The sequence below is a fragment of the Lygodium microphyllum genome, chromosome 5 (assembly GCF_053477565.2).
Source record: "Lygodium microphyllum isolate KBCC chromosome 5, Lygodium_microphyllum_v1.1.10, whole genome shotgun sequence".
NCBI classification, from domain to species: domain Eukaryota; kingdom Viridiplantae; phylum Streptophyta; class Polypodiopsida; order Schizaeales; family Lygodiaceae; genus Lygodium; species Lygodium microphyllum.
Genome location: NC_141139.1, coordinates 146,936,429 through 147,080,607, shown reverse-complemented (window position 1 = coordinate 147,080,607; position 144,179 = coordinate 146,936,429).

Here is a 144,179-nt window from a genome sequence, read left to right as displayed (position 1 = left end):
GTAGTTGGCAAAAGGTCTGGATCTAGGATCCATGCACTTAGCTAGGAAGTGGTTTTCTCCACAATGGACACATTGCACATGAGGTCGCACATGTCTTCTAATAATTTCTTGGAGCTTGGGTTGCTCTAGCTTTACATCTGCCTATTCTTGGCTTGGGTTGACACTCTTTCCTTTCTCTCAGTTATCCTGACTAAATCTCTTGCTAGAGGTGGTAGCTCTCTCTGAGACTCTAGAGGAGGCTACACTATCTTAACTTCTGGATCTCGAGCTTCTCTCCTTCAGTAGGTTTTCTACGTGTATGGTTTCTACAAAGACCCTAGCTAGCATAGCCCTTTGTAGGCTTGAGTTGCCCACCAAGGCCTTGTGGAGCTCTTCACTCCTAATTTTGCTTATGAATACAGTGGAGATTGCTCGCTAGCACGTCCCTTTGTAGGCTTGAGTTGCCTACCAAGGCCTTGTGGAGCTCTTCACTCCTAATTTTTCTTATGAATACAATGGAGATTGCTTGCTCACTAGGTTGCTATTTGTAGTTAGGATTCTCTTAAAAGAGAATCTGCACATGGATGACATAATCTCTAATGTCCTCCTTGTCCTTTTGATTGACATTCATTAGTCGAACAATAAGGTTATTTGAGTATCCACCATCAAAGAATCTCCTAATGAAGAGACTCTTGAGAGTAAACACAATATTAGGGAGTTCCAATTCCCATTTTTTGAATGCTAAAAAGGTGGCACCCGGATAACATACTCATAAGATTCTCAAAACCATATGATGTGACCTATCATTAGAAAGAGATTGAAAAATGGAATCTACTGAGCTATAGAGTGCTCGATTTGGAGTTATAGTGTTCAACTTATGACAAATCCAAAGATTTGACCACGTGTCCCAATCTTACGGGAAATTCCCATATTCTTCAATATGGTGTTAGTATTGAAGTTGTTGCATTCGATGCTATCTAGACTCGTGTACCATGTCCGTCCTCTATCTTCGAGACAAAGAGCAAAAGCTTGTGCACATTGAGTAGTGTCTATTAGGCCGTTTTCCTTGCACACATGCTCAAAGTACTTTATGAAACTATATGGGCCATTATAGGTTAGTACTTGTTGAGTTGCTTGGCAACCTACAGGTATCTTTGTCCGACTCTTTGAATTTGGGGTGATTCCTAGTTTTCTCTAGCAATGAATGCTACTCCACTCTGTTTGGCAACTGTGTTGTCTATGAGTCACTTTTTGCGAGAAGTCATTCAATGTGAGATTGTCTTCTAGTGCTCTTTCCCTCTTTGCATTGGGTCCTGTCCTATTCTAATTGGCAAGCGCTAAAACTCGATGAACCTCTCACATTTCTATTTCTTGCCTCATCCTTTGAGCTCACTGTTCCTGGTTGTAAGCAGCTATGCTACCCTTTGCAAGCCTTCTTGGCTAACCTCTGCTCTTCCTCATGGTCAGCTATGATATCCTTAGTCAGCCTACTGTGATGTTGCATCTTGGTTTGTAAATCGTATCGATTTATCATTTGTTGGATATCAACTGGAAAATCTCCCAAGTCTAGCTAGTCATTTTCACTTGGTCCTGACATCTTGTCAACCTCTTGGTTCACTAGGTCGTTGATCAAACTAATCAATTCAGGTAAGGTTGAGCCCCTAATTGTGTCGGTCTTCTAGCTCTCCAAGAGGTTTTCTTTTAATACTTGGTATCCTTGGCCACACATTTGAGATTTGAGGGTCTTCTCCTATTAGTGGGCTCATTTAAGTTGTTTATCTTGCATGTGAATTCCTTGTTAGTTCCAGTCAATCCTCAAATTTAAGTGCACTCAAGTATTCATGGTGTGGTTATTTTTGTGCGCAGTGCGAAATCAGGATTTCTACCTTCTTAGTGCACATTAAGTGATTATTCATGTAGTGTGTGGCTGTGATGAAAACAATGTGATGCAACACACTAACAGGTTTGATTGGGTCCTTTAGGATGTCTCGGATGGGTGATCACTCTAACACGTTTGATTGGGTCCTTTAGGATGTCTCGGATGGGTGATCTGAGAGGCTCTATTCAAGTTCACTTCCTAGGTGGCCGAGTTGCGATCTTGAAGTCTAGAGGCTCTATGAGCCGTCTGATGTGTTTGGATGCCTACATTGGGTGTTGCATTCCTTCTGCTTGAGCTCTACTTAGCCTGGGATGTGCTAGACTGATTAGTTTGCTAGCTCTCATTAGTGTATCCTTAGATGTCTGATTTTTTCAATCGGACTGCTCGATTTTGGGTCTATTTTCTTAGCTTACAGTTCCCTAGACTGTCTCTGTCTTTCCTCCTTCAAAGCATACTTCTGACTCATAATTGAACTCTCCATCTTTGCTAGAAGAGAGAGTCTCTCCTGGTGGTCGTAGCTTGGATGGTGATTCCATTCTAAACAATGATATGACACTTGGTTGGGTGAGGCCTACTTGTTCGTAATCAATCGCTCCTATATGCTGCAACCATGTGTGATCGCAATCCATACACATGACTCCTTTCTCGATTCTAAATATGTTCTTCTTCTACAGCTTAGAGTCTGATTCTATTTATTCAATCTTGTGTCCCTTAGTGTCATACTCTATTGAGTTGATCTCTCCTTTGGTCTCATCATCTCACTGAAGGAACAACAGTCCTTATACTCATTGTTTGAGTCATCCTCATTTGACTGCTTGTCATCCCCTAGGTCTTGATACTACATTTTCTTGGCATTGGTGACTAAGGCCCAATTGTACATCAAGTTTAGATCATGCAGCTTGGTCCATCGCCACTTGGGTTTGTCCAAGAGATCCTTGAGTGGTTTAAGATTTGCGAACTAGTTACTAGCTAATTTGTCCATTAGGGGCTCTAAGTTCTCGTGGAGCTCTTGTTTCTTGTTTAGGACATGGAATGTCATAGGGGTGGGTCGTCTATGCGAGCTTCTAGCCATCATACAGATTGGTACTAAGGGTTTGTTCTTGGGCTCACCAATTTCCTTGGCAGCTTGTTCGTACTTCTCCTTGTCCGAGAATGGCAGATTGATTGTGGCTAGCACATGCATCCAATCTCACTCATCCTCAGGGCAAGGGATATACTTGGTCAAGTGGCCCATAAGATTTTCTAATCTAAACGTCGTCCTTCAACATGGCTGAGATGGTGTCTAGGTCGACTGGTGTAGTCTTCCAAGTATGCATCTCCACTCTCACTACTTCCCTTTGATTGCCTAGGAAGATTAGACCATTGCCCCAATCTTCTATGACTCATTCATTGTGCATCTAGGGTTGGCCTAATATGATGTCATAGTCCACTCCTTTCATGACTATGAAGTCTATAGAGAACTAGACTCCTACAATCTTCAATGGTCAAATTTTTAGCACTCTAAATGGCTTTAGTTTCATTCTATTAGCTAGTGTGACGTTGAACCTAGCATTCTTGTGACAGGTAGGTTACCCCAAGCCTGGAGTACTACATGGCTAAGCACATTGACTCCTACCCCCATGTCTACAATCCCTTTCCTCCTGGTATCAACCTAGAGCTAAGACCAGTAAGACTATATGCATCTCTGTGCCTTCCCAGAAAGCATTAACGTGCAAGAACTTGGGAATTGAGTGCATCATCAGGCTCGATATTTGAGTTACTCCGTCATGGTCTTGCAAGTCAACTACCATTTGCTCTAGCAATCCTTCTACCAATAGCTTTAACTCTCGCCATAGCATCAGATGCTACCTAAGCAAGTATCCTAAGCTTAGAGTCACAAGGGTGGCCACTAGCATTGTCAGAAGATTGTTGGTTGCTTTCTTCTCTCCTAATTCTGTGCTCCTTGGCCAATGACCTTGACAAGTTTGTTGGCCCATGGGGTTCAAGCTCCGTCTAGGTGGCACTACTTGAGGTGCATATGTATTTCTCGATTGTATGGGAGAGACTAGCATGCTTATGCTAGAGAGATAATTGATCTCATCCTCTAACATGGGCTTAGCATCCTTTAGGTGTTCTTGGGCTTCTCTCACCCACTCCTTGACCTTTTCTATGGCTTCAAGTTGGCACTTTGGAGTGGGGTACTCTCCTACCTTAGCACTCCCTTTCTTAGCAGTCTTTGGAGGAGAGGTTTCTACCTTTGAACCTGTGACTTTCTTTCCAACATGTAGTGTCATTGCACTCTCAATTTTAAGTGTGACCTTTCCATTAGTTTTCTTCTTCCTTTGTCTACAGCTCTTCTTTCTTATCGAGGTTGCATCTAGGTTACTAGGCCTTGGCAATGATATGTTGGCCTGCTTTGGGTCATAACATGCAACGAGATGGGCATGGCCTCTTCATCAAGTGTCTCGACTTTGAACAGTCCCAATGGTACTAAAGGTACAGTTGCCAAACTAGAGGGTGGTTTTTGTGTAGGGAAATCAACAAAGAGGTGAGTGATTCCGCACTATGCACATTTGAGGTCAGCCTTATCTCAATTGGCTTGCTCCCTCTAGGGGCATCGTGAAGAGATGTGTCTTGGGCTCATTCTTGGGTGACCTCAAGTCCAACAAAAAAATTGGCTCTTGGGTTTGCCCTCTTAAGCCTTTGCCTTTGCCTCTTCATAACATCATCACTGGCACTGGTTGATAGTCCATGAAAACTAGATTTCCCTCTTCATCATACGAGACGTAAGGGTTCACAATAAGGCTCATCATCATTCGACTCCTTCATGTAGTAGACTGGATTGGAGCATCGCTCAGTGGATGGGTTATGAAAGGTCGAGGCAGCCTAGGTATGCTTGTGGGATTGATCTCCATCATCCTAGGAATGGATGGTTTCACATTTTTTAGTGCTAGAAGAGCCAATGGGGCTCCTATCCCAAAGAAATTCTAAGACCTATTCCCTAGGTTTGGTTGGTTATAAGGATGTGAGTATGGAAGTCTCCTTAGTAGTTTGCAATGCATGGCATCATGATAGAACCTATTGCAATTGGTGCAAGGAGGACGAGACCTAGGGTCGACGTACCCTAACACTCATCTGGAAGGTAGTTTCCACCACAATACACACATTGTTGGACATGTGTGCATGTAGGTCTTCTCATCATCTCTTGTAGTCTGGCTAGCTCCATTTTCATCTCCGCTAGCTCTTGACTTTGGTAAAAATGCTTTTTCCCTTATCCTGAATGCTTGGAATTGATCGTTTGCTAGATGTCATTGCCCTTTCTAAGGTTCTAGAGTTGGCATTGTCTCAATTTGAGCTCGTGGAGCTCCTCTCCTTGAGCTAGTTGTCCACTCATATGGCCTCTTCAAAGACCCTAGTCAGTGCATCTCTTTGCAAGCTCTACTTGCTTGCCAAGTCCTTGTAGAGTTCCTTGCTATACAAATTCCATTGACGAAGACTGTGGACACCATTAGGGGAATTTTGAGGTCTCGAACCCTGTAAGCAATAATAGAGGGAGAAAACATTTTAGGAAATAAAATAAATTTTTAGATTTTTAAAAACATTTATATTTGGATAAGTAAATATATAAAAAATTGTTAATAAGTCAATGTCATGATATTATCGTGGTCGCATCAGATCTAGAAATCTAGGCCGCCATAATAAAGGTGACAAAGATTGTCATAATGAAGATCTTACTCATCCTCATTAAAGTAAAACCTACTATTTAATTTGGATTTTGTTCGACGTTTGATTACTTCCCTCCATTCTCACTCCCTTCTTTCTTTCCCATCCTTACTAGTTTCTTCTTCGTTTCCTTCTTATTTCTAATTCGCAGAGTTTTTCAATCCAATCTTCTAATTACATCCTTAGCTATGGATTAGTCATCCAATGATATTTGTAGCTCTAGTGAAAGACCTCTCTATCATCTTCATATTGAGTTGGATAGTGAGTATGAACCAATAAGGAAGAGAACAAAACCCATTACTATTACAGAGTCTATGAAACATATACTCAGGTTTGAAGGAAAGAAGGATCTTGATCTTTGGCTAGATGGTAGGCTATATCCCAAAGGTCCTAGTAAAGATAGCACTCTGCCTTTCTATAATACCTCTTCATTATTGAGGTTCATTGGTAATGGTTATAATGGGTTTCTGGGTTATACACTTAACTTGGTTGCAAAAAAGGATGTCCTCAGATTGGAGAACCATCTTTTATCAAAACATAACAATGAGTTGTTACAGAACCTAGAGGGCTGCCAACAAAGGATTTATTCATTGGAGGAACATATGAAATCTTATCAATGAAAGCAAACTATTTTAGACCTTCAAAATCAAGAAAAGGCTTTTAAAAATATTGAGTCTCAAACAAGGAGGTGGTTGCAGTAAAAGAATCCAAGTAGCAAGGTACATATTTTTTCACTTAAAAAATATTAAATATGACTTTGTTTATAATTAGTTGTATTGATTTGTGAGGTTGATTTTGTTTAGGTCTCTTCTTCAACTGAATGCAAGTGAAAGAGATTCTTTAAAATCATATCAATTTAATTATCACATTCTTCCTTCAGTAGTTTCAAAAGATATTTTGGTGACGAAGAAATTTAAAAAGGCAAAAAAACAATGCTTGGAGTCGTTTATAAAGAATCATTCTTTGGATAGTGAGTTAGTATAGAAGACACTACATAGTATTGGTATCAATTGAGATGCTTATATACAACTTTTATAGCTTTTGTAATCAAATATGAAGCAATAACAAGTATGCAATTGCATACTTCCAAGGCCATCTGTGGTTAGAACTATTAGACATAGAGAGCGAATAACAAAGTGATGGAGATTCTAGATGAGCCTTTCCATATCAAGGCTAGATTCAAGGGCAAGAAAAAGGAAGTTGTATTCAATGAATTTAACAATATTTTCCTTTACTTTCCCAACCTACAATGCTTAATGATTAGATTCTATGACTTTTCACTAGAAGAGGCACAAGGAGTGACTAGATTTGTGGTTAAACTTGATGAAAGTGAGATTCTAAAATGCACAAAACTAGAGAGGGTCTCTGTTACCTTGATGAATAGGCACTTTCATCAGATCATTACAATCACTCAATGTCATTTAGTGTTCAATAATCAGAACACAACATCTGGTGGTGGCTAGGAGCATTCAAAGTAGATACAGATGATTTTGATATATTGTATTGGGTTTTTCATCGAACGCCAATACTTGATGTTATTACAAGACAAAAAGCAGGAGAAGAGCTACTTGTTGAAGAATTTGGAAACTGTAAGATTGAGTGGCACATAGCTAGTGACTTAAAGACACTCTCAAGATACTCAAATGTATGTACAATGTTTCAAAGGGAGCCAACTCCAGATCTCCTTGCTTATATTACATGTTCCCAACCATAGAGTTGAACTCAAGCAATTGGAATAGAGCTCTCTCTAGGCACAAAAAGGATCCATTGTTTATGCCAATCCTACATATTCCTTTAGTGAATGCCCATATCTGTACACTTCATGTGCTTTAAAGGATAATTGAAAAGCTTGCTCATCTTTATATAGGATTTTTTTACATGGAAGCTAAAGCCATTATCAACTAAAATAGATCCTATAACAAAGATTAAAAAAGTCTTATATGCAATTGGTCTACATGGTGGTAATTTTGTTACTGAACCAGATCTTCCAAAATCTAAGATTGGCAATTGTGTCCCCAAAAAGCCATCTATTGGTGGAGTGAAGGCTAGAAGGTTTCTAGGCTTTCATGGGAGACTTCGTAAGATAAACTCTAGGAATGGTGGCTCAGCTATTAGATACAATCAGTGGAAGTCCCTACATAATGCAATTAAGGATCATGCTGATAATGACCAAGCCTCAAGTAAGTTACTCATGAATATATGTGTGCATCACGTGGATTCAAAGTAAGGTATTTTTAAAATACCATTTTTATAAATTTTTTACATACAAAAGGGTGTAATACAAAGGGTTTATTTACAGATTGAATAGAAAGGGTTATGTTTTATTCGAGAAAAATTCACAGATAATGATATTTATAAATAGGCATTGAATGCACTTGATATAGAGGATATACATATAGTAACTTTCCCAAGGGATAAGCTCGGAATAGAAAAGCCAATGTTTGGGAAATACTAGATAAAGTATTCTTTTATTGTGATAAAACTAAATGGAATGATGATGACCTCAAAGACTTAAAAAACCAATTGAATCTTTTTAAAAAGCCAATGACAGAAGCTTGGGGTAATCAACACCACTCACTATATGGTAAGAAGTTTGCATATGAATGTCTATTTATTTACTAACTCATATAAGGTTTTTTAATTGGCTTTCTTTATTTTTTAGCTATGCACCATATTTTATACAACTATGCTTCATATTTTATCAAGAAATATGGATCTCTATATGTCTGGTCAACCCAAGGTATGGAAAGATCACATTATCAAGCACGAACAAAATACTTTAGACACAGAAGACATGGAGGTGGAAGATACAAAGAAAACAATTTATTAGAGATCTTCCAATGGTTCTATAGAAAAATTTGGAACAAATTCAAGCTCAAAGATGCAACTGCATCATGTAATACATCATCTTTAGCAAGGAATATACAAAGTATCACCCAAAGAAGAAAAGAGGGATATTTAAACTCTTGTGCAAAGCAAAGCTTTTTAGAATGGTTACAAATTAGACAAAGATATGGAAAAAGATGGGTTTCAAGAAACCCTTGACATATTTTAGTCTGACTCTGTTTGCAAAAGAGTCTCTACTTTTAAGCAATTCACTAGGTCCTCTAGAGGAATCTTTTGTTTCATCCCACTCAATGAGACCCCTACATTTTAGGAACTCTTGTTTACTATAGCCTAGAAGGAGCTTCAAATTCTTGGCATCTCCTACATGGAAGAGTAAACAAGAGCCAAGAATTCCAAAGTATCCTACCCTAGATCCACTATATCCAAGCATGAAGCCAATAACTCTTACAACTTCTTCCTTCTCCACCAAAATTATCTTATATGATCCTCTATTGAATACTTGAGATCCAATCACCTTGGAGATAGCTTTCAAGGCCATCATTGGTAAGCTTGGAGAGCTTGACAACCTATTATGATAAATTGCAACTATTTGATTATTTAAGCTTCCAATATAATGACCAATGCCTTGACTTTTGCAAAGCTTCAATGGCCTTGAGCCCTTGGCTCTTCCAAGAAAGTTGTTTGCATCTTCAATTTCTATTTGCACAATAAACCACAATAGTGTAAGATGTCACTAGATAAATATCCAATAATATTTATCTATAATGCATAACATACTCTAATATAAACCACAATAGATAGCTTAGAATTATCTTTGATACCTTAGGGTTTTCATCTTCTTCAAGAAGACTATCATCATAAAGATTTATTGAACTTTTTGGTTTCTCCTCTACTAATAGAGACTCTAGTTTCTCTTCATACCCCATGTCATCAATACTAAGTCTCTGCTGAATTTGTAAAAACTCTTCCTCTGTAGGTATCCCCCCCTTTTCATATTCCATGAGATCTGATTCAGACATGAATGCAAGGCTATAGATCTATCTTGAATATTCTCTCCCGCAACATCAATACTTGCTAGCAATTCCTGTTAATAACCTATAAAATTCTTATCATTTTGACCCCATGCTGCAAGGATTGCCAAGCAGTAATATTCTCTTAGATCAAAAAGCTGTTGGATATCATTTAGCAATATATATCTCTTTTGTTTGATGAGGTAACTGGGAAATGTTGGGACACATTCAAGAGGACCTGTTTCAATATCTACACTCAACTCTATCTTATTTTCTTCCACTTTTGTAATGTTCTCACTTTTAAACAAAACAACATCAAATCCCTGCACTAATTGGTTCTCAACATCCTTCTGCAATATTTCCCCCTTCTCTTCAACCTCTTTATCTTTGCTTGCAATATCCTCTATCTTCTTCTCTTGTATTGTGTCAATAGAACAACTATCCATATATTGAAGATATACAAGAAATCCAACATCCTTATGTACAAGAAGACATTGATGTTGATTCCAATAAAAAGGGCAATCTGCTTTCCACTTCTTGAATTCCTCATCAATTGCAATATCCTAGCATGGGAACCACCCCTCCCCTTTAATAAAATAAATAAATAAAATTAACACCCCCTGTTGACGCCGCCACCTGTCGGAGGGAAGGGGAGCCACAGCAATCAATCGACATGGAAGGGAAAGCCGCTGATGATATCAAGGAAGAAGGAGGATGTCAATGATGCCTAAGCGAGGAGGAAGAACATGTTGATGAAACTAATGGAGGAGGGAGGCCATGGGCCTACTACCTGCCCTGCCCCTCTCGACAAGTCCACCATGCTCTATGATAGGTGGTGGGTGGGAAAAGACCACCACCACTCCACCTCTTCCACACACCCCCACCCCCCAATAATAACCCCCTTCCCTGTTATAACCCCCCCTATCGTAAGCAAAGAGGAAGGACAGAACACCTAGATGCAACATACGCAAAGAGGGTGATAGAGAGAGAGAGAGAGAGAGAGAGAGAGAGAGAGAGAGAGAGAGAGAAGGAAGAGAGGTAAAAAAAGAGAGAAGAAGAAGAGGGAGAGAGAGAGGAAGGGATAGGGTGAGAGAGAGAAAGAGAGAGAGGGAGACATGGAGTGACAGAGAGAAAGAGAGAGAACCCCCCCAAGAAGGTTCTCCTTCTCTTCCCCTCCTTAGAGGGTGATCACATGCACGTTCTTCTCCCCCCTCATTCTGCTTGGTTATATGCAGCGTAATTCTCCCCCCAATTGGCCCTGCTATTTAAGAAAGAGGCAGTTGAAGTCTTCTGGGGATCGTGTTTAAGGCAAAGAAGACCGGGAAATGGCCCCCAAGCAAAGAATGTCAAATGCAAGCAAAAATCCCATAATCCGCAACAAAACCTCAAGCGAGGACATCGTCGTCAATCCAATTGTGGCAATGGTCGTAAGTAATGTATTCCCAATTTGATAGATGCTTCCTTAATTTCCCATATGCAATATGTTAGCTTCTAAACTTTACCACATGAGAATAGTTTGTTGAAAAAGGTAAATTTTATCTCGACTATTTGAAGGATTGAGTTTCCCAAATGCTTGTTTTAACAGAAGTTAATTGCATTTAGATACTATTGGATAAATTCATAAACAACATTTAAGGCTTCAAGCATTGTCAACTCCCTGTCCTCGCAATAGTAGGGGCATTTTCATTTCCTTTAAGGTATTTGTTGCAACTTGCACGCTTGATAGATAGCATGGTAAGCGATCTAGCCTAAAGGAAATTTATCCTAGAAACTCTAGGCTTTACCCAAGCTCTTGCCAACACCACGAACTAATAGATCATGTTTGGTAGATTGGAATCTTGATGTTATGCATAGTTAGCACAAACAACAATCATAAGGGATAAAACTAAGATGCCTTGGGGTCGGTCTGGCAACTACTACCTTCACCAACCCAACTCGGGGATTGGGATAGGTACAAACTACAATTCCAAGCTTCAAAGGCAAGAGCAGAGCTCTAGGGATTAGGAAACCCTAAGTAAAAGAAAAGACTGATGCTTTTGTACTTGTTGGAGAGAAGGCTGGGTTATTGATCAATGTAAGTGATTAAAATAAATTATGTCTTGTACAGTGTTTTAAACCTTAACATATGCCTTAATCAAAAAAAGAGTGTGTTAAGTAAAATTTACATAGAACCACTCCTCATCCCAAGGGGGAGAGTAAATACGTGACAAGAAGGTTATTGCGACTATTCCTACAATGTTGGAAAAGGGTATCATTGTTTGGTTGATTGATCTAACATCATCCTAAATGATTTTTGCATTAATGGGATAGTGGAGATGTGGTTTGGATTATTATTCCACGTGCTTGTGATTGATGTTAAATTCATGTCAGGGGTCTCTGATGACAAGTTGCCATGGGATTAAAGGAATATTTTCTTGGAAAATGATATTGGGCAAAATGCCTTGTTTGTGCTTGATTAAAGGAATATTTTCTTGGAAAATGATATTTTGCACAAGTGGATCATCTCTAAGATCACACTACGGATTAACTCGAGAGGGCATTGCTGGATTCATGGGCCAAAGGTCGAGTGGTGAAAAGGCCAACCACGAAAATTGTTTCACTCCTAGGCCACTTGGGGTCATGTGGAGCTCTGGGCACCCCTTGCCTAGTCCGGAGCGAATGTCAAGACTGCCGTGAGCCCAACGTCTAAGGCATTGGAAGATCCTACTCTAGATATTCTGGATAAAGGATGGAAATTATGGTGCCGTATGATTTGGACTAGGTACTTCTATTGGACAAAAGGGATACATTGTTTCTCGTGTGTCTGGGTAGGAGATAGAGATTAATGTGAAGATAAGTTAAGGAATTTGTTTGAACTTGTTTGTCAAAGGATTGCTTGCTCTATATTCGTGTTTGTGCCATAAATTACACGAACAAACCTTGTTCCCTAAAAGGCTTAATTAATGAAGCTGAATTTAAATGTCACATATAAATGGGATAGGACCTATTTAGTTAACTAAAGAATGCCTACAGAGGGAAGTGGATGGGTAGAGCCCTCGATGGGTCCATCGTATGGTAGGGTGGTCCTAGAGAATTGGGAGGCATCTCACAAGGTTGACCTTTAGGCATTGCTAAGTTAGAACCTGATTCATGCCATTCTAGAGGACCACAATGGGACTATGCCCTATGCATAGAGAGGTTGAGTGGTGCATCCCTCTCGTTTCCCATTCTCTTTGAACCAAATGCGACATGGGTCAAGTTTCTCTTGTCTATATTTTCATAAAGTAGGATGTCCAGGACTGGATGCTAGAATGCTGTCAGAAGACCTTGACCACTAGGAACCCATATTTTAGGCTGATACTAGTGGGTTTGGCCATGAACATTTTGTTGCGAGGCAGACTGAGGAAACCCTAGGCGACAAACCTCGGAACATTCCATGGGAGTGCCAGGCAATGACACTCAGATTCATTTCTCGATGGACCACTGAAATGTGCTTGGAGAGTCATTAGGTGGGCACATTTTTGTTGGTATCAGAGTGAAACTTCGTAATGATGCGTGATTCATTAATGTATGGTTCATAGACATATCCTAAATGAAATAACCTAAGTGATATGGCTTGATTGTCCGGCATCTTTTGCACCCACGAATGCTGACATGCAAGAGAAAAAATTCCTTCTCAAGCAAGTTAAGGCAATCGAGTTTGATGGAGAAGGAATAGAAGTCGCAACCTAGGCAAAGATATGGGTTGAGTCAATGGAAGACTATTTCTTTGCCGTGGAAATTGCCTTTACCGATCAAGCAATGATAGCCAAAGTTGACCAGGCTCGAATATGCTGGAAGCAATGGTGCAAAGATCAAGGTGTTTCTGAAGCCGTTGTCACTTGGGCTCAGCTGAAAGATGTTGTATGTGGACGATACCTTCCACTTACCTACTAAACTTTGAGGCTGAATGAATTCTTCAAGGTGAAGCAGCTGGAATTAACCTTGGAAGCTCAGTACTCAAAGTTTGTAACCCCACTAAAATACGCACCACCTATGGATATTGCATAGAAAGTATCCAAGTTTTGACATGGCTTGAAAACACATTTGAAACACCATCTTGAAGCAAGTGTCCAACAGACTTGCAAGATGCATTACTTCGAGAAAATTACATCATCCAAGAACTTAAATCAGGAAATTGTAGCAAAGATGATTTCTGAGATCAGGACAAGAGATGCCACATGTGCGGAGAGTTAGGGCACATCCATAGGAGATGTCCCAACCACCAATGTTTTCACTGCAATGAGCTAGGGTACATCCAAGTAGATTGCCTTGACTTAAGTCCAGAAGATATGGAGCCTCCAAGGAAACAAAGCTACACAGGTGAAGTCTATGGACATATAGAGGAGTCAGATGAAGACGAAAACTTAGAACTTACTACACCTCTTCAGGATAATTAGAAATCGTAAAAGTTTTATCGACATGTGATACAACTTGTATTGGAATAAATCTTACACTTGTACCTTCGGTTAATTGCAATAATATGAGTTGCACTACTTGAGTCATCACGAGTATCATAGCGGATGCATGGTGGGTCCTAACCCACAATCAGTAAGCCCCATTAATGCTTGTCTTCCCTATTTTCTTATGAGATGAGCACATCTCGAGTTCTCTAAGAGGGAAAGGATGTAATATCCCTGCACTGAAACCAATCCCCCTTTAATAGAATTAATCAGAAAAAATTTCAACTCCCCCTATCGACGCCACCAGTTGGTGGAGGGAGGGGAGTCATAGTAATAATTAGCTAACATGGAAGGGGAAGACACTAATGATATGGAGAAAGAAGGAGGATGTCGACGATGTCCAGTTAGGGAGGAAGAGCACGACAATGACAATGATGGAGGAGGAAGGCCACGGGCCTACTACCTCCCCCCCTCTTGACCCCGCCATGCTCTATGACAGGTGGTGGGTGGGGAAAGACTACCACCACTCCAACTCTTCCACATTCCCTCCCCAATAATAACCCCCTTCCCTGATATAAACCCCCCCTCCCTTGTAAGCAAAAAGGAAGGACATAATACTTGGATGCTACATATGCAAAGAGGGTGAGAGAGAGAGAGAGAGAGAGAGAGAGAGAGAGAGAGAGAGAGAGGAGGCAGAAGAGAGGTGAGAAGAAAGAGAAGAAGAAGAAGAGGGAGAGAGAGGATGAGAGAGAAAGAGAGAGAGGGAGGGAGGAGTGATAGAGAGAAAGAGAGCGAACACCCCCAAAGAAGGTTCTCCTTCTCTTCCCCTCCTTAGAGGGTGATCACACATGATGTTCTTCTCTCCCTTTGTTCTGCTTGGTTATTCACAACCTAATTTTCCCCCCAATTGGCCTTGCTATTCAAGAAAGAGGCAACTGAAGTCTTGTGGGGATCACGTTTAAAGCGAAGAAGATCGGGAAATGTTCCGCAAGCGAAGAACATCGAATATAGGTGGAAATCCCATAATCCGCAACAAAACCTAGAGTCAAGACATCACGATCAATCCAACTGTAGCATCGATCGTAAGTAATGTATTTCCAATTTGATAGATGCTTGCTTAATTTCCCGCATGAGATACATTAGGTTCCAAACTTTACCACATGAGAATAGTTCATTGAAAAAGGTAAACTTTGTCTTGACTATTTGAAGGATTGAGTTTCCCAAATGCTTGTTTTAAGAGAAGTTAATTGCACTAAGATACTATGGGATAAATTCATAAACAACATTTAAGGCATCGACTCCCCATACTCGCAATAGTAGGGTCATTTTCATCTCCTTCTTTAAGTTATTTTCTGCAACTTGCACACTTGACGGATGGCATGGTAAGAAATCTAGCCTAAAGAAAATTCATCCCATAAACTTTAGGCTTTACCCAAGCTCTTGCTAACAACATGAACTAATAGCTCATGTTTGGTAGATTGGAATCTTAATGTTATGCATAGTTAGCATAAACAATAATCATAAGGGCTAAAACTAAGATGCCTTGGGGTCCTCTGTCAAACACTACCTTCATCAACGCAACTCGGACATTGGGCTAGGTACAAACTACAATTCCAAGCTTCAAAGGCAAGAGGAGAGCTTTAGTGATTAGGAAGCCCTGAGTCAAAGGAAAGAGTGATGCTTTTGTACTTGTTGGGGAGAAGGTTGGGTTATCGATCAATGTAAGTGATTAATAGAATTTATGTCTTGTACCATGTTTGAAACCTTAACTTATGTCTTAGTCAAAAGAAGGGCGTGTGAAGTAAAATTTACATAGAACCACTCTTGACCCCAAGGGGGAGAGAAAATACGTGATGGAAACGTTATCATGACTATTCCTAAAATGTTGGAAGAGGATATCATTTTTTAATTGATTGATCTAACATCATCCTAAATGCTTTTAGCATTAAATTGATTGTCGAGATATGGTTTGGATGATTATTCCAAGTGCTTGTCGTTGATGGTAAATTCATGGTAAGGGTCTCTTATGACAAGTTGCCATGGGATTAAAGGAATGTTTTCTTAGGAAATGATATTGGGTTGAATGCCTTTTTTGTGCTTTATTCTTTCTCCAAAAGCTCATAAGAATCAAGGATAGTTGTAATTTTGAACTTCCACAAGGTGTAGTTTGTACCATCTAACTTGCCTTCGCTGAAGGTTGGTGGACGAATCCTTAGTATTTGAATATCTGGTACAACAGCACCACCTCCTGCACCGCTTCCTGATGTGCCAGAACCACTTCCGGAAGTCGTCATAGTTTCTCTTTGCTATTGAAGCCTTTGCCTCTTGCACACTCTCCAATCTCTAGAGCCCCTTGGGCTCTGATACCATGTAAAAAATTACACGGCGCAGTGAACATAATCTGAGAAAGAGATAGAGATTACACAACAAATAGGAAAATCAGTAAATTCTTTAGCTCCAAAAAACTGATACAAAGATGGCTCTGTCCACCCATGCGCTTCTATTATGTGAAGTTTAGATGGCGATCTAGACACAAGATAGGTGAAAAGCTTAAGGCTAGCTGGAACAACAACTTTGACTGGGTGAACGCGCCAAGGGGGCCAGCGGCCAGGGGCCGCTTCCGCGGCCCCCGAACCCCAGAATAGGGGCCCCTTTTAACTCCCTTACCCCGCAACTTGATGCAATGCGCCTCGAGTTGCTACCAGCTTAACCACTCCATCTAACCCAAAGATTAGATCCACAATGGTCACCTTTTTGCCATCCGGTCACATAGACCTCATCTGATATACAAGTCAAGACTCAACCAATGTCCGGGCTCACATTTGGCTTCTCCTCATAATGGGGGCCTTACAACTTTGAGAACCATGGATCGTTGGTGGCACCTAATGAGGGTGGGGCATTGATCATATCTAACAAAATAGATGTCACAGCCTAGGTGGAGATATGGATTGAGTCAATGGATGACTATTTCTCTACTGCAGAAACTGCCTCTACCAATCAAGCAATGAAAGCCAAACTTAAGATACTTGGCCAAGCTCGAATATGGTGGAAGCAATGGTGCAAAGATCAAGGTGTTTCTAAAGGCGCTGGCACTTGGGCTCAGCTGAAAGATGATGTATGTGGATGATACCTTCCACTAACCTACCAGACTTTGAGGATGAATGACTTCTTCAAGTTGAAGCAGCTGAAATTAACCTTGGAAGATTACTACTCAAAGTTTGTTGAGCACACCTGTGAACCACCGTCTTCAAGCAATGCGTCCAAAAAACTTGCAAGATACATTACTTCGAGCAAATCCCATCATCCAAGAACTTCAATCACGCAATTGTAGCAAAGATGATTCCTGAGATCAGGACAAGAGATGCCACATGTGCAAAGGGTTAGGGCACATCTGTAGGAGATGTCCCAACTACCAATTTTTTCAATGCAACGAGCTAGGGCACGTCCAAGTAGATTGCCCTCACTTAAGTCCAGAAGATATAGAGACTCTAAGGAATCGAAGCTGCACAGGCAGAGTCTATGGACATATAGAGGAGTTAGATGAAGACGAAGTCCTTGAACTTATTACACCTCTTCAGGATGATTAGAAATCATAAAAGTTTTATTGACATGTAATACAACTTTTATTGGAATAAATCCTACTCTTGTACCTTCAGTTAATTGCAATAATATGAGTTGCACTACTTGAGTTATCACGAGTAGCACAGTGGATGCATGGTGGGTCCTAACCCACAAGCCTTAAGCCACATTAATGCTTGTCTTCCCCAGTTGCTTATGAGATGAGCACTTCTCCAGTTCTCTAAGGGGGAGAGGATGTAATATCCCTGCATCGAAACCACCACCCCTTTAATAGAATTAATCAAAAAAAATTTCAACGCCCCCTGTCGATGCCACCAGTTTGGTAGAGGGAGGGGAGTCACAGTAATAATTAGCTGACATGAAAGGGGAAGCCACTGATGATATGGAGGAAGAAGGAGGATGTCGATGATGCCTAGTTAGGGAGGAAGAACATGATGATAACAATGATAGAGGAGGGAGGCCATGGGCCTACTACCTCCCCTCCTCTCAACCAATCCGACATGCTCTATGACAGGTGGTGGGTTGGGGAAAAGACCATGGGGAAAAGACCACCACCACTCCACCTCTTCCACACACAGGCCCCCCAATAATAACTCCCTTCCCCGCTATAAAACGCCCCCTTGTAAGCAAAAAGGAAGGACAGATTGCTTGGATGATGCATAGGCAAAGAGGGTGATAGAGAGGGAAAGATAGAGAGAGAAAGAGGGAGCGAGAGAAGAAAGAGAGGTGAGAAGATAGAGAAGAAGAATAAGAGGCAAAGAGAGAGGGAGAGAGCGGGTGAGAGAGAGAAAGAGAGAGGAGGGAGGGAGGGAGGGAGTGACATAGAGAAAGAGAGAGAACCCCCCCAAAGAAGGTTCTCCTTCTCTTCCCCTCCTTAGAGGGTGATCACACACGGTGTTCTTCTCCCCCCTTGTTTTGCTTGGTTATCCGCAGCCTAATTTTTCCCCTAATTGGCCCCGCTATTCGAGAAAGAGGCAGTTGAAGTCTTGTGGGGATCATGTTTAAAGCAAAGAATGTCGAATGCAGGTGGAAATCCCATAATCTACAACAAAACCTTAGGCCATGACATCACCGCCAATCCAATTGATGCATCAGTCATAAGTATTGTATTCCCAATTTGATAGATGCTTGCTTAATTTCCCGCATGCGATACGTTAGGTTCCAAACTTTACCACGTGAGAATAGTTTGTTGAAAAATGTAAACTTCATCTCGACTATTCAAAGGATTGAGTTTCCCAAATGCTTGTTTCAGGAGAAGTTAATTGCATTTAGATGCTATGGCATCAATTCATAAACATCTTTCAACTTGCACGCTTGACGGATGGCATGGTAAGAAATCTAGCCTAAAGGAAATTCACCCCATAAACTCTAGGCTTTACCCAAGCTCTTGCTAACAACACGAACAAATACCTCATGTTTGGTAGATTGGAAACTTGACGTTATGCATAGTTAGCGCAAATTACAATCATAAGGGCTAAAACTAAGATGCCTTGGGGTCCGTCTGGCAAATACTACCCTTATTAACCCAACTCAGACATTGGGCTAGGTACAAACTACAATTCCAAGCTTCAAAGGAAAGACGAGAGCTCTAGAGATTAGATAACCCTAAGTCAAAGGAAAGACCAATGCTTTTGTCTTGTTGGGGAGAAGACTGGGTTATCGATCAATGTAAGTGATTAATAGACCTTATGTCTTGTATACTGTTTGAAACCTTAACATATGCCTTAGTCGAAAGAAGGGTGTGTTAAGTAAAATTTACATTGAACCGCTCCTAATCCCAAGGGGGAGAGCAAATATGTGACGGGAAGGTTATCGCGACTATTCTTGCAATTTTGGAAAAGGATACCATTGTTTCGTTGATTGATCTAACATCATCCTAAATGTTTTTTTCATTAAACTGATTGTCAGGATGTGGTTTGGATTGTCACAAGGTTAACCTTTAGGCATTGTTAAGTTAGAACCCGATTCATGCTGTTTCAGGGGACCGGAATGGGACTCTCTCATTTTACATTCTCTTTGAACCAAGTGCAACATGGGTCAGATTCAGCTCGGGTATCTCTGTGTAAAGTAGGATGTCTAGGACTCGATGCTAGAATGCCATCAGAAGACCTTGACCACTAGGAATCCACATTTCAAGCTGATCCTATTGGGTTTGGCCATGAACCTTCCGTTGCAAGGCGACAGACTCAAGAAACCCAAGGCGACAAACCCTGGAACATTCCATGGGAGTGCCGGGTAGCGACGCTCAAATTCGATGACTGCTAAAACGTACTTGGATAGTTGTTAGGTGGGCACGTTATAGTTGGTATTAGAGCGGAACTTTGTAATGATGTGTGATTGATTAATGTATGGTTCATAGAGATATCCTAAATGAAATAACCTAAGTGGTATGGCTTGAGTGTCCCACACCTTTTGCACCCATGAATGCTGATAAGCAAGAGAATAAATTTCTTCTCAAGCAAGTTAAGGGACCTTAGATTGATGAAGAAGGAATAGACGTTGCAATCGAGTCAGAGATATGGATTCAGTCAATGGATGACTATTTCTCTATTGTGGAAACTGCATCTACCAATCAAGCAATGATAGCTAAACTTAGTTGGCTAGGCTCAAATATGGTGGAAGTAATGGTTCAAAGATCAAGGTATTTCTGAAGCTGTTGTTACTTGGGCTCAGCTGAAATATGCTATACGCAGACGATACCTTCCACCAACCTACCAAACTTTGAGAATGAATGAATTCTTCAAGCTCAAGTAGCTAGAATTAACCTTGGAAGCAAAGTTTGTAACCCTACTAAAATATGTATCACCTATGGATATTGCGCAGCAAGTGTCAAGGATTTGCCATGGCTTGAACACACCTCTGAACCATCATCTTGAAGCAATGAGTCCAACAGACTTGCAAGATGCATTACTTCGAGTGAATCCCATCATTCAAGAACTTAAATTGGGCAATTGTAGCAAAGATGATTCCCAAGATCAGGATGCTAGATGCCACATGTGCGGAGAGTTAGGGCACATCCATAGGAGATGTCCCAACTGCCAATGTTTTCACTGCAATGAGCTAGGGCACGTCCAAGTAGACTACCCTAACTTAAGTCTAGAAGATATGGAGCCTCCAAGGAAACAAAGCTACACAGGCACAGTCTATGGACATATAGAGAAGTCAGATGAAGACGAAGACCTGGAACCTACTACACCTCTTCAAGATGATTAGAAATCCTAAAAGTTTTATCGACGTGTAATACAACTTGTATTGGAATAAATCGTACTCTTGTACCTTTGATTAATTGCAATAATATATGTTGCACTACTTGAGTCATCACAAGCATCACAAGCATCACAGGATGCATGGTGGGTCCTAACCCATAGGCCATAAGCCCCATTAATGCTTGTCTTCCCTAGTTTCTTCCGAGATAAGCACATCTTGAGTTCTCTAAGGGGGAGAGGATGTAATATCCCTGCATGGAAACCACCCCCCACCCCTTTAATAGAATCAATCTCTAAGAGTGAGAGAGAGAAAGATAGAGAGAGAGGGAGTGACAGAGAGAAAGAGAGAGAACCCCCCCAAAGAAGGTTCTCCTTCTCTTCCCCACCTTAGAGGGTGATCACACACGGTGATCTTCTTCCCCCTCATTCTGCTTGGTTATTCACAACCTAATTTTTCCCCCAATGGGCCCACTATTCAAGGAAGAGGCAGCTTAAGTCTTGTGAGGATCACGTTTAAAGTGAAGAAGACCGGGAAATGGCCCGCAAGCAAAGGACATCGAGTGTAGGTGGAAATGCCATAATCCACAACAAAACCTCGGGCAAGGATATCACCACCAATACAATTGCGGCACCGGTCGTAAGTAATGCATTCCCAATTTGATAGATGCTTGCTTTAGGTTCCAGACTTTACCACATGAGCATAGTTCGTTGAAAAAGGTGAACTTCATCTTGACTATTCGAAGGATTGAGTTTCCCAAATGTTTGTTTCAAGAGAAGTTAATTGCATTTAGATGCTATGGGATAAATTCATAAACAACATTCAAGGCTTCAAGCATTGTCAACCCGTCCTCACAAAAGTAGGGGCATTTTCATCGCCTTTAAGGTATTTGCTACAACTTGCACGCTTGACAGATGGCATGGTAAGTGATCTAGCCTAAAGAAAATTCATCCCAGAAACTCTAGGCTTTACCCAAGCTCTTGTGACGGGACCTAAAGTGGGCCGACACTGGCTATAGCACTAGTCGGACCTCTGACATCATGCAGAAGACAACCCCACGGCCTCGCGGCCAGGAGCATCTACAGGACACATTGCCCTACCATCATACGTACATTTTGCATTTGTATCATATTTATAGCCTAACCCTTAACCTCCTCAGACTTCTTAGAGGGAGACCCTATACATTTTTGTGTAATTCACCATGTAGAACAACATAGGAGGCACCCCTTGGCTGATTGCCGCGGCCCCACTGCAACCCTCCTACACCTTGGGGATTGGCCCCTTGATGCGTCGCTAACACATATAACACATACGAAATAGACTCCGCTCTTGGTACCAATATTATATCGTTCCACAAAGGTACCAATCCTCACTTACTTGTCCCCTTGGACCTACCATCTAGACCTACAGCTTGGGTGCCTTACTCTCTCCAGCATGGGTCATTTATACTTCAACCAATTACTATGCATGCCACGAATAGATACCATGTGTATGTATGAGGCTAATGCTTGGATATGGATACCTAAGGCCCACATGGCCAAAGGCACCACTCGTACGCTAGCCTCAAGCTTGATCATCCCAAAAACCATAAAACCTCAAAACCACAAGCCGTAGAGCTTCCCTAACCCGCAACCATCAAGTTCATCGACGCGTGAACCCAAGAGAGTCGCCCAAGCCTATCGACCCGCATGACAGCTGCTATCACAAGAGGCATCACCCATCAGAGTCGATCCGACTTCCCCAATCCATCCAAAAAGCAACAGGTCGTCACTCAAGGCTACTACTAACCCAGCCATAGTCCCAATGACCCAATCTCAAGCTCAAGAACAATCACAACGCCAACTTTTCGTCGCCAAAGGCTCGAGTCCTACCAAATCCCAACCACCCGCAGGCCTCAGACCCTCTTACGAGAGGAAACCCTTTCTCACACTAGCAACTAATTTAGCTAAAGAAACAGGGGATGACATGGTGGATTGCATTGAGCGACTGGACGCCACTTTTGTGTCGCTAGCTCTGAGCTACGATTGCCTAGACTTAGGCCTATTGGATGAATCCTTTGCAATCAAAGTTCAAACGATGCCTTATTCTTGGGAAACGTTTGAATTCGCGTTTGCAAAAGCTGCTACCTCCATTGCTAAATTGCTCAGCATTGAGATCTCCACAGAGCAAGCAATCAAAGAACACCTCATCACATCGTATGATCAGCGAACCACTTCTACCATCACTGACCAAGAAGTGGCAGAGGTGTCAAGACTTGCTAAGACGGAATCCCAGTTCTTAAGGCACTGATACACTCTTAGGTTGCAATGGGAAGTTGAAGGATGCCGAATAATGACCAATGCTGAGCAGTGCCGCGCTATCAAAACAGCAGAGTATGACCCCACATATGTCACGCCAACCTCATATCGAGTGTAAACCACTCTTTGAGGCTGTCCTATAGAAGAACACATCAAAGGACACCCCTAGCTCGACCGTTTGTTGACCGAGGAGGAGTTACACATTGCTAGCCGATTCAACTCAGGTGACTTCCTAACATATGTTCTCACATACATCACCCAAGTGGGGATTAAACCCTCTGACCTAGACCACGAAGCTCATTTGGAATACAATCCCAATTTCTATACTTGGCTCCTTCACAAGTAACCCCTACACCTCCATGCCGAAAGCCCTTAACCTTCTGACCCTAAATCCTAGGAAGGATTCTTCTCAAGCTGGAAGGGGATCAGGTCAAGGAGACCAGGAAGAAGGCAGCGCAAAAGAAAAACAAAAAAGATGACGAGGGCCACAAGAAAGAGAAAGAAGACTTAGAGAAGGTCAAGAGAGAGTCCCTTAGGAAGGCCAAAGAGAGGGAGAAGAAGAAAAAATAGGAAGAAGAAAAGGAGAGGGAGCAATTACAGAAGGCTAAGAAGGCATCAAAGCAGGAGGCAGAGGAGAGAAAAAGAAAGGAAAAGGAAGAAAAAGAGAGAAAGAAGGAAGAGCAGAGAAAAGTAGAAGAGGAAAGGTGAAGAAAGGCTGATGAAGAAGAGGAAGAACTAAGAAGCAGGAAGAGGACCTGGCGAAAGCTACATGCGGTCCATAGAACAACAATGCAGAGCTGATGAACTGGGGAGTTTGAGCCCACATAGAGAAGAAAGGATTGGGTCAAGCACATAGGTGCCAGAGATTGTGCCGCCTGCCGTCACTGAGGGCAAGGGCAAGGCCCCGATCCACCCAATTCCTACTCTATTGGTGCCTCCCACCGAGCCAACCACTATCACTCCTAGCATCCCCACCAGTACAGACGTATCACATCTTGTGGCATGGATGTAGTATTTGATTAACAAGGAGATAGCCCAGGGGACAAGCAGTGAAATCACGGCTATAGGACAAAAGCGGCTGGCCACAGATGCAGAGTCTAGGCAAGATCCCAAGCGACAAAAGGTGGAGGTCTCAGCAACACCCATCCAAACAACAATGACGCTGCTAGCTAATTACAACAAATATGTCACCGAGCTACTCTCGCAGTTGGAGGGAGATGAGGAATGAAAGGTAGTGGTGGCTGAGTTGGCAGGTGAGAAGGAATCAATAGCCACCTTCCAACTGTTGAGATATCGAGCTCCACTTGTGATATGCTAGGGTGACTGTTGTGTATTTATGTCACCGACTTGTCAGTTGCAGATGCAGTTGGTACACCGCCCATGAATAATAGCTAGATGACAGCTATCCTTATCTACTCTAGTTCGTGGCTCAGTTAGTATGCCACCTTAGTTAGTTGAGTTTGGTTTGAGACCCATATATAGGGTTCTTCTATTTCTATGTATTTGAGTTCTTTTGGCTTACACAACTAAAAAGAGGAAAACTGTTTTCAGCCTCCATCTTTGTGTGTATTCCCTCATTGTGCAAGCAAGAAAGCTACAAGTGAGATTCCTTCCTTCTCTCCCACAATCTTGACATGGTATCAGAGCCTTGTTCGTGGTAAGGAGCTCAAGAAAGCAAACCAAGTTCGCGGTGTTCTGGTAAGAGGACCAGTGTTGCTTTCATTTTTTTGTTTTGGGAGCAAGTCTCTACAGGTAGCACAGCTGGAAAGTGCAAGAGTGCATTGTCCCAGATTGAGACGCCCTTCGCGGTGAAGCAAGAGGGCAGTATATGCTGCGGGAAAGGGCTTTAGCCCTAGGTGACTGTTTTTTTTTATTTGAGTCCATTTTGGGGCCTGTTTTGGAGGCAGAAGTTTTCTGCATGCACTCAGGAAAAGGCCCAGTTTTATACTGTGCGACCACTGTTCTACAGGTCGGTGAAAAGTTACTATTGAAATTGCATCGTATGCCTGTGCACAGAGACATTGGGAGTTACAGAATCATCCTTGTTGCCTGTTGATGCAAAATCGTCACTAGGAAGTGACTGTGTGGTCAAATACCACTTTCGTCAGTTTTGCAGATTTGCCCTTGTGAGGCTGAACTTGTGTTCTTTGCAATGACAGAATTTTTTGCAGTGTTCTGTAAGGGCGTCAAATTCTCTTTTACAGATTGTCACTGAAAAGCTTGACAAGAACAACTTCCAAGCATGGAGGTTTAGAATGACAAATTTCCTTATGGGAAAAGGATATTGGGAATTCGTTGCAGAAAATGAAGAAGAATCAGTTCTACCTAATGTTCCCAATCAACAGCAAATGCAGGCATTTGAAGCATGGCATGAGAGAGCTAGGAAAGTTATGTACTGGCTGTCTATCAACATTTCAAACTCTATGATTGTGCATGTTCAAGATGCAAGTACGCCAAAGGAGGCATGGGATACTTTGTCAAAAATGTATAGCACAAATACACAAGCTAGGAAAATGCAGCTCAAGCAAGAGTTGCACAATGTGCAAAGAGAAAGTGTGAACATCAATGCCTACCACATGAAGGTGAAGAAGATTGTAGATGCACTTGCTTCCATTGGGTCGCCAGTGGAAGATGATGATTTAGTTTCTGTGACCTTGAATAGTCTAGGAAAGGATTATGCACAGTTCCGAACATCCATTTCCGTCTGTGAAAGATTTTCTGATTTTGAGGAGTTGATTGCTCTTCTAATTTCTGAGGAGCAGAGAAATGGTGGTGCATCTTCTTCAGGAGGAACTTCAAAAGAAGCTATCTTCTACTCAAATGCTGGAAGAGGTAGAGGCAGAAGTAGAGGAGGCCGATCTAGAGGCCGTGGTAGAAATCAGAATATGCAGCAAAATCAAGAAAACCAGTCGTATGGAGGAGGACGTGGTAACTCTAGAGGCAGGGGGAGCCAAAGAGGTCGTAGTGGATGGCAAAGAGGGCAAAATGCAAATAGCAATGTTGAATGCTACTACTGTGGTAAAATGGGTCATATGGCTAAAGACTGCTATAAAAAGCAGAATGACATCATGAATAGAAAATTGCAACAAGGGAATTATGCATCTTCTAGTAGACAGGGTGATGACAAAAATGAGCATTTGTTTATGGTGCAGCACATGACCAATTCTGTGACAAGTTCAGAAGAAAGTAACGATGTGTGGTATGTTGACTCAGGTGCATCAAACCACATGACAGGTCATGCAGAATGGATGCAGGATGCAAGAAAAATGGAAAAACCAGGATTTGTGGAGACTGGTGATGATACTGCACATCCTATTGTGCAGATTGAAAATATTCCTTTGTCTATGCAGGATGGGAAAAAGAAATACCTGTCGGATGTATTTCATGTCTCGAATATCACCAAGAACCTGGTTTCAATTGGTCAAATGGTTGAGTAGGGCTTGCAGGTCAGATTTAATTCCCATGGATGCTTTGTTGAGGATATGAAAAATAAAGGTCGCTTGATAGCAAAAGGAAAGAAGAAGGGCAGAATGTTTACATTGGATGTAGACATGCCTGAATTGAGTGCAGCAATGTTTGCACATGGGACCAGTGTAGTTGCAGATATTGATATCTGGCATAAACGCATTGGTCATGTTAATGTACAACGACTTAAATCAATGCAGGCCCAAATTATTGTTGCAGGATTGCCAAAATTCAAGGTTACAAAAATGCATAAGGTATGTGAATCCTGTGAGTTTGGAAAACAGGCAAGGAAACCATTTCCTAGACATGTTCAAGAGAGTAAGAAGCCATTGGAATTAATCCACTCTGATGTGTGGACTACTAAAGCTGCATCTCTTGGAGGCTGTCATTATTTTGTCACTTTCATTGATGACTATAGCAGAAAAGTTTGGGTGTATTTTATGAAAAAGAAAAGTGAAGTTTTTGGGCATTTAAAAACTCTTAAAGCTATGCTTGAAAAAGAAACAGGCCTGCAAATAAAATGCCTAAGGTCAGATGGAGGGGGAGAGTACCTCTCAAATGAGTTTGCAAGGTTCCTACAGGAGCATGGCATAAAGCAACAATATTCATGCAGTCATACCCCACAACAAAATGGAATTGTAGAAAGGAAAAATAGGCATATTGGAGAGGTATCTCGTGCCATGCTCAATGAAAAAGACTTGCCAGATTTTTACTGGGCTGAAGCAGTTACTACAACAGTCTACATAATGAATAGGACTCCCACTGTAGCAATACATGGCATGACTCCAGAGGAGAGGTATACTGGTAGGAAACCAGATATTTCTCATTTGAAAATTTTTTGTTGCATTGCCTATGTTCATGTGCCAGATGAGTTGAGATCCAAGTTGGATCCAAAAGCTGAGAAGTGCATCTTTATTGGTTACTCTATACAGCACAAAGGGTATAGATGCTATAACCCTTCTACTCGTAAGTTTACAGTGAGCAGAGATGTTGTTTTTTGATGAGATGAGTAGCTGGTATAAACCAATAAATGTGATTGATGATGTAGATGCACAAAATGGTAATGCTGCACAGAATTCACAGTAGCAGTCACAAAATATTAGTGGACCTGGAGTGTCCTCTAGCAGTGGTTCACATTCTTCGCCATGGACAGGCAGATTGAGATCAGGAGAATCTTCTCAAAGCAATGCAGATAGTGGTATGCAGGTATCACGAAAAGGAAAAGAGAAGGTAGATCAGCCCATGTTTGATGTGAATGCAGGTCACTCTTATGTGGATGGTGAATCCAGTGGCTCAGAACAGAGCATTGATGATGAGTTGGGTATTCCTTCTATTGTTACACCTGGAGTAAGGAAGACTAGGGATGTTTTGAGAGCACCTGGGAATGAACCTACTTTGCGCAGGTCTACCAGAGCTAGGTATCCTGTGGACAGGCTAAAATATGATGGATTTACAGCCATTCACTATACCTATATGGTCAAAGTGATACAGGAGCCAGAACCCACTTCTTTTGAGCAAGCCATGGGAAAAGAAAAATGGGAGAAAGCCATGGATGAAGAAATGGATGCCTTGGAAGCAAATGATACATGGGAATTGGTACCTTTGCCTAAAAGTAAGAATGCAATTGGTTGTAAGTGGGTTTATAAGGTGAAGTACAATGCAGATGGTTCTGTGAACAGATACAATGCAAGATTAGTAGTCAAGGGGTATGCACAAACATATGGCATTGATTATGAAGAAACATTTAGTCCGATTGCAAGATGGCAACCGTAAGAGCAGTCATTGCTATGGCTGCATCAAAGGAATGGTCTTTACATCATATGGATGTAAAGAATACCTTCTTGCATGGTGATTTGCAAGAAGAGATATATATGGAGCAGCCACCAGGTTATGTGCATGCTGTTCATCCTGAGTTTGTTTGCAGGTTGAAGAAAGCCTTGTATGGCTTGAAGCAAGCACCTAGAGCATGGTCTAACAAGATAGGACAGTATCTTGTCACTATTGGCTTTCAGATTTCCAAGGCAGATTTCTCACTTTATGTGAGAAAAACAGAGAAAGGTATTTGCTATTTGTCATTTATGTTGATGATTTGATTATGACAGGTGACAGTGATGAAGATATCCTTCATGTGAAAATGCTATTGAAGCAAAAGTTTGAGATGAAGGATTTGGGAGAGCTGCGTTATTTCTTGGGCATTGAGATGATTAGATCACCAAGTGGGATACGGCTCTTGCAGAGGCAGTATGGATTAGACATGCTGTCCAAATATGGGATGACAAGCTGTAAGCCTATTTCAGTTCCCTTGGAGCAGAATGTGAAGCTGAGCGCAGATACAGGTGAGCTTTTGGAAGACCCTACTATGTACATACGCATAGTAGGAAGTTTGATTTATATGACTATTACCAGGCTAGATTTGAGCTATGATGTTGGATTGGTAAGTCAGTTTATGTAGGCTCCAAGGAAACCGCATTTGGATGCGGCTAGACGCATACTCACGTATGTGAAGTCCACATTGCAGTATGGACTACTTTATGAGACTGGGGTTCAGATACAGTTGCATGGATACACTGATGCTGATTGGGCTGGTAGTATTTCTGATAGACGATCTACCAATGGATATGTGTTCTCTTTTGGGAGTGCTGCAGTCACTTGGAGCAGCAAGAAACAACCTACAGTTGCCTTGTCGAGCATAGAGGCTGAGTACAAGGGTGCATCAATGGCTGCATGTGAGGTAGCTTGGTTGCATAAGCTACTTTATGATATGCATCAGCCTACAGATGGGCCAGTTGTCATTTATTGTGACAACATGAGTAGCATACACTTGGCAAATAACCCAATCTATCATGCTAGAACAAAGCACATTGAGGTGCATTATCACTATGTGCGGGAGAGGGTTTTACTAGGTCTTATTGATCTAGTTTATGTCAGCATAGAGGATTAGGTAGCTGACATATTTACGAAGGCATTAGGCACAGAGAAGCTGCTCAAGTTCAGAGACTTTCTTGGTGTGCAGGAATTGGGATTGAGCTGGAGGGGGAGTGTTGAGATATCGAGCTCCACTCGTGATATGCCAGGGTGACTGTTGTGCATTTATGTTACCGACTTATCAGTTTGCAGATGCGGTTGGTAGACCACCCATGAATAATAGCTAGATGACAGCTATCCTTATCTCCTCTAGTTCGTGGCTCAGTTAGTATGCCACCTTAGTTAGTTGAGTTTGGTTTGAGACCCTTTTTTAGGGTTCTTCTATTTCTATGTATTTGAGTTCTTTTGGCTTACACAACTAAAAATAGGAAAACTATTTTCAGCCTCCACCTTTGTGTGTATTCCCCCATTGTGCAAGCAAGAAAGCTACAAGTGAGACTCCTTCCTTCTCTCCCACAATCTTGACACCAACTTGACAAAACAAGGATGATAGCCATGCAACAAAGGGAGATCGCAGATCTCAAGCGGGAAATAAAGGCTAAGGATGACAAAGAAGAGCATCGGAGGCAGCAGCTCAAGAATGAAACACATGAGCTGGTGAAGATGCAAAGAGAGCATAAGCTCCTGATAATGCAATATCAGGAGCTCTTCGCAAAAACTACTAGAGTTGAAGGGCTTATGGCTAAGCTCAATGCCAAGGATGAGAAAAGGAAGCAGGACATGGAGGAGCAGCAAGAAGAGATTGAGCGCCTAACCAATCAATTGAACTCTGAGAAAGAAGAACAAGAGAGGCTGATTAGGGAATTGGAGGACCAAGAGCAAAGGCTCATGATACTGACCCTGAAGCAAGGGGAGAGCATGGAGGAAATGAGCAAGAAAGCAGAGTGTGCAGTGCATAATGAAAGAAGGGTGAAGACATTGGCGCGGCGTCTGGCTCTGGTAGAAAAGGAAAAGATCATTGCAGAGAGCAAGGCAGAAGCCGCCCAAGTGGCCTTCAATGCCCAGCAAAAAGCCTTCCTCGACACCATCAGGGACACTACCCGCTCAAAGGAGGGAGAGCCGTTGGAGGTGGCACAAAGAAGCTCAGCATTGCACGCAGAGCCCTACATGCAGGACTGCACATGCCATCCCAACCTACGGAGGTTAGGTTAAGCTTGGTGGACAAGCAACGGAAGTACCTACTGCTCGTCGGCCTAACCCCCCATGAAGTGGATGCCCTAAGATTTGAAGAGAGAGTACCATAGGGAAACCGGCAGGGGGAGGAAGCCGAATTCGAAGTCGACGTGAACAGATTCACGGAAGATGTGATTCCACAACCCCCCTCGCCGCACAATCAGGAACAGCAACCACTTGACCCGCCCCTGGACAAGCAAGCCATGCTCAAGGAGCAACGAAAAAAATTGGTGGAAGAAGCCAGGAAAAGGCTGCAGGCCAAGCTAGTTGTGTGGCCATCCACATCCCTCCCACCATGCCCCGATGACTTCCCAATGCAATTCCACGTGGAGCTAGTGGTCTGGGAATGGCAGGAAATCAAAAAGGACCCTTTCTCTTTCAGCTTCGTTATGCCTAATAGCCTGAGAAGGGTCCTACTGATCAAAGTAATGGAGGAAGTGATCGCGGCTCGCAGTCGACTAGGCCAAAAATGGCTGGATGACAGGGCAAAGACCCCCACTCTGTGGGGCACAGAGAAAGCAGAATTTTAGCAAGACAAAGTGTACGAAGTGCCACACACCGTAAGGGGCTATGATTGCCAACCCCTATAGAGAAGGTGAATATGCAATACTAGCATGCTCGTCTAGATGGCATTTTGCAACACCCTACCCTATGAGAGGAACGACCCCACATTCATGGCGTATCATCATAGGGTAGGCGTGGATTTTGTCGCCACCCTCCATGGGAGGCATGACTTCCCCGTCATCTACAATTCCAATGCCACCTCCTTCGAGGATGCTCTACTTTTTGATTTAGGAAACCTAACCGACTCTATGATGTGATTCCTCGTGGAGTTCTCCTCTTGTCCTGATCCCACTTTCATAACTACGTGTAATTACCTTAGGCTCCTTAAGCTCCTACTCAAGCAAGATCCCGGCACCACAAGAAAATGGCTTGTCTCCCCTCTTTTTTGATCCCAATGCTATTGATAGTTGCACTATGGCACGCTTAATGATGAGAGCTAGCCTACTACCTTCCTTTTTCCTAGCTCTCCTAGAGGACATGAGCGACATCCAATTCACTCGACCGACTTGCTTGAGGAAGGAGGTTACTCATTCCGGCATCAAGGTAAGCTCACTACACCCTTGTAGGATTGAAGGCATGTCTGCTAGGTGAGAGATAGCTATTTTTTCTCACTTGAAATGCTTGAAGCAATAAGTGATCTGTGGGTCTTGGCAGTTAAGTCATGAGCTCCCACTTCATTTTGGTTCCTTATTATTGGAACCAATGGACTCAAGATTGAGCACTTTCATGCTTCAAATTGAGCGTTGAAATAGCATTTCATTTTGATGAGTAGGAAAGTAGAATAAATCATTTCAGTATTTGAGTTTTGATTTTTGGTGCATTTAGAGTAGGATAGAATCAAGAAATTGAAGCTAATTGCTTTAGGGTTGCTGCTATAAAACAACCCCAAACAAGGCACAAACAAGGGAAAAATGGAGAAAATGAGTGCTTGAATGTGTTGATGTCACAAGGGCAAAGATTAGAGAGGTCAAGGATAAGTGGGACAAGGGTTTAAGACCCTAGAGAGCAAGGGTGAAGCTCATTTTCAGCTACAATAATGAGAGAGAGAGAGAGAGAGAGAGAGAGAGAGAGAGAGAGAGACCTAGAGCTCTTGGCAAATCGATCATCTTCCACAATCACTTTTTGCACCTACTAGGTATATACAAACCTTGTTCTTGGTCCATACTTGCATTCTAAAAATCCTTGTAGGCTTGCATGTTGTAAATCATTACATGGAATCTATTCAGTGTTGTTAGTGCCTCGTGCTGTCGGAATCAAACGTAGGCGATAGAGTTTAATTCTAGGAAATTGGACACTCGGACCTATCTAGCCCGTCTGATCGGACACTACTATTCGATTTGGAAAATCGAACCAGCTTGGATTGGACACTTGGACACATATTGCTTGTTTGATCGAACACTCGACCCGTCCAATTTTGAAAATCACATAGCCTCCGATTGGACTAGTTTGGATCGGGACTTTGACATGGAAAATAGAGAAATAAAATCGGATTCAGACCATTGGCCAATCGGCCCCTTGAACGACCTATAATTTAATGTGAAAATCAAACGAGGTAGAATTGGATAGTTGGGAATTAAACCACAAGAATTGGACCATCCTCATTCGGATGTGCGATTCTAAGAATCGGACGCTACAAAATCAGACCAAAATTTTGATACAAAAAATTTGACAAATCTATTGTAAACCCTTTCTTGAATGGTCATATTCATATTCTCAACCATATCATTTTAAGCATCATTCTTAGGAGCTGTCAACTCTCTCTCTCTCTTGATACCACAACTTGCACAAAAGCTCATAAAGGCATGCAAGGTATATTTTCTACCATTATCAATCCTCAAGCACTTAAGCCTCTTGTCTAACCGATTCTTTGCAAATGCCAAGAAATTTTGAAGTGCATTGAATACATTACTCTTATTACAAAGAGGATAAGCCCAAATCATCCTTGTGGCATCATCTATAAAAGTGACAAAATACAAAGCTCCACCCAATGAAACCATAGGCATTGGCCCATAGAAATCACTCTTTACCAAATCAAGGCATTTTGATCTTCTACTCCCACTACCTCTCTTATGTAGCATTTTTGTTTTCTTTCTAAAGAGACAATGTTCACAAAATCCAAGATCAAAATATATTTAGAGACAAAAGATAATGTAAATGGCACAAAACTTTCATTCTGTAACTGACACATGCTCCAAATGGCGATGCCATAAAGAAAGAGATGGCTATTTAATGACAGCTACAATATGGTCTTTAACACTAAAAACATGCAAAGGATGCAAACTACTAGATCTTAGCCCTACCACAACAAGAGATCCCTTGCAAATCTTCCACATATGATTACCAACGATCACTCTATAACCATAATCATCAAGTTGTCCTATATTGATTCAACTTTTTGTTAAGTATTAAACATGCCATACATTGTGCAAGAAAAAAGAAGAACCATTTGGCAATGAGAAGTGTATATCACCACTGCCAACAATATCACATACATATTTTTCTCCAAGGGGGACGCATCCTCTTTTCACAACATCATAATTACAAAACTAATCTCTATGTGGAGTAACATGAAATTATGCTCCATAATCCATAAGCCAATTTTGAGACATGTCATTGTCCATGGCAACCAAGAATAATTAACTTTTTAACTTATAATTTTATATTTAGTTACTCTATTAATATTATTAAATATATAAAAATAACATAAATAATTTAAATACTATATCTTTAAATGTTAATTTACAACATCAATTTTAAATAATTTTGTAAATATAAATAAAATAAGTAACTTTTATTTGTTCATTCATTCATTTATTTTTTAAAATAAATTTTTTTATATTTTTTGTAGACACTCGAAGATTACTATAATCAACAAGTATTTGAGCAGATTATGCATATCAAATTAATAAGAAAAAATACAAAATATCAAGTAGAAAAAAATGGTAATCAACAATGGATAATCTAGTTTTTGTTGAAGAATTACTAGATAATATAAAATGGGATATATTTTTTAAAAAATAGAGTTTTCTTTATTGATAGAAGTCCAAATCAAAGAACATACTTGGAATCTTCATTTTAATGCTTTCCAACTATACACATGGGATGCTTGGTGCACTAGAAATCCTCTATTCATACAATTGGCAACTCATTGGAAGTGAGTAGATCACATCACATTTACAAATTTTAGCATATGAGACTTCTAGAAGCTATTATTACTATTATAAGAGCATAATCTAGTTTTTAAAGCGAATGGATTTCAAAGAGCATAATCTAGCTTTGCAATACTATGAAGCCTAAATTTAGTGGGTTGGGTAAAAAAGAAATCGAAAGATTACTAGTAGAATTATTTGTCTAAATGATCATTCAATAGATGTAATCTATTTGAAAGTACTAAAAAAAAAGGTTTGAGTCTTGATGTAGTATAGTTTACAATGACTTGTATAATCTAGGTTTCTATTATCAACATGTACATATGTTACATTTGGAATTTCAAAAAAAAAAAGAAACTCAAATATATATATTTTTAATTTTGAAACCTTCAAAATTTTATTATGTTCAAGATTCACATATTAAAAATAAACATATTGCCACACTTAGTATTAATATAAGTGTTTTAGTCAATAATATATTCAAAGATTAAATGCTTTGATAATAAAAATTATCAATTTAAATGCATTAAAATGAGCATAATTGAGTTATTATGATCAAACACCAAAACACTACTTTAATATACATACATGTTTACCATCTCAAAAATGTAATTTGAATTCAAATATATCTTCTGAAATCTAAAATAAAATTCATAATGTTTAAGATTTATAAATTTTAATATATAAATTAAAAAACAATTCAAGAAATATAATGCAATGACCATATTCATCATAAGATAGACTTGTTAGAAATAAACGTTAAAATGACACTTAGTAATAACTACCATGGGAGCATGCAATGTCCTCATTGAATGCCATACTTAAGTCATCATTTATATGGAAGCTTGCATACTGCTAGTGCCACATACCAATTCTCTTTTATTTATAATTGTCACATACCAATTCTCACTGATTATTAAGACATTTAATCTCTAGTGTTAGAAGATATCAAAACCATATTAGAATAATAAGACAAACATTGGCTAGTAAATTGATCACAAGTGATCTATACTAACATTATCATAGTCTATTCCTTGCACATATGCTAAAGCACAAGAAATTGACATGGATACCATGTGGTCTATGTTGAGAGATAAAGCATAGGATAAGCTAGAACCTATGTAGGCACAAATAAAGTAGCCTATGTGTGAAGAGCCCTAAAAAAGGTTAAAATGTATATATCTCTTTTGAGGATACTCAGTGTGTAATCAGTTGGGAATGAAGAGTGAAGAAGAATGAAGATAAAAAGAAGAAAAACTCTTGAGCCTCCATATCTCTTGTTGTTTCCCCTTCCGTTGCACATCCTTTGTTCATTCTTCTCATTTGGTATTAGAGCCCGGGAGTGTGGGATCAAAAGCTTGAATCGAGAAGTGCATCAAATCAAGGTCTACATTAAGTCAAAAGCTCGTTGTCCACTATTAAATCACATACTAATCTTTGACTAATCAACCTAAAGCATGTACATCTGATTGTAAATCCATTGGCGCTTGGATTTTGGGCATTGTTGCTCGCTTTTGAATGTATTGGAAAGCCAAAGCAGGCTAGCAATGATGCATGACAACAAGGTTTCATTAGTCTTAGAGTTCAGATTGGCTTATGCTTTGGTTGCCAGAAGCAAGGGGTTTGAGGTCCAGCTTGAACAGGGGGCCTGCTCTGGCAAAAGAGAAGCTCAAGGTCTGCTTTTGAAAAGCACATGGTCTCATTAACCCAAAAACAAGGGGTTTATGTCAGTTTATAGAGAAAATAAGAAGAATTCATTCTAGTTGAGTGATTAGAGCCTTAAGCTTGGAATGCCATTTTGGAGGAGATGAGGATGTTGCTGATCCATTTGACTACCATGAGTGCATGCATGGGGCTAGAAACCTCAAAACAACGATAGCAAATACTGCTACCACAACATGAAGCTTGGTTGGATAGCCTTTATTAATAAGGCTCACTAATCTTAATCAAGTCAACCATCCTCCTATTGAATCTGCCTTAACACTTGGGCTCCTATGATCTAGTTATTTTGAACCTCTATTCACACTACAAGGGATTGAAATGGTTTCTTGTAGAACTAGTTCACTTGCTTGTGTTCACATTGTAGAGAGGAAACTAGTTTGGTCCAAAGCTTAAAGGCCATTTTTATGCCATTTTCAGCTGTCGATTCAGAAGGGAAAAAATATCAAGAAAATTATGTGGGTTGAGCTTATTTGGGGACTTCATTCTTTGCATGAAAAATTACAAAAAAATTTGGGAAATTAGTCAATTTTAGACAGGTGTTTTGATATCTTTTGGGTCATATGAGCACCATTTAAGCTCCATTTTCACTATTTCTTTGTTGAATAGTCAATGTTTGACATATGGCTATGATGCATGGGCACATGTAATAGCAATTGGACACATATACGCCACTTATTACAATGGACCTAAATGTATATGCATTTCCTTGGGGATTTGAATGCTTTACGGTCTCGGCTTTGACTAATTGATACTTGGTTGTGTTCATATGCTTGGATACTAATTTGGTACATAACATACAGTTGGTTTTGTTGAGTTTGAATCTATCATAATGTTAGAAAATGCACAAATTACACAAATTTCGGCTGACAAATTGAGAAAGGACAACTACATTGTATGGTCCTATTGTATGGAAAATTTCTTGATGGGAAGAGGTATTTAGGACCTTATTACACGTGAAGATGCATATCCAGAACTACTTGGTGAGCCTATCAAAGATGTAAAAGAGGTGTATAAGGATTGGAGTGGCAAAAATAGGAAAGTCTTGCATTGGATATCTATGTGTATATCAGAGACACTAATTTTGCACATTAAAAAGGAAAATACTCGCAAGGATGCTTGGAAAATCATTGAAAAGTTGTATGGCACATGCATGGAGGCCAAAGAAAATACAACTAAAGCTAAGGTTACATGGTGCATGGAGAGGAAATAGAAGCATCAGTGATTATGTGGCAAACATCAAACAAGTTACAGAAGATCTTGCTTCAATAAATGCACCAATTGATGATGATGATTTGGTATCTATTACTCTAAACAAACTTGGACCGACATACAAGTCCCTTAATACGTCCATTTCTGTGAGAGAGGCTCTATGCTTGATTTTGAAGAGTTGATTTCCTTCCTTCTTACAAAAGGGATGCCTCAATGCATCAAGTAGTTGAAAGAATGAAAATTAGGATAGCGTGTTTTATCATCAACAAGGCCATGGGCAGGTCATCTAGAGCTAGAGGATCATCTTATGGCCATGGAGACACCTTTGCACGAGGTTGTGGTACCTTTGGATGTGGTGATTTTATGCCTAGAGGTAGGGGCAGATCCTACTCTAGCAGGAAAGGATGCTCTAGTCCATAGAGAGATGGTGCACGTCATTATTATGGGCACTTTGGTCACTTTGAGAGAGTGTGCTTTCATAAGAAAAATGATACATTCATAGGTTAAGGAAGGACTCAGTTTGGGCACTATGTAGGTGGTCTAGGTGGTGGCTATGGTTCTAGAGGTGGTTCATCACCTAGAGGTCACCTGTTCACCATGGAGCATGTACTTGGCAGTATAACAGACCCTCCGTGAGAGGATGACTAATTTTTGAAATCATGTGCTACAAACCATATGACTCACCATGCAAAATGGTTTGATAGAAAGCAACAAATGCAAACTAAAGAGTATGTGGCTATAGGAGATGACACACTTCATAAGATAACTCATATTGGGAGTGTGCCCTTGGTGACTAGAGATGGGATTGAAAATAAACTTGGGGATGTCCTATATGTGTCCATTATCACTAGAAATTTGGCATCAATTGGTCAAATAGCTAAACAAGGACTACAAGTGAGGTTTAACAAGTATGGATATTTCATTTAGGAGTTCAAAAATGGAAGACTTGGTAGACTTATTGCTCGTGGTCAAAACAAAGGTAAGCTATTTGCTTTGGATGCAAGAACTCTCATCATTCAAAGCTCTATGTATATTGAAACATGGACAAGATAAAGATGTAGAACTATGGCATAAGAAGATTGGACATGTGAATTTGCAAAAAATTAAATACATGCAATCCAAATAAGTGGTTCGTGGGCTTTTGCAATTTGGTGGATATGTAAATTATGATCATGTATGTGAGACTTGTCAATTTGGCAAGCAGTCTAGACTCCCATTTCCAAAGAGGGGGAGAGTAAGAAACTATCCTTTGGAAATGATACATTCCAATATTTGGGGTCCATGTTAGAATGTTTCCTTGAGTGGAAAATGCAGGTTACATAGCACCTTCATTGATGATTTTAGCAAGATGACATGGGTGTATTTTTTGCAACATAAAATTGAAGCATTTGATAAGTTTTTGAAGTTTAAGGCTATGGCACAAAAGCAATTTGGAAGCTTTAGAGAATGTTTGAGATCAAATAATGGTGGAGAATATATATAAAACAAGTTCTCTTACTATTTGTGAGACCATGGAATCAAAGGACAGGTTACCTGCCTGTAGGTATACACCATAGCAAAATGGTGTAGCAAAAAGGAAGGGCAGGGTTATTGCCAAGTAGCAAGGCAATGATGGATCAAATGTACATGTCCTTGACCTATTGGGCTAAGGTAGTACATACTGTAGTCCATAGCATGAATAGAACACCTTTAGCTTTGATGCATCATCTGTCTCCATATGAGAAGATGTATAGTAGAACACCTACAGTTGCATACTTTAGAGTGTTTGGCTTCATATATTATGTATACATTCCTGATTATTTTTGAAAAAGATGGAACCAAAAGATGTTAAATGCATTTTTCTTGGGTATCCAGATGAGAAGAAGGGCTACAAATATTATGACCATGTCACTAAAGAGGTTCATATAAGGAGGGATGTGAGATTCAATGAGTATGAGTCTTGGTATGGACCAAAAGCTATAGTTGACATGGATGTCTATGAAAGTAGTGATAATGATAGGTATGTAAAGAAAATTGTAGCAAATAATGGTAAAAGAAATTAGCATGTTGAGGATGTGTGGGGACCTCAAGACCATGAAGAAACTAGTAGCAATTATAGTCCATGGAGTGGCCTCGGGGGGGGGGGGGGAGGGGTTTTACTCTATACAAATCCTAGATATCATGTGAATTCATGGCATGTTTAATATATCCCTATGTGACCTTTTTTGTGATATTTGTTTGACCCTTCTGTGTTTTTTACCATAATTTATAAATCCCTTTTCGTAAGTTTATTTTTTTTATACAAGAATTTAAGAGACCCTTATGTAATAAATAAAAAATACTAGTTTTATCATAAAATACTAGTCAATACCCATCTTCATCTCCCTAATATCACTTGCCACACTTGCCAGACTGTTCTTTGCATGCATGCTGTCCCAAATATCCATAGACACAGTTTTGGCCATAACTTGATGAATACAAGTCCAAATGGAACAAGTAATAGCTCTATTTGAAGCCTATGATTTCTAGCTATAAATGAGATGCTGGTTTCAATTTAGGAGTAGAAATAACCCTCTCTGTAAAAGGATTTCCAGATCTGTCCATAGTGGATTGCACCCTATTTTTACTCTGTTTTGGCCCTGTTTTACCTCATGAACAATGTCTTCCACCCATAAGAAGTTGAGAAATGCTTCAGATCAGTAAGTACATTGATAATCCAAGCATAATCTCTACAAATAAGCCCATAATACTCCCAATTTTTTCTCTGCAGTAGTCTAACTATCATACAGCAAAAAGGTCCACTGTACAATAGGGATTTAACTGATGTAATGATTTACCAAGCTGTGGCTGTAATGTTGGAGTCCATGCATCAATTAGGAGTACTTTTGGGAGGACTGATTTGGGCTGTTGCATTAATTTCCTGGTATGGAGATTGTTTAGCATGATCATGACATCTCTCTCTCAGACATAAATGCTTCTACTACATTCTATAAAACCCCTCCTATCAAAGAGCATAGATGACCCTCTTGCCAACTTCACAACGTCAGAAGGTTGAAGTCTCTCTTATAAGTACAATCATCAAATTTGAAGAATCCAAAGATGCCACAATAGCAATGAGTAAAATCTCTAATGATCAAGTCTGTCAGATGAAAGTTATTCACCACATGTGCAATGTGTCCTTTCAAATCTTCCTTATATCTTATTGGAACAGATGAACTAGCTATGCATTATGTCTCCAAGGACAAAAAGCTTCCAACTCTCCTCCTTCCAGCCATTGAAATGATAACATCATCTAGCCTTTTTCCATGGCTTCTATGGTAGATATTTGAAGTTGGAATCAGTTCTATAGCTGAAAAGGATGTAGCCCTTATGTCTAATTCTTGCATTAGTGATGACACCCCTGAATAAGATTTAGTTGAAATCTTACTGGTCTGCACCACTAGCAATGAAATCAGTTCTATGGCAACGCTTGATGTCTGCACATCACTAACTGATTGAGTAGTATTAGATGCATGCATAACATGTCCCCGAGCCCTGTAATATTGTGATAGGGAACCTGAGAATGATGTCATAGAACACATTTCCTGCTCTCTGCATAACTGGTGCTAGGAACATCATTCCCACCTTTTTGAATATTATCATAGTTCTACACAACTCTCTCTCACAAGAACAGCTTATGTAAGCTTTTAGCTGCTGCTTCAGGATATTCCCTTCAATTCTTAGATGTTCTTGCTACTACTACTCTGAACTTTCAAGGCTTGATGAAGAAGCTTTAGATGACCATTACAAGTAGAAGGCCCTACATCACAGTCCCTTGGCCATGTTCGATCTAGTTTTGCTCGCAATGGATCACTATTCATCGGCTAGATCTTCACAGGGAATTAGTCGACTCATTTGGTGGTTCAATCATTGTGAAGCCATGGTTTGCTGCCTTGGGGATTGTGAATTCAATTGCACCTATTCTTCCTCCTAGTGCCTTACCTATTCTGCATCAGTTTCCAGAGATTTATAAGGAATGTCAAGCTCTGTATACTAGCTGGTCCATCTCAGATTGCCATGTCTAATTATTAAAGGGAGGGATTTTTTTAATATTAAATGGAGTCCTTCCAAAACCTGCATCCTAGGGGATACCACCATGGTCATCTTTTATGCACCTGAAAATGCAAGACTGAAGTGCACATAGATATGGGCTTCAAGAAACTTTTGATGCATGCCTCTGGGAGCATTAAAATCAATAAGCAGTCTTGTCAACTTCTGTCTACTGCAAGTTGCAATTTGTGTGCTGGCATTGGTCCCCTAGCCAAAGCTGAGACAGTAGATGATGGTTGTTAAGGTTGGTGTAGGAGTTATTGGCCATAACCTGATCCTAGAAAATGAGGGAGGTTACCAACAATCAGCAAATGAGGGGTGGCATGCCAACAAGGCATGGACTCCCTTTTCCCTCTGTAAAGTGCAATAGACCTGAATTTGACAGTTGCAAGTGGAGCTACATCGGCTCAACAGGGCACAACTAATATTCCATGTACCAAACCTACAAATGATAGCTTGCAACTAACGAAATAGTCAAAAGGAAGTGAAATGGGATGTCTAGTGGCTTTATATGAATCTTTTGGGCCTGGATTTTCAAAGGCCAATGCATGGATGAAGGTGGAAGTACCGTTGACGGACTTCAAAGCAGCACTTGCTAGCACTAGATGACGCTGAAGATCTACCTCGTGAGCTCCTTCCAATGAGAATCAATCCCAGAAGCCTTCTTTTTGCTGCTTCTTCTAAAGAGGTTGCTTATTGTTAACACTGTAGATCTTTAGAGAGTGCTCTATAGGTCTATAATTGTGGCACTTCCCAATTCTGCACATTGAACCATCATTGAAGGCTCTCCGGTGATCCTGACAGATAAGAAGCCCCAAGTCTAAGCCACTCTTTAGAAAGCAATAACCGATGGCATCTATATCTGACAAGCCATGCTTGCCACTCAGCTCAATGAGTTTGTCAAATCTGCAAGACCATCACTCACTACACTAACTTGCATCCAAGATTTTAGAGTCCGTGTTCTGATTTGTAATGCAATACAAACAGATCATCGCCATAGCTTACCGGTGGCTCCAGAGACCTTTGACATGCTTCCCAATCTCCCAAACTCTGATTTGTAATGCAATGCAAACAGATCACTGCCATAGCTTGCCGGTGGCTCCAGAGACCTTCAACATTAGAGGCATCTCAAAACCTTCAACATAGCACACAACTAGATAAACTCAGCTGTTCCATATAAGCTATAAGAGCTGGCCCATCCCACAGCTCCATCAATGCAGAGAAGTACTCATACAAAGCCTTCCAATAAGGCTCCATGTTTGGGTCATTTTTCCATGCCTCTAGAATCATCATTATTACGGCTTCAAGGAGGCTTCAACCACTGCATACGAGCAATTCCAGTACACTATCAAAGGCACCTACAACATTCATCATCAGAGATCAGTCTACACATACAAAACTCTTTCCAACAAATAGTATTCCACCACTCCTCTACATCTAAACAAAGTCCACAAGTAAGACTTCAAGTTCAAATTCATGAAAACTTGAATCTGATGAGCTTGTGTCAACTATTGGTAAAAGTTTCTACATTTCATCTGGTGAAAGATTCAATGCCTTGCATTTGAGAAGTCCCTCCTGAGCTTGCATCCTATTTACAAGGAAACAGAAAGGTTAAGTATTTATCATGGAAACAAAAAGGTGAAGCTAGACCCTTGAATATATAGTATTGACAGTAGAAACTATTACATCACAAAAAATTGAGACTATTCTTTTCCTTCGTAGTCCCCTGTGAGCATGCATCACACCAAAACATTTAGATGCAAGTCCTAACCAACCCTTTTAATAGCCCAAAAAACACATCAGTATGTATCGTCCTTTCATGTGTCCCATCAAGCATGATCAAAGAATAAGCTGAAAGATTTCCATCAACAAGTACCTCTCTCAAGAGCATACTAGCTATCATGTACTTTATTACGGTCTCTAATATTGTATTCATATATCCATGCCAAATACTTGTCCTGACATTTCTAGAGCCTTCTTGTAAAGATCATTACAAGGTTCTTGGATACACAAGAACCCAAGTTATTGTGACATCCTATCTCAATAAAGTTAATAAATCTCAACAATGACAGTTAGGCTGGCAATACCTCATCTAAAGCTTGCTAAAAGCATTTGGAGGCCTTTTTGAATAGTTCATTGGCCTTCTTAGACTATGTTAAGAGAAATCTATTAGACTCTGTTAAGAGAAATCCATGTACTTTATTACTGTCATGTACTTTATTACTCTCTCAAGAACATGCCATCTATCTCAAGTACCTCTCTCAAGAGCATACCAGCTGTCATGTACTTTATTACCTCTCAGGTCTAGATAAACCATAATATTGTATTCAGATATCCATGCCAAATACATTTCCTCACATCTCTAAAGCCTTCTTGCAAAGATCATTACGAGGTTCCTAGATACACAAGAACCCAAGTTACTCTGATAGCCTATCTCAATAAAGCTAATAAATCTTAGCAATGTCAATTGTCCAAGCACCATAGTGTGTTAAGAGAAACCCATGGGAAGTATGGGCATTGCCCAAGCACCTAAGACCAATCACATTTTAGCTATAAAACTAAAATATAAGAGTCTCCATTGTACTACCTTCCACCATGTTGATAGATTCATGGCCCAACTGAAATTGTACCAACTCTAGAAGGGCCCCTCCCCATCTCAAAAATGTGTATCTGAAAACCTGTTTGATTCAAGGTGCTGCAAAAGCAACAAAACAAAGGACTTTAGCATTTCTATTTGTATGAGCCACTGACATTGACAACAATATCCCATCTATTTCTCTGAGCCATTGACATTGACAACATGCACATGTACAAGACGACTATTGTACTTACCTGGCGATGTTCCTGATAACACAAGAATGAGGCCAAAAATCTGGCAAAACAAGACAAGAATATACATGGCCAGATATTCTTGTAAAACCTTGCTGCAATACATGACAAAGAATAGATTTAGAACCCATTTTCTCGCTTGCATTCAAAACCTTACGATAAAGCACACTAAAACATACCTGAAGTACTAATTTAAACCCACTTTCTCCACCTTGGTGCAAAACCTTGTTGTAATAACTTTGGAGGTATAATACTCAATGCTTTATTTGTAGCATGCTAAGATATAGTAATCTTGTGAGAGCATGCACTATCACATCAAGTCTAAATCCCATCTCAAAAATCCCATCTGAAAATAAGTACAATGTAGTTTAGAAATTTGCTACATTGCATCTATTTCTATGAGTCACTGACATTGACAACATACACATGTACAAACGACTGGAGAAATTACCTGATGATGTTCTTGATATTAAAATTATGGGAGGTAACATGCATTTAACAGCAAAAGAAAGCCAACATGGAAAATGGGTCTTCCATCAAGTAACACAAGAATGAGTCCAAAATCTGCCAAAAAAACACAAGAATATACAACATGGCTAGATATTCCTCGAAAACCTTGTTGCAACACATGACAAAGAATAGAGTTAGAACCCATTTTCTTTATTGCATTCAAAAGCTTACGATAATGCACACTAAAACATACCTTAAGTACTAATTTAAATCCCCTTTCTCCACCTTGGTGCAAATCTTTGCTATAATAACCCCAGAGGTATATTACTCGATGCTTTGTTTGTCGCATGCGAAGATATAGTAATCGTGTGAGATTTGCACTATCACATCAAGTCTAAATTGCATCTCAAAAATGTGCATCCAAAAACTTGTTTGATTCAAGGTCCTACAAAAGTGGTAAAAGAAAGAACTCCATCATGCCAACTCCATTCCAAGAAAAACCACAAAGTTGTGCTTCTTGTATGAGAAAAAATAAGAAATAAAGCATAATAAAATATTAATAAAAGTACAAAGAAGAAAAACCTACCAAATGTTTTTAATGCCCCTTCACAAAGTCATTGAAAACATTCCAATCATTCTCATCTAGTTTGTACTTATTTGTATTGCAATCGTAGGTCTGATTTGCCAAGGCAATGATACTATCAATGTCTATCATAGCAAGATCCGTAAGGTCATATGTAAAGCATCGTGAACCTTTTGTCTTTTGGTACCATCCAAGTTGGACTTCCACTCCTAAAGGCCTATCTGAAAGGTTGAACCCTCTCCTATACTCCACATAACCCCCTCCGACCTTTCTCCTCATCTTTTGCACTCTTCCAAGATACCATACAGCGTGTGTCCTTTTCTTACTTTGCAAAGAGCTTAGTTTGCATTTTCTTATGCTCTTCCTTGTTGTGTCCTCTTGAAAGTATATAGCACAATCTGATCCTATCCCAAATAGATTCTCATTTGACATAGCAAAAGGCTTCTCTTCCTTGTTATAGTATACTCCTTGGCGAACCCTAGTAAGTCTATCTTTTGAGAGTGTGGGATTTCCATTGAGCTAACTCACTAATGTAGACTTGAAGAAAGATTTACCCTCAGTAGAAACAACTGGGTTCACAGCTTCTTGTTCGTCTAGCAGAGAATCCACTACATGTCTAATCTCACTTAAGCATGCATCATTGTCACTATCCTCACTGTTTATTGACTCCTGACTAGTTGGTTGATCTTCTTCTTCTGAGTCAAATGCTTGTGCATATGCATCTATAAAGCTGATTGACCAAGGCTCAAGCCACCATTTCATTTCATTCTTGCCCTTTGGTTTTACATGTAATCGTTCACACATTTCATGAGCACTTTTAAGCCCCTTCTTCAAAGCATCAATAATTCTATCATCAGTTGACACACAATCATAGTCTCCTAGATTAGCTTCCGGTGTGTTGTCTTTGAGATTCAACTCCCTCCAAACATGCTCTTGCTTCTTGTGCGCTCTTGCAAACAAAGGACCGTTCTCTTTACACTCCAAGTAGGCAAGCCTATTCAAACTCCCAGCAGTATGTAGCATATCCATCATGCCATACAAGCGTTCTTGACCCACCATGCTCCCAATCTTGCTAAAGAAGATTTCAATTGCATTTGAGCCTGTAAGATGTAAAGGACATTTGAGACTCAGAAAGTAGTCTCTGAAATACTTGATTAACAAGACAACAAAATGGCATGAGAGCTGCACATCCAAAAATGTCTCCTTGCTTATGAAGTTTACACTCAGCGTATAAGTGGTATGATGCATAATCCACAACCTCCAAATCTGAAAAAAGAAAGAGACTTTTCCTACAAGATAGACTCGATCCACGAAGCTCAAGTGTGGAGACAAAAAGATTTCAATGTAGTCTCCAGCAATTTCAAGATATGCTTGTGTTCCGAACATACCCCTCTCTGTTCAGCATACTCCATTATTTCCTAGTTCTCCCAAACACCATTGCACTTGCCTACTACATATTCTTTGAGCTCCTGTCCAATTTTGACGATCATCTCACCTAATGTCTCCCTCTCTTAGCATATGCTTGTCAACAGAGAAAGCATCATACACGATGAGAACATGATTTAGGGTGATCCAAACATCACCAATAGCCAAATGACACTTGGGCTTGTCAAGAACATTGACTAAATTTTTTCCGCTGTGTACAAAGTCTTGGTCATGAAGCCCATAAACTTCATTTTTTGAAAGTTTTGCTGAGAGTGGCCATCCATCCCACTTGAGTCTAAATCTACTGCCAAACTTGTCTACATAATCTGTAAGAATCAACTTTCATCGCCGACTATCACCGTCAGATGCATGTCCAATGATTGGGCCAATTGTGGGCCCTAGCTTCTCATCCCACAAACTTAAAATGACTGCCCATTGTTTGCGAACAAAGCTTGCATCAAACCAATTGCAAGTACAATGAAGAACTAGGACCAAGCGAGGGAGAGCATCATGCAAAGGGTTTGCAAGGAAAACTCTTGCATGCCCACCAATAACACAATTCTGAAATGCACCAACAATCTTCTCATACCCTTCTTGTCCTTCTCCCACTTTGATCATGGATGCTGTCAAAAAGCACTCATGATCATCTGATTTATATCCATCAAAACCCACAAGCATATCATCCTTTGGGTTCCACCTACAAGCATCGGTGAAAAAAGCACAAACTCCTTTACAATACTTTTTTAATTCAAACAAGGTATGGATCCATTTTTATTGGAAAGACCATGATATTGTTACCTGTCCTGCTTCTTTATGGTAGTTTCGTCTTCCACTAAAATGAAAGGAACCTTTGACATGATGCCATGCTTCTCTTTCTCCTCTTGATAGATTTCAACAATCGCATAAAAAATGTACCAATGTACGCCTGGTACAAATTGAGTGGCATGCCTTTGCCCTCTCTTTGTTGTTGATAAAGAGGGTCCATTAAGGTTGGAACTTAGGAAATCATGTAGCTTTGGGGCCCCCACATCCTCGCAACTTCAAATATCACCTTTGTTCCTTCGCTATATCTTTGTCCTGCACTTGACCTAATCATGTTTGTGGAAACGTCTTGTAGAAAGTCCCACAAGGCAGCTTTACCACCAAACTTACCCAACCTATGGGCTTCAATTATGTTGTTGCAGAACCTTTTTACATTCTTACGATTAAGAGACTCTATGTTGGCTTCTCTTAAAGTTTGGACTCTCACAAAAAGAATGGCAACTTGAGATTTTTTCCACCATAGCTGCATGCTGAGTTCCCTTACTTGCTTTTTAGCAGAAATAAATGCCATTCTAAGCTCATTCTTTGTGAGATAATCTAGTCTTCTTCTGCACCCAGTCCCCCTATATCCTATTTTGCAAAGTCTTAACCTTCTCATCTCTATACAATCTCATTCTAAAGTCAAATGACTTAACTATCCCTTTGCAGTGGCAGCATGTGAATCCTTCAAATGGATGCCCATCCTGTGAAATGTGTAGGCAGTTAATGTGACGAAAGCACCCATTCACATGAAAGTTTGTGCCTCCATCTTGTAAGGTTACCTTGGTGTGTGGCTCAACAAACCAATTATTTCCATCACATTGATCATCTAAGAAGGGCTTTATCTTAATATACTTGTTGTTTATCTTAACTTCATGGCTCTAGAGACCCCAACAAAGCAAGTTCAAATTTACTAGCCAATTACTAGTCTCTGTATCATGACTAGAAGAGGGGGTGAAAGCACTCATACTTGTATCTCCTGTTTTCGTTGAGACTAAGAGGTTTATGAGAGATCTTTGCTTTGGATCATGCTCCATATCTTTTTGAGGATGCCCTCGCAAGCCTACGAGTATTGCCTTTGAACCTTCCTTGCTCTTCATGAGTGACTTTATGTGAGAATTTGATTTTGTGTGCTCGTTGCGGATTGTGTAGAGATCTGACCTTGAGGGACATAATCGCAGCCATGCATCATCAATCTTGCATCTCACTTGTGACATGATTTTTGTCTTTAAAGTCGTGTAACGTAGCTTCAATCAACTCAAAATCCCAATCTACAAAAAATTTAACATTAAAGGGTTGAGTAAGAATCAATTCAAAAAGATAATAAAACTTTTGAACATAAAAAGAGATAGGAGACAAAAGAAAGGTATAGTACCTTCATTTGATGCCATATAAGAATGCAACTTCTCTATTGCTTCTTCTATTTGTGTCTTGTAAACCTTTGTCGGCCCCATCAAAGTCTTCAAAATGCAGCTCAAACCTATCATCCCTCGGTATTGCCATTTCTTTGAGCTTTGATCTAATTCTCTCACATTCTCGTTGCCAAACTTCAACAATATCTAGAATCAATAGTTTACTACTCAGCTTTGTAGTCATATTTGGTTTAGCCTCACAATCTGCATCAGCAAATGTCTTTTATTTGGAGGGGGAGGAAGAGATTCCTCTACGTTGCATAAGCTTCATTTGATGCAAACTAGGAGCTGATCATTGATTGTCCATCATCCCTCTTGTCGCTTGGTCAATGCATACCCTTCTTCATCAAGAGACCCAAAAGGCTGCAAGAGAAGCTCATCCCCTTCAATCTGTTCTCAAACATGAGAGAATGTGGGTTGGCCTATGTCTCTTCTGACTCTAACAAGGCCTATTTCCTCCTTTCTCTCACCATCAACCACTTGAATCCTAAAAAAGGATGCCATGGTGCCAAGACTCCTATGTAAAAAAAACCACAAAATAAACTTGTACAATCTACTTGCATAGAAACAAAATATCCATAAATATGTGTGTGTGTGTGTGAGAGAGAGAGAGAGAGACTTACCAGATTCTTTTGTTAGTCGATTCTTGGACAAGCTACTATACCTATCAAGGCAAGGGTAGTGCAGGGCAACTCTCATCGTGATGCTATTCAATGTTGACTACATATAACACAACAGTATACATCACACAAATGTGTATATATAAATTCACACCTACCTACCTACAAATATATATGCGCATTACAACAATAACTTAGATAACGAATGCAAAATTATAGTAACATTCCATGATTGTATGAGATTGCCAACAAACTAGTTTAGTTTGTAGACATATTTAAGCCCAATGATAAATGAAGGCAGGTTAAAATGTGATGTTATTTAAGCCCAATAAATTAGGAGCAAATGACCAGTAAAATAGGTAGTACTTTTGTTATTCGAATCAATCAGTAACCTGTACATTTTATACCATATTGGATACCTTACAGAGCATGGGATATTCAAGCCACTCCAAGGTTGAACCTGTATGTACATAAAAGTAATATGATGCCAGATGGCATCTGAACTAAAAGTCAATTACATAAGTAAAATGCTTATGAGCAAATTAATTCTTTCCTTTCTGAGGACTGGATGAAAAAACTGCTTACAAGCCAAATCAATGCAAGGATATCTTGCATGTCCCAAGTCATCAAGGGAAAAAACACTACATCCCCTAGAATGCCCATATTACAGCTACAACCATAGGGATGTCTTGTGCACCACTTCTTATATGGCAAATCCCAAAGGCCCAGAAGTTACAACTTGAATGGCGAGTCACAAGACATTGGTGAGCTCCTAACAAGGATGATGTAAAACCATTCAAAACTTCAGTCTTCTATCATTGTTCCTGCATGATGCCAAGGAAATGAAGGCACGATGCCAAGGAAATTAAGGCACGTCTGTACATAGGTTACAAGCCATCGGGCAAACCTTCTGATTCCATGGGTATGGATCAAGGATATGAAGGCATGACAATATGAGAGAGGTGAGGATAGAGAACAAAAAGGAGAGTTGGGGAAGAAGGAAAAAACATGGTGAAAATGCTTGCCATGCATGCACAGATAAAGATAGAAAGAGGCATCGAGTTGGAAGAGGCACCTCATGGAGTAATCATCCTTATGCTGACTGCATTAGCTCGTCTCTCCGATCTTCATCTGCGCCGACTGCATCAGCTCGATCCTCTCAGTTTCTGATCCTCTTCCTTGTTGATCTCTCCTCCTTCTTAATAGGCTAGGAATGGTAACAGCGTACCTTCAAAACCTAGGTACCTTGCAAGCGCCACCAAGTAATCCTCCCTCCCTCTCTCTCTCTCTCTCTCTCTCTCTCTCTCTCTCTCTCTCTCTCAAAATGGATCAAGCAACGCAAGGTGCACATATTATAATAATAATAATAATAATAACTGCCTTCAATGTGAATAGTGCCCTACACGTATTATAATAATAAATAGCAAAAAAACTTCTTTTGACACGAATAGTTTACACGTGGTCAAGTCTAAACTTGGAAAGGGTTTTTGGGAGGAGGGTCACCGATGTGGGAGTGTTTCTAGGGGGAACCCCCAATTTTGAAGACCCCCCCATGTGGCCTGGAGTGGTTTTCAATTTTATCTAAAAACCGTTGGAAAACCCCCTCCCCCCAAAAACCCCTGCCTGAATAGCTCCATTGTGTTTGCACCTACTCTTTCCATCATTGGCAAATTTTTAGCGACCCTATTTTTTAGGGCCCCAAGTATCACTATGATGTGACACTTGAATAGTGGTAATGGTGGGGCCTCAAAACCCCCACTAAAATTGGGTGGGAAAAGGCTCTAAGAGCACCTTTCGAGGGCCCCTTCTCAGAATAGGATAATGAACATTATGATTTTCAACTTCGCTTTCTCACGCAATCAATTGACAGGGTGTTGAAGGTCATATCTGATTTTGTTGCACCCGTTACACACTACTATGGCAACGATCAGTGACGTTTCGTAACTTTTGCAAATATGAAAAAGTTACAAAACTCACACAAAGAGCTTGACGTTCGCCATAATTGCCTAGTGTGAGTTGGAGAAAGGGATCGTGGGAAGGTGCTATAAAAAAAGTAGCATATTTTCAACTACCAAATCCACAAATCTTAACTCAAAAAAATGGGAAACTTAACTCCAACTAACCTTGGGTAAGTTTTTTTTGGGGCTTGAACTACCTTGCCATCGCACCATTGTATAAGCATATACCCTAACGAGCAATGCTAATAAACTAAAACTCTCACATGCTTAAAAAATTATAGGATGCCATCTTTGGAAATTGAAACTTTAACAATATGCAAAAACTCCCTTGTTCCAAGTAAACCATGATACCCACATGCCCAAGTTGCAATAGGAACTTCTGGAAAATTATTAATAAAAAAACCCCTTTTGTAGGTTGGCTTTTAGGCCTTAATTTTCACCCTTTTGTATTTGTAAATATGTAGATTCTAGGGATATTAAATACCCTTATTTTGAACTCACGTGCTAGAGGTACATATTGTTGACCGACCCCCCGGAGGGAGTGGCAAGTTGAGAAGTGCACAAAAGAGGATAGAGATTGCACAAGGGAAGAAGCCTATGGGTGAAAGTTCTAAGGATGAATCTATGGATGACAAGTTTGGCATACCACATTTAGTAAGAACTCCAAGGATTAAGAGTGCAAGAACAAGAATTGTTGAGACACCATCTAATGCACTGCAATTAAGGAGATCCAATAGAGTAAAGCATCCAGTGGATAGAGTGACATATAATGGCTTCATGAAGATGCATTACGCATACATGGTATCGTATGTTCAACCTATTGAGCCCACTTTTTTTAAAGAGGTAGTTGGAAACAAAGAGTGGAAGAATGCTATGGATGAAGAGATGGATGCACTAACAAAGAACAAGACATGGGACTTAGTTGAGTTGCCTTATGGTAAGAAGGCAATTGACTGTAAGTGGATATACAAAGTCAAGTGCAAATCTGATGGTTCATTGGAGGATAAAAGGCAAGGTTAGTTACAAAAGGTTATGCAAAAACATATGGTTTGGATTGTGAAGGGACATTTAGTCTAGTGGCTAAAATGACTACTGTGAGATCAGACATTACATTGGCTTCTATCTATTGCTAGAAATTATATCAAGTGGATGTAAAGAATTCTTGCCTAAATGGTATATTTGAGGAAGAGGTATATATGGATCAACCAGAAGGGTATGTTCACCATAAATACACATTATGTGTCCAAGACGTTGAGGAAGGCATTGTATGGATTGAAGCAAGCACCAAGAGCTTGGTGTAAGAGGATCAATAAGTTCTTATTCAGCATGGGATCTCAGCAAAGCATGGCTAATTATTCTCTTTATGTCAGACATACAAGAGATGGAATGGTTATTGTGGTCATCTATAGTGATGATCTCATTATTACAAATGCTTTAGGTAGAGATATTGCTAAAGTAAAGCATGGACTACAAAACGAGTTTGACATTAAGGATCTAGGCCTATTGAGGTACTTTATGACAAGTACTTTGGAGAGAGAGATTGTTGAATTAAATAATGGACTGCAAAAAGGAGTTTGACATTAAGGACCTTGGTCTATTGAGGTACTTTCTTAGCATTGAGATGATTGATACTTCACATGGAGTTAGGAAACAATACTCCTTGGAGATGCTAGAGAAGTATGGAATGGCAAGATGTAAGTGGATACACCCTTGGAACAAAACATTAAGATGGTGGATGATGGACAGTATGTGGAAGATGTCATTAGGTTTCAGAAGATGGTTGGTAACCTAATCTACTTAACCATTACTATTCCTAACTTGAGTCACTCAATGGAAGTTAGTAGATAGTTTATGCAAAAACCATGCAAGTCACATTTGGATGCAGTGAGGAGAATCTTGAGATATGTGAAGAAGACAATTAGCTTTGGCTTGCTCTATGAGAAAGGAATCAAGCCTACATTGTTTGGCTATACAGATGCAAACTGGGCTCGAATTATCATGGATAGAATATCTACTAGTGGCTATGCATTCTCATTTGGTTCATCCATGGTAAGTTGGAGTAACAAGAAGAAACCTATAATTTCTCTATCTAGCAAAAATGTGAGGTATAGAGGTATTGCATTGGCAGCATGTGAGTAAACATGGTTGAGATTATTACTATGTGATATGGGCATAGAGATAGATGGTCGAGTTATCATGTATTGTGATAACATTAGCAACATTATGTTGGCAAAGAACCTAGTCTACCATGCAAGGACAAAGCATATTGAAGTGCACTACCATTTCATTAGAGAGATGGCTATGGATGGAGAGATAGACTTGGTACATGTCAAAACCAATTACCAAGTCATTGATATCTTTACCAAAGCATTAGGTAAGAATAAGTTTGAGTACTTTAATTGTATCATGTACTGTGATAACATTAGCAAAATTATGTTGGCAAAGAACCTATCTACCATGCAAGGACAAAGCATATTGAAATGCACTACCATTTTATTAGAGAGAAGGTTATAGATGGAGAGATAGACTTAGTACATGTCAAAACCAATGACCAAGTCACTGATATATTTACCAAAGCATTAGGTAAGAATAAGTTTGAGTACTTTAGGAGTACACTTGGGAAATTGTATTTGCAAGCTCCCTCTGAGCTTGGGGTGGAGTGTTGAGAAATAAAGCATAGGATAAGCTATAACCTATATATGCACAAATAAAGTAGCCTATGTGTGAAGAGCCCTAAAAAAGGTCAAAAGGTATCTATCTCTTTTTAGGATACTTGATGTGTAACTAGTTGGGAATGAAGAGTGAAGAAAAATGAAGATAAAGAAGAAGAAAAACTCTTGAGCCTCCATATCTCTTACTATTTCCCCTTCCATTGTGCATCCTTTGTTCATTCTTCTCAGTCTAAGGAAGATATGAAGCAAATAGAAGCATGTATGTAGATCTAAATGTTTGATTGGCTACTCTTTAATTTTGTGTGTATTGGAGAGACAATGGTTGTTTGATCATCTATGTTTTGATCCTCTTAATGTAAGTAGAAAGGAGAGAAATGTAGGGACTCCAAATGGCACAATTCCCTCATTTTGATCAAGGTATGAAAACATTCATCAATAAGAATTACACATGCATCATTAAAACTTACTAGTCTAACATCAATCAAGAATAGAAGCATGTATGTAGATCTAACATATTGATTGGTTGTTCTTTAATTTTTTCGTGTTGCAAAGATGGTGGAGTTGCTTGATCATCTACATATAGTGATCCTATTAATCTATGTGGGAAGGAGAGAATTGTAGGGACCCCAAATTGCATAACTCTCATTTTGAACAAGGCATAAAAACATTCATCAAGAAGCAGTATCCATGAATCGGTAGAACTTATCAATCCAATTTCAAATATTGATGTTTATCATACAGTTTTTTTAGGGAACTCAGTTGCATCAAGCTTTCATGATTTGATTAATGAGATGAATTATGTACTAATAATTTTCTAAAAGCTACATTGATTCATCCTTGCAAGCAATACTTGAAAATAAACCACATCACATTCTTAACTTGTCATGCATTTATAATCAAGCAAACGCTTGAGTCAATATCATGCAATTGTAAGCAAAACCATCCAAAATACTTGCATGTAACTCAAGTTATCATATGATCGGGTATGGTTGTTATGGGAAGGAGAGAAATTAGAATTGTAGAGACTCGAAATTGCACAAGTCTCTCATTTTGATCAAGGCATGAAAACATTCATCAAGAAGCACCACACATGTATCAGTAGAACTTATTAGTTCAATTTCAAAGATTGATAATCATTTAGTTATTTTAGGGAACTAAGTTGGATCATAGCTTTCATGATTTGATCAATTAGATGAATGACTACAACTAGTTTTCGACCATTTACATCCATTTATCTATGTAAGCAATACTTGAAAGTGAACCACATTACATACTTAACTTGTCTCATAGCTTCAATCAAGAAAACGTTGTCGTGCTGCTGTGCATCCGAGGTGTGGAATCCACCAAAAAGTTTGTGTGTGACATTTGTGTTTTGTGCATACCTAGTCGTTGTGTTTGCATTTTCCTATGTGTGTGATGTTTTTTCCCTATATTTTTTTGTACCTATTCGGGAAGTACCCATATTTTCTTTAGCCTATGTGTGCATGATTGCGTGTGAATGTGTGTGTATTCAATCAAGGTCGAGAAACCCGCACTTTAGTGAGTGCAAAAGCCCTTGGTTGATCAAAATCAAATATGCTCTATGTGAAAGGGGATAAATAATGATTGGAGAGAAGAAGCTTCTACAAGCTTCTAACAAAGCTTGAATTGAAATAAGCTTTTTTGGAACGCACTGCTTTTTGGGGGCATGCTGAATGTGTTTTGGGAAGGGCAGTGGCCATCTAAGACAGGAGCAGGGCTTAAGGAGAAAAAGCAATGTGATTGCAAAGATGGGGGAGCAAATGTTATACAAACATATGTTTTTTGGAATGGGCACGAGCATGTATGGGATGGGTGAGCTTTTAATGTCAAATACGACATTTCTCATCTCTTTATGTGAAAAAGGACGAGCAATGAAACTGTATTTCTTTAATAGATGTGGCCAGGAATTTTGGCAAAAAGCTAAAGATGGAGGGAGCCATGTTTAGCAGAGGGGGAGCTTACGATTCTTTTGGGGGGGGAACTTCATTGGTGAAAGAAGGAGATGATGAATGAGATTATCTTTATTACTAATCCTTGTTGTCTGTGAAAGCATCCGTGAAGAGGTGCATGTGTGTTAGATCACCATCAGTGGGGACCCTTTTTTGAGATCCGAAGCATCGCTGAATTGTGCTCTTTGAGGGCATCCAAGAGCTTGGAAATATTTGTCTGTGTTTCGCTAAAAGATTGTTTGGATGAATACATGCTAGATTTGAGAGACACAGGTTTAGTAGAGAGTGATCTCTGTTTGGTAGATTTCCTTCTCGGCTATCAGAGTGTTTGGAGTGCTTTAGCTGGTCTAGATATTGGACATTTGTGATTGCCTGGAAAGATTGGAAACACGCCTTCCCTGCTACCCAGACTCTTAATGTTCACTCTCAACCTCGCGAAGGTGTTTTTTGCACCTCTTAGTAGTGATCTGCTTGTTATTCACAAGGCTGCTGCAAGCATCGGGAGCGCCTTGAATCGTTGATACTTGGTTGTGTTCTTGAGATGCTCATTCTCCAGACTGCAAGGCAGCAAAAGATGAACTGGTAGAGTATTACCTCAACAGAAGTGGTTTCCAATGCCCTGATTTAAAAGTAACAAGGTTGATTTCCATAGCTACGCAAAAATTTATCAGCGAAATTGTGAATGACCCATTTCAGCTTGTAAATTGAAGCAAGCTGGAACAGCCAAAGAAAAACGAGATAAATAACCAAAGGAAAAGCGCTTTGTTTTGACAACTGAAGACTTGACATTAGCACTTTGAGGGTATGGTGTCAATATTAAGCAGCAGGATTATTATGTAGATAGTACTCTAGAAGGGCATACAGAGACTGTAAGCAATCTGAACCTTTGGATATAGACCTGCAGAAACTATTGTTGTACCCAACGGACTTCACTTTCAATTCGAAAGCACCTTCTTTATTCTGAGCATTGGGCTGCATATTTGAAGATCATATAGCTTGATGAGTTTAAAGGACTATAGACAAACTCCTCAGAGACACGTGCTAATGCTGCAGAAGCTCTTCAAGCAGTGTCTTGTTTGTCACAGTCAGCACTTGCAGCTAAGCTGTCAAGGCCCAGTTTTATTGGGAAGCTATTCCATCATGCTTTAAAGGATCCAGATTCCAAATCTGCTCTAATACATTCTTTGATTGTATGCATCTCGTTACTGGATCCAAAGAAGTATGTGCTGGTTGGCAGAGGACAACATATTCTTGATTCCTTACCATCACCCACAAGTCCTGATCTTATCGAGGGAAAGTTGCAGAGGCTAGAACAATGGTGGAAGATGAAGTGTTAGTGGATTTGCTATTTTCCTTCTTGGATTCGGAGAGGTCACTCGGGTTTCTTCTTCTTGAACCTTGTATTTGTTATTGGCAGGAATAAAACAGAGTGTTGGCATCATTTTCTCATCTTGCTTATTCACTTGATTGATCTTCTATCTTGAAATTCGTCAAGGTCCTCTATGGATGCAACTTTGTTTTCGAAAACCCTTCAACATCTTTGGTGAACCCCACATGAAAGCATAACATTTAAAAATTTCAGGATGGGAGATACTTCAACATCAACTTCAGCCCCTTGTACGATTCCTACTTTGTCCTCTACTTCGACTCCGTCATCGACTTCTGCTTCAAGTACTTCTACAGATGATTTAAAGCAGATTTTGCAGAATATGTCTGTGTATATGCAACTTCAAAATCAACAAACACAATTGTATATGCAGCAGAAGCAGCAATTACATCAACAATAGTTGTCTTAGCAAAGGCAACTATATTCGGAGCAAGAGAATGCAATCAGCGCGACTAAGGTGATTGAAGCAGTTGAAAATGAAAATAAGCTATTTGATGGCCGTAATGTATCGGCTTATTTGAAGACGTATGAGATTAAGATGGGATTTTTTGGAGTACCGATAGAACTTATGAGCAAATCTTTTCTTCGCCTTATTACACCCGCCTTGAGGGTAAAAGTGACTGATATTTTCCTTCAAAATTTGCATTGGCAAGATTTTAAGAAGGCCCTGAAAGAGGAGTATTTTCTTGAGGACTTTGGGATGGCTACACGACGGTCATTGCGAAAGTGGGTCTACATGCCAAACAAAGGCCTAGCTGCTTCAGAATTGATACGAGAATTTGAAGAGAGGTATAGTCAACTTGATGCCACTGAACAAAGAGCATTGGATATTGAGAAAGTTGAGCTTTTCTTGCAAGCTGCAGATCCTACTCTTCAGGAAGAATTAGGAGAGCTTATTGAGGATCGCATGAAGCCTATGGGTCTTAAAACAGATTGGCAGGACGCTCAAGATGTGGTCTCGACTTCGACCAAGAGGCAAATATGGAAGACCCACCTACAGAATGGATCTATGACTCCGATGTCATCTTCTACTCCTATGTCTGCTTCTACCCTTGTCATTTCTTCTCTTCCTCAGCCAGTTACTTGGCCTATGCCAGTGCCTACTGTTTCTAATCCTCCCGTTCCTCCTGTTCCTAGATCGATGTCGGCTCCTTCTTCTCTGAAATCATCCGCTCCTTTGGTTCCTTCCTCTCTTGATGACATAATCAAAGGCATAACGGATTTGACATTGGAGTCAGTTAAAGCAGAATTGGTGGAAAAATTAAAAGAGCAGTTTGCCTCGACCACACCTACTATTTCTTCTAGTGCTCCTAGTGCACCTAGGAGTGCTCCTAGTGCACCTAGGAGAGATCGAAGATGTATTTGATGTGATAGTACGGACCATCAGCATTGCAGGGATTGCAAATCTTTTCAAGATGCAAGGAGAAAGATTTGGTATTTTGGGGACAAGATGGCAAGATCTAGTTGACTGAAATAGGAGCTCCGCTTGCTACCAATTTTGGGAAAGGTGGAATGAAGAAATTAGTGGATGACATGGCTGCGTGTACTTCTTATGTGGCAGCTAGAGGAGATGCCTGTGCATATGGAGTCCAGATTGAGAAAGGGTCAGAGAATCAATCAGCATTATGGACCTATGCTATAGAGATGGCAAACAAGGGGAAAATCCAACATATTGTTTTGTCTAGTGCAGGTTCTAGCATCAGATCTGAGACAGGTTGGGATTCGCATGTTGACAGGTACACTATTTATGCCTACTTGGCTAAGTTTTAGGGAGCAGATGTACTTGTTGAGGAGAAGCGTAAGAGAGATAACGAGAATCCAAATGTAGCCAAAAAGACTAGAGGGGGTGAGTTTATTACTCCACCTACTGCAGGGCCATCTTCGAGACCAAGATCAGCATGACAAATGGAGGATGCTTAGAAGAAAGAAAAGAGGTAGGAACCTACACAGAGAAAGTAGCCAGGATTTAGATTAATGTCCGATATTGAGACATCTACGGACATGAAGAAAATTTTTAATGACAAGATACTTGGTAGTGAGGTGACTTTTGCTATTTCTGAGGTTTTGGGCATCTTGAAAAGAGAGTTTCAAGATCAGTTCCAAGAAGTCCTGAAGAGAAAAAGACATACATTGCTTACTACTAATACACAGGGAGTTTTGATTGGGGAGTTGGATGAGGATGAGGATGAGGTTATGGTTGAGAATGCTTCTATTTTTCTGTAGACAGAGAAGAGGGTTCAGCCTATGCATTATGTTGGAATTGATGAGCCTATCTTGGTACCACGCAGTCACTTTTCGTGTAGTCATTGGGCTAGGGCAACTACAGAAACAATGGTAAAAATTGGAGAGAAACATGTGCCTTATGTTGCTTTGGTGGATCATGGTTCAAAGATTAATCTCATAGTTCATGGAGTTTATGAAAGTAATAGATGGCCTATGGATGCAGAGCATGGGTGGCGTATGAGAGCTGCCAACAACACTACAGGTGATTTGTATGCTGCCTGTCCCAGTGTCAGGAATTCTATTGGAGATGTAGAGGAGGTTCTTTGTGTAGGATTCATGCTCTTACCCCATAATCCTAGGACAGCCATTCATCACAAAGATGCGCATGGAAATGAAAGTAATGGATGTTGGATCTACTTATGCACGGATTCGTAGTAAAGATGGTATGAGAGCAGTCCAATTTATGACTGTGTGTGTAAATCATGCTAGAAACAGGGATACTCTTCGAGATGCACCTTTGCCCACTGCAAGGGATTCGGATTTTCATTAGGTACCGCTGTCCCGCGAGACGAGGGTGGTACAGAGCAGAGGAGATTGGAGTTCTCGCCTCTTGGCAGCAGTGTTTTCTCCTCCAATTTTGTTGGAATTTCAGCAAACAGTTCGATGAGTTATCAGAAGATTTCTGAGTTGCCTAGAGTTGCCAGGCAATACATATGCAGGAAGGAGAAAGATTTGAAAAATGCAGGTATTTTAGAGGATGATGAGCATATAGATGGGATGTATGATAGTATGGTTTGTGCAGATACAATGACAGAGATGGAAAATATGCTGAAAGCTGATATGCAGAGTTGTCCCAATAATGTATCAGCGCAGTCCCTGGACATGTTTCATGAAATTTCAGATTTTGTGTCATAGATAGAGTCAGAGGCTGAGGTGACTCAGCAAAAAGTGTTGAGTGCTAAAGAAATTCAGCAAACAACGTTTCCGGCTGATTATGATCAGCCTACAAAGACACAGAGGGCTGAAAACTTTTAGCCAACAGAGTTTACTGCTGAAATATTTCAGCATCCAGAGTTTAGGGCTGTTCCTATGCAGTCCATAGAGTAGAGGGCCGAGGATATTCAGTCACCAAAGGGTAGAATTGCTGATTTACAGCAAGATTTGAGTGGTGCAGAGGATCATAATGAAGCCAGGGTTGACATGAAATACAAGACTACTGTTAATTGTTAAATGAACAAGGTGAAAAAACTGAAAAAGCTAAAGCAAAAAACAAAGGCCAAGGCAAAAGTGAAACGGAAGACGAAGGCGCACCAAGAAAAATATGGAAGCACAAGAAATGCAGAAAAGTCCTAAATAAAGGAAAAGGGCACACAAGAAAAAGCGTGAATCAATACTTTTGTAAAAAAGCGCAAGCGCATCATGGTTTAATTTAAAGAGCATCGGGCTCTCACCTGTGCAATTTGTAAAGGTAGATGGGCGGTAGGAAGGAAGCTAGGAAGATAGAAGAGCAATGGGAAAAAGGGACTAGGCCACAGCCATGTAAAAAAGGAGGTAAGGGGATGACCGCCCAAAAGGGATTTAGGGTTTTGTATATAAAGTTAAAAAGTGAATGAGATGCTCATTCTTGTGTGTGGCCAAAAGTGGCTCTCTTCTTCTTCTTCTTCTTCTTCTTCTTCTTCTTCTTCTTCTTCTTCTTCTTCTTCTTGCTTGTTTGAGCTTGTGCTTGAGAGAGGAAGTGTGAGAGTGTGAGGGAGTGAGTGTGTGAGGGTGAGGGACTGAGGAGAAGAAGCTCTCCATCTTCTCCTCTCTTCTCTTCTCTTCTCTTCTCTTGTCTTACTCGCGACGATGGAGCTTGGAGCATGGAGCTTTAAGATGGAGCTTGCTTGAAGCTTGCACTTGGATCATGGAGCTACCGGAGTGCGTGGGAGAGGAGGTAACTTGATCGGCATGGAGGTAAGCTCACTACACCCGTAGATATGGATGGCGTGTCGGCTATGTGAGAGATAGCCATTAGTGTTCGACTTGGAACGCTTGAAATAATATGCGGTCCGTGGGTCTTGGCGGTTGAGCGAAAGCTCCCACCACATTTTGGTTGCATTGCTGGGACCAACGGATTCAAGCCTTGAGCGCTTCAAATCGAGCATCGAAGTAAGGGTTTTCCCCTTGAACCGGTGCTTGAGGTAGATAGGTAGGAAGTGAGGGAGTTTGAAGAGGTATTTGATCTCCTTAGCAAGTAGGTTTTTAGTTTTTTGGATTTGGAAAAGCATGTTGGAGTAGGGTAGTTATTTGCTTTGTGATTTGGGTGCATTAGGGTAGGAAAAAACAAAGAAATAGAAGAAAAACAAGCATCAGGGTTTCTACTATCATAACAAGGCTTGAGGGTTTGATTCGTTTGCCAATTTTCATTTTGGAGTTTATTGGCTATTCCAGGTATATACAACTCTTCCCCTCCATCCATAGCTTTGATCTGGAGGTGTGTATGACAGGCCGTGACCTGAATCGTGTGATCCGGGCGATTTATCATTGTGCCGACAAAAAACGCATTGTGCTCGACGTGTCCGAGTGACGGCAATTCTGGGCTGAGTCCCAGAATCGGCCCTCGGCCCAGTACCACTCGGACCACTTGACTCGGCCCACTCGACTCGGCCCACTTGGCTCGGCCCACGTGACTCGACCCTCGGCCCACTCGGCCCTCGGCCCACTCGACTCGGCCCTCGGCCACTCGGCCCTCAGACAACCAGACTCGGACTGGTTGAATTTGACATTCGAACCAGTCACATTCGGCCCTTTCTACTCGGCCCTCAGACGGGCCGAATCGGGCACTCGGCCCCTGCAATTCAGACATGTCAGGCCAAATTTAGATTCTTTCAAATTTTAGTCTAAAGGCAGTGAAATTGATCGAGAGACCATATAGAGCCGAAATCATATCGTAGATCGGTCACTGGGCTGAAACTTAGAGCAAGTAGTTTAAAATTTGGCTATAAACGGTCTTTCAAATCACGTATGGCATTTACCATAACAGCCCTGTGGGCCAGGGGGGACCCCCCCCCCCGAACCCCCGCAGAGGGGGCTCCTTCGCACCTCCCCCGAGTAGGTTGGGGAGAAAACGTGCGCCATGATAGGTCCTCCAAAATAGACCCTAGTGTGGCAATGGCTCTACATGAGCATGGATTCTCACTTGCAAAAGAGCAACCAAAAGCCCGTACCCGAATAGAGACAAACAGAGACCCTAGAGCCTCAATGGGCCCATCTAGCCAACAAGTGCAAAAAGGCCACACTGCAAAAACACATAGGTGTTGCATTCGGACTGCATCTAGTCAAAGCGGAAAGCAACAACATCAAGCTACAATAGCGAGAATGACTAGATATGATAGCCCTGACGATAGATGCTCCTTGAATAGCACTACACTGACGATCCAAGGAACCAGTGGAGAATCCACATCTGGTCGTGCAATTGGGGACTCAAGGGCATTTGTTAGAAGGCTTAAATTTACAAGCCAAGACCCGAAAGATGAAGTCATAGTACCACCTGCTTATCTTAGGGTCAAACTCACCGTGAAAAGAGAGCATACTATCGATGCTCTGATTGATGAAGGAGCAGATTTTAATATCTTGACCTATGAATCATGGACCCTACTAGGCCAACACCGACTTATGCAACTCTTAGCCCTTACGGGGGACACCCACAAGCACTCATAGGGAAGTGCAAAATCCTTGCAACAATTGAAACTGAAAGCTTACCTATCATATTTCATGTTCCTCCAAATAGTGCTAATTGTGAGAAGGGAACCCTCCTTGGAAGACCCTTCAAAAGGGTGACCAAGTGTGAGGACGACTATGTAGCACAGAGGATACACCTGACACTACCGGGTGTAAGGATAGTCACGACCTTTAGCAAGGGTGACATCATCGAACCTTGAGGGAAAGGCAAGCAAGGTGCTGACATAACAGTCAAGCCTGCTGACGAGAGCAAGGACTTGTTGGAAGAGTTAATACAAGCACAGGTCGAACAACGAGAACCAGTGAGTGAGGCCATGCCTGAAACAAGAAGGTCAGGAGACAATGCCAAGAATGGCCTTTGGACTTACAAATATCATAGAAGACCCCAAAAGAAGCCCAAGCCTTATAGACGAAGGCATCGATGGAGAGTCAATACAACGCCACGATGGATATCCGAAGCGTTGCTATGTGCTCAAGGGTATTATGCAGGTAATCGATGGATTTTTGTACCAAAACCCCCTATTAAACCTCCTTTGTCGACTGAAGGCCAGATCGTATCAAGAGCAAAGAAGCGTAGGAGGAGATCTAAATGAAAAACCAAGTCTCAAGTCAAAAACAGTGGAGTGACCGAGCCCCTCATGGTCAAAATCAAGAAACCCAATGGGACCAATTGGAGGGTAGATCCTCAGCCTAGCGTGCTTGACAAGCAGACATCAAATGTAATCGTTGAGGATACGCAAAAGCCACTAGTGCCCAAGGAGCCTTTGATTCCCCAAGAGGATAGCCGGCATCATAGGCACAACATTGCTCATGTCAAGGTTAAATGCTCAATAAAGCAAATAGCAAAATCATCTAACAGCCACGAGTAAATCTCCCAGCCAGTGTCAAAGCCACTTAGGAGTCCCAAGTCTCCTACACCCTCTTCCCCTAAACGGACACATGAAGCACAACACTTGTCAAGTGTAGCTACTCAATCCCAATCTCTACCTAAATTAGAGCTTTCAAATGTCCAAGACGCAGGACACGACACCACCCTTAGCTCTCAACCTAAGGATATGCATGTGCAATCCACCATGGCTAGCTCAACTGATACTCGATCTACGTAAGTGAATGATCTAAGGGCAACAAAAGACACGACCACTTCCAATTTCCCTAAGGACTTGACACCACAATCCACCAATAGTAGCAAGCCCACTGAACTAGCTGCTGCTACTTCAAATCAGGGATCACAGCAGTCACAGCCCTTGGCCGTGACAATGCCCCTTGCAGAACGTGTCCTTAGTAGTTTACCTATGGAGGAGGTGTCGCAACCAACTTCATTAACAACTCCAACACTTCCAAAGTGCCTAAAGCCTAGACTGGAGGAGTTAAACAGAAGGGAAGAGCTAGACTCTCCAAAAAGGGAGATAATTGTACCCTCACAACCTAGCAAGGCTATTCAACAAGCCATGGCTATGTCCCATGAGGACACACTAGGGCAGGGGAAAGTTGAGGCCCAACCAAGCACATCAACGGTTGACCTAGTTCAGGGTTTTGAGTCATTAAGTTATGCACCTTCACTGACCAAGAAAAAGAGGAGAAAACAGCAAAAACAACAGTAGCTACAGGTAGTTGTGGACCCCAATGGGCTGATCGTGCAACTCACAGTGTTACCATAGGATATATGCCCGTAGAGTTTATGTATGGTCAGAAACTGATTATGCCGACTAAGACTTGTGCTTTGACTTGGTCAGTTTTACCTTGGTAGGAGGATTTGACAAGAGAGGAGCTCTTAGCTGTTCAGATCCGGTAGTTGGAGAGAAGATCACAGGATATTCAGCTAGCTATTGACAGGTTGAAGGTCGCTAGACTTAGAAATAAGGACAAGTTTGATAGCAGGCATCGCTTGCAAACTAGAGCAATAGAAGAGGAAGAGTGGGTATTAGTCTTTGATAGTAGCCTTGAAAATCAGCATACTACACTTCGGAAGATGGTGAAAAGATGGTTTGGGCCGTACATAGTCAGACATCTCTTTGACAATGCAACATATGAGCTGACAAAATTGGATGGGACAGTGCTTAGAGTGCCCATTGCAGGAAAAAGAATCAAGATTTTTAAGAAAATAGATGAAGAGGATTATGCATTGGAAGAATTTGCAAGAGAAGAGCAACAAGAAAAAGTTCCAGCAGAAGAGACAGATGATGTGGATGATGTGTCAGATAACCTTGCAGGTATAACTGAAGTAGAAGACGAAGAGATTGATCTATTCGTGGATCTTGATGACAATGATCATGGGTATTTAGCCCATCCAGAGGATGCGCAGTATCAAAGGGGGTGGATGTCGTGCTATTGCGCATCCGAGGTGTGGAATCCGCCAAAAAGTTTGTGTGTGACATTTGTGTTTTGTGCATACCTAGTCATTGTGTTTGCATTTTCCTATGTGTGTGATGTTTTTTCCCTATGTTTTTTTGTACCTATTCGAGAAGTACCCGTATTTTCTTTAACCTACGTGTGCATGATTGCGTGTGAATGTGTGTGTATTCAATCAAGGTCGAGAAACCCACACTTTAGTGAGTGCAAAATCCCTTGCTTGATCAAAATCAAATATGCTCTATGTGAAAGGGGATAAATAATGATTGGAGAGAAGAAGCTTCTACAAGCTTCTAACAAAGCTTGAATTGAAATAAGCTTTTTTGGAACGCACTGCTTTTTGGGGGCATGCTGAATGTGTTTTGGGAAGGGCAGTGGCCATCTAAGACAGGAGCAGGGCTTAAGGAGAAAAAGCAATGTGATTGCAAAGATGGGGGAGCAAATGTTATACAGACATGTTTTTTGGAATGGGCATGAGCCTGTGAAAGGGCAGGTATGGGATGGGTGAGCTTTTAATGCCAAATACGACATTTCTCATCTCTTTATGTGAAAAAGGACGAGCAATGAAACTGTATTTCTTCAATAGATGTGGCCAGGAATTTTGGCAAAAAGCTAAAGATGGTGGGAGTCGTGTTTAGCAGAGGGGAAGCTTACGATTCTTTTGGGGGGGGAACTTCATTCGTGAAAGAAGGAGGCGATGAATGAGATTATCTTTATTAATAATCCTTGTTGTCTGTGAAAGCATCCGTGAGGAGGTGCATGTGTGTTAGATCACCATCAGTGGACAGTTTATGAGATCCAAAGCATCGCTGAATTGTGCTCTTTGAGGGCATCCAAGATCTTGGAAATATTTGTCTGTGTTTCGCTAAAAGATTGTTTGGATAAATACATGCTAGATTTGAGAGACACTGGTTTAGTAGAGAGTGATCTCTATTTGGTAGATTTCCTTCTCGACTATCAGAGTGTTTGGAGTGCTTTAGCTGGTCTAGATATTGGACATCTGTGATTGCCTGAAAATATTGGAAACACACCTTCCCTGCTGCCCAGAATCTTAATGTTCACTCTCAACCTTGCAAAGGTGTTTTCTGCACCTCTTAGCAGTGATCTGCTTGTTATTCACGGGGCTGCTGCAAGCATCGGGAGTGCCTTGAATGGTTGATACTTTGCTGCATTCTTGAGGTGCTCGTTCTCTAGACTGCAAGGCAGCAAAATATGAACTGGCAGAGTATTACCTCAACAAAAGTGGTTTCCAATGCCCTGATTTAAAAGTAACAAGGTTGATTTCCATAGCTATGCAAAAATTTATTAGCGAAATTGTGAGTGACGTATTTCAGCTATGTAAACTCAAGCAAGCTGGAATAGTCGAAGAAAAACGAGATAAACAACGAAAGGAAAAGCGCTTTGTTTTGACAAATGAAGACTTGACATTAGCACTTTGAGAGTATGGTGTCAATATTAAGTAGTAGGATTATTATGCAGACAGTACTGTGGAAGGGCAGACAGACTGTAAGCAGTCTGAACCTCAGGATATAGACCTACAGAAACTATTGTTATACCCAGCAGACTTCACTTTCAGTTCGAAAGCACCTTCTTTATTCTCAGCATTGGGTTACATATCTGAAGATCATACAGCTTGATGAGTTTAAAGGACTGTGGACAAACTCCTCAGAGACACGCGCTAATGCTGCAGAAGCTCTTCCAGCAGTGTCTTGTTTGTCATAGTCAGCACTTGCAGCTAAGCTATCAAGGCCCAGTTTTATTGGGAAGTTATTCCATCATGCTTTAAAGGATCCAGATTCCAAATCTACTCTAATACATTCTTTGACTGTATGCATCTCGTTACTGGATCCAAAGAAGTATGTGCTGGTTGGCAGAGGACAACATATTCTTGATTCCTTACCATCACCCACAAGTCCTGATCTTATCGAGGGAAAGTTGCAGAGCTAGAACAATGGTGGAAGATGAAGAGTTAGTGGATTTGCTATTTTTCTTCCTAGATTCGGAGAGGTCGCTCGGGTTTCTTCTTTTTGAACCTTGTATTTGTTATTGGCAAGTATAAAACAGAGTTTTGGCATCATTTTCTCATCTTGCTTATTCGCTTGATTGATCTTCTATCTTGAAATTCGTCAAGGTCCTTTGTGGATGTGACTTTGTTTTCGAAAACCCTTCGATAATGTTTGAGTCAATATCATGCAATTGCACAAATAGAAGCACCCAAAATACTTGCATGTAACTCAAATCATCATATGCTTGAGTCATGTGGTTGTTAAAAGGGTTTGTCTTCTCAAAGGCAGCATTAATCACTCCCCCCCCCCCCCCAATAAAGGGAACGGTCCAAGCATGCTTAAATTTTGGGAAATCCAATAGTAGAACATCATGTCATCATGCAAGTATGTCATGTCTAAAGAGCAACAAATAAACTTTAGTAGTAGAACAAAAATTCCTTGTTAAAATCTTGAATGTGTCATCACCACAGAAATTTAAAACATGACAACAAAAAGGACTCCAATTAATCAATGCATCTTTTTTAAATGTATGCAAGAACTAGATAATATAGTTCGAGTAAAAATAAGAAGCCATTCTTTTCATTCTTGGAAAAAGGAAAGAGAGATACAAAGAAAATGCATGTATCTAGCTCCTGTAGGTTTGTCTCGATTCCTTATATAAAAACATGTACCATAATTGTGCAAATCCTTAATACAAAGAAAAATATTCCAAAAAAAAAATATTTTTCTATGAGTAGCATCAAAGAGCAATTTTCAATTTTCTATAAACATGATCAAAGATGTTTCAATTCACTGTTGTTGTATGACATTGCATAGTTGTTATGTTGAAAAAATGAAGTTTCCATGCTTTTCATAAATTTACTATTTTGGCACTCCATAAGTCATCCTTCTTATCCAACTTGCAAACCAAAATTGTGATTCCTGCATTGTTACCTTTACAAGTACCAATGTGTGAATCTCTAATTAATCAAAGAAAGGAACATAGAGCATGCCATTGCAAATCAATGAAAGATAGACACAAAAGCATTCAAATCAGGTAAATTAGTCATGGTACAATTGTGCATTGGAGGCACATTTAATACCATAGAAATGTCACCTATCATTGCTTGTCATTTTGAAGCTTCCCTCATGGCAACAACTCTCTATCAGACATAGCCATGCCTATGGAATCCAAGGTTAGCCACAACTATGGAATCCAAGGTTGGGGCTATAATGAATTTGATGTCCCCAGCTCTAGTGTTGGGAGGAAGAAGCAACGGAAGGAAATTCCAATTCCCTTGAATGCCTTCTCTCTCTCTCTCTCTCTCTCTCTCTCTCTCTCTATGTGTGTGTGTGTGTGTGTGTGTGTTAATTGTTCTTCGACTTTCTCTTCATATCTTCATTTAGTATTTCCTCCACGTGTACTTTTCTCATTGCAACATTTCACTACACCACACGTGATTTTCAAATCCAAGCCACGCCTAAGTGAATTTCACTCATACAAGTTTACATAGTCTCCAAGTTCAATATGTATGGCCGTTTTATTTGACACCCCTCTTAAGTTTGTGTCAAAAATTTAGGGATTATATGTTGTACCTTTTAAAATAGTGGCACTTCATACCATAAACTTGGAGAAGTCCAAAGAATTGGTAATCATTAATTGGTAGGTGTCACATTCTCTCTTGAATACCTTTTTTTCTCTCCTCTAAATGGCTCTGTCACCTTAATCACCCTCTCTCTCCTTATTGGCACAATGGGGTCCGTGTGTAGTCAATTTTTGGGTAGACTTGTTTTTTGCAAGCTTCTTTTTGCCTGTTTGAGTCTATTGACTTAGACATGGCATGGCCCTTGTTATGCTCAAGCTACATTAGGGTCTTGTTTGGAGAGGACCACAGAAAAGTTCCAAAGTTGTGCTCTACGAGCTCAATGTTTGGATCACTAGATATATCCTTATTACATCAAGGATTTTAGCCGAAGAAGCATGTGGCTATCTCTCACTTAGCCTAGTCATATGCTTGGAAAATCTAACAACTCAATACAAATGGAGAATACACTTAGCAATAATGACCACAGTGTAGTCATTTGTATTGGCAAGTCACATTCCATGATCCACATGTGCACTCCTCACTCCCAAACTTGCTTCCGTTATCATCTATACTTGAGAGGAGTTCCTAGCGCACTAAGCTTGAGGACATGAAGAGAAGAAGAGAGCTGCATGTACCAAGCTCCTCACTCTATCACACACCCTTGTGCCACCAAGACGATGGGATGGAAAGTAAGACAAACGAATGCAAGGAGCTTCCCATTGCTATGTCCCTCACTCCTCACACACTCTAACACTTTCTCTCATTCACTGTCACTCCAAGACACGAAGGCTAGAAGGCAAAGTTTGCACAGATATGAATAGTTTGTTCTATCATTTTTCATCTCTTTTATACAAGAGTTAGGATTTCCCTATCTCCCTTGGACATCTAGCCCCTTTTTTGTGACTACATGAATGGCCTTACCTCCTATTACATGTACCTAGATCTTAACCTTAATCCAAAGACTGACTAATGTATATTATACCCATATGGTGCTACTCAATTGGATACAATGCGCATGGGATGAGCCCAACTCTCAATCAAACATCCAACTAATTTACTCAATAATCATTTTTTAATTATGGTTATTTTCTTTTGTAAGTAATATTTTATCCCCTCCTAGATGAGTGCTGCCCCATGGCACTCACATCAAGATAACTTTTCAAAAAATTATGGGCCTTCTTTTTTCCTATGGATCTTTTATCTCCACTTAGATGAGTGCTAGTTCTATGGCACTCACACCACGGGTAACTTGTTGTCACAAGCGAGAAATACTTAGACATTTGGTGATGGGTCTTAGTAGAGGAGGGATGGTAGTTGATGCTAAAGAGTTGGAAAGAGAGACTTGGACTAGCGATGATGTCAAGGGTTGCTCATGCTTTAACAAGTGGCATCAAAGAGAGGTGGAGTGATGAGTGCTTGATAGTTGATGGATCATGGTTGATGTAAACCACCGATGTTGATGGGTCTATAAGAGGCCTAGTTTACCTAATATGTTACTTGTACTCTCCCTAAGGAGTGTATATACTTTAATTATGACGTTAATGATATGTGTACCTATGGAACTAGGAGCTAGATCAAATTCCAAAAAGTGAGGACTCTGGGTAGACATGATGTGTATACATGGAGAACCTACTATCCACCATATCTTCTAGAAATTGCAAATTGAATGTGGGTAACTGTATATCTCTAAGGTAGAGCCAAACAAGTGGACTTGATCAACCCTCATCTTCGTATGGTGTTATGGATTCTTATATAGCAGCTTCATGAGAACCCTAAGGTAGTAGGAAGCTGCAATGGAGGAGGGGTTAGGGCTATCAATGAATCCTCCTATAAAGTAATTGAAGGATAGCACTACGTGTATGGGCACAAATAGGTAGGTCCTATTAACATGAGTGGCTCTTATGTTTGGAATCCTCATGAGGTTGTCCCTACCATGTTGAGACTTTTTTATACTCCTTACCATGCCACTTTGGATATTGGAAATAGAGTGGATCCGCTCTCTCTTCTTCACATGAATAATATACAGCTTTTCATAACCTCTTGTTATTCACCAAGATAGGGTATTGCCATTCTAATAGAATTGGCCGTGCTTCTCTTGACCTCTTCTTTAGGTATCTACCCTTGCTTTTCTATCCTTGATAGGATCTTCAATAGGTAGTGAGCTCCAAAGGGTCGAGCTACTTCATTGATATATTCTCTACTATTTGTATGAGTGTATGTACTATGCATAAGGAAAGTGATCTTCTAGACCTTATGCTTTGACTTTTACAAACAAATTTACTTTTTTGTTAGAAAAAATGGCTCTATCATTGTGACAGTTGACCGAAGTGGATATATAAAATGTTATGATCCTAGAAACTCCTTACACACACAATCAAAATACGTTACAAGTTTGTGTTCAATCACCCTTATGTGTGCTCCTGTGATGTGTGCTAAGAGAACTACATATATGACCAAAATTCTTATCAAGACAACATGGCATACTTAACACTACATTTGAAATATTTACATGATAGACATTAAAAAATATTCTACTACTTCCTAAGACGCGAGAGAGAGAGAGAGAGAGAGAGAGAGAGAGAGAGAGAGAGAGAGAGAGAGAGAGAGAGAGAGAGAGAGAGGGAGAGAGAGAGCACAACTATTTGCTATTCTAAGTACGCATGGACTTGGCCTTCCTAGCCAACACCATGGCCAACATAATGACCAGTGTGTTAGGCATCAACAACACCCTAAATGGCATCACTCTTCTTGGAAATTGCATTCAACTTGTGGATGCAACCTTGGACCCCACATCCAGTAGCTTCAGCCTTTGCAATGGATGCCACTGATGTTGAAGGCCCCCAAATATTCGACAACCACCTTGGAGAAGGCAATGATCAAAATGTCAAAGTTGACCTCATGGATGTTCATGCCCACAAACTTAGAGGATATGATGATGCAGAACCTAGGTTGGGTCAGGTCCAAAGGATCGGCGCTAGAGCCATTGTGGATAAAGTACACCCGGCCACCATCTGCTCCAAGTCAGCAAGGAGTCTTGCATGCATTTGTAGCTACTCATCTCAGCACAAGGATCTGTTGACCAGTAGGGGTGATGTTGCTTATCATGATGCTTGTCACTGGCACCACCCAAACTCAATTTATAAACTCGGTCAAAATGCTTGTTCCTTGAAAATGAGAAAAAAGCCTGGGGAGCATCGTAGCGATGAAACATAGGATAGGATTGGTTTTAGGTTTTTAAAATCTGCCAATTAGAATATAGCATTGATAGTATAGATCAGATTTGAGTACTAGTGTTATTAAGCTTTTTGATATTTCAAATGATGTTACTGAAAGAATTACATCGCCAACTGAGTCGCGACTATAGTGTTAGTTAAAGATTCGCCAACCGAGACACCATGAACAAGCTGTGGCTTTTGAGCTCCATCGCAAAGGCATTGGATGGAGGAGACGAGTCGACAGGCTCAGGTAGAGCAGCGGTGATAAATAGGGAAGGGGTAGCGGTAACACAATTGTTCCAGCGGCAGAGAATTAGGACATATCCACATGAAGATTGGCTGGTATGAGGTCGAGAGCATCCTGGTGTGGCTGCAGAGCCTCGACAGCCTGGCGAAGGTGCGCGCCACATGCAAGATGTGGAACGCTATCGTCACCTCCCAGGGCTTCCTAGCCAGGCGGGCCCAGAGGCATCCGGCCCCCAGCGACACGTGGTTCGTGGTGCCTGGCAGGCGGAACGCCGAGGGCGGCCCAACGCCCTTCTGGTTTGCGGACGTGGACACGCTGGCGTGGCGGCGGGCGTGGCTGCCTGCAAGAGATACTCGTTACACGTGGCCGATGGCCGTGGCGGCGGGCGGGGGCCTGCTGCTCATCCGGTGGTTCTCTGGCTGCGGATTGTGCACTAACAGCGAATACGGGAGGCAGGGGATGATCATGCAGAATATTCACGTGTGGTGGAATATGAGGCGTCGGGTGCCTCAGCGAGACGACAACGACGGCGACGAGGACAACGTCGTCCGTCTGTCAGTGTGGAACCCCCTCACCTCAGACGTGAGGCACCTAGGCCCGTCCCCTCCCATCCCTCGGCATTCCCCTTATGGCCGCTACGCTTTCGGCCTCGGCGTGGACCCGCTCCGCCGCGTGGCACGTCAGTCCAGTCCCCGAGCCGCCAATTTCCTTGAGCACTGAATTAGGTTCTACGGTCTTCGTCGACGGAACCTTCTACGCTGCCGATGAGAGCGTCGGCCTCCTTCGCTGTGATGAAGCCACGCTGTTATGGAGCTCGCCCCTTGTTCCATGGCCATACCCGCCCCTCGTACCACACTCCTTTGAGCCCGGAGACTACCTACGTCTACCTGCCAGCATTAGAAAGAGCATCAGGATAAGCAGACTATTGGGCCGAGGGTGGGCTCCGCTGCCAGCCATTTCTGTTGACGACGGAGGGAACGTAGTTGTCGTCAGACTCAACCCCGAAGGCCTCATAGCCGCGCTAGGACTTTCTCGGCAGCTGCCTCTTCTTGCAAAGTGCGTCTTCGACTTGGATACATACACTGCTACCACAGAGGACGTTTCTGCAGTCTTCTCTCCTCAGATCGTTTCCAATTCCCGCACAGAGATGCTAGTTTTGCGTCCATGGCTTTATACAAGGGTGAGCTCCTGAAAAGATCACATATTTGTGAGCATTTTCGACGTTCAGCTGTTGTTAGATGGTACCCAAAATGTTCACACGTTCGCAGAATCATACGTGACTGAGCGCACACGCCCATGTGACTCACAAGCCTATATTCCGGGTTTTTCTCCCAGCTTCGTGAAAATTGCATAGGAAGACCTCAAATTGCAGGTTTCCACCCAATGGACTGATCATGGCCACAAATGCGTGTTCAACTTTAAGCTAAGTTGATCAAATAGCGCCCACATAATGTGCAATTAGCCATATTAAGTCCAGAATGCTGTGTATGGAACATCATTAACACCATCATTTAAATGGAGAATGGATGTAGTTGTATTTCATCTCCAAGTTATTAAAGTTTGACCCGCTTGTTATTACAATAAGCAACAACATAATTACCATTGTTATTACAATTTATCAACATAGTCACTATGTCATTTTTTCTTATTTTCCTTCCGCTGGTGCATACAAGGGGGCCATGGGAAGAGGAGCCAAGCATAAAGCATTAGAGAGTGCCCTCAAGCTATTCTCAAACATTCATTTCATCTAGGGCTTGTAATAATTTAGCTAAAAAGGATGTAAAAGATAAGAATACACATGAGCGTACATTGGTTATCCACTTAAAGGTTTTTTTTGTTGATCTTATAAATTCCCACAAGATATGGAATGCTACCAGTGCGAGGTGGGGGGTAAACCCATTTCTTGAATAATAGGAAGCCAAGACACAGAGATGTTTTCTTCGTTAAGGTTAACGTCCCTTTCAAATTTAGGTCCATTCATCCTATTCAATGCGCCCGTTCTAACCAATTTTTTGCATAAGAAGATAAGATTTTGGGCTACTTTGTCAATTCCCAAGATGAAAATGTGTTTAATTACATAGTCTAATTCATTGAGTATATTTTTGTCAAAAAACCAAGGTTTCTTGTTCTAAATATGCCGAGGGAAATTCTTGTTAAATTGAACTAATACAATATTTCTTAGTTTTCTTTTGTGTTCCTGCCAAGGAATGATATTATACATTTGGCACACATTTCCCTAAGCATTCCATAATTCTTCAATTAATGAATAAGGATTAAGTGGTACATGGATATGATTCAAGCCTTTCATGAAGTTGGTTCTAAGGAAGGGATGATGAAAGATATATGTGTCTAGTGTGAGGACATGTTCTACCAAAAATGTCTATAGTTTGACAAAAATGTTAAATCTTTTGTGACTGGTGCAAATGCGCCATTGGTTATTAATGTCAAAATTGTCATTAAGGACTTTCCTAGGATCATATGCTTTTCTACTTAGGTTCTTGGTATATTTCCAGCCAAATTTAAGGTTTGGTATCATTAGTTATTTGATATAATCCAAAGTGATTGGCTAATTCTATAAAGGTATCTCTAGGTTTAATAAAATCAAATCCTTTATTTGTGAAAAATATATGAATAAATCTATTGCTTTTCTTTCTTTTTTAAGACATGCAATTTAGCTAATTTGTTACTTCTCAGAGAAAAATGCCTTACTTGTCCAAAATTGTTGGAAAAATCCAAAGTCTATATTGTCTTGGTTTTTTGGCTGAAGAAGATCCCTGACTAAAAGAGGGCATCAGAAGTATTATTTTTGAGCCAGAAATCCCGTTATCCTCCTTCTGGGACTTTAGAACCATCTCTATAGTATTAGGCACTAGTGTATATGCTAATTGGGGTAGTCAGGAAGAACCATTAGGAAAATAAAGATTTTTTGTAGCTTCAAGCATAAAATCATGAAAGAAATAGTAAATGACAAGGGTAGTTTGAATTTCAAGGGTGATGAAAGACACCCATTTAATAGAAGTAAAGACTTGAGCTGGTCATCTTGATGAACATAGATAGAATTTGGGGAGGTTTTGAAAGACATGCCAAAGCAAATGATCAAACCACACAATGGATGTTGCACATGCTACTGCACCGGAGTAACATTTCAAAAAGGGTCTAAAGGTATTCCAACAATTCTTAAGATATTTTTTTGGATTTAGAGGCTTTGTCAGAATTAAATGGTCCTTTTGTTCTTGCCATAAGAGATTGATTGGAACATTTTGTGGGATCCAAGTCGCATAATTTAATGACTTGCAAATCAAAGGAGTTTGTGGATAGAATTTACTTTGCATGGATGGCAGAGGAACAACATTGATCCACTACATTAGAAGAAAGACCCGGAAGAAAGGCTGCAAATCAAGGTCAAAGATTGTATAGTAAAGGGACTACAATGGTTAATTACTTCAAAGTCCCAAAGCTTGTGATCCAGCCTTATTGAATCTAATTCCAATTGCATGGGAGGTCACTACAAGGATACAGTTGCATAGCAACGGCGGTTTCTGACGTAAATTAGCGGCATCACTATTTGCGTCGCAAATAGCAACGGTACACATGCGAAAAAACGCAGGCTAAAACCCGAGCACATCATTTTGCGCGAACAAACGAAAGAGAGAGCGAAAGGGAGAGCGAACTATATCTTGCATTTGAGAGGGAGAGGGAAAGAAAGAGAGAAACAGGGAGAAGGAAAGCTTCTCACCGTCATTGCCGCTGTTTGCAAAGAAGAGGAGGAAGTGTATGGAGGGTGAAGAGGAGCCGCCGAATCCATCCTTGGGCCTTTGCGGTGAGTGCATTGTTCCCTCTTGCTTTGTTTTTGTTTTTTCTCCTTTTCTTTTACTTTTTTTTGTTAAAAATCATGTGTATTGAGAGAGAAAGAGAGGAAATGAGAGAGGGAGAGGAAGAGAGAAAAGGAAAGAAGGAAAGAAGGAACGAGAGAGAGAGAGAGAGGGAAAAAACATTAAACATAATAGAGAAAGAGAGAGAGAGAGAGAGAAGGAGGGAGGGAGGGAGAGAGGGAGGGAGAGAGGAGAATGAATGAATAAAAAACAAAGAGAGGTTAAGATCATGTTCTTTAATTTCTTATTTTCTTGTTTGTAGTAGTAGTAGTAGTAGTAGTAGTAGTAGTAGTAGTAGTAGTAGTAGTTCTTTAATTTCTTCTTTTCTTGTTTGTAGTGGTAGTAGTAGTTGTGGTGGTAGTAGTAGTAGTTCTTTAATTTCTTATTTTCTTCTTTGTAGTAGTAGTAGTGGTTCTTTAATTTATTCTTTTTTTGTTTTTTATAGTAGTAGTAGTAGTAGTAGTAGTAGTAGTAGTTGTTGTTGTTGTTGTTGTTGTTGTTGTTGTTGTTGTTGTTTTGTTTCTTCTTTTCTTTTTTTCTTGTTTCTTGTTGTTGTGGTAGTCGTGGTAGTGGTAGTGGTAGTGGTAGTGGTAGTGGTAGTGGTAGTGGTAGTTGTTTAATTTCTTATTTTCTTGTTTGTTGTTGTTGTGGTAGTCGTAGTAGTAGTAGTGGTAGTGGTAGTGATAGTAGTAGTTGTTGTTGTTTAATTTCTTCTTTTCTTACTTGTTGTTGTTGTGGTAGTCGTGTTTAATTTCTTCTTTTCTTGCTTGTTGTTGTTGTGGTAGTCGTAGTCGTCGTAGTCATGGTTGTAGTAGTAGTAGTTTTCTTGTTTGTTGCTCTCATCTTGACCTCCTCAAACTAGGTTTAAATTAGAATTTTTGCTACAATGATGGGTCGAGTTCTATAATGATCCATACAATCCTTTTTTGTTTTGCATGCATGACTACATAGATGCTCTCACAAATCAAACTTTTTCTTAGGTTTTCGAAATAATTCTATATTAGATTTTTCCTCATTTGATTCAATAATAAATATCCTCTTAATCCCTAATTTGCATGGTTGAGATCATCCCTCTGTAGATACATGAATGCATGAATCAAATAGCTTGTAGCATTTAATAAACAACCTAGTTTTATTTAGTGCGCAAAAATCAGGACAATGGCCAGACTTTAGGTGATACTAAGTTTCTAACTAAATGCTCATAAGATCCTACCCTTATAGTAAGAATCTCAGTACACAACCATAGATCTCTACAGATAGTGTAGCATATTAGAATACATAACATGTGGCTAACATGGAAATGCAATTCTGTACCAACTTGAGTACATAAAGATGTAAGAACATAATTTCCAACAACATACCCCTCTCTTCTTATTAGCACTTTTGGCTAACAAAAGACACATTTCCCAGTAATCAATCACTATCATTAATTGGACAAGCATATGAGCCCATGGAGTATCTTGATTCTGACATCTCAGCAATAGTTTTTCTCTAAGAAAGTCCTCCTAGAATGTCAATAAACTCTAACCCCCTTGCTACAATCAGAGCTAAGGTAAGATACCTATCATATGTCCTCTATCCCCGAGTAAGTTACTAGCCATCAAAATCCAAACCCTTGCATGCACCCATGTTCCATACCTAAGAGATGATATACATAGAACACACTCAAGCATGTCTATTCAACATGCAATAGGCTAGTTGCATTACCCTAAATATTCATTTGCTTCTCATCATAACCTACTATTAACTTAGAATATTGACGAAAAACTATATAGATCCTAATTTGAAAAGTGTTTTTCTCATTTCATACATATTGATTTCTACCTACATACTGATGTTTACCTTCAGATCGATGACTAATACTATCGAGCCAAATTCTCTATTATGAAAAAATAATGGTTTGCTTGCGTATGACCTATTGATACATGTCTTTAACAGTGTCTTATTTGATTTTTTTAAATTGAGAATCTGTCAAACATATTGAAGGTAATAGAAATATATGATTGGTTTGTTGGGAGTAAAGGCGCCTCCGCCTAGCCGCCCGTGTATTACTACACTAACAGTACACACCACTGCACACTGTAGGCGGTGGATGCCCGTCACAATCACTTATTCTTTATTCTTTTAGTGACAATATGAATAAAGGAAGTCCCGGACACACATTGTAGTTGTTGGAGTTCCCACTTTTGAGTCTCTCTCTCTCTCTCTTGGCTCTTGCTCTCCATCCGCCATAGCTCTCACCGCCAAGCTTCTTCCTCTTGGGTTCCACTTCCCTTTCAACTGGTATCAAAGCAAAGGCATTGGAGCTTGCTTGGCATTCTCTTCAGCCCGAATTTGAAGAGCTTCAACCCGAGCTTCAATGGCACCCATGGCACCTTCATTTGCAGGTATGTTTTGATCTCCTGCCTCCTCCCTGAGCTTTCGGGCCTTCATCGGCTTCTTCCCGGGCTACATTGGAGCCCCCTTGACATTGCCAAGTGCCCCTAAGGGCTATTGAAGGACCCCAACCCCCAAGAATAGCCAGCACAATTTTTGGCGCATTTTTAGGGGGCTGGGCTGATCTGCTCCCCAACATTTCCCTGCTTCTCCTCAGCTTCCCGGCACTCTTGGCAACCTTCCCGAGCATTGCTTGACTCCCTGGCATTAGTCCTTGACTCCCGATGATTGATTCGAGTGCTTCCCCTTCATCCCTTTGCTGTATACACAGTCCCAGGACTGTCAAAATAGGGTAGCACTTGGCATTGCCCGTTTGATGCCTATTTATGCCCGGTGATGCCCAGATGTTATGGGATGCTATGTCTATAGTTTGGGACTGATTTGGAGCATATTTGAGCACCATTTGAGATTTATTTAACAGTAAATTACTTGTTGTAATACAGTGGGCTAAAGCTCATTTACTTGATGTATGCATTGGTTCATGGATACGGGGTGCTTACTGAGGTTTGAATTATCATACCGATGTATTTGGAGGTTGTTAAATGCTTCTTCTTGGTTCCAGAATGCTTTTGAGCTTGGATTAGGCTCTGACTTGGTCGTTCTTCACTGGCATTTGGCTTCAGTTGGCATGCTTTCGACTGGTCTATGCCTATTGTTATTGCTTGACATTTAGGCCTCTTGCATTTATGCTTTGGTCAGATATGGATGCCACTTGGTTTGCCCATGCTTGACAGTTACTTGGAGCTTCATCTTCAGATGTATTTGAGCATTTTGGATCTACTGGGAATTACATTTGATTGTCAGCTACATGCTCTTTGAATGCTTTCAAGCTTATGCTTTTACGAGTTTGAGATAGCTTGGGATTTATGCTCCGGATGTACCCTACTAGGATTTGGCATGTCTGATGCTATGTATTTGATGTATTAGAGTGTTGCTTGCTCTTTTTGCATCTGACTTCACTTCCAATGGAAGCCTCTTGGTATATTCGGATGTACACAAAGTCTTATTTACAGATGAGCTTGAGCTTGTGGGATAGTTACATCCATTTGCTCTATTGAGAGCTTTATGTCTGTAGTTTGTCTTTAGGGGGCTGATTTGATATGCCTATTGGGGCAGGCACCTATCTCTGTCATAGGTTTGTCAATTTTGTATACATGTTGGATGGTTATGTATTGAGCTTCTTACTCTATCAGTTGTGCTTGTGTTTGGTCTCTTCTCTTACCCCGAGACCCATTACATGCATGACTTCTAGACCTATGAGATGTCTCTTACTTGACAGGTGATTGGTTTGACAGTTCTTGGTACCCTCTTGCCCTTGGACACTCACTGTTGGATGTATCTTGCTACCTGGGAGTTGCAATGACATATGTATCAGTGATTGCTTCATCTTGGGATAGTTTTACATATTGCTGTCATTTATTATAGCAAGCTGAAATCTACAGATTTTGAGCACTTCTATGAGGCTAATGCTTACTATTTGATGTTATCTTGGTCATATTTGGTGGACATGTGCTTCTCTTGGTGAAATCCATGCTCTCAGCCAATTTTAGCAGTGGTTTTAGTGCACTACAATTTTGCTTTTTTTCTTTGATTTGGAACAGTATTGCTGGTTATCTGAAAGATACAGCTCTCTTAAACATTGCCAAGTTGGATGGTACCAACTATGGGTATTGGAAGTCTCAAATATGGCAGGTTTTGGTATAGAAGTTGCAGATTAAACCCTTGCGTTAAACCCGAAGATATGGATGATGATGTTTGGATGGAAGTTGATGAGCTATGCAAGTCTACCATTATTTTGTCACTCTCAGAAGAGGTCCATCATAATGTTGTTGAAGAGGTCCATCATAATGTTGATGAGCTATGCAAGTCTACCATTATTTTGTCACTCTCAGAAGAGGTCCATCATAATGTTGTTGAAGATGAGAATTAGAGTGCATGGGATCTATGGGAGAAGATTTACGAGCTTTATGCGCAATAGAGTCTTGCATCACAAATGTATTGGTTGAAGCAGTTAATGGACCTTCGCATGAAGGAGGGGACCTCCCTTTCATCTCATTTCAGTCAGTTTCATGCTATCATGAAGAGTCTGTTGTAACGTGTCCACTAGAACCATCCAGGACACGTCTTAGCAGTCCATCGGAAAGGATGTCTAGAAAACTCCACCCGGCACTCCCATGGAATGTTACGGGTTTTGCAATCTAGGTCTTTCCGAGTCTGCCACGTAGCGGAAGTATCCTGGCCGTTCCCACTTAGGATCGACCTGAATTTGGGTTTCCCTGTTTGGTCATCAGCTAGCAACAACTAGCGTCGGACCCGAACGAACTACTTTACGCAGAAGCACCTGGACCAAAGCGGATTCGCGCTGCACTTGGTTCAAGGAGAATGGGAAACGAGAGGGATGCAAGGTTCGACCTCTCTGCCATAAGGCATAGTCCCATTCCGTTCCCCTAAAACAGCGTAAATCGGGTAGGATGTAACTCTAGGTCATCGTCTTCGTTATTCGCTTTGATGCTGAAGATCAACCTTCTGTTCGTCGAAGACTTTGAGAAAAGTTCCCGGCTAACCGGGACCACCCATGCATAGGACGGACCCATGGTCCATCCTTCGCACTTTCCTCGGTTTGATTTAGCTATGTAATTACCTACCACATTAGTTTGACATATACAAACAGCTTCCTTGATTAGCCCTGTTAAGCACTGGTTCCTTCACGTAATCTTATCACAGGACATAAAGAAGACAATGTCAAACAACTCCTTTATTATCATTTTATCCTTTTATCTTTGGAATACAAGGAGTTCCCGCCCGTAGGCGTATTCATAATCCGCCCGAAGGCTATCCAGTAATCCTTCAGTGATTACTAATCCAAGTTTCCGCCCGTAGACTAGTATGCGGGCCTCGAGATCCAATCCCGAGTCACGTTAGTCTCTTGTGCAGGGCCCGGAAGGCGAGGGATTTACAGCCAGAGCCCCCCCTAGCACCCAAGCGTCCTCCTGCTCCAAGCAAAACTCAACGGAGAGACCTCTCACGGCGGGTTCGGTCCACGTTCCCGGCGCGGTTCACAACCCCCTTGGTTAGGGTCAGGCAGGCAGTCGGGGGTAACTGAAGCTGCCTCTCCCTTCAGGCACCAACCTGAAGCTTTAGATATATTTTCATCCTTTAGTTCATTGAGCAAACAATGCAAACAGTCCTTTCTAAACTGTTACAAGCACAATCAATTTCAGTGGTCGTTTAACTGGCAAACTGTTAAGGATTGACTCCTTTTCACCAAATGCAACCCGCATTCGATCAGGAATCAATTGCAACTTGGCAAGTTTCCTATCATTCTTGGGTTAGGGTCATACCCTACCAATACTTTAGGTTTTGTTGTGGCAGGATCCAGCGACCATGTCGCCTTAGTTTATTGTCGGGTCATTCGCAAATACCTAACTTTCCTTTTCCTTGGCAATTATTCCCCAAGAAAAGTGAGTAACAGGATGATTACTCATCCTCTTATAAGTTAAATTCTTTCAATAACTTGCCAACCTCATTTCGAGAGATGACAAAACTCTCTTGTGGACAAATCTCAAGTCTATACGATGTTGCAACCTTTTTGCACATGTGTTGCATCATTCCACGGGATCATTCCACCCATTGCTTAGTGTTTTCCGGTTACGAAATTTACCTTCAGGGTTTTAGGGTATTCTCCAAACCATTCCTAGTTATGTGGCCCATGGTACTAAAGATAGGCAACTCCGTCGGGGTTCCATCATTTGAACGAATGATCCTTAACCCTTAGATCATCTCATGCAGGAACATCCAATTGACTCAACATTTAGTGAATGTGTGTAAGATCTTTGGTTTTGCGGGTTTTGACTTGGCAACAAGTGTAAAGCTAGGTCGAATTCTTACCGCACAAAACCCTAGTTAGCACTTGGGCTACCTATCATATCGACTCAATCATGCCCATACGAATCTTTGTGGTTTAGTCAATTCAATTATGCTTGTCTTGCGACAAGGATGAACCTTTCCCAAAGGTAATAAACTAGGTCAATAGTTACAACTACTCCAATACGTGTAAACATGCGATTCATTGCTTCTACGCATCACATGGTTCACAATAACCCCATCTTTCCTTGGCAAAGCAAAAATGCATGATAATCCGGACACTAACTTTCCCAGGTCCTACTAGGACTTACATCAAATAAGCATGCCACTTGCAAGTCCATAGTTCATGTTTGTGCCCTTCTATCCCTTTTCGAATAACATCTTATGGTTGTTAACTTTCCTCATGAATCAATACAAGGAAGATCTATCTAAGAATGGGACATACCATCAATCTTTCCATGCCTAGCAAAAAGGTGTACCTCAATAATTTCAACCCTTAAATGAGGCAATAGTTGTCCTAGACTCGTCACTTTTGAATATACAAAAAGGAAACTTGCTAATAAGGTCCTACAAATGCATAGACACCTTATGCTCTTTTCATTCATTCCTTTGAACGTACCAATGATCAATTTCCATATCTTAAGCTATTTCTAATAATGTTCAAATAGCCAATTCATGTCCCAATTGCATTTAACTTAACTAGTTGCATTTGACATGCATGAGTGTCTCCTAATCCATGAAGTTATCGTGACTAATTCAATACTTCTGTGTGGAAATCCAAATAGATAAAACCTGGACTTGTGAATTCCGGGAAATGTCCACGTATGCTCGGGGTGAACCTTCCGCATCGCACCTTGTGATCTTTTTACAGGCCATCGCGAATTCGATTTCCAGTTAGCCTTTGTGGATTTCAACTTTTGGCCTTGGCTTGCAATCTTATGACCTTGGCCCGCCTCCCTTGTATGCGCAACTCTCTTTGACATATGGCTTCCTTGACCGAAGTTCCGACTTGCGGGATTTGCCTTGGAAAAGCCTTAGGGTTCTTATGAGGTCCCTTTGACAGTGGAGATTTGAGAGCTTTAATCCACCTTGAATTTCCGTGTTTAGGAAGGATTGTGTGGGCCTTACGATGATGTCCGCAGAAAAGGGCTCTTGCGAATGGGCCTTGCAAGAATAGGACTTTAGAGTTCTTCTTCTTCTTCCAAAAATCCAAGGACCGGCCTTGTAAGTGATTAGTGGGAAGGCCTTTATGGGCTTCCTCTCTTTATTCTTCAAAATCCCGAGGATTAAAGATATTGGGGAAAGGCTTTTAAGGACCCCTCTTCTTCTCTACAAGATCTTGTCCAAGAGGCTTATGGAAAATCGTGAAGAAGGTTCGTCGCCTCTTTCTTTTTTCTTCAAGTTCCGGGGGTGTGTGTGGATAGACCGATGGGCAATGTAGTGGGAGGGCCTTTAAAACCCGCCTAGAGCATGGCTTGTGTGAGATCAAAAAGGAAAGGGGAATTGCATTCCGGGATAAGATGGGCTTATGAAGGCTTCCCGTGTCACCTCCTTCTCTTCAAAGTCCCCGGGGGGGTGTGGATAGACTCATGGGGGAAAAGGTAGTGGGAAGGGGGGCTTAAGAAGCCCCCTTAGAAGCTTCTTTAGAGAAGCTTCTAAGAAGCTTCTCTCAGCACGGGGGGGGGGGGGGGGGGGGGGGGGGGGGGAAATGGTCGTGACCCAGGCGGCGGCGTACAGCGTCAGCAAGGCGGCCGAGGCGGTCTGGGCGGCAGTTATGGCAGACGGCGGCTGGCGACAGCGGTTCCTCCTGCACGGCGACATGGCGACGATCTCCACCTCCCATGTTGCCTCGTCTCTGCACGGCCCTTCCTCCAGCCTCTCTCACAGCTCCTCTCTCCTCCATACGGCCACCTCCCTCACGGCCATCTCCCTCACACGTCCGGCACCCTCCTCTCCACGGCCCTTCCATACGATCTTTTGCCCCTTCCTGTAGCACGGCCAGCTCCCGTACACAGCACGGTCGTCTGTCCTCCCTCTCACAGCCATGTCCTCCCTTCCCCCCAAGAGGGGGTTCTTATAGCCCAAGGAGGGGAGAGGGGACTACCCACGTGGTCAATTGCATGTCTCTCTCCCTCTCCCTTCACATGCTAGCCCATCCCCTTTCCCCAAGCCACACATCGGCTGGGGAAAATAATAAAAAAATTTGCACTAATTCCACCTTTATCCCCTTATCCTCCTCCCAAGAGGCTGTTTTCCCACGGCGTTTACGGTCTTCAACCCCGGCCCTATTTTCGTAAGGTGGAGTGTCTCCATTTCCCGCGTATGGCTGCTGACACTGGTGATAATCTTTGCACGAGTTTATGATGAGAGCGGGAAGTTAATATTTACGGTGGGCAGTACGCGGAAATATTACATCCGTTATCACAAAGTATTGAGTTCAAAGACAACTTGCACCCGTTGTTTCTGCTTGGCACCTTGCTTGAATCATGGGATGTCTTCCATACTACCATATGCACAAACAAGCTTGATGGGCTGAAAATCAAAGATATTGAGAGTGCTTTATTGACTAAGAAAATCAACATGAGAAATAATGATGCTTCCCGCTCTTCACATGCATTGACCGTTAGAGGTGGCAAACATGGTAGGCATGATAATGATCATAGGGGCAGGGACTCTCAGAAGTCCAGGTCCAAGTCACGTGGTCACAATAAGTCCTGTGGACGAAAGTCTGATCTTACCTGTCATTATTGTGGGAAAGTAGGACATATTAGGCCGTAGTGCCATAAGATGCGCGATGTTAAGAGCAAGGAGAAGGGAAAAGAAAAAGTGTAGGAAAAGTCTTTTGAGCACAGTATTGTACCTACAAATTCTAGTGTGAAGATAGAAGAGGTTAATGTCATGCAGGCCACTGATTCAGATGATGATTACATACTTGTAGCTTCTTCATACGATGCCTTACAAACTTTTGAGATACATTCTATGTATGCGTAGTGCTGGCTCTTGGATTCGGGTGCGTCCTCTTATGTGACACCTTGTAGAGATTGGTTTCATATCTATCATACCATGTCTAGTTCCATGCATCTTAGTGATGACAAGTCTCTTGACATTTGGGCATTGGAGATGTTAGGCTGCAATTTCCTTCTGGTAGTTCTTTTGTTTTGCATGATGTATGCCATATACCTGTATTGACTCGCAGCCTTAGACTATTCGCATTTTGATTCTTGTGATTAGTGTTTGTATGGCATGCAGACTAGAAAAATGCATACAAAGACTGGTAAGAAACTCATGGGTGAGCCCTTGGCTCTTGTGCACTTATATGTATGTGGGTCCATGCCATGTCCGTCACTTGGTGGGGCAAAATACTTTGTTACTTTCATAGATGATTACTCACGTAAGGTTTGGGCTTATCCCATAAATAGAAAATCCGATGTCGTAGACACATTTCAGCATTGGCTTGCATTGGCAAAGAACTAGTCTAGGAAAAATCTCAAATGCCTAAGGTCAGATAATGGGGGTGAGTATGTATCACGTGCTTTTGAGCAGTTTTGTGATGAGCAGGGTATTAAGTGTTAGTTGACCGCCCCCTACATCCCATCCCAGAATGGTATGGCTGAATGCATGAATAGGACCATTCAGGAAAGGGTCCATAGCATGCTTAGCCAAGTTGGCTTACCGCAACACTTTTGGGCTAAGGCAGTTTTACTACTGCAGTGCATCTCATTAAAAGGTCGCCTAGCAGTGGCATTGACTTTCAGGTTGTAGAGGAGGTATGGGCAGGCAAACCACCCTCTTATGATCATTTGCGTGTCTTTGGATGTGAGGCATTCTGCCATGTCCCCAAGGACAAACGCAACAAGCTGGATCGTAAAAGTGTCAAATGCATTTTCATTGCCTATGGAGATGCAGGAGAGATGGGTTACTGTCTATGGGATCAGCAGGCATGGAAAGTGATCCGCAGCCATGATGTCATCCTTCATGAGAACAAAATGCATATGCAACCTGCGAAAGTGGTTGAGGTACGCAGAGTTATCTTTCAGGAGGAGCCACTTGCTCCCCGTTCAGCCCGCTCCACGGCTAGTTAGACAGCATGCAACATCACCTGATGCTCATGGCCCAAATGCTAGACATGCTAATGTTAGACGATTAAGGCATTCTACTAGAGATAGAGGACATCCTGACGATTTTGCACCCTCTATGGATTATGTACTAGTTACTGATGTAGGAGAGCCTCTTACTTATGATGAGGCTATGCGCAGGGGTGATTGTCACTCTTGGGAGAGGGCTATGCAGTCTCAGGTTGACTCATTACATAAGAATTAGACTTGGGATTTGGTTTCCCTACCTCAAGGTAAGAAGGCTTTGCCATGCAAGTGGGTCTACAAGCTAAAACGTACCCCTGGACACCCCAAGCCGGCATACAAGGCTTGATTGTTTGCTAAGGGTTTTAAGTAGGAGCATGGTATTGACTTTGATGAAGTCTTTTCTCCTATGGTCAAGATGACCACCCTACGCTTAGTCTTGGCCTTGGTTGCACAGCTTGACTTGGACTTGTACCAGATGGATGTCAAGATGGCTTTTTTACATGGAGACTTGCATGATGAGATTTACATGGAGTAGCCTAATGGCTTTGCAGACCCTGGCAAGGAACACCTAGTGTGCAAGCTAAAGAAGAGTCTATATGGCTTGAAGTGGGCACCTAGGGAATGGTACCATAAGTTTGATGCATTCATGCAGTCACGAGGCTACAGCCGCAGTGCTATGGATCCGTGCTTGTACACGAAGAAAGCCCGTGGTTGGCTAAAATTTCCCTGGAATACCTTATTGCAAGCAAGATTTTTTGGAATACTCTAAAAGCATGACATTGATTAGGAAACAATAGGGTACTTACCCTACCTGTATAGGATATCAAAATTAATATACTATCTTGTTAAATTCAACACAAAAGCAAGATGAATAAATACACTTATAGGTTGTATGGCATAGCAGTAGCTTATTTAAAAATGCCTTGGTATTGATATGGACCTTGTGAAAAGTAATACCTACATAGGTTAGCATTTACATATCTTACAACATTAAGTAGACACCTCAAATTAACTAGATACTTGGAGATACCTTAGTACTCTTCTCTTCTTAACTCATCTATACCTACTAGAAATCAATAGTTTGGCCAATAGTACCAAACTGCAAAGAAAACAAGGTTTATATTAAAAAACAACATACTTATTGATAAGGCTATAACAACGTCTCTAATGGTAAGTCATTTTAGTTTTGATAGTGGCTTTCTAGAATTGGATCTAATTTGCCAACTATTGATTCGGAGAATGACATAATGTTTAAACTAGTGGAATATTACATCTCTATTGGTAACATACTAGATTTAGGTTTAATTATTGATGTATTTGTAATAACCCCTTTAATGAAGTATTTAGTGTCTACATGCAGCTAGCCTATGAATTTAATGACAATCCTAGCTAGGTAGATGAGTGACCTTTGGCTTAAACCTATTACATAACCAGTCTAAATCACATTTTATTCAGCTAAAATGGCAAGTCCATCACTTTAAGAGTATGAAATAGTAATGCAAAAGAATATCATTCACTACTTTAGATTTGGGAAAAGCCTCAACAATTACTATACAAATACTATTTTTGGATAATTCCCTAACTATTTGGCTTTGTATGCTATATTTTAGATATCAAAACATTTAACAATCTCATATTAGGACTTGAATATTGCCTTAACATTGAGCAATAGTGTGAACTATAGTAATTTGCTTAAATCCTTGGAAATGAATAATTAAGCAGATCTCCTCCAAAATTCAACATAATGGGAGACTAGAGCAATGCGGCTATTGGTGATATGACATATTTTAGATATCAAAACGTTTAACAATATCATATTAGGACTTGAATATTGCCTAAACATTGAGCAATAGTGTGAACTATAGTAATTGGCTTAAATCCTTGGAAAGGAATAATTAAGTAGATCTCCTGCAAAATTCAACATAATGGGAGACTAGATCAATGCTGCTATTGGTGATATGACATAATTTAAAATTGTGTGACTATCCACACAACCAATCAATGCATGGATTGTAGGATCATTACCAAGCTTGTGGCATGGAATGGTTTAATGATTGGCTATCTACATAGCCATAGTCTACTGGTGGTCTACAAGATCAATTCTAGGCGCTGCTCACTTTGACATTATGAACATAAGGACTGAGTGAAATTGTTATAAAAGGATTTTCTACTATGAAAAGATAATGGTTGGAATATATTGCTGATATGTTGACTGCTTTGACTAAAATTCAGTAATTAGTTTGAATTCCTAAAAACATTAAAGTTTTAGAGCTAGAACATTGTTAGTCTGTTACATGAGGTTAATGGTTAATGTACAGTTAATTGAAATTCAATAATCAGTTTGAATTCCTAAAAATATTAAAGTTTTAGGCCTAGAACATTGTTAGTTTGGTACATGAGGTTAATGGTTTATGTATAGTTAGCTAAAATTCATTAATCTGTTTGAATTCCTAAAAATATTAAAGTTTTAGACCTAGAAGATCGTTAGTCTGGTACACGAGGTTAATGGTTTATGTATGCTTGCTAAGCATCAAACATGGGTAATCATGTAGCATGAAGCTTGGCATCAAAATAAGTAATTGAACAACCAACATGTAAACTAGTGCTAACATGACGATCATAAGCAAGGTGGTGACCTCTAGCTTACCACACTAGTTGACTTGAGCTAAAATGAATATAAATAAGGTCTGTAATACCAGCTAGGAAGGCAATGTAATGTCGGAATATCAAAATGGCAGCATGAGAAAGTGTGCACAAGAGGGAGAAGAGAGCTCAAAGTACAAGAACAAAATATTTCTTAGTAATTTGCTCACAAATACAATTAGGGTACTCTCTCACACTTTGAGAGTGACCCTTAGGGCTGTTTAAATAGCCTTTGGATGGCTAGGGTTAGGATTTTCCCTACCCTCTAGCTCATTCACACTCATGTACCTTTATGCACCCTTGGATGCATTGGATTCACATGCCTATCTCTCAACACCCCCCTTAATGCCAGAGTGGCATTGGATTACAAGACATGTTAATGTCCCCCCCCCCCAAAAAAAAAAAGAAAAAAAACACATGGGATGCCTTTATAAATCAAGCTACAAGAGTGCTTATAGGTAAAGAATTTATAGATTTAAAAGAGTCGATCAGTAGTGATGTGGAGACAAAGTTGGCCTCTATATCTTTTGGTACTTCAGGGATGGTAGGGCATTTACTGGTGATATGCCCCATCTTCTTACATTTGTTGCACTTCATGTTGTCAATATATTTTTTCCAACATTTGCTTACAATATGTCCCTTTTTATTGCAAAAAGAGAAATTTAGTGGAAATAGTATGAACTAAGAGTTGCTCATGGGTTGTTGAAGTAGATGCTTGACTAGTAATGTCTTCTTTCTAATTTCTTTTCTCCAATCCAAAAAGATTGGATGGTGCTTTTCAAGGTCAGATTAGGGATATTTGTAAGAGTAGTTACAAGGGTTGGGAATACCTTCTTCACATCTTTCAAGAGAATTGCAATGGCATCTTCATCATGAACTGGAGCTTGAAATGAGGAAAGATGTGGCATGAGCCCCTTCGTATGAGAGATGAACTTACTCAAGTCTTTTCCTTGCTTAGACTCTAGGCTAAAAGATTCAAGCTTGAGGAAAATTTTAGAGCTCTTTCCTCTAGCCCCATAAAGCTTTTCAGACTCATCCCATTTCTCCTTAGCAGTGGAGAGTTGGTCAATGTGATGAATCAAAGATTCATCTAGACTAAGTATGATTATGATTTGGGCTCTTTCATCATCTTCTACGTCAATTGGGTTGGATGGGTCAATAGCCCCTTTGATGAAGGTTCAATAACCATGTTCCATCATTTTGTAGTTCACTAATACTTGCCATGGATGAAAGTCTTTTCCATCAAACTTACAAATTTGAGGTCACATCGGCATAGGCCATGGCCATAACAGGAAGGTCTTCTCGATTGCACTAGGAAATGATAGTGTCTAATCCTTTACACAATGGCCAATAAGTGTGGAAGAAAATGAAATGATGTTTACATTACTAAGTAGTAGGCTCAATGCGATGGTCTGCAAGATGAGATATGAGATGATGATAATGATGGTCTATGTTTTTATAACTAACACATAGCCTTACATTGCAATTGGATGGTGATACTTAAGCACTTATGGAATCATGCTTAAGGTCTAAGAATGTTCAATTTTTTGAAAAAAATCAACAGACTGTGATAAGAATTTTCAATGTATTATTAGTGCTAAGAAGCACTCATTACCAAGCATAGGTGAAGCACTTGACATTAACCTAATTGTAACCAGCTTGAAGGGGCACCTTTGGTTCAAGACACTCTAAGTTTAGAGCTTAAGTATACAATAAACTTCATAGAATATTAATCAGTGATTAAAATCACTGTTAGTAACTTTAGTGAGAAGAAAACTCAAAAAGGAACAAGCTTGGAAGCTAAAAGGAACAAGCTTGAAAGCTTTGGCTATGGCTACCTACAAACACATAATTAGGGTTTTAGTCTATGTGAGTAGCAAAAATAGAATTTCTGGAAACCCTATGAGGTAGAGATAGCCACTTGGAGGGCTACAAATGCCCTATGGTGTCCGCCTTGATTATGTCTTTTGCAAGTCATGTCAATGATCCAACCTCCAAGATGTGAAATCTGTGCCAAATTCACAAATTTTAGCAATGCCGGCCTCTTGCAAGCATAATGTTCAGCTTTGGTATGCCACACTACTGCACCTTGAGTAGATGAAGAGGTCTCTAGAAGAAACCACAGCTTGATATGCTCTCTTTTGCTCTCCCTAGTTCTTTAACAGAGGTGGGTATGGCAGACAACTATGGAGGTAATGAGGTATGATGAAGAAATGGCACCCTCATGTGCACTTAGTGTAAGATGGAGTTGAGGGCAGCTTGTTGGATCAAATATGGCTTTGATACCATGTTGGAATATCAAAATGGTAGCATGAGAAAGTGTGCACAAGAGGAAGAGAAGAGCTTAAAGTACAAGAACAAAATCTTGCTTAGTAAGTTGCTCACAAGTACAATTGGGATGCTCTCTCACACTTTGAAAGTGACCCTTAGGGCTATTTAAATAGCCTCTGGATGGTTAGGGTTAGGGTTTTCGGTCCTTTCCCTCTAGTTCATTCATACTCATCTATCCTTATCCATCCTTGGATGCAGTGGGTTACCATGACTATCTCTCAACATGTAAAACCTAGAATCTCTCTACGCAGATCGCAAAGAATGGAGTAATGCTGATCTATAATACCTAAGATCTGTATTTTCTTACTCTTACATGAACTTCCCCCTAATTCTAATGTGGTAATAAATTTGACAGCTAGGGTAAAATGCCTCTTTTGGAATACCACTAAATAACTCCCAGACTCATATATGAAAGGATATGGTCTTTATCACCTAGAGTGACCCCCCTTCTCTATCTACTCCTTTTTACATGACCCTTCCCCCTAAATCTTATGTTATACTTAGGATAGAATGCCTCTTCTCTACATAAGGATAGATAAGATGTCACTCCTCTTTAAGGTATAAGCTTCCTCAAATAGTAGCAAGTAGATGAATAGTTAGACCAATTGCCAGTTACTAACATAGTTTTCAAAACACTTAACTTGAGTTTGAGACATAGCAACTTGCAATACTATTTTGGTAAGAGTAACATAAATAGCCAACATAATAGAACCCTAATAATGAATCAAGTCTCACAATAGAGCAGGTTATACTATTCTCTAGGAATTTACACAAGTCCCTATGTTAGAAATTCCCCCATCAAATGGTTTTATCTCCATATACTTCCTATCAAATGTAGAACTTGACATATTGTTGACTTAATAACCTTTCATTAGTTACCTACTAACATGTTATTTGACACTTTGATGGCATTAAGGTACAACCTTTTGTACTAACTTCTACTTCAGAACTGAAATTAAATAATTATTTGGTTATTGTGTGTTTAGAAGATTGTTAGCTCTTAATTGCGGTTTTTGGGTAGTTAAACTCACGTTATCATGACATCGATAACATGTGTTTGGGGATTGTGAATGATTGCAATCCCATAGTTGTGGCCTAGATTCTAACCGAACATTTGTTTGTGAATGGATGTAGGTATGGTTCCCAGGCTTTCGATATGGGGGATTGCTACTTAAGATCTCCTAGTTCCCTTCTTTATTCATAGGCTTGCGGACATATTGTGATATTTTGGAATTTGAAAAGTTTTTGAAAATATATTTTTGATTTTATCAATTGATGTATTCTATCAATGGATCAATATCAAGTTTTTGTTTTGACTTAGAAATTAAATTCAATTTATTCTTATTCTTAAAGTTATATGGTTAAAAATTTGTTTGTATACAAAATACACGATCACACAACGGACATAAACTGAGTAGTAGAGAACACACAACAAATATGAGAAGAACAGAGATTGCTTTAATTTCAAATGAGCTAATACAAAGATGGCTCTATCCTCTCGTGTGCTTCCACTGTGAAGCTTAGATGGTGATCTAGATAGATGATAGGTGAAGAGCTTAGGGTAGTTAGAAGAACTTTGACAAGGTGAAAGATAGATATATTGATGGCTTTAGAGGGGTTTTCCTTTTATAGACCAAGAAGGTAGTCTAGTTGGTATGTTCAACCATATTATGAATCTTTCCTAGTTGGCCAAAGGATATTCCAAGGAATATTCTCGAGCCGCTTCTACAGCCCTTGGACCCCAAAATAGGGGTGCTTAATAACTTCCACATCCTGCAACTCGATGCATTGTGCCTTGAGTTACTACCAACATAACTACTCTATCTAACCCAAGGGCTAGTAGATCCACAAAGGTCACCTTTTTACCATCCGGTCACATAGACCTCATTTGACAAATAAGTTAGGACCCACTCAATGTCCATGCTCACACATGGCTTCTCCTCATGATGGGGGACTTATAACTTTGAGCACCACATGGATCATTGGCAGTACCTTACAAGGATGGGCATTGAGTATATCTAACATCCCCCTCAATGTCCACTCACCCGCAGGTGAACTACATTCTTAGCCCAATGATGAGTCTCTAAAGATGAATTCGAAGGAGATTCTTCATAAGATCTTTGGTGAAGATATTTGTTCCATTCTCCTCTATTGGAGCTCTACTATTCTGTCCTGAATCAAGTCACACACATAGTGATACTAGATCTCAATGTGTTTGGTGCATGCATGAAAAATTGGATTTTGGAAATGGCAATGCAACTCTAATTGTCACATCTTAGCACTATTGGATCTTCATTCAATACTCCCATATGCCATAGGATCCTCTGTAACCATATTACTTTACATATAGCAAAGCAAGATGCCTTGTACTTTGCTTTGGTAGAAGACAATGCCACAATTGCTTACTTCTTATTGATTCCAAGAGAATATTCATGAACCTAAAGAGAAACAATATCCAAAACTGACTTCCTAGAATCATTGTCACCTGGCTAATCTGAGTCACAGTGCCCCCTGGTGTTACACAAGTAGATGAGTTTGCCAACCAACCTCCTATACCTCCCAATGTCTGCTAGTGTTGATGTATCCTCAATGGATAACTTCACATTGACCTCCATAGTAGGCGTAGCCATCTCCTTACACTCGGTTATGACAAATGCTTTTAAGATCTCCCATGCATACTTCTTTTGAGGGATGAAGATTTTGCTAGGCACTTGCTAGATTTCAATCCCCAAACAATAGTGCAACAAGCCCAAGTCTGTCACTTCAAACACAGAGCAGAAAGCCTTTCGAGTTTGATGGATCATATCTTCATAGTCACTTGTGATAAGAAGGTCATCCACATATAGGACAATCATTACATATTTTTCACTATCCCTATAAATGTACAAGTTAGCATCTGAGGCACATCTTTTGAAATTCAAACCTAGAAAGAATTTATCTATTCCCTAGTACATGCTCTAAGGGCTTGTTTCAGCCAATACAATGCCTTCTTTAGGTTACAAACTTTGTTCTCTGAATGCGGGGCCTCAAACCCTGGTGCTTGAGCCACGTACACCTCCTCCTTGAGGTCACCATTTAGGAATGTTGATTTGGCATCCATTTGGTAAATTGGCCACTTCTTATGAGTAGGCATCGCAAGTATAGTGTGAATAGTGGTCATTCTAGTATTAGGAGCAAACGAATCTTGAAAATAAAATTATTCAACTCGTGAAAATCCCTGTGCAACTATTTTGGCTTTGTACTTTTCTAAGCTGCTGTTAGCCATGGTCATGGTCTCACACTTTATGGATCATGTGTTATGCCCTTAGCATGGTTGGACCTTAGTTATCTTAGTCTTATGTGTGAGGCAGCCTCTATTTGTCTCATGAAGTTCACTGACTCATGAAGTTTAGTTACAAAAATGTGACCTGATGAGGTATTTTGTGTATTCTTCTCATTGATCTGGTCATATGTGATGTCTATGCCTGATGTATGATGGATTTAACCGATTATGAAGAGAATCTGGCAATTGGCGCCATCATCTATGGTGTCTTTGTCTCATTTGCAGCATGTTCTGTGTGTTGTACTTCTCATTTTCTGATTTGTAGTGTTGAATATAGTATGTCTATGCTTCTATATGGTTAGTTTTGAGTTTGCATGGTTTCTGGATGTGATATTGAGTATTTACCCCATGAAGCATTCTTTGTCCTATTATGTATTCTGCATAGATAGGGCAGCAACACTTTGGCGATCCTACCACACTTTTTGAATCTCTAATGTGGAATTTTAACAACAAAATGGCTTTTATTGATGCCATAAATTTCAAGCTCAATAAAAAATGACCGTGTTTGGGGAAGGAAACCTAATTTCCTGTATGCAATTTGGAAGGTTTTCTAGGTGTAGAGATTTGAAGAAGTACTTGAGATTTGTGAAAAACGACTTTGTTTTATGGATGAAAAATGTATTTTCTGTATGGAGTTTGAAGGGTTTTCTATTGGTATATGGTGCCATTGATTCTCTATGTCTCTGTGTTCAAACACCATTAAAAATGGCAAAGGTTGAGGCTAGAAATTTGAATTTTCTATATGGAGCAGAATGCCTACATGGAGTGCAATTTTCTACATGAAATAGAGTTCCTGCATAAAGCAATAGTTTCTACATAAAAGCAAAATTCCTGTGTGGAGCAGAATTCCTGTATGAAGCAAAATTCCTGCATGGAGCAGAATTCCTATGTGGAGCATAATTCGTGCATGAAGTAGTTTCTGTATGAAGCAAAATTTTGTTAGGAGTAGTAATGCAAAATCAGAGTCAAGATAAGTCAACTCTCCTTATGATGTTCTCTATTTTTGGATGTTAAATCATAGTCAAAATATTTTTCTTTGATGGTATATACCTAAAAATCTAGTTGCTTCGTGGAGTAGTGGTAGACTGCTTGAAGTACCATGATGTAGATTAAAGGTTTAACTTTGCATTTTTGCATATATGTTAGAGAATTACCCATACCTATCAAATGTCATTCTAACCCGAAGAAAAACCAGTGAATTAGGGGAGTTATTGGTAGGACAACAACAAGGATTATTGCAGAATGACGATGGGGAAGCAGGAGGAATTGACACCCTGGATGAGGAGGAGTTTCCAGCTTTTGGAGATGAGGTCTAGGATATTGGTACCTCTGTTGGTACCGTTACAACATATCATTCTCCTGCCATATCTAATGAATCTCCTCCAAGTCCCACTGAAGAGGAAAATGGAATACCTAAAACTCCTCCTGATAGTAGCAGAAAGATTGCACCATTCAGTGTTAGGAAGTACAATTTTATTGAGGGTTAGAGTACTTACAGCAAAGAAGTCTCTTACTTTTGATCCCTTGCCTCCAATAAAGAGGAAGAAGTAAAGAGCTATGAATAGAAGATCCAGACTGTCATGTTGCACAATTTCAGACACGCTAGGTGGCTACTGGCTTCCATAATATGTTTGGGGATCAAGTTAAACTACAACAATTTGCAACAACTTTTAAAGGCAAAGATATGGATTGGTATAGTACCTATGATGCTAGACACTTCACTACATATGATAATCTTAAGAATGCTTTTTTAAGTAGATTTAGAAAATATAAGACTACTCAAGATGTTTTAAAAAAGTTGAAGCAAATCAAACAGAAGAATATGTTAGTGCAGGATTATGCCCAAAAATTTAAAAACCTAGTGAATAGGTTGAATCAAAAGGATAGGCCTTCATTGGATTTACTGTACTCATACTTTGTTAAGGGGTTGGATAAGGGTATTGCAGGAGCCATTGCTAATGCAGAGGTGGGAAATAATAATACCATTGATGCATTGGCTGAAGCAACACAAAGAGTCAAAAAAATGCTTGGTATGAGTAAATCTAAGCAAAAGAGTAATCGGGATTCTTCAGATTCTGATGCACAAGATTCCAATTCAGATGATAGTACTGATGATGAGAATACCTCATCAAGTTTTGAGATAGATTCTAAATCAAGTGATTTGGATTATGAAAAGAGTAAAAGAAGGCAAAGACGGAGTAAAAAGAAAACTAAGAAGGGTAAGAGTTCTTCTAAGGGTAAGCAGAAGGGGAAATAGAAAGAGTACAAAACACCCTTGGAAAAAATATTGGAAAATAAAATCAAGAAGCAACTCTATTGGAGATGGGAGTAATGACCACTTCCAGGAAGGTGTAGTCATGTAGTATATGTCAGAAAGTTGGCCATGAAGCTAGAGAATGCTAGTATAACCCAGCAGTATGGAATACAAGACAACATACAACACCCCCAATGGCACCAGTAAATCAAATTGTACCAAAAATGGTACAACATAGAGGATTAAGAGGCTTTGGAAGAAAAGGTCAGCCACCTAAGCAATGGGGTAATGACCAACCATGGCAGTGGAATAATGTTTAGTAGAGGCAGCAAGGACCTTACTACTATTGTGGCAGGCAAGAACATATGTCAAGACCTAACTGTGAATTATGGGTACGCCATAGGGCTGAAAGGGGAATGCAGACTAAGGAGCAGTAAGAAATGCAACCGACGGGACTACCTTATGGATAGCAACCGCCGTCACCCACATTAGTAGTCCTTGTGGAGTTATTTGCAGAAGTCATGGAGAGCTAGGTAGTAAGCCATCAGCTAAATCAGCAAGGTCAAGAAGTGTTATAGAAAGAAGTGCCAAGTAAGGGTTTTTTAAATGTAACTAAGCATGGTTTAGACTTGCAAGTGGATTGTGATTGCTCAAATTTGCATAGTTATGGAAGATTGTTCGGATGAGATAGAAGTTTTTGCCATTGCCAGGGAAAAAGCTAAGAAAATGATTAATTGGGAAGATTAGGAAAAGGCTAGGGAAGCGGCCTCCAATGAAGTCATGAAGTTCCAGAAGAAGCAACACTTAAAACAGCTTAAAGCTGCAGAATTGCCTCATGAAGTTCAAGATAGTCAACTGCTTCATGAGGAAAATCAGCAAGATATGTTTACGACAGGAATGCAGTTCAGTATGCAGCCTCAACGTTTGGACCCATATGAGGCATTGCATGGTTCCCATGAGTTTTTTGGTGTACTAACTAAGTCTTCATTACAACTAAATTTGGAACAAATCCTTGATTTAATTCCAAGATTTAAGGAAAAGATTATAGCTAAGATTATGTCAAATTAGGATAAAGTGTTGAAAAATTATTATATAGATAGGGAGACTAGACCTCAGAATGTCAAGTGGTGATTCCCACACAGATGGAGTGGTAAATTAAAAGGTTCTGACTATTCAAGTGGAATACTTGGGTAGCAAGTTTGATGATGTCCTTCTAGATGGAGGTTCAGGAGTTAACATTTTGCCTGAAGAAATGTATTTGGCACATAAATTGCAAGGACTTGTGGTAGCATCATTTTAGGTTAAAATGGCAGATCAAAGAAGACTTTAACCATTGGGAATATTACAAAATCAAATTATTCGGGTAGCCTTTCAAGGTCAGTTTTGTTGTTCTCCACATGGAAGGTTTAGGGGATTCATATAATATGTTGTGGGGAGACCTTGGTTTAGATTAGCCAAGTTGAAGGTTCAGATACAACAATTATTCCTCATGGAAGTAAGGAGGTCAAGTTGTCTACAATTAATCAAGTGGTTTTGAAACCCAAGTACTGTTTGTTAGTTGCTTAGACAATTAATGTTGCACCTGAGACTAAAGATGATGAGGAACTTTTTCTCCAATCTAATCCTACAATTGTACCAATCTTTGAAGTGGATATTGAAAAGATTTTGTCCCAGTATAGTGTAGTTCCAGTAATATCATCATCAAAAGTGGTTTTACCCACAGATGATCACAGTTACCCCATGCAGTAGCAGAGTAATTTGATTTAGCAAAACAGTTGCTCCATGAAGCAAAATAGTGGCTCTATAGAGCAAAGTAGTGATTTCATATAGCAAAGTAGTATTTTGATTGTGGAAAGTAATGTTATTCCTAAGGGAAGTAAACACACTGATCTAGAAACCCTTAAAGATTAAAAGAAGCCTTCTTTAGAGGCAGAGGAGGATCTAGACAAAGCAAGCCAGTAAGCTATTATAGATGCAGAGTTAAAATATGAGCATACCATGAACAAGTCAACTAGAGTCTTTGAGGTTGATATCCAGGAGGTGTATTTGGAAGCTGAAATAGGTTCTAAACCAATAAAGGTGAGTATTTTTGTTGAGGAAGACTTCAAGCAACAATTAATTAATTTGTGCAAGGACTTTCAAGATATCTTTGATTGGGAATATACTGACATGGCGGGATTTGATCCAAGGGTGTGTTAGCATAGAATTAACTTAAAGGCAGATGCAAAGCCCATTATGCGAAACCGATACGATATGAATCCCAATTATGCTAAGCATGTGAAGGAAGAGATTGACAAACTTCTTCGAGTTGGTTTTATTAAACCTATTAATGAAGTGACTTGGTTGTCATCAATTGTGGTGGTGCCTAAAAAGAATGGCAAGATACGGGTTTGTGTGGACTATAGGAAATAGAATGCAGCAACAATCACTGATCCATTTCCTCTTCCCTTCACAGATTCTTTATTGGATGATATAGCGAGCCATGAGATATATAGTTTTTTGGATGGTTTCTCTGGCTATAATTAGATCTGCATGCATCCGGATGATATGGATAAGACAGCATTTATAGCAGAAAGGGGAGCTTTTGTAAGTACTATAATGAATTTTGGTTTAAAGAATGGACCTCCAAAATTTCAAGGTGCAGCTCATAAAACCTTTGATCCCTACCTTACATCTTTTATGAGGGTTTTCATAGATGATTTTTGTGTATTTGGCAAGAAAGCAGATCATTTGCAACATCTTAGACTTTGTTTTGAAAGATGACGTCAATTTGGCATGTCACTTAATCCTTTTAAATATGTTTTTGCTTCCAAAAGAGGAGTTCTATTGGGACATATCATTTTAGAAGATGGTATGGCTATTGATCTAAGGAAAATTCAAGTAATTCAGAAGGCTATTGTACCTACAACAGTTCAAGAAGTGATGTGCTTTGTGGGGCAGGTCAAATGGCATAGCAAGTATTTGAGGTATCTAGCCCATATTTGTGTGCCACTTACATTACTTACTAAGAAGGGAATTCAATTTTTCTGGAGGTATGATCAAGATAAAGCTTTTTCTATACTGAAGAAGATGTTGGTAGTAGCACCAATTCTACAACCGCCACAATGGGATATTCCATTCCATGTATTTGTTGATGCATCTGACATTGCAGTAGGTGTATTTTTAATGCAAGAAAGGGTTGCAGGTTGGTTTAGACTTGTCTACTATGCGAGTATAAGCCTTATAACAATTGAGAAAAACTATACTATCACTGAACGGGAAGCTCTCATAATGATATTTGCATTGCAAAAATTCAGACATTACTTGTTAGGGAACCAAGTTATTTTTCATGTGGATCATCAGGCCTTATTGTATCTCATTAACAAATCGCAACTTACAGGAAGATTGGCAAGGTAGATGCTACTTTTGCAAGAGTTTGACTACAAAATAGTACATACACCAGGGAAAGAGCATGAGGTAGCTGATTTTTTTAGTAGACTTGAGTTAGTGGACCCTACATTGGGGGTAAATGATCAGTTGCCTGATGGAGAGCTATTTAGTGTTCAAGTAAGTCAATTCAATTCCTTCTCTGATCAAATGTTACATTTTTTGCTTCATGGAGTGATGCCTATGGATTTGTCTAGAGACCACCATAGAAGGTTGGCATTGTAGAGCAAGAATTATTAGGTTATTTTGGGAGTCCTTTATAGGAGGGGTATTGATAATGTGCTAAGAAGATATGTAACTATTCAAGAACAGCATGTTGTTCTGCATGAGGCACATGCAGGACTCAGTGGAGGACATTTCTCTGGTGAGATTACAGCTAGGAAGATCTTCAAGCGGGATTGTGGTGCCAAATTTACTTAAAGACGCTCATCAGTATGCCAAGGAATGCATTACCTATATTAGGGAAGGTCAACCTCAATCTAGGGATCGAATGCAAGATCATCCAATTTTACCTTTGGAACCATTTCAAAAGTGGGGTATTGATTTTGTGGGCCCCATCAAACCAACTGCTCGTTAGAGTAAGATTTAATATATTTTGGTTTGTACTAACTATTGTACTAAGTGGGTTGAAGCCAAAGCCTTGCAGGATAATAAAGCAGCAAGTGTGGCTCAGTTTTTGTATTCTAACATCATGACTCGATTTGGATGCCCCATAGAGTTGGTAAGTGATCACGGTAAACATTTTTTGAATGAAGTGATTAGGGAGATGCCTTCTAAGCATATGATTCTGCATAAGAACTCTACCCCTTACCACCCTCAGGCAAATGGGCGAGCTGAAAGTTCTAATAAGATTTTTCTTCGAATTCTTAAGAAGATAGTTGCTGATAACTATAAGGATTGGGACACAAAGTTGGATTTAGTATTATGGTCCTTCCGTACAGCATATAAGGTTTTAACAAGTTTGACTCCTTTCAAGTTGGTTTATGGTCTTGAGGCCGGTTGTCCCCATGGAGTTCTTGGTTCCTAGTTTGAGAGTAGCAATTACTTACAGGTTGTGCTTTGAAGAATTAGTTCATGATAGGCTCTAGAAGTTGATGTAGTTAGAGGAAGACCGGATTATAGTCCATTACCTTCAAGGAGTGGTGCAGTCAAGAAGACATGCATGGGTTAATAGACATATAAAAAAGAAGATAATTAAAGAAGGATATCCGATTATGGTGTATAATTCACGCCTTGGGATGCATCCGAGAAAGATAAAGTTGAGGTATACTGGTCCTTATGAAGTTGTAAAAGATGTTGGTCAAGGTACTTTTGTGTTGGCTACATTGAAGGGTGAAATAGTTAAGCCCGTAGTGAATGGGTTTAGATTAAGAAGGTTAGTGCAACCAGACTATGATGATTTAGCTCATGAAGTTTAGGAGGAACCCACTGTTGCAATGAATTTGATTCAAATTTCAACAATGTTACCTCATGGAGCAAGTAATGGGATTTTACCCCATAGAGCAGTTTTTGATTATTTGAATCTCATGATCGTCTTTAGGGTTTCTTGGCTTGATTCTTTATACAAAGAACCCTTATTTTATTGTCAGATATTGGAAGATTATGTTATTTTACATATTATTTATGGTGTTCATAAAGATGCCATGCAAACTTCAATAGTGCTCTATGAAGTGCAGAATATTTTGGAGTTGTTTTATGTCGTGATAGAAGTGCAAAAGAGCTTCATGAAGTGGTATTATACGACATTAAAAGTTGGTTATTTGAATTTTCCTTGTGGGGATTTCATTTCTAAAGCTTTCTCTCATGATATTATGACTTGGCAAAATGGTATCATGTTTATGGGAGATTGTGCATTGAAAGGACTTTCACCTTTTAACTTTGGATTTGTGTGTGATGGTCTAGAAGACCAACTGACTTTACCTTTAGTTCCTTTGGTATTTAAACTGTGTGAAGCCACGAAGTTTCAGTTGCATGAGGTCTATTTGAAGGGACAAGCTTCACATGTTAGATTCACATTGCGTACAAGTGGTCATCAGTATGTTATCTTCTCTCTATTTTCAAGGAGTTTAACATGATTTTCAAGTAAGGCAAGAGGAAAAAGGGCAAAGTATGGGAAAGAAGACTCATGTGTTGACACTTGCGCTCATACAACAATGCCTTCTTGCAATTCCACACCATCATCCTCCATTGTTTTCTTCATCTCTTTTCATCTTGGATTCTCAGCAAGTCATGGGTGATGCTACCATGGTGAAGATAAGGTAATGAAAGATTTCAAAACCTCCTATAAGGAGAGGGTGATAGCATCCAAGGGTTGTTCGTGAGCATGACGAGGGTTGGAGTGATAGTCCACTTGATAAAACTCCATCAAAAGTCAAGGATAACATGCCAAAAGCATCTTCTACTATGTCTAGTGAGGGTGAAGGTGAGTTGGCTACCCCAATTCTTGATTGCTCTATTCTTATGGATACCAATGAGCCCAATACCAAGGGCTGGTTAAAACAGATTGGGTTGCTTAGTTTTGTTGAGTTGCCGTGGGATGCTTGGGGCAACAATGGGCATGCTCAATAGCAGTTGTTAATGATTGAAGAGTGACAAGATTGGTGGCAAACTGGAGCTTACTCCATCTCTTTTAGCTCAAGTGTTCTCCCTACAACTTAATGATAGACCAAAGCATTGGAGGTGTACCGATGAAGCTGTGCAACATGAATTTGGAGCTGCTACTAGTGTTAGAAATCAGTATGTCTTGAGACATGCTGATCCAAAGAGGAGGTTTTTTTTTTTATAAAGTGGCTCATGCAAAGGTTTTTATTGTTCACTAAGGTAGATGTCATCACAAAGGATACATTCGGTATTTTATGGTGTGCTGAAAATGTTGGATTCCAATTGGGCTAGGAACTCTATATGATAAGTTGATGCAGGAAGTTCATGTACCAACCATTCGGAAGAAACAATAGAAAACCAGGATTGGACCTATGTTGGTTGCGTTGTATGCTCATTTGCAAGTTGTGTGTTCGACATTGCATCTGTTTCTTTGGGAGTCTCCAAAGATGGACAAGGTTAGTGCATTCAAGAGGCAAAAATTGGTGGATGGGATACTTGTTGACCTTTATGACAAAGATTTGTCTCATGCTCATGGTTCAGGTGATGCTGAAAATGACAAGGCAAAAGAGTTTGTGGATCCTTTGTTCATGAGTTTTTCTCATGAAGTGTCACATGTTAATACTTTGGGATGTTCTATGCCTTTGGCTATATTAGAGTGGTTGAATGATGATGTCCGAAATGACAGCGTTTAGGAAGATGTGGTGATTACAAGTGTAAATAAACATGTAAGATTCTCCAAAGTCAAGATGGATAATATGCCTACGCCTAGACACAGTGATTCTATGATGCACCAGGGTGTTGCTTTGTCTTATGATAGAAAAATGGTTCATGAGGGATATGTTCCTCAAAATCTTGCGGAGGCTTGCTCTTTTGCTACAGGTTTGTCTCGGTTTATGGCTAAAATGCATGCTAATGGTGTAGTGAAGTTGGATGTAGTGCAATCTTTGCAGGAGCAATTGGCATCCATGAAGACTAAAAAGAACACCATGCATATTGAAATGGAAAAGATGAGGGAATTGCATGATAATGAGGTTGGTGCTTTAAGGAGGCAGATTGATGAGTATGCTAATATGCTAGCTAAGTGTAAATTGTCTTCAATTGCTTTTAAAGAATGGACAGCTCATATGTAGGATAAGTTCAATAGTGAACTTGATTTGTTGGCCAAGGAAAATGCTAAGTTAAAGGTTGATAGAGTACTATTGGATGCCCGTTTGCAGCCTCTTCTTAAAGTGGAAAAGTAACTCTTGAGTGATATGGAGGTTGATCTAGATGGGTCTATTTTTATGTAGTAAGATTTGGTTTCAATGAGAGCTACATTGACTACTTTGGTGCATGATCACTGGGTGGGTATTGCTAATAGGATGTCAAATGTTATAACTAGACCATATGCAATTTTATAGCAGTCATTTGCGTATGAGAATATGGAAGCATTTATTCATGAAAAAAATGCTCTTAATGAGAAAATTGATGGGATGCAGGTTGAGTCTCATAGACTTGTGGCAATGGTTACTGCTTTGCAGAGTGTTAAGTAGATTGATCATGCTGAAAATTGGTATTTTGATGTTGATGTTATTAAGGCTAATATTAATGATGTAATGCATGATATTAATAACTAGGTGCAGATCAGGGAGCTTACAGTGGATAAGATTCATGACATGGATGTTTTACCTCTTGGGTTGCATGAGCAACATGACCAAGAGCAGTATATTATGGACTGCCATCATGCTCATGAGCCTCATAGTTCATGAGTTACTTTGATGTACCACTGTTAGATCTATTTCTTTCTTTGCCCATCATACTTACTTCATATTTGATATCTATGCCTCTAGGATTATGCCTTTATGTTTGGTTTTGACTGCCTTTTGAGGAGATTATGTAACCATTCAGAAGGCTATAAGTATCCTGCTAGAGTGGCTCTACTTATGGTTACTCTTTGTGGCTTACTTCATGGTGCAAGGCTGTGAGTAAGGCACAATTTTTTTCTCACTAGATATGTCTAGTTTTGGATAAGGCATTTTGACTTCATAGATCATGCAAGGGTTCGTGTCATGGCTATGCCCGGTGTTAGCCATGGTCATGGTCTCACACTTTATGGATCATGTATTATGCCCTTAGCATGGTTGGACCTTAGTTATGCTAGTCCTATGTGTGTGGTAGCCTCTATTTGTCTCATGAAGTTCACTGCCTTATGAAGTGCACTTTTGGGGTAGTTGCAAAAACGTGACTTGTTGAGGCATTTTGTGTATGCATCTCATTGATTTGGTCATATCTGATGTCTATGCCTAATGTATGATGGATTTATCTGATTACGAAGAGAATCTGGCAATTGGCGCCATCATCTATGGTGTCTTTGTCTCATTTGCAGCATGTTCTATGTGTTATATTTCTCATTTTCTGATCTATAGTGCTGAATATAGTATGTCTATGCTTCTATATGGTTAGTTTCGAGTTTCCATGGTTTCTGGATGCGATATCAAGTATTTACCCCATGAAGCATTCTCTATCCTATTATGTATTTTGCATAGATAGGGTAGCAACAACTGCCATCATCTTTGTACTTTACCTTTTAGATTCCACTTGATGCCAATAATTTCCTCTTTTCTGGCCAGATCCACTAGCTCCCAAGTATCATTCTTCATTATGCTATCATACTCAGCTTGCATAGCTGCTCTCCATGTTGGATCGGCAAGTACTTCTTCCAAGTTTGCTAGCTCCTTTACTTCTCTAATAATATCAATCCCATCAAGGCCATATTGACTATGTGAGTAGAAGCCTTTCTTTGCTTCTCTATTCTTAGTGACTTCCTTGGTCCATCTACCTTTTCCTCAACTATAGTAGGTATAGGATTATTGTGATCATAGAGCTTCTTCACCCATCGTGGAAATGGCTTATCCGATGGAATGATTGTAGGTTGGTGAAATTTGTTCTCATCATCCAACATAGTGGACTACTTCTTCATTGGATGATAAAGTGAAAGAACTTATATTTGCCTCCTCCACTATATGTGGCTGCTTCTTGAATACCACATCACTACCCGCTATGATCTTCTTTGCCTCTTGGTCATACAATTTGTAAGCCTTTTGCTCATCACTATAACCCAAGAAGATACATTTTGTGCTTTTTTGGATTTAGCTTGTTTTTCTTATCCTTTGGTACATATGTATAACATGCACACCCAAAAGTTCTAAAATGTGAGACAGATGGTTTTTTTACCAAAATAGGCCTCATGAGGAGTTTTGCCCTTAAGAGCCTTTTTGTAACTCTGATTGAGAATGTAGACTATAGTATTAACAACTTCTACCCAAATTTGGTTAGACAATCCTATGCCCTTAAGCATGCACCTTATCATTTTGACAATGGTGTGATTTTGGTATTCAACAATGCCATTCTACTAAGGTGTATGAGATGTTGTCAATTGATGCTTAATCCCTTTGCTCTTGCAAAAGTCTTCAAACTTCTTTGAGTTACCAAAAGCTTGAGCCTTATCACGAAGGAAGTACACCCACATCTTTCTACTATAGTTTTCGAAGATAAACATAAAGTAAAAAGATCCTCCCAAGGATTTTGTAGGCATTTTGTTGTATAAGTTAGCATGCATCAACTCTAGAGGAGCCTTCACTCTATTCTTGCTTTCTTTTGGAAATGCCTTTCTTTGTTGCTTGCCCATCATATAACAAGCTTCATATAGTTCCTTCATTTTAGTTACTATAGGTAGGTGAGCAACCATACCTTGCTTATGCACCTCCTTCAACATTTTTTTTTTGTTGACTCCCCCTCTAAAAACTGTACGTGAGAGTCTACCCTCATAAAACGTAGACAAAAATGCTTACTAGAGTTTCCGTTCCATGGTTTAGATTACCACCCTGTTTTATATGGAAACAAGGAAGAAGTCATTGACTGATTCAAGAAATTCGAGTTCGCTCTATAAATCTATACCAAAACCAGTGTGACCAAATCTTTCATGCCAAATTTTACTTGTGCCCACACTAATGGTGACTGTAAGAGCACTTAGCTCATATAGGTTTTTCCTCTTTTCTCCTTTACTGACAACTTTGCTAGTACTACCGATAATTTTTGCACCTGTCTTAGTGAACCTCGCCTCATGGACAAGATAAGTTATAGAAGCAACTAATAGCATATTTCTCTTAATCTTTGGCACATTTGAAAGACTCTTTAGTTCATCATTTGTAGTAATAAATAAAATAGTACATGTGCCCTCAACATGGCATTTTGCATCGTTTTCAACCATCACAGTGATGGATTCTTGTAGAGGCTTCATAGGACCATGTGGATCTTTCTTGTTGGTCATGTGACATGAGGTGCCATTATCCAATACCCATGAGTCAGTGTTAGATATTTCTTGCATCGAGGAACACACTTTCTCAATGGTCACCACATGAATAACTCCAACTAAGCTCTAACTCTACTTCAGTTGTATTGGCTATCTTCTTCCCTTTAGTCTTCATAGTGCCATTCTTTTCATCTACCTTCTTGACATGAAAATCTGCAATTGCATGTCCTTTCTTCTTTCAATAGAAGAAATCTCCTTGAAACTTTTTCTTACCACCCTTTTTATTTTTGTCATCATTGGTAGAGGAACCACCTTTGGCTTTCACGTTGGTAGAGAATGCAATATCTCCACTATTGCTACCTTCTCAAGCTTTAAGCCTCAACTCCTCCTCCATTAGTAGTATCCAAAATTCCTCAAACATCAAAGCTTGGGATCTCACTTGAGTGTTTAGGATAGTTACCAATTCATCAAACTTTGGTGGACAAATCCGAAGATCCCATCGCCAACCATCTGATTGTGCAGATTCTTGATCCGAGCTATGAATGCTTCAAGTGTCTCTCCTTCAGGAAACTTCTCTGTTGCTAGTTGATTCTCCAAAATTTGAATCCTTATTTGATTTTGTGTTCCTACTAAATCCTTAGTACGTTCCAAGTCTTTGATGCCTTGGTTGTGTACTGAATCTAGGTTAAAACACTTATCAAAATAGCTTGTAACTAAGGCACACACTGCATTTGCATTCCTTTGTTTCCAATCTCCTAAAAGGGATGCATTTGGAGGAATCATAACTTCACAAATTTGATGGGTCGAGGGTGGGTTGTGGTTTTGGGTTAGTCCCTAGCACCCTCTCTAGAAGCTCATAAGAATCAAGGATAGTTGTGATTTTAAACTTTTACAAAGTATAGTTTGTACCATCTAACTTGCCTTCATTGAAGTTTGGTGGACAAATCCCCAATGTTTGAATTGCTGATATAGTAGCATCACCACTTGATGCGCTAGCACCAGTACTTGATGCAGTTAGATGACATTTCTCCTCTTTGCTATTGAATCCCTTTCCTATCATGTATTCTTCACTCCTCAAAGCTACCTAGGCCTTGATACCATATAGAAATTACATGGCACAGTGGATAAGATTTGAGCAAGGAGTAGAGAACACATAGCACATATGAGAAGAACAGAGACTACTTTAATTTCAAACGAACTAATACAAAGATGGCTCTGTCCACCCATGCACATCCATTGTGAAGCTTAGATAGTGATCCAAACAGATGATAGGCAAAGAGTTTAGGGTAGCTAGAAGAACTCTAATTGGGTAAACGATAGATATATTGATGGCTTTAGAGGGGTCTTTCTTTCATAGACTGGGGAGGCAGTTTGGTCGGCATGTCTAACCATATTATGAATGTTCTCTAAGTGGCTCGGAAGTATTTTAGGAAATATTCCCTTTACTATCGGATCGGGGGCACTATCCTCAGACCCCTATCAAGGGGGGAGGGGATGCTGGCCTCCTTGAGACCCCCTAGCCAAGGACCGCTTTTGTGGCCCTCAAACCCCAAAATAGGGGTCCTTGATAACTCCCACACCCTACAACTCGATGCATTGTGCCTTGAGTTACTAGTAGCATAACTACTCTATCTAATCCAAAGGCTAGATCCACAAAGGTCACCTTTTTGCCATATGGTCACATAGACCTCATCTGACATACAAGTCAGGACCCACCCAATGTCCATTCTCACATATGGCTTCTTCTCATAATGGGAGCCTTACAAACTTTGAGCACCATGAATCATTGGTGGCACCTTATGAGGGTGGGGCATTGAGCATATCTAATGATTTGAAGGGATTTATACATCAAACACACTAACCCTTGGCCCGATTAGCACCATACAATTTTAAGAATAAGGTAAAATATTTATGTTATACTTTAATTTAAACTAAAAATGATTTGTATATTGTGTATATTTGATTTATAGAATGCATGGATTCCATCTCTAGCTAAATTGGGTTATGCTACTGCCTTATCTCTCCTTGATCCACTAGCCACTGCCATCCAATCTATTTTGGTGTGTTTTAAAGGGCCTGATTTTCACAAAATATTATCGGATTTTGAGATTGCTGCTCTTGAAAACAACGCTCTCTCTGCCCTAAAAGTGGCTTTAATAAATGATTGGATAGCTTTGTTAATTAAAGCTAGAAAATAATCAAACATTTTAATTGGATACCTCAATCGTCTTTTGATATCTTTATCCAATATAAATTGCCAAGATGCATGTGACTTGGATTTCTACACCCCTTCCTTACCTAGGATTGCCAATAAAATTTTTCAAATTGATTGTATTCCCTTGCTCCCCTTGCCCACAAATGTTGTTGAAACTCAAGAGGTGGAATATACAAGTATAGGGCATATACATGTATAGGACATGATATACATGTATAGGGCATATACATGCATAGGACATGATATACATTACCAACTTTACTTCTTTCTGAGTATTACAAATATACATCCAATTATTCAAAGCTAATTACATAAATGTGATTTCATGCCCTATATACATCCAATCATGCCCTATACAAATGTGATTGGATAGGGCATGATGATTGGATGTATAAATAAATCAAAGGTTGACTTGTGCATTTGCAATATGTCACCACATAGGTCAATTGATTCCCTAAATGCATGCATTGATTCCTTAAATTGTTTCTGCGCGTCTGTAAGCGCGTGTAACAGGAATTATCTGCGCATATACATGTGCCATTACACGCGCTGACAGACACGCCACGCAAGTATAGAAAAATTTTAAAAAAATTGTGGCTTTCTTTTCAAACCTATGCTTTCCTGTGTTTTTTGCGTGTTTTCTGTAGTTCGAGCTCGACATCACTACTCGTGTCTATCTATCACTTCATGAAGACAATGAGGCAAGGAAATAAGAGTAAAAAGAGGACAGGAGGAAAGAAGAGCCAAAGAGTAAAGAACAAGAGCCAAACAGCAAGGAAGAGAACAAGATTGAAGCAACTTACCAAGGTAAGGGAGAAGGAGGACAAGGAGCTTGCAACCTAGCCGCCGCCACCCGTTGAAACAAGCAAAGAAGGTGAGTTTTTCTTCTTTCTCTCAATCTTGTTTGCTTTCTTTGTTTGTTTGTCTCTCTCTTCACATGCTGGATCTTGTCATCTATGGAGGTTTTTTAGCTTTTTTTTAAAGCAAGTTTGAGAAGAAATGGTGCGACTATGCGCGTCTGTCAGCGCGTCCAGATGACAGTGTAGACGCAGCTATAGACGTGGAAATAGACGCGCTGACAGATGCCCACAGAGACGCGTTGACAGACACTCACAGAGACGCAAGTGTAGACGCGCACAGAGACGCAGGTATAGACGATGTATGTTATATATTTTATCTGCACAGGGTAATATGATTTTTCTTGTGTAGATGTGGAATCCTGGATCCTCCAACACCCCATTCAACAAGGAGCAATTCATGGGGGAGATGACCAATTATCTTGGTCGCCCTCCCACTGCAGGAGGTTTTCAGTGTGATGTCTGGGACACCTATCACATATTTGCCTACACAGGGATCAGCTGAGGTACATGGATTGGCCAAAGCATGTGCATCTGCATAAGCACATGTATCGAGTGAGGTAGAGGGTAGTGCACGTCGAGGGAGGAGGGAGAGTGGTGCAGGAGAACGAGGAGGTCGAGGGCTTTGTGGGGGTTGCCTAGGTGGTGGCTCTCGATCACCCTCACTGGAAAATAAGAGAGGTCAGCCTCCACAAATGTACTACTCTATCACTGATGTTGGTGGTATCTTGCATGACTTTGAGGGGAGGGAAGTGATAGCCTACTTGAGGAGTGTCGTGCATGCCACATATAAAGATTGCATGATTCCCTTCAAGCACCAAAAAAATGGTTTGTGGCAAGAGGTGCTGCGGGCAGTACATAAAAGGTATCCTAATCCCGAGAATTCACGATTCTCAGATGATTGGGGACGGTCAAAGGTGAGAGACGCGCTGCATAACAAGAGGTCTCACCTTATGACGCACGCCAAGGAGTCATTGCAGAGACAAGAGCAGGGGCGCCCTAGATATGGCCAACCACCCAATTGCCACTGGAAGGAGTGGAAAGAGGCTAAGAAGAGAGCAGCGGAGAAAATGACAAGTCGCCAGCATGCAGAGGCGCGACATATCTAGATGGCAACAATGGGATCGTGGCATTATGGATCAGGTGGCAGGGAGTCATGGGAGGCTGAGTTTGTAAGTATTATTTAATTTCCTTTTTTAAATTAAATTTTGTAATTTGTTTCATTTCATTATGTAGTGTGTTTTAATACGTTGTATGTTCAAATTGTTTTGTAGTATCATATCGTTGGTAGGATGCCTACTCCTAGAGAGGTAGGCTACCATCGAGGTCATAACCAAGCGTCCACTTGGCAGCATTTCTACGAGGAGGGACTCATCACGGAGGAGCAATATAATCACGCCATGAGGATTCCACCACTAGAAGATGTTTGTTTTATTTTTTACGTGAAAAGTATAGATAACTCTAATTTATTGTTTGTAATGGTATTTATTTACCTTAATCCTTTGTGTAGGCAAACCCTGATGTAGTTGAGGGTAGCGAAGGGGGGACTAGCAGTAGTGGTGGTGGCAACGGCAGTGGCACAGGCAGCGGTGGTGGTAGCGATGATGATGCCTCTTCTGAGGAGATATACAGGAGCCTCATGTATGCATGCCTCCCCTTGGCTTGTAATTTTCATTTTTGATATGTATTACTTTCAGCTAGTGCTTGTGACCATGACGTCACAAGCACTAGAACTCATAATGTAAAAACGTTTCATCTATATATATGAAATTTCGTGTGCTACATACATTGTTTTGTTTTCAGTATCCAATCTTCGAAATAATCTTTCTCTATTTTCCCTAAGCATACAATTTGATGTTGATGGGGGAAAAAAAACTAGAGAGCATGCTCTCTGGGTTTTTTTTCATACCTCTGTTTTGCGCGTCTAAATTGCAGGATAAATGCGCATCTATTCTCGTCAAAAACTTTCAGAGCAAACGCGGTTTTAGACGCGTAGATACACGCTTGTATAGACGCACAATATGAATATGTCCACTTTTTTATAAATATGATTATATATTTACGTAGCGCATTTATACGTGCGTCTATAGGCGCGTCTAAGTGTCCATGTAACTCTGATCATAAGCGCGCTTTTAGATGCGATTTTGTAGATGCAAAAATAGACGTGTTAATAAACGCGCCCGACATTTTTTTTCACAATTCAAATATTGCGTCTACAAGCGCGTCTATGGAGCCTTTTTGTTGTAGTGGAGGGGTTAGCTATCAATGAATCCTCCTATAAAGTAATTGAAGGATAGCACTACGTGTATGGGCACAAATAGGTAGGTCCTATTAACATGAGTGGCTCTTATGTTTGGAATCCTCATGAGGTTGTCCCTACCATGTTGACTTTTTTTTACACTCCTTACCATGCCACTTTGGATATTGGAAATAGAGTGGATCCGCTCTCTCTTCTTCACATGAATAATATAAAGCTTTTCATAACGTCTTGTTATTCACCAAGATAGGGTATTGCCATTCTAATAGACTTGGCCATGCTTCTCTTGGCCTCTTCTTTAGGTATCTACCCTTGCTTCTCTATCCTTAATAGGATCTTCAATAGGTAGTGAGCTCCAAAGGGTCGAGCTACTTCATTGATATATTCTCTACTATTTGTATGAGTGGCTGTACTATGCATAAGGAAAGTGATCTTCTAGACCTTATGCTTTCACTTTTACAAACAAAATTACTTTTTTGTTAGAAAAAATGGCTCTATCATTGTGACAGTTGACCGAAGTGGATATATAAAATGTTATGATCCTAGAAACTGATCATTACACACACAATCAAAATACGTTACAAGTTTGTGTTCAATCACCCTTATGTGTGCTCCTGTGGTGTGTGCTAAGAGAACTACATATATGACCCAAATTCTTATCAAGACAACATGGCATACTTAACACTACATTTGAAATATTTACAGGATAGACGTTAAAGAATATTCTACTACTTCCTAAGACGCGAGAGAGAGAGAGACTATTTGCTATTCTAAGTACACATGGACTTGGCCTTCCTAGCCCACCATGGCCAACATAATGACCAGCGTGTTAGGCATCAACAACACCCTAAATGGCATCACTCTTCTTGGAAATTGCATTCAACTTGTGGATGCAACCTTGGACCCCACATCCAGTAGCTTCAGCCTTTGCAATGGATGCCACTGATGTTGAAGGCCCCCAAATATTCGACAACCACCTTGGAGAAGGCAATGATCAAAATGTCAAAGTTGACCTCATGGGTGTTCATGCCCACAAACTTATGAGGATATGATGATGCAAAACCTAGGTTGGGTCAGGTCCAAAGGATCGGCGCTAGAGCCATTGTGGATAAAGTACACCCGGCCACCATCTGCTCCAAGTCAGCAAGGAGTCTTGCATGCATTTGTAGCTACTCATCTCAGCACAAGGATCTGTTGACCAGTAGGGGTGATGTTGCTTATCATGATGCTTGTCACTGGCACCACCCAAACTCAATTTATAAACTCAGTCAAAATGTTTGTTCCTTGAAAATGAGAAAAAAGCTTGGGGAGCATCGTAGCGATGAAACATAGGATAGGATTGGTTTTAGGTTTTTAAAATCTGCCAATTAGAATATAGCATTGATAGTATAGATCAGATTTGAGTACTAGTGTTATTAAGCTTTTTGATATTTCAAATGATGTTACTGAAAGAATTACATCGCCAACTGAGTCGCGACTATAGTGTTAGTTAAAGATTCGCCAACCGAGACACCATGAACAAGCTGTGGCTTTTGAGCTCCATCGCAAAGGCATTGGATGGAGGAGACGAGTCGACAGGCTCAGGTAGAGCAGTGGTGATAAATAGGGAAGGGGTAGCGGTAACACAATTGTTCCAGCGGCAGAGAATTAAGACATATCCACATGAAGATTGGTTGGTATGAGGTCGAGAGCATCCTGGTGTGGCTGCAGAGCCTCGACAGCCTGGCGAAGGTGCGCGCCACATGCAAGATGTGGAACGCTATCGTCACCTCCCAAGGCTTCCTAGCCAGGCGGGCCCAGAGGCATCCGGGTCTTAAAATGCATATCTTATCTACCTTTATGGAAGATCTAAACAACGAATTGAGTAATACAATTCTCCAAGAATGAAGTATTCTATGGTCCCATGTTAATCTCCTGACACAACTCTGCATACACTGGAAGGTCGATAGACATGTCACCACAAAATAACGAGTCTGTCTCGTTCTCAAAAAATTCTACGACTTCTGTATTTCCATCATTGTTAGCCGATGCGGGCTCCAAGCTTGCAGTGGCCTCCACCCCTTGTAATTTCGATCCCTCTATTTGCATATTTTCTTCATCTATGCCTGGAACATCGCTTTGATCATATACTCTCGCACCTCGAGGAGTTGAAGGTATAACATACCACCATCGAGGTTGTCGGGGATTTGGATAGAAGATTACATGTTTACAAACACTTACAAACCGTCTTCAAACCATTGTGACATAAACCATGTCATATTACAATTAGCAAGCAAATGCCTAGTTGCACCTGTTCACAATGGGCCGGCAACACAAAGGTGTCGCGCAAATCCATCCATTTTTTTTCGGAATCTATTTCGAGAAATCCAGATGGACCTCGTCGAACTGTTGTGCCAGCTCCTCCAAGTACCACTTTGAACCGCTGCACGTCGAATATTATCATGGAGAAGCTACGGTAATCCACCGTAATAATACTTTGCAAATTTCCAAAATACTCCATCTCATCCACAACCGTGTTCGGATCCGTTGCTCGTCGCCGGCTCTCTTGCTCAAACCTTGCCATGACACCACAGTCCATTGTGGAGCACATTTTGTCAATACGCTCCACCCGAAAATGCCGTCCGCGCGACCACGCTGCACTATATATTTTGTATTGCACATTGAAACACTCAAATTAGATGTAGCAAGCAAATTTAGATACGACACATTCTAAACCCCTCATTACCTTTGGACTACATCTCCTCGAGAACTCCCACTCCTCCATTGAGACCTCTGTCCCTTCGCTGGATGCTGCGGTCAAGGCTCCATGCAACCATCATGTTGACATAAACCGCGGCATCTCCTCCATGCCTTCGGGATATCGAATCGGTCGGTGACACGTACTGCGTCGGAATTCAGCTCGCGCTTCCTCTCGATCTTGACTTGCAATCTGGTACTTGGCGAGCCACGTCTCCATGGAGGCATGGTGCAACATACAAAAGCGATTCACCTTCTCTTCCATTGAGGCATCCATTCTTTTTTCTACCCCATTTCCAACCACCACATCTCCAGTCAGCCTGTCATCATCCTTCAGCGTCCATAGCATTTCATTGTCTGGTTCCACCGTTGGTAGCCATTGTGAGATATGCACTAACGCCTCTGACACCAACCAACCTTCCGCCATGCTACCTTCCGGACGAGCTCGTTGTCACACAAAGCCTTTCAGGGTTTTCATGAAGCGCTCCAGGAAGAACATCCATCGCGTATGGACAGGTCCAGCAATCTCCACTTCATCCACAAGAGGCACAAGAAGGTGAACTTGTATCGTGAGCATGCTAGTGGGCAGGTATTTCTCAAAGAGACAGACCGCCTCAACTGCTCCCCGCCTTGCGGATTCAATAGAGGACGTCTTAATCTCTTTCTGTGAGATCCATTGCACCAAAGTCGACAGCTTGTAAATGGCCCCGCGAATTTCTGGAGTTAGGCATCCCGCGATCGCGATCGGTAGGACAAACTGCCACAAATGAGAAAGCATTAAGAATAATTGTCACTTTTCAAATTTCAAAATGTCCACGCTAATTAAAATCCATTCTGTTCACAAACCTGACATATCTTATGCCAATCATGGGATTTTAGCCCAGAAATCTGGTCATCTTTAGAAAATGCGGACCTGAGAGAACGCATCATACCCGTCGAAGTGCGGATAGACTTGATTACTTGCTTCACAATGCGCTCTTCTTTGGTAGACAAAACCCAGGGAGTGCGAGGAAGCTGCACTCCCCCTTCAGCACTCGACTGCGGCCAAAGCGCCTCCATCTTACCTACCTCCTTTAAATCCATTCGTGACCCTATAGTGTCTCTCTTTCCTGTGATGTGGTCCCATAGCAAGCTGCCCACATTTTTGAAAATATGCATGGGATCCAACAAGTGGTTGACCTGTAAGTGGGTCCAATATGGCAACTCGTAGAAAACTAAGAACCGTCGCATTCCATTTGGATGTGAATCTGGGTTTACCATTTTCAGCTCGTACCAGCTTGCAGCGTTCATACGTGCTGGAGGTCATCCAAGAAAACCTTCCCTGAGTTCATGATCCTCCGGCAAGAAAATATATGGATTACCATTAAACATGCATTGTTTCAAGCTTCATAGATCTCCAAATGAATATTTAAGAAAGACGTGCAACATTCAAATCTAGAGAGTTCTAGTAAATGTTTACATGATGCAAGTGATGGAATGAGAAATCTTTATTCCAAATCCATGAAAGACATAACACCTATATAAAAAAATTTGTTTTGATCATTTTAAAACTACAAAAATATTTTTATCATAAGAAACATTATGGAACCATGACTATCCACAACTTCTAAAGAGGAAATAGTGATTACTTGTAGTACAAAAGTTAGTTCTAATCAATTACTTATTGAAGTGGTAGCTTTTTTGGTAACATGATATATACTTGGCAAAGCACACATGTCAAAATGCAAAGTATAAGCCATCAAATACATTCCATATTTTAGATCAAGCTACACGAAATAATTCCATGAGCTCAACAATGTATAAGATTCAGCATTTTCAATAACACTCTAATAAGTAGTTTATATTGTTCTTAAATCTTCAAGCCCATGGTCAAAAGTGTGCCTTTACTTTAGACTAAAACATAAATCTATAATAAGATATGGTCCAGACAATAATAATATGAGGTTTCAAATACTTTATTTGTAGTATTGGTGGAAATATAGTAGTTTATTAGAAGTGACAGGATCTTCAATACTTTCTTTATAGTAAGATGGGATCATAGGTGAACTTTGGGAATATGTACTATACAAATTTTATGATTTACACATTTAATTAAAAAGTCACATTGTTATTTTTGCATACGTGGGCATACCATTTTGTCACATTGCAAGTGGATACTATTGGGTGTGAACAATATGTATGTATACTAAAAATATGAAGTTTTCAAGACTTTACACATGGAGAGAGAGAGAGAGAGAGAGAGAGAGAGAGAGAGATTATGTGAATCACTTATTCCTTCTTATTGAGATCAATATATCACATTTTTTCACATTGCAAATGGATACTATTGGGTGTGAACAATATGTATGTATACTAAAAATATGAAGTTTTCAAGACTTTACACATGGAGAGAGAGAGAGAGAGAGAGAGAGAGAGAGAGAGAGAGAGAGAAGAGAGAGAGAGAGAGAGAGAGAGAGAGAGATAGAGAGAGAGAGAGAGAGAGAGAGAGAGAGAGAGAGAGAGAGAGAAAGAGAGAGAGAGAGAGAGAGATAATGTGAATCACTTATTCCTTCTTATTAAGATCAATATATCAAGCTAAAGGATGTGCATGATAGTTTTCATTTGGTCGATTGATGGGATTATGGATATGATAAAAAATACATGTCACCATATAAAAGGTTTAAATCATTCCATAAAAAGCATATAAATATTTTGTTGATCCTAGAGTAAAGGATGATAATGCCTCAAGGAAACTCTAGGTACAATATAATGAATGCTATCACAAGTTTTTCATGTGCATTGAGAAGGTAATTTAAGTTTTTCATGAGAGGGTGACTTTCTTATAAAATTTTGGTGCCTAGGGTCTCCAAGGATGAAAAGATATCTAATTCTTCAGGTTGAAGGCCTGAAAGAAGTGGCAGCCTCAGTTACCCCCGACTGCCTACTTGACCCTAACCAAGGGGGTTGTTAACCGCGCCGGGAAGGTGGACCGACCCCGTCGCAACGAGAGGTCTCTCCGTTGAGCGCTACTTGGAGCAGGAGGACGCTTGGGTGCCAGGGGTGGCTCTGGCTACAAATCCCTCACCTTCCAGGCCCTGCATAAGAGGCCAATGTGACTCGGGATTGCATCTTGAGGCCCGCATACTAGTCTACGGGCAGAAACTTAGATTAGTAATCCCTGTGGATTGCTGGATAGCCTTCGGACAGATTATGGATAAGCGTATGGGTTGGATTTTATAAATGTATTTCAAAGATAAATATGATAACCTATTTAAAGGATCATGACATACACTTATAGTTAGGCCTACATCTACACATAAAACATATTAAAAACACACATCCAACTTCATAACAATCCTAAACTAAGTATTAAAGAGTTTTAAGGTAAGCATACAAAATAGGCATAGGCTAAGCTAAGGGTATACTAGGCATGCACTAAGCATACATAAGAGCAAACACTAAATATATACTAGGCATAGGCTAAACAAACGTTATGTTGAGGTTATCTAGGCATAGCCTTAGTGTATGCTAACCATACACTAGGCCATGTGTAAATGTATGCTTCACTAAGGGTACACTAGGTGTATGATAATATACACTATAGGCTAAGCATACACTAGGCTAAGGGCATAGAAGATGCCAATGGTGACAAATCTTCTAGCTTACTAGTAGACCTTAGAGCTTTTGGCCTCTTGGATAAAAGCTTGAAGCATCCTAGTACTTGAAATATTCTCACTAGTCATAACTAGGACTAAATGATAGGTTCTCAATGGCTCAAATCAAAAGTAAACTTCCTAAGTATTTTCAACACATAGAAGTAGAGCTCTAAGATTCAATCTGCATCTATTAAAAGCTATTAATGGCCAAAAGGCCCTTTATAAAAACTAAAATAGGATGCATGCTCATTAGCAGATATTTATAGGAATGTATGGGAAAACATATTTTCAGCTTCGAGAGGATGCCTCTCACTTCATATTGTTGGGGCTAAAGTTGCCTATGCCTAGCCACCCATGTATTACTACATTGACAGTACTTGCACACCTATACATTGTAGGTGGCAAGCACCCATCACTGTCACTTCATTCTTTATTCTTTCAATGTTGGAGTTCCCACATCTTCTCTCTCTCTCTCTCTCTCTCTCTCTCTCTCTCTTGCTCTTACTCTTGCTCTTGCTCCTTCCACCATAGCTCTTGCTTCCACTCGTGTATTTCCACTTCGGACTCACTCCCTTCACATATGCTACATGTATGTCTTTGCAAGGGGATCACTCTACAATAGTCACTTCCAAGAGGGTGCACCCCACATGCACCACATTCACTTCCAAGCAAGCCCCATGTGCAACAACAAGGTGCATATAACCTTCATCGTATGTATTATATGTGTAGTTATCATTATGTGTGTAGTTATCATTTTATTTTGTCTGCTATCTCAAGTCAAAGAACTTGCTTTGAACTTGTCCATGTTGTATAATCAATATGTCAAGTTATAGCCATGTATATTCTATTTCCTTATGTGGATAAAGCACATTTATTTGGCTTTAAGCTATTTATCAAGCAAATAAGTAATCCATGTCTAATAGGATGATAGGATAGTAGACATGGACAATAGGGACCTAGCCTTGCAAGGGGCCAAGTATCTACTAATTTTCTTTTCTTTGCATTCATTGGTATATATGGTAGTATGATTTCTTTCACACATCATGATATGCCTTGATATATGCACTGTTATAGATAGAAAAATGCTTTGATGCTCTTTCCCATGTGCTTACAAACTGATACCAAACTTTTTATTAAAGTGCATTTGAACCTACCATTTATATTTTGTGGTACAGAGTTTTTGAAGATTATGCTAATAAATGCTTCATATGTTATGGTGTTTGGAACCTTGATTCTATCATTGTCGAATTGCTACTTTGTTCTTTTGCTTCATCACTTTCTTCACCCAATTTAGGTATTCTCATGACCACGTTGAAACTTCTAGATAGACCTTTTTTAAAATAGAGAGTTATGCTGCCTTTCTCAAAATCTTGGATAGCTTCTATAGTCCTCAACAAAAACCTTCCTAGTATTAATATTGGACACAAAACTCCCATACCTGTGGGCATAACATGACAACTTACTTTAGAAGAAATACCAAAAAGCTTTATCTCTAAGTTTTGAATCACTCTAAGACATTGTATTCTTACATGTTTTGCCAATTGAATCTTTAAGCTTGAAATACCTATCATTTTAGATTCCATGAGTTGAAAACACACTTGGGTAATAACATAAACTTGAGCTCCTCCATCTATATATGCTCCTCTAATATTATTGTCCAAATGGTACCATACCTCTAGTGCAAGGCGAATATCTAGGAGATCCTCAAAACCACATATTCAAGGATCTGGAAATTTTCATAAAGTTTGGGAATTCCTAATCTAATTAATATTTGGACATATGGTAAAATGGAATTACAATCAATAATCCTCTTTTAGTCATGGATACCCCTCCCAAGAGGTATGTTTAATATGAAAAGTCACTAGAGCCACTACAGTGTTCCTTGAGAGCTCACTACTATCATTGTCACTATAGCCTTCACTTCAAGTCTTCTTTAGCTACTCTATCAAACATATTGAAGGTAATAGAAATATATGATTGGTTTGTTGGGAGTAAAGGCGCCTCCGCCTAGCCGCCCATGTATTACTACACTAACAGTACACACCATTGCACACTGTAGGCGGCGGGTGCCTGTCACAATCACTTATTCTTTATTCTTTTAGTGACAATATGAATAAAGGAAGTCCCGGCCACACATTGTAGTTGTTGGAGTTCCCACTTTTGAGTCTCTCTCTCTCTCTCTCTCTCTTGGCTCTTGCTCTCCATCCGCTATAGCTCTCACTGCCAAGCTTCTTCCTCCTGGGTTCCACTTCCCTTTCAACCGGTATCAAAGCAAAGGCATTGGAGCTTGCTTGGCATTCTCTTCAGCCCAAATTTGAAGAGCTTCAACCCGAGCTTCAATGGCAGCCATGGCACCTTCATTTGCAAGTATGTTTTGATCTCCCGCCTCCTCCCTGAGCTTTCGGACCTTCATCGGCTTCTTCCCGGGCTACATTGGAGCCCCCTTGACATTGCCAAGTTCCCCTGAGGGCTATTGAAGGACCCCAACCCCCAAGAATAGCCAGCACAATTTTTGGCGCATTTTTAGGGGGCTGGGCTGATCTACTCCCCAACATTTCCCTACTTCTCCTCAGCTTCCTGGCACTCTTGGCAACATTCTCGAGCATTGCTTCACTCCCTGGCATTAGTCCTTGACTCCCGATGATTGATTCAAGTGCTTCCCCTTCATCCCTTTGCTGTATACACAGTCCCAGGACTGTCAAAATAGGGTAGCACTTGGCATTGCCCGTTTGATGCCTATTTATGCCCGGTGATGCCCAGATGTTATGGGATACTATGTCTATGGTTTGGGACTGATTTGGAGCATATTTGAGCACCATTTGAGATTTATTTAACAGTAAATTGCTTGTTGTAATACAGTGGGCTGAAGCTCATTTACTTTATGTATGCATTGGTTCATGGATACGGGGTGCTTACTGAGGTTTGAATTATCATACCGATGTATTTGGAGGTTGTTAAATGCTTCTTCTTGATTCCAGAATGCTTTTGAGCTTGGATTAGGCTCTGACTTGGTCGATCTTCACTGGCATTTGGCTTCAGTTGGCATGCTTTCGACCGGTCTATGCCTATTGTCATTGCTTGACATTTAGGCCTCTTGCATTTATGCTTTGGTCAGATATGGATGCCACTTGGTTTGCCCATGCTTGACAGTTACTTGGAGCTTCATCTTCAGATGTATTTGAGCATTTTGGATCTACTGGGCATTACATTTGACTGTCAGCTACATGCTCTTTGAATGCTTTCAAGCTTATGCTTTTACGAGTTTGAGATAGCTTGGGATTTATGCTCCGGATGTACCCTACTAGGATTTGGCATGTCTGATGCTATGTATTTGATGTATTAGAGTGTTGCTTGCTCTCTTTGCATCTGACTTCACTTCCAGTGGGAGCCTCTTGGTATATTCGGATGTACACAAAGTCTTATTTACAGATGAGCTTGAGCTTGTGGGACAGTTACATCCATTTGCTCTCTTGAGAGCTTTATGTCTGTAGTTTGTCTGTAGGGGGCTAATTTGATACGCTTATTGGGGCAGGCACCTATCTCTATCATAGGTTTGTCAGTTTTGTATACATGTTGGATGGTTATGTATTGAGCTTCTTGCTCTATCAGTTGTGCTTGTGTTTGGTCTCTTCTCTTACCTCGAGACCCATTACATGCATGACTTCTAGACCTATGAGATGTCTCTTGCCTGACAGGTGATTGGTTTGACAGTTCTTGGAACCCTCTTGCCCCTGGACACTCACTGTTGGATGTATCTTGCTACCTGGCAGTTGCAATGACATATGTATCAGTGATTGCTTCATCTTGGGATAGTTTTATATGTTGCTGTCATTTATTACAGCAAGCTGAAATCTACAGATTTTGAGCACTTCTATGAGGCTAATGCTTACTATTTGATGTTATCTTGGTCATATTTGGTGGACATGTGCTTCTCTTGGTGAAATCCATGCTCTCAGCCAATTTTAGCCGTGGTTTTAGTGCACTACAATTTTGCTTTTTTTCTTTGATTTGGAACAATATTGCTGGTCATCTGAAAGATACAGCTCTCTTAAACATTGCCAAGTTGGATGGTACCAACTATGGGTATTGGAAGTCTCAAATATGGCACGTTTTGGTGTAGAAGTTGCATATTAAACCCTTGCGTTAAACCTGAAGATATGGATGATGATGTTTGGATGGAAGTTGATGAGCTATGCAAGTCTACCATTATTTTTTCACTCTCAGAAGAGGTCCATCATAATGTTGTTGAACAGGTCCATCATAATGTTGATGAGCTATGCAAGTCTACCATTATTTTGTCACTCTCAGAAGAGGTCCATCATAATGTTGTTGAAGATGAGAATGAGAGTGCATGGGATCTATCGGAGAAGATTCAGGAGCTTTATGTGCACTTAGATGTATGTGGGCCCATGCCATGTCAATCACTTGGTGGGGCAAAGTACTTTGTTACTTTCATAGATGATTACTCATGTAAGGTTTGGGCTTATCCCATAAATAGAAAATCCGATGTCGTAGACACATTTCAGCGTTGGCTTGCATTGGCAAAGAACCAGTCTGGGAAAAATCTCAAATGCCTAAGGTCAGATAATGGGGGTGAGTATGTATCACGTGCTTTTGAGCAGTTTTGTGATGAGCAGGGTATTAAGTGTCAGTTGACTGCCCCCTACACCCACCCCAGAATGGTATGGCTGAATGCATGAATAGGACCATTCAGGAAAGGGTCCATAGCATGCTTAGCCAAGTTGGCTTACCGCAACACTTTTGGGCTAAGGCAGTTTTACTACTGCACTGCATCTCATTAAAAGGTCGCCTAGTAGTGGCATTGACTTTCAGGTTGTAGAGGAGGTATGGGTAGGCAAGCCACCCTCTCATGATCATTTGCGTGTCTTTGGATGTGAGGCATTCTGCCATGTCCCCAAGGACAAACGCAACAAGTTGAATCGTAAAAGTGTCAAATGCATTTTCATTGCCTATGGAGATGCAGGAGAGATGGGTTACTATCTATGGGATCAGCAGGCGCGGAAAGTGATCCGCAGCCATGATGTCATCCTTCATGAGAACAAAATGCATATGCAGCCTGAGAAAGTGGTTGAGGTACGCAGTGTTATCTTTCAGGAGGAGCCACTTGCTCCCCATTTAGCCCGCTCCACGGCTAGCTAGACAGCATGCAACATCACCTGATGCTCATGGCCCAGATGCTAGACATGCTAATGTTAGATGGTTGAGGCATTCTACTAGAGATAGAGGACATCCTGACCATTTTGCGCCTTCTATGGATTATGTACTAGTTACTGATGCAGGAGAGCCTCTTACTTATGATAAGGCTATGCACAGGGGTGATTGTCACTCTTGGGAGAGGGCTATGCAGTCTGAGGTTGACTCATTACATAAGAATTAGACTTGGGATTTGGTTTCCCTACCTCAAGGTAAGAAGGCTTTGCCGTGCAAGTGGGTCTACAGGCTGAAACGTACCCCTGGACACCCCAAGCCGGCATACAAGGCTTGATTATTTGCTAAGGGTTTTAAGCAAGAGCATGGTATTGACTTTGATGAAGTCTTTTCTTCTATGGTCAAGATGACCACCCTACGCTTAGTCTTGGCCTTGGTTGCACAGCTTGACTTGGACTTGTACCAGATGGATGTCAAGATGGCTATTTTACATGGAGACTTGCGTGATGAGATTTACATGGAGTAGCCTAATGGCTTTGCAGACACTGGCAAGGAACACCTAGTGTGCAAGCTAAAGAAGAGTCTATATGGCTTGAAGTGGGCACCTAGGGAATGGTACCATAAGTTTGATGCATTCACGCAGTCACGGGGCTACAGCCGCAGTGCTATGGATCCGTGCTTGTACACGAAGAAAGCCCGTGGTTGGCTAAAATTTCCCTGGAATACCTTATTGCAAGCAAGATTTTTTGGAATACTCTAAAAGCATGACATTGATTAGGAAACAATAGGGTACTTACCCTACCTGTATAGGATATCAAAATTAATATACTATCTTGTTAAATTCAACACAAAAGCAAGATGAATAAATACACTTATAGGTTGTATGGCATAGCAGTAGCTTATTTAAAAATGCCTTGGTATTGATATGGACCTTGTGAAAAGTAATACCTACATAGGTTAGCATTTACATATCTTACAACATTAAGTAGATACCTCAAATTAACTAGATACTTGGAGATACCTTAGTACTCTTCTCTTCTTAACTCATCTATACCTACTAGAAATCAATAGTTTGGCCAATAGTACCAAACTGCAAAGAAAACAAGGTTTATATTAAAAAACAACATACTTATTGATAAGGCTATAACAACATCTCTAATGGTAAGTCATTTTAGTTTTGATAGTGGCTTGCTAGAATTGGATCTAATTTGCCAACTATTGATTGGGAGAATGACATAATGTTTAAACTAGTGGAATATTACATCTCTATTGGTAACATACTAGATTTAGGTTTAATTATTGATGTATTTGTAATAACCCCTTTAATGAAGTATTTAGTGTCTACATGCAGCTAGCCTATGAATTTAATGACAATCCTAGCTAGGTAGATGAGTGACCTTTGGCTTAAACCTATTACATAACCAGTCTAAATCACATTTTATTCAGCTAAAATGGCAAGTCCATCACTTTAAGAGTATGAACTAGTAATGCAAAAGAATATAATTCACTACTTTAGATTTGGGAAAAGCCTCAACAATTACTATACAAATACTATTTTTGGATAATTCCCTAACTATTTGGCTTTGTATGCTACATTTTAGATATCAAAACGTTTAACAATCTCATATTAGGACTTGAATATTGCCTAAACATTGAGCAATAGTGTGAACCATAGTAATTTTCTTAAATCCTTGGAAAGGAATAATTAAGCAGATCTCCTGCAAAATTCAACATAATGGGAGACTAGAGCAATGCGGCTATTGGTGATATGACATATTTTAGATATCAAAACGTTTAACAATATCATATTAGGACTTGAATATTGCCTAAACATTGAGCAATAGTGTGAACTATAGTAATTGGCTTAAATCCTTGGAAAGGAATAATTAAGTAGATCTCTTGCAAAATTCAACATAATGGGAGACTATATCAATGCTGCTATTGGTGATATGACATAATTTAAAATTGTGTGACTATCCACACAACCAATCAATGCATGGATTGTAGGATCATTACCAAGCTTGTGGCATGGAATGGTTTAATGATTGGCTATCTACATAGCCATAGTCTACTAGTGGTCTACAAGATCAATTCTAGGCGCTGCTCACTTTGACATTATGAACATAAGGACTGAGTGAAATTGTTATAAAAGGATTTTCTACTATGAAAAGATAATGGTTGGAATATATTGCTGATATGTTGACTGCTTTGACTAAAATTCAGTAATTAGTTTGAATTCCTAAAAACATTAAAGTTTTAGACCTAGAACATTGTTAGTCTGTTACATGAGGTTAATGGTTAATGTACAGTTAATTGAAATTCAATAATCAATTTCAATTCCTAAAAATATTAAAGTTTTAGGCCTAGAACATTGTTAGTTTGGTACATGAGGTTAATGGTTTATGTATAGTTAGCTAAAATTCATTAATCTGTTTGAATTCCTAAAAATATTAAAGTTTTAGACCTAGAAGATCGTTAGTCTGGTACACGAGGTTAATGGTTTATGTATGCTTGCTAAGCATCGAACATGGGTAATCATGTAGCATGAAGCTTGGCATCAAAATAAGTAATTGAACAACCAACATGTAAACTAGTGCTGACATGACAATCATAAGCAAGGTGGTGACCTCTAGGTTACCACACTAGCTGACTTGAGCTAAAATGAATATAAATAAGGTCTGTAATACCAGCAAGAAAGGCAATGTAATGTCGAAATATCAAAATGGTAGCATGAGAAAGTGTGCACAAGAGGGAGAAGAGAGCTCAAAGTACAAGAACAAAATATTTCTTAGTAATTTGCTCACAAATACAATTAGGGTACTCTCTCACACTTTGAAAGTGACCCTTAGGGTTGTTTAAATAGCCTTTGGATGGCTAGGGCTAGGGTTTTCCCTACCCTCTAGCTCATTCACACTCATGTACCTCTATGCACCCTTGGATGCATTGGATTCACATGCCTATCTCTCAACACCCCCCTTAATGCCAGAGTGGCATTGGATTACAAGACATGTTAATGTCCCCCCCCCAAAAAAAAAGAAAAAAAACACATGGGATCCCTTTATAAATCAAGCTACAAGAGTGCTTATAGGTAAAGAATTTATAGATTTAAAAGAGTCGATCAGTAGGTGATGCGGAGACAAAGTTGACCTCTAATTCTTTTGGTACTTCAAGGATGGTAGGGCATTTACTAGTGATATGCCCCATCTTCTTACATTTGTTGCACTTCATGCTGTCAATATATTTTTTCCAACATTTGCTTACAATATGTCCCTTTTTATTGCAAAAAGAGAATTTTAGTGGAAATAGTATGAACTAAGAGTTGCTCATGGGTTGTTGAAGTAGATGCTTGACTAATTATGTCTTCTTTCTAATTTCTTTTCTCCAATCCAAAAAGATTGGATGGTGCTTTCCAAGGTCAGATTAGGGATATTTGTAAGAGTAATTACAAGGGTTGGGAACACCTTCTTCACATCTTTCAAGAGAATTGCAATGGCATCTTCATCATGAAATGGAGCTTGAAATGAGGAAAGATGTGGCATGAGCTCCTTCGTATGAGAGATGAACTTGCTCAAGTCTTTTCCTTGCTTAGACTCTAGGCTAAAAGATTCAAGCTTGAGGAAAATTTTAGAGCTCTTTCCTCTAGCCCCATAAAGCTTTTCAAACTCATCCCATTTCTCCTTAGCAGTGGAGAGTTGGTCAATGTGATGAATCAAAGATTCATCTAGATTAAGTATGATTATGATTTGGGCTCTTTCATCATCTTCTACGTCAATTGGGTTGGATGGGTCAATAGTCCCTTTGATGAAGGTTCAATAACCATGTTCCATCATTTTGTAGTTCACTAATACTTGCCATGGATGAAAGTCTTTTCCATCAAACTTACAAATTTGAGGTCACATCGGCATAGGCGATGGCCATAATAGGAAGGTCTTATCGATTGCACTAGGAAATGGTAGTGTCTAATCCTTTACACAATGGCCAATAAGTGTGAAAGAAAATGAAATGATGTTTACATTACTAAGTAGTAGGCTCAATGCGATGGTGTGCAAGATGAGATATGAGATGATGATAATGATGGTCTATGTATTTATAACTAACACATAGCCTTACATTGCAATTGGATGGTGATAATTAAGCACTTATGGAATCATGCTTAAGGTCTAAGAATGTTCAATTTTTTGAAAATAATCAACAGACAGTGATAAGAATGTTCAATGTATTATTAGTGCTAAGAAGCACTCATTACCAAGCATAGGTGAAGCACTTGACATTAACCTAATTGTAACCAGCTTGAAGGGGCACCCTTGGTTCAAGACACTCTAAGTTTAGAGCTTAAGTATACAATAAACTTCATAGAATATTAATCAGTGATTAAAATCACTGTTAGTAACTTTAGTGAGAAGAAAACTCAAAAAAGGAACAAGCTTGGAAGCTTTGGCTATGGCTACCTACAAACACATAATTAGGGTTTTAGTCTATGTGAGTAGCAAAAATAGAATTTCTGGAAACCCTATGAGGTACAGATAGCCACTTGGAGGGCTACAAATGCCCTATGGTGTCCGCCTTGATTATGTCTTTTGCAGGTCACGTCAATGATCCAACCTCCAAGATGTGAAATCTGTGCCAAATTCACGAATTTTAGCAATGCCGGCCTCTTGCAAGCATAATGTTCAGCTTTGGCATGCCACACTACTGCACCTTGAGTAGATGAAGAGGTCTCTAAAAGAAACCACAGCTTGATATGCTCTCTTTTGCTCTCCCTATGTTCTTTAATAGAGGTGGGTATGGCAGACAACTATGGAGGTAACGAGGTATGATGAAGAAATGGCACACTCATGTGCACTTAGTGTAAGATGGAGTTGAAGGCAGCTTGTTGGATCAAAGATGGCTTTGATACCATGTTGGAATATCAAAATGGTAGCATGATAAAGTGTACACAAGAGGAAGAGAAGAGCTTACAGTACAAGAACAAAATCTTGCTTAGTAAGTTGCTCACAAGTACAATTGGGATGCTCTCTGACACTTTGAAAGTGACCCTTAGGGCTATTTAAATAGCCTCTGGATGGCTAGGGTTAGGGTTTCCCTTGCCCTCTAGTTCATTCATACTCATCTATCCTTATCCATCCTTGGATGCAGTGGGTTTACATGACTATCTCTCAACATGTAAAACCTAGAATCTCTCTACGCAGATCGCAAAGAATGGAGTAATGCTTATCTATAATACCTAAGATCTGTATTTTCTTACTCTTACATGAACTTCCTCCTAATTCTAATGTGGTAATAAATTTGATAGCTAGGGTGAAATGCCTCTTTTGGAATACCACTAAATAACTCCCAGACTCATATATGAAAGGATATGGTCTTTATCACCTAGAGTGACCCCCCTTCTCTATCTACTCCTTTTTACATGACCCTTCCCCCTAAATCTTATGTTATACTTAGGATAGAATGCCTCTTCTCTACATGAGGATAGATAAGATGTCACTCCTCTTTAAGGTATAAGCTTCCTCAAATAGTAGCAAGTAGATGAATAGTTAGACCAATTGCCAGTTACTAACATAGTTTTCAAAACACTTAACTTGAGTTTGAGACATAGCAACTTGCAATACTGTTTGGGTAAGAGTAACATAAATAGCCAACATAATAGAACCCTAACAATGAATCAAGCCTCACAATAGAGCAGGTTGTACTATTCTCTAGGAATTTACACGAGTCCCTATGTTAGAAATTCCCCCATCAAATGGTTTTATCTCCATATACTTCTTATCAAATGTAGAACTTGACATATTGTTGACTTAATAACCTTTCATTAGTTACCTACTAACATGTTATTTAACACTTTTATGGCATTAAGGTACAACCTTTTGTACTAACTTCTACTTCAGAATTGAAATTAAATAATTATTTGGTTATTGTGTGTTTAGAAGATTGTTAGCTCTTAATTGGGGTTTCTGGGTAGTTAAACTCACGTTATCATGACATCGATAACATGTGTTTGGGGATTGTGACAATTGCAATCCCATAGTTGTGGCCTAGATTCTAACCGAACATTTGTTTGTGAATGGATGTAGGTATGGTTCCCAGGCTTTCGATATGGGGGATTGCTACTTAAGATCTCCTAGTTCCCTTCTTTATTCATAGGCTTGCAGACATATTGTGATATTTTGGAATTTGAAAAGTTTTTGAAAATATATTTTTGATTTTATCAATTGATGTATTCTATCAATGGATCAATATCAAGTTTTTGTTTTGACTTAGAAATTAAATTCAATTTATTCTTATTCTTAAATTTATATGGTTAAAAAATTGTTTGTATACAAAATACACGATCACACAACGGACATAAACTGAGTAGTAGAGAACACACAACAAATATGAGAAGAACAGAGATTGCTTTAATTTCAAATGAGCTAATACAAAGATGGCTCTGTCCTCTCATGTGCTTCCACTGTGAAGCTTAGATGGTGATCTAGAGAGATGATAGGTGAAGAGCTTAGGGTAGTTAGAAGAACTTTGACAGGGTGAAAGATAGATATATTGATGGCTTTAGAGGGGTTTTCCTTTTATAGACCAGGAAGGTAGTCTAGTTGGTATGTTCAACCAGATTATGAATCTTCCCTAGTCGGCTAGAGGATATTCCAAGGAATATTCTCGAGCCGCTTCTACAACACTTGGACCCCAAAATAGGAGTGCTTAATAACTTCCACATCCTGCAACTCGATGCATTGTGCCTTGAGTTACTACCAACATAACTACTCTATCTAACCCAAGGGCTAGTAGATCCACAAAGGTCACCTTTTTACCATCCAGTCACATAGACCTCATTTGACAAATAAGTTAGGATCCACTCAATGTCCATGCTCACACATGGCTTCTCCTCATGATGGGGGACTTATAACTTTGAGCACCACATGGATCATTGGCAGTACCTTACAAGGATGGGCATTGAGTATATCTAACATCCCCCTCAATGTCCACTCACCCACAGGTGAACTATATTCTTAGGCCAATGATGAGTCTCTAAAGATGAATTCAAAGGAGATTCTTCATAAGAGCTTTGGTGAAGATATTTGTTCCATTCTCCTCTATTGGAGCTCTACTATTCTGTCCTGAATCAAGTCACACACATAGTGATACTAGATCTCAATGTGTTTGGTGCATGCATGAAAAATTGGATTTTGGCAATGGCAATGCAACTCTAATTGTCACATCTTAGCACTATTGGATCTTCATTCAATACTCCCATATGCCATAGGATCCTCTGTAACCATATTACTTTACATATAGCAAAGCAAGATGCCTTGTACTTTGCTTTGGTAGAAGACAATGCCACAATTGCTTACTTCTTATTGATTCCAAGAGAATATTCATGAACCTAAAGAGAAACAATATCCAAAACTGACTTCCTAGAATCATTGTCACCTGGCCAATCCGAGTCACAGTGCCCCCTGGTGTTACACAAGTAGATGAGTTTACAAACCAACCTCCTATACCTCCCAATGTCTGCTAGTGTTGATGTATCCTCAATGGATAACTTCACATTGACCTCCTTAGTAGGCGTAGCTATCTCCTTACACTCGGTTATGACAAATGCTTTTAAGATCTCCCATGCATTCTTCTTTTGAGGGATGAAGATTTTGCTAGGCACTTGCCAGATTTCAATCCCCAAACAATGGTGCAACAAGCCCAAGTCTGTCACTTCAAACGCAGAGCAGAAAGCCTTTCGAGTTTGATGGATCATATCTTCATAGTCACTTGTGATAAGAAGGTCATCCACATATAGGACAATCATTACATATTTTTCACTATCCCTATAAATATACAAGTTAGCATCTGAGGCACATCTTTTGAAATTCAAACCTAGAAAGAATTTATCTATTCCCTGGTACATTCTCTAAGGGCTTGTTTCAACCCATACAATGCCTTCTTTAGGTTACAAACTTTGTTCTGTGAATGCAGGGCCTCAAACCCTAGTGCTTGAGCCACGTACACCTCCTCCTTGAGGTCACCATTTAGGAATGTTGATTTGGCATCAGTTTGGTAAATTGGCCACTTCTTATGAGTAGGCATGTGAAGGAAGAGTTTGACAAACTTCTTCGAGTTGGTTTTATTAAACCTGTTAATGAAGTGACTTGGTTGTCATCGATTGTGGTGGTGCCTAAAAAGAATGGCAAGATACGGGTTTGTGTGGACTATAGGAAATTGAATGCAGCAACAATCACTGATCCATTTCGTCTTCCCTTCACAGATTCTTTATTGGATGATATAGCAAGCCATGAGATATATAGTTTTTTGGATGGTTTCTCTGGCTATAATTAGATCTGCATGCATCCGAATGATACGGATAAGACAGTATTTATAGCAGAATGGGGAGCTTTTGTAAGTATTGTAATGAATTTTGGTTTAAAGAATGGACCTCCAGAATTTCAAGGTGCAGCTCATAAAACCTTTGATCCCTACCTTACATCTCTTATGAGGGTTTTCATAGATGATTTTTGTGTATTTGGCAAGAAAGCAGATCATTTGCAACATCTTAGACTTTGTTTTGAAAGATGCCGTCAATTTGGCATGTCACTTAATCCTTTTAAATATGTTTTTGCTTCCAAAAGAGGAGTTCTATTGGGACATGTCATTTTAGAAGATGGTATGGTTATTGATCTAAAGAAAATTCAAGTAGTTCAGAAGGCTATTGTACCTACAACAGTTCAAGAAGTGATGTGCTTTGTGGGGCAGGTCAAATGGCATAGCAAGTATTTGAGGTATCTAGCCCATATTTGTGTGCCACTTACATTACTTACTAAGAAGGGAATTCAATTTGTCTGGAGGTATGATCAAGATAAAGCTTTTTCTATATTGAAGAAGATGTTGGTAGTAGCACCAATTCTACAACTGCCACAATGGGATATTTCATTCCATGTATTTGTTGATGCATCTGACATTGCAGTAGGTGTATTTTTTATGCAAGAGAGGGTTGCAGGTTGGTTTAGACTTGTCTACTATGCAAGCATAAGGCTTATAACAATTGAGAAAAACTATACAGGAAGATTGGCAAGGTAGATGCTACTTTTGCAAGAGTTTGACTACAAAATAGTACATACACTAGGGAAAGAGCATGAGGTAGCTGATTTTTTTAGTAGACTTGAGTTAGTGGACCCTACATTGGGGGTAAATGATTAGTTGCCTGATGGAGAGCTATTCAGTGTTCAAGTAAGTCAATTCAATTCCTTCTCTGATCAAATGTTACATTTTTTGCTTCATGGAGTGATGCCTATGGATTTGTCTAGAGACCACCATAGAAGGTTGGCATTGTAGAGCAAGAATTATTAGGTTATTTTGGGAGTCCTTTATAGGAGGGGAATTGATAATGTGCTAAGAAGATATGTAACTGTTCAAGAACAGCATGTTGTTCTGCATGAGACACATGCAAGACTCACTGGAGGACATTTCTCTGGTGAGATTACAGCTAGGAATATCTTCAAGCGGGATTGTGGTGCCAAATTTACTTAAAGACTCTCATCAGTATGCCAAGGAATGCATTACCTATATTAGGGAAGGTCAACCTCAATCTAGGGATCGAATGCAAGATCATCCAATTTTACCTTTGGAACCATTTCAAAAGTGGGGTATTGATTTTGTGGGCCCCATCAAACCAACTGCTCGTCAGAGTAAGAATTAATATATTTTGGTTTGTACTAACTATTGTACTAAGTGGGTTGAAGCCAAAGCCTTGCAGGATAATAAAGCAGCAAGTGTGGCTCAGTTTTTGTATTCTAACATCATGACTCGCTTTGGATACCCCATAGAGTTGGTAAGTGATCACGGTAAACATTTTTTGAATGAAGTGATTAGGGAGATGCCTTCTAAGCATATGATTCTGCATAAGAACTCTACCCCTTACCACCCTCAGGCAAATGGGCAAGCTGAAAGTTCTAATAAGATTTTGCTTCAAATTCTTAAGAAGATAGTTGCTGATAACTATAAGGATTGGGACACAAAGTTGGATTTAGTATTATGGTCCTTCCGTACAACATATAAGGTTTCAACAAGTTTGACTCCTTTCAAGTTGGTTTATGGTCTTGAGGCCGGTTGTCCCCATGGAGTTCTTGGTTCCTAGTTTGAGAGTAGCAATTACTTACAGGTTGTGATTTGAAGAATCAGTTCATGATAGGCTCTAGAAGTTGATGCAGTTAGAGGAAGACCGGATTATAGTCCATTACCTTCAAGGAGTGGTGCAGTCAAGAAGACATGCATGGGTTAATAGACATATAAAAAAGAAGATAATTAAAGAAGGAGATCCGATTATGGTGTATAATTCACGCCTTGGGATGCATCCGAGAAAGATAAAGTTGAGATATACTGGTCCAAATGAAGTTGTAAAAGATGTTGGTCAAGGTACTTTTGTGTTGGCTACATTGAAGGGTGAAATAGTTAAGCCCGTAGTGAATGGGTTTAGATTAAGAAGGTTAGTGCAACCAGACTATGATGATTTAGCTCATGAAGTTTAGGAGGAACCCACAGTTGTAATGAATTTGATTCAAATTTCAACAATGTTACCTCATGGAGCAAGTAATGGGATTTTACCCCATAGAGCAGTTTTTGATTATTTGAATCTCATGATCATCTTTAGGGTTTCTTGGCTTGATTCTTTATACAAAGAACCCTTATTTTATTGTCAGATATTGGAAGATTATGTTATTTTACATATTATTTATGGTGTTCATAAAGAAGCCATGCAAACTTCAATAGTGCTCTATGAAGTGCAGAATATTTTGTTGTTTTATGTCATGATAGAAGTGCAAAAGAGCTTCATGAAGTGGTGGTATTATATGACATTAAAAGTTGGTTATTTGAATTTTCCTTGTGGGGATTTCATTTCTAAAGCTTTCTCTCATGATATTATGATTTGGCAAAATGGTATCATGTTTATGGGAGATTGTGCATTGAAAGGACTTTCACCTTTTAACTTTGGATTGTGTGTGATGGTCTAGAAGACCAACTGACTTTACCTTCAGTTCCTTTGGTATTTAAACTGTGTGAAGCCACGAAGTTTCAGTTGCATGAGGTCTATTTGAAGGGACAAGCTTCACATGTTAGATTCACACTGCGTACAAGTGGTCATCAGTATGTTATGACTTGGCAAAATGGTATCATGTTTATGGGAGATTGTGCATTGAAAGGACTTTCACCTTTTAACTTTGGATTTGTGTGTGATGGTCTAGAAGACCAACTGACTTTACCTTCAGTTCCTTTGGTATTTAAACTGTGTGAAGCCACGAAGTTTCAGTTGCATGACGTCTACTTGAAGGGACAAGCTTCACATGTTAGATTCACACTGGGTACAAGTGGTCATCAGTATGTTATCTTCTCTCTATTTTCAAGGAGTTTAACATGATTTTCAAGTAAGGCAAGAGGAAAAAGGGCAAAGTATGGGAACTCCTGTGTTGACACTTGCGCTCATACAACAATGCCTTCTTGCAATTCCACACCATCACTCCATTGTTTTCTTCATCTCTTTTCATCTTGGATTCTCAGCAAGTCGTGGGTGATGCTACCATGGTGAAGATAAGGTAATGAAAGATTTCAAAACCTCCTATGAGGAGAGGGTGATAGCAACCGAGGGTTGTTCATGAGCATGAGAGGGTTGGAGTGATAGTCCACTTGATACAACTCCATCAAAAGTCAAGGATAACATGCCAAAAGCATCTTCTACTATGTCTAGTGAGGGTGAAGGTGAGTTGGCTACCCCAATTCTTGATTGCTCTATTCTTATGGATATCAATGAGCCCAATACCAAGGGTTGGTTAAAACAGATTGGGTTGCTTAGTTTTGCTGAGTTGCCATGGGATGCTTGGGGCAACAATGGGCATGCTCAATAGCAGTTGTTAATGATTAAAGAGTGATAAGATTGGTGGCAAACTAGAGCTTACTCCATCTCTTTTAGCTCAAGTGTTCTCCCTAAAACTTAATGATAGACCAAAGCATTGGAGGTGTACCGATGAAGCTGTGCAACATGAATTTGGAGCTACTACTAGTGTTAGAAATCAGTATGTCTTGAGACACGCTGATCCAAAGAGGAGGTTTTTTTTTTATAAAGTGGCTCATGCAAAGGTTTTTTTTGTTCACTAAGGTAGATGTCATCACAAAGGATACATTCGGTATTTTATGGTGTGCTGAAAATGTTGGGTTCCAATTAGGCTAGGAACTCTATATGATAAATTGATGTAGGAAGTTCATGTACCAACCATTCGGAAGAAACAATAGAAAACCAGGATTGGACCTATGTTGGTTGCGTTGTATGCTCATTTGCAAGTTGTGTGTTCAGCATTGCATCCGTTTCTTTGGGAATCTCCAAAGATGGACAAGGTTAATGCATTCAAGAGGCAAAAATTGGTGGATGGGATACTTGTTGACCTTTATGACAAAGATTTGTCTCATGCTCATGGTTCGGGTGATGTTGAAAATGACAAGGCAAAAGAGTTTGTGGATCCTTTGTTCATGAGTTTTTCTTCTCATGAAGTGTCACATGTTAATACTTTGGGATGTTCTATGCCTTTGGCTATATTAGAGTGGTTGAATGATGATGTCCGAAATGACAGTGTTTAGGAAGATGTGGTGATTACAGGTGTAAATAAACATGTAAGATTCTCCAAAGTCAAGATGGATAATATGCCTACGCCTAAACACAGTGATTCTATGATGCACCAGGGTGTTGCTTTGTCTTATGACAGAAAAATGGTTCATGAGGGATATGTTCCTCAAAATCTTGCAGAGGCTTGCTCTTTTGCTACAGGTTTGTCTCGGTTTATGGCTAAAATGCATGCTAATGGTGTAGTGAAGTTGGATGTAGTGCAATCTTTGCAGGAGCAATTGCCATCCATGAAGACTAAAAAGAACACCATGCATATTGAAATGGAAAAGATGAGAGAATTGCATGGTAATGAGGTTGGTGCTTTAAGGAGGCAGGTTGATGAGTATGCTAATATGCTAGCTAAGTGTAAATTGTCTTCAATTGCTTTTAAAGAATGGACAGCTCATATGTAGGATAAGTTCAATGGTGAACTTGATTTGTTGGCCAAGGAAACTGCTAAGTTAAAGGTTGATAGAGTACTGTTGGATGCCCGTTTGCAGCCTCTTCTTAAAGTGGAAAGTAACTCTTGAGTGATATGGACGTTGATCTAGATGGGTCTATTTTTATGTAGTAAGATTTGGTTTCAATGAGAGCTACATTGACTCCTTTGGTGCATGATCACTGCGTGGGTATTGCTAATAGGATGTTACATGTTATAACTAGACCATATGCAGTTTTATAGCAGTCATTTGTGTATGAGAATATGGAAGCATTTATTCATGAAAAAAATGCTCTTAATGAGAAAATTGATGGGATGCAGGTTGAGTCTCATAGACTTGTGGCAATGGTTACTGATTTGCAGAGTGTTAAGCAGATTGATCATGCTGAAAATTGGTATTTTGATGTTGATGTTGTTAAGGCTAATATTAATGATGTAATGCATGATATTAATAACTAGGTGCAGATCAGGGAGCTTACAGTGGATAAGATTCATGACATGATGTTTTACCTCTTGGGTTGCATGAGCAACATGATCAAGAGCAGTATATTATGGACTGCCATCATGCTCATGAGCCTCATAGTTCATGAGTTACTTTGATGTACCACTGTTAGATCTATTTCTTTCTTTGCCCATCATACTTACTTCATATTTGATATCTATGCCTCTAGGATTATGCCTTTATGTTTGGTTTGACTGCCTTTTGAGGAGATTATGTAACCATTCTGAAGGCTATAAGTATCCTGCTAGAGTGGCTCTACTTATGGTTACTCTTTGTGGCTTACTTCATGGTGCAAGGCTGTGAGTAAGGCACAATTTTTTTCTCACTAGATATGTCTAGTTTTGGATAAGGCATTTTGACTTCATAGATCATGCAAGGGTTCGTGTCATGGCTGTGCCAGGTGTTAGCCATGGCCATAGTCTCACACTTTATGGATCATGTATTATGCCCTTAGCATGGTTGGACCTTAGTTATGCTAGTCCTATGTGTGAGGTAGCCTCTATTTGTCTCATGAAGTTCACTGCCTTATGAAGTGCACTTTTGGGGTAGTTGCAAAAACGTGACTTGTTGAGGCATTTTGTGTATTCATCTCATTGATTTGGTCATATGTGATGTCTATGCCTGATGTATGATGGATTTATCTGATTACGAAGAGAATTTGGCAATTGGCGCTATCATCTATGGTGTCTTTGTCTCATTTGCAACATGTTCTATGTGTTATATTTCTCATTTTCTGATCTGTAGTGCTAAATATAGTATGTCTATGCTTCTATATGGTTAGTTTCGAGTTTCCATGGTTTCTGGATGTGATATCGAGTATTTACCCCATGAAGCATTCTCTATCCTATTATGTATTTTGCATAGATAGGGTAGCAACAACTGCCATCATCTTTGTACTTTACCTTTTAGATTCCACTTGGTGCCAATAATTTCCTCTTTTCTGGCCAGATCCACTAGCTCCCAAGTATCATTCTTCATTATGCTATCATACTCAGCTTGCATAGCTGCTCTCCATGTTGGATCGGCAAGTACTTCTTCCAAGTTTACTAGCTCCTTTACTTCTCTAATAATATCAACCCCATCAAGGCCATATTGACTATGTGAGTAGAAGCCTTTCTTTGCTTCTCTATTCTTAGTGACTTCCTTGGTCCATCTACCTTTTCCTCAACTATAGTAGCTATAGGATTATTGTGATCATAAAGCTACTTCACCCATCGTGGAAATGGCTTATCCGATGAAATGATTGTAGGTTGGTGAAATTTGTTCTCATCATCCAACATAGTGGACTACTTCTTCATTGGATGATAAAGTGAAAGAACTTATATTTGCCTCCTCCACTATATGTGGCTGCTCCTTGAATACCACATCACTACTCGCTATGATCTTCTTTGCCTCTTGGTCGTACAATTTGTAAGCCCTTTGCTCATCACTATAATCCAAGAAGATACATTTCGTGCTTTTTTGGATTTAACTTGTTTTTCTTATCCTTTGGTACATGTGTATAACATGCACACCCAAAAGTTCTAAAATGTGAGACAGATGGTTTTTTTACCAAAATAGGCCTCATGAGGAGTTTTTCCCTTAAGAGCCTTTTTGTAACTCTAATTGAGAATGTAGACTATAGTATTAACAACTTCTACCCCAATTTGGTTAGACAATCCTATGCCCTTAAGCATGCACCTTGTCATTTTGACAATGGTGTGATTTTGGTATTCAACAATGCCATTCTACTAAGGTGTATGAGATGTTGTCAATTGATGCTCAATCCCTTTGCTCTTGCAAAAGTCTTCAAACTTCTTTGAGTTGAACTCACCACCACCATTTGTTCTAAACTTCTTTACACTTTGCCTTGTTTCACTCTCACTAAGATTTAGCCATTCTTTAAACTTACCAAAAGCTTGAGCCTTATCACGAAGGAAGTACACCCACATCTTTCTACTATAGTTGTCAAAGATCAACATAAAGTAAAAAGATCCTCCCAAGGATTTTGTAGGCATTTTGTTGTATAAGTCAGCATGCATCAACTCTAGAGGATCCTTCACTCTATTCTTGCTTTCTTTTGGAAATGCCTTTCTTTGTTGCTTGCCCATCATATAACAAGCTTCGTATAGTTCCTTCATTTTAGTTACTATAGGTAGGTGAGCAACCATACCTTGCTTATGCTCCTCCTTCAACACTTTTTTTTTGTTGACTCCCCCCTAAAAACTGTACGTGAGAGTCTACCCTCATAAAACTTAGACAAAAATGCTTACTAGAGTTTTCATTCCATGGTTTAGATTACCACCCTATTTTATATGGAAACAAGTCATTGACTGATTCGAGAAATTCGAGTTCGCTCTATAAATCTATACCAAAACCAATGTGACCAAATCTTTCATGCCAAATTTTACTTGTGCCCACACTAATGGTGACTGTAAGAGCACTTAGCTCATACAGGTTTTTCCTCTTTTCTCCTTTACTGACAACTTTGCTAGTACTACCGATAATTTTTGCCTCTGTCTTAGTGAACCTCGCCTCATGGACAAGATAAGTTATAGAAGCAACTAATAGCATATTTCTCTTAATCTTTGGCACATTTGAAAGACTCTTTAGTTCATCATTTGTAGTAATAAATAAAATAGTACATGTGCCCTCAACATGGCATTTTATATCATTTTCAACCATCACAGTGATGGATTCTTGTAGAGGCTTCATAGGACCATGTGGATCTTTCCTGTTGGTCATGTGTCATGAGGTGCCATTATCCAATACCCATGAGTCAGTGTTAGATATTTCTTGCATCGAGGAGCACACTTTCTCAATGGTCACCACATGAATAACTCCAACTAAGCTCGAACTCTACTTCAGTTGTATTGGCTATCTTCTTCCCTTTAGTCTTCATAGTGTCATTCTTTTCATCTACCTTCTTGACATGAAAATCTGCAATTGCATGTCCTTTCTTCTTTCAATAGAAGCAATCTCCTTGAAACTTTTTCTTACCACCCTTTTTATTTTTGTCATCGTTGGTAGAGGAACCACCTTTGCCTTTCACATTGGTAGAGAATGCAATATCTCCACTGTTGCTACCTTCTCAAGCTTTAAGCCTCAACTCCTCCTCCATTAGTAGTATCCAAAATTCCTCAAACATCGAAGCTTGGGATCTCACTTGAGTGTTTAGGATAGTTACCAATTCATCAAACTTTGGTGGACAAATCCGAAGACACCTTTGAGCTAGATCCTCATCACTAATCTTTTGTATCCCATCGCCAACCATCTGGTTGCACAGATTCTTGATCCGAGCTATGAATGCTTCAAGTGTCTCTCCTTCAGCAAACTTCTCTGTTGCTAGTTGATTCTCCAAAATTTGAATCCTTATTTGATTGTGTTCCTACTCAATCCTTAATACGTTCCAAGTCTTTGATGCCTTGGTTGTGTACTAAATCTAGGTCAAAACACTTATCAAAATAGCTTGTAACTAAGGCACACACTGCATTTTGCATTCCTTTGTTTCCAATCTCATAGAAGGGCTGCATTTGGAGGAATCATAACTTCACAAATTTGATGGGCCGAGGGTGGGTTGTGGTTTTGGGTTAGTCCCTAGCACCCTCTCTAGAAGCTCATAAGAATCAAGGATAGTTGTGATTTTAAACTTTCACAAAGTATAGTTTGTACCATCTAACTTGCCTTCATTGAAGTTTGTTGGACAAATCCCCAATGTTTGAATTGCCGATATAGTAGCATCACCACTTGATGGGCTAGCACCAGTACTTGATGCAGTTAGATGACATTTCTCCTCTTTGCTATTGAAGCCCTTTCCTATCATGTATTCTTCACTCCTCAAAGCCACCTAGGCCTTGATACCATATAGAAATTACATGGCACAGTGGATAAGATTTGAGCAAGGAGTAGAGAACACATAGCACATATGAGAAGAACAGAGACTACTTTAATTTCAAACGAACGGATACAAAGATGACTCTGTCCACCCATGCACATCCATTGTGAAGCTTAGATAGTGATCCAAACAGATGATAGGCAAAGAGTTTAGGGTAGCTAGAAGAACTCTAATTGGGTAAAAGATAGATATATTGATGGCTTTAGAGGGGTCTTTCTTTTATAGACTGGGGAGGCAGTTTGGTCGGCATGTCTAACCATATTATGAATGTTCTCTAGTTGGCTCGGAAGTATTTTAGGAAATATTCCCTTTACTATCGGATCGAAGGCACTATCCTCAGACCCCTATCAAGGGGGGAGGGGATGCTGGCCTCCTTGAGACCCCCTAGCCAATGACCGCTTTTGTGGCCCTCAAACCCCAAAATAGGGGTCCTTGATAACTCCCACACCCTACAACTCGATGCATTGTGCCTTGAGTTACTAGTAGCATAACTACTCTATCTAATCCAAAGGCTAGATCCACAAAGGTCACCTTTTTGCCATATGGTCACATAGACCTCATCTGACATACAAGTCAGGACCCACCCAATGTCCATTCTCACATATGGCTTCTTCTCATAATGGGAGCCTTACAAACTTTGAGCACCATGGATCATTGGTGGCACCTTATGAGGGTGGGGCATTGAGCATATCTAATGATTCGAAGGGATTTATACATCAAACACACTAACCCTTGGCCCGATTAAGCACCATACAATTTTAAGAACAAGGTAAAATATTTATGTTATACTTTAATTTAAACCAAAAATTATTTGTATATTGTGTATATTTGATTTATAGAATGCATGGATTCCATCTCTAGCTAAATTGGGTTATGCTACTGCCTTATCTCTCCTTGATCCACTAGCCACTGCCATCCAATATATTTTGGTGTGTTTTAAAGGGCCTGATTTTCACAAAATATTATCGGATTTTGAGATTGCTGCTCTTGAAAACAACGCTCTCTCTGCCCGAAAAGTGGCTTTAATAAATGATTGGATAGCTTTGTTAATTAAAGCTAGAAAATAATCAAACATTTTAATTGGATGCCTTAATCATCTTTTGATATCTTTATCCAATATAAATTGCCAAGATGCATGTGACTTGGATTTCTACACCCCTTCCTTACCTAGGATTGCCAATAAAATTTTTCAAATTGATTGTGTTCCCTTGCTCCCCTTATCCACAAATGTTGTTGAAACTCAAGAGGTGGAATATATAAGTATAGGGCATATACATGTATAGGGCATATACATGCATAGGACATGATATACATTACCAACTTTACTTCTTTCTGATTATTACAAATATATATCCAATTATTCAAAGCTAATTACATAAATGTGATTTCATGCCCTATATACATCCAATCATGCCCTATACAAATGTGATTGGATAGGGCATGATGATTGGATGTATATATAAATCAAAGGTTGACTTGTGCATTTGCAATATGTCACCACATAGGTCAATTGATTCCCTAAATGCATGCATTGATTCCTTAAATTGTTCATGCGCATCTGTAAGCTCGTGTAACAGGAATTATCTGCGCATATACACGCGCCATTACACGCGCTGACAGACGCGCCACGCAAGTATAGAAAAATTTAAAAAAAGTTGTGGCTTTCTTTTCAAACCTATGCTTTCCTGCGTTTTTTGCACATTTTCTGTAGTTCGAGCTTGACATCACTACTCGTGTCTATCTATCACTTCATGAAGACAATGAGGCAAGGAAATAAGAGTAAAAAGAAGACAGGAGGACAGAAGAGCCAAAGAGTAAATAACAAGAGCCAAACAGAAAGGAAGAGAACAAGATTGAAGCAACTTGCCAAGGAAAGGGAGAAGGAGGACAAGGAGCTTGCAACCTAGCCGCCGCCACCCGTTGGAACAAGCAAAGAAAGTGAGTTCTTCTTCTCTCTCTCAATCTTGTTTGCTTTCTCTGTTTGTTTGTCTCTCTCTTCTCTCTCTTCACATACTGGATCTTGTCATCTATGGAGGTTTTTTAGCTTTGTTTTTTAAGCAAGTTTGAGAAGAAATGGTGCGACTGTGCATGTCTGTCAGCGCGTCCAGATGACAGTGTAG